Raw genomic sequence first — 109,200 nt, forward strand, 5'->3', positions numbered from 1 at the left:
CCTCTTTTCCAGCGAGGTTTAGAGTTAGCTAAACCGCATATGAAGACCGCGGCACGTAATATAGCGAAATATGTTATCAGACATGCCACAAAGGCCATGATGAATAAAATACACAATGTGAACCAAGCAAAACAAGAAGGTTCAGGACTAATATATACAAGAAAAGGTGCGTCTAAAAGAAAACGGAAGCGTATGATAACGCTTCCGCCTTGGGACATACCCTTTTTAAATAAAAACCAGAGACGACGCAACTCAAAGAAGAAGAGAAAGCCTAAGCGCTCCATTGGTGATATTTTTTAAACATGCCTTTCATACACCACGATTCCGTTGAATGTGCAAAAACAGAGCTGGATCTTTTTGACGTGCCCCCGACACAAACTAGCATAGAGAAAAGTCTATACGTCGAAGTTCAACCTTTAGCGGCGTTATCCGACACAGCTCCGCTTGAATTTTATATAGCGGCCAGCGGTGAACACTACTACGATCTGAACAACACGCTGCTGTACGTGACGTGCAAGACCGTATGAACCGATAACACACCAATACCGCAAGGTGCGCGGGTCACACTTATTAATTACCCCATAGCGACTTTATTCAACCAAGTGGATGTAACTTTGGGCGACAGGCTCTTATCACAATCCAACAATCTTTATGCATACCGCGCGTACATTGAGACTATATTGAATTACAGCTCGGATGCTTTGTCAACAAAGCACACAACATGATTATTTTACAAAGATTCGGCTGGAGAATTTAACAACACGGCACTGGATGGCCCGAATATGGGGTTCAAAAAACGAGCAGGAGCGACAGAGCAGAGTCGCACGGTTGAATTGCTAGGACCGCTTCACTGCGACCTTTTCCATCAATATAAACTAATTTTAAACGCCGTTGATCTGAAGATTAAACTAACCAGAAACAGACGCATTCTGCTTAATGTCGTCTGAAGTGGATGCCTTTAAAATACAGATCACAGTGGCGTCCCTGTTCGTGAAAAGAGTGCAGGTCTCATCGGCCATGCGGATTGGGCACGCGCAGGCCCTGCTAAACGGTAACGCAAAATACGCGATTGACCGCGTTGGGATGAAAATTTACCGCGTACCAGCAGGCAGTAGAGTATTCAATCTAGAAAATCTATTTTTAGGTCAAGTGCCAAAAACCGTTATAGCCGGCTTTGTGAATAACGAATCATTTTCAGGAATCCATAACCGGAATCCCCTTTGCTTTGAACATAAAAATGTAAGCTTTGCGTCCCTTTATCTGGATGGAACACCGCACCCTGCAAAACCATTTCAACCAGACTTTGAACACGGTAATGCTGTAAGAGAGTATATGTCACTCATACAGTTCACAAATAAACAGAAATCTGACAATGGTATACTAATTGACCGCGAAGAGTACATCAGAGGCTACACGCTATTTGCTTTTGATCTTTCACCTGAACAGGAGTGTGGAGAACACCTTTCCCTGATAAGAACAGGCAATCTACGTGGCGAATTCCGCTTTGCAGAAGCGTTGGACCGGACAGTCAATGTGATAATATACGCTCTATTTGATAACATCATCGAGATTAATCAAAGGCGCGATGTGCTGTACGATTATCTATAAATGAAATAAACTAACACTATGCTGCTGAAAAAATGAACACATTACAGATAAAGTGTATTCTGTATGCTGCGCAAAGCACACGGCATATTTTTATAGGAACGTATCCGTGCGATATGTTACCGACAGGTAAACTGTCGCAATACCCCTGCGCGTTTGTAATCAGTACGCATAGCAGCGGGCAGCCGGGTGAGCACTGGTTGGCCGTTTATTTTAACGACCAGTGTGAATGTTACTTTTTTGATTCTTACGGGTTAGCCTCTGACAGCCCCCTATTCCCAAAAGCAATAATACAATTTTTAAATTTGAATTCAAAAAGTATTTATCACCAAAATAAGCAGTTGCAAAATTTTAACAGCACCGTTTGCGGTCAATATTGCGTATACTTTATATTTTACATCTGTAAAAATTACAAACATGCGGATGTACTGGCTCGTTTTAGTGATGACACAAAACGTAATGATTGTTTTGTTTCAAATTTTGTAAGACGACTCCCAAGAAGTCATTGTCTGAGTCATTATGCAGATAGATATATACAGATTTGTGTAATATGTAACCAACGTTGTGTGTGAAGCGTTTTATGTACAACGCGGCATAACTATGGCGCGTTGTACATAAAACGCTTCACACACAACATTGTGTGTGAATCATATTACCTACAATGCTGTATTGTTTGTGTTACTTGTAATCAACATTCTCTTTGAATCATTTTATGTACAACGTGTCATCTATGATGTTTTTATAATAAACAACGTTGTTTATTAAACTTTATATCGCGTGATTGAGATTTCTTCCGGTTACATCAATAGAAACAAAGAACAAAACGTTGTTTTACAAATCATAAGTATATTTTATTGATATATACAAATTATAGTTACAGAGATATAGGCGTTGAATAACACGGTAAAGACACACATTTAAAAAATTACATAACATTTTATTGACACAATACATGTTAAACATTGTGGCGCAAAATGCCAACACAAAATACAGTGTATAAAAATAGTATAAATTAGTTATATGTTATAGTTTCAGCCACTGTGAATCCTGAAATAGATTTACGGTTCTTTTCCTAGGTAGTAAGTACCCGTGCGGCGTTGTTATCTTTGTGGGACTTAAAACATTTATTTGACTTTTGTTAAGGGTTTGTAGCGACATGGGCGATGTCACAGAGCCATCAGAGTCCTCCTGCTTCTCTGCTTTTAAGCGATCTAGGTACATTCTATTTACCGCATTGCCTATGACTGTTGAGGGAATATTTAATTCAGACATAGCCCGCATAACTTCAGGCCAACCGTTCGTTGTATTACGGCTCGACACACCATGGCTTTGCGTGATGCTTCTTATTAAATCTAACATGTTGGAACCTGGTACAGTGCTGCCTTTGTACAGAAACTCCCCTTTACTGTTCCAGTCTGTGATGTGTTTAGAGCGTGTCATTTTACTCAATAGTATTTCACAGTTTTTTTTATGCCTGGCATTAACACCGCTCAAAAGCTCATGATAAACAGCATCGGTCGCAACAGATTGTGTTGTGTTATTTGATTCATCAACAGATTTTGCAACGGGGATAAAAGAGCTAAAGTTGACATTTCACTATCAGCCTGTGAACTCAACACCAGATACCTCTGCAACAATGTTGTATATCGCTTTGCTTTTTCATATTCTGATAAATCGTTATTCTGTAGTATTTTCACGATCTCTACATCTAGACCATGCGTGGCTGTTTTACGTATGTCGTCGCTGTTCGGTTTGTTATGTAAACGGTCTATCTGATTCTGAGGCACTAGATACATTTTCTCAGCGTACTCCATCAGCGATTAGACAATAGTCCTGTAATTAGCGGTATAGCAAAACCAAGCAGCGAACCGATAAGACCGCCCGACTGTTTAACCAACCTCTTCTTTTTTCCAATGGCACATTTCTTATTACAAAGTGATTTTATAAGCTCTTGCTTCTTTTTAAGGTAGTTCAGTTGTCGTTGAGACAGCGGTATTTTACCTTTAAGCGTGTTGAGCGCTATCTCACAAATAGCCGTGACTGAATCATTTGAAACATTGGATAAAATAGCGTTTCTTTGGGGTGGGGTTGCTTTAATTAACTTTTTAAAAGCGCCCAATTACATCTTATCCATCCCAACATGTTCACCGTTGTTATAATGACAACGAATGACTAAAGGTTGTACAGTTATAGCTTTATAGAACCGCGCTTCTTAATGACAAAAGCAACAGGTGTGTCTGGTGGGAATAAGCCGCTTCATAAACGATAATCTTCAAAGAGTGTTGTTTCTTAAATCAACCAGTAAATACCCATAAGGGGCCTCCGTCGCGGATTTATAGGATTTGAGAAAAAAAATATTTTGATGGGTACATTTGTCTAGCCAGAATGCCCACCTGCATTTTATCACTGGGGTTTTTGAACAGGACCATATATTTTGTGTTTAAATGTATAGTCCTGCTCTTTTTACCTTGACAAAATATGTTTTGGACAAGGTACAGGATACTGAGATTACGATGGTTTACATACTTTGTGAAAGCTTTCTCAACCTCAGAATTATTACTAGCTGCGTCCATCAGATCATCAATCACTGTTAAATTAATCTTATCAGGGGGAAAAAGTTGATCATCGCTAAAAGACTCTGGTAAACCCTCTATAAAACGCATACCAGGGAAAACACACAGAAGTTGGTCATATATAGGCTGCCAACAGGTGTAAAACCAAACAACATTATCAGGTACATGAGTCATATGTGTTGCAGCGTGCTGCAACAGCATTTTCACAAAATAACTTTTACCTGAATTGAACGGTCCCGCTAAAATACAGTAGAAGGGGTGCTGAAATCTGGTGTCCATCTTAATAGCCGAACGGCAGTGTTGTGAAGTTGTCCGTAAGAGACATTTTAGTATAAACACACCTTTGTGTCTTCTGCAAAGTTCGCGTATCTATCTGCCAGCACTTTTTCACATGTACTATACCGGGTTGACGGATCACAACCTTCTTCTGGTCGTGGCCTTTGGGGTTTAAAGGATAACCTAAGACCAGTTCTTTCAGGTTGTCAAAGTTAACGTGCTGCGCATTATCAACATTGAGCGTTATACCTTTTTTTTTTAAATTCAATAAATTTTTATTGGATTTTAGACAGTTTTACAGTTAAACAGTGCAAAAGCAATACAAAACAAAATAAATAAAACAGTTAAAAAATAAACAGCAAAAAGAAAACAACAACAGGCTTACAGTTGCACATATAGAGCACAGTGGCATGTGCGGACATGATTCTCAATCAGAGTCAGACATCGATAGAGCACTGGTGATGTATTATATGTCCAACCCCTCGCACCATGATAATGCAGTGGTAATAATCACATTAACCCGGCCAGCTGCGGGCCACACACCCCACCAACCTCCCACATAAGACACGCAGGGTAGTTAATTAGATAACTCTAAGGCTTAGTATTTAAAAGTAGTAGCGAGAACTCATCCACCTTCCCCATACAGCAATAAACTTTTTTTCTGCATTCCTGGCCAGAAATACAAATTTTTCATGTGTAACAGAAGCGTTAACCAGAGAAATCCAGGATTTTGGGGCCGGGGCTTCATTAGCCAACCACAATCTGGCTATGCAAACCTTGGCCAAAGCACAGAGGTTCACAACATAGCGTCGACCAGGTGGATTCAGAACCTCCTCATCTATAGCCGCTAATACACAAGTGATAGGTGTAAGTATGGAAGAAGTGACACCCGTATCAGCTATAGCACGTATAACCCCCTCCCAAAAGACCAACACCATGGGATACAGACAGAGCACATGCCAAAAGTCCGCTCCTAGACTACCACACTTAGGGCATTTTGAACTATGGGATCCCCCTATATGCGACAGCCTCACCGGGATCATATATACCCTATGCAATATGAACAATTGAATTTGCTGATATCGGACAGAGAATGTTGAAAACCGACAAGATCCCAGAGCCCCCTCCCATATGTCATCCGACAATGGACCCAAATCAGATTCCCACTTAGTCCTAAGGGAGACAAGGGTGTCTATATGATACCTTTGAAGTATATGACCGTATATTTTAGAAACTAAATGTCTGGATCCCACCGTTTGCAGTAGTATTTTAACCAGGGTATCAGCAAGAGCCGGAGGGCCATCAGGGAATTGGGCAGACATAGCATGTCGCAATTGGAGGAAGCGAAAAAAATATACCGAGGGGACATTAAATTCGTGTTGAAGCTGCTGAAAGGATCTAAAATCCCCATCAGTGTATAAGTTTCCTATTGAGGATACTCCCCATGGCTCCCATACCCTCCCGATTTGAAGCTGACACAACTCCGGCAATCCATATTTATTGTCCAATGGAGTGTCAGGGTCAATACCATGTCCTTGCAGCATAGAGTGTACCAGCCTCCAAATAGTAATATATTGTTTTATAAGTGGCAGTGATGACATTTTGACATTTCCACAGAGTAGCAGTCACAGTGGGGAGCCACCTGGATACTCCTGCATCACCAGCTGCGAGTGCAAACTCGAGTTGTCAGAATCATTAACCCATTCCCAGAGATGCGCCAATTGTGCTGCCAAGTAATAAAAACGAAAGTTGGGAAGAGCCAAACCCCCTAAAGATTTTGTCCTGATCAAAGTATCAAGTTTCAACCGTGCCCGTTTACTGGCCCAAATTAATGAAGAAAGCATCCCTTCAATGCGTTTAAAAATCCTCTAGGGGATGTATACAGGAGATTGCTGCAGAATATATAAAAGTTTGGGCTGAAAGACCATTTTCACCACGTTGACCCTCCCTGTGACCGTAAGGGGTAGTTTCCCCCAGACCTTCACCATCCCCTGAAGATAAGTTATTTGCGGTGTGACATTGAGTGAGGTGAATTTGTGGGGGTCATTAGACACCCAAACGCCCAGCTATTTAAAGGAGTTCACCCATCGTAATGGGAGAGTAACTAATGGGAAGGCCGGGATCTCACCTCAAAACGGTATGATAGAGGATTTTTCCCAATTAATCAGGAGCCCAGAATAACACCCAAACTCGTTGATACCTTTAACTTTTAAACAGGTCTTTCCGTTGTTTAGATGATAGCCGTATGACTTGGGACCGGCTGAGACAAATTCTGTTATATGGGTGCCTGTGGGTAGTTCTCTAGTCAACTCACCTAAATAATCACCCAATGGAGGGCTCCAGTCACCGGGTCTACTGACAAAAATTACAGAATCTGTGTCGTGATAAAGACATCTATCTTGTAATCTATCCAGTAGTTTGTACAACTCAACACGAGCATAAGCAGTTGTAAAGATAGCTATAGTTACATTTGAAATTGCTCCCCTGTAATGGTCTTTGGAATACCCTCAATTTACCATAACTGTATCATCGTCAACAAAGTCCAAAGTGGACAAATCATAGTACGGTAAGAACGCGTATTGAAAAATTTTGTCGGGGTGAGTCACTAGACACGTATTGGGCACGTTGCTACGTTGGCCAAATTTACCCCATAAGGAATTCAAAAACAATTTTGAAATTTGTCTTTTGGCTGGGTTGATTTCTATGTGATCTATGTGATCGGGCTGTAAAGACACGCCTTCATTTTTTTGATAGTCATCTATATACTCAGATGCCTCTTGTTTATCCCTGAGGTGCGTTTTAATGTAACCTGAAAACAATTTGTCTGATCTCTCATCAAAATGCCACACCTCATAGGTTTTACACACCCTGTACCCCATTGCTACAGCCAAGTTAAGTTCTATAGTACACCATGTACCGATGAGTGCCCGTTTTTCTGAATCATGAACACACGGCTCAGTCTGTCCAGACTCGGTGCATGTGCGACATAATGGAAACATTAACTTACCCCCCATTTTAACAGGCAGAACCGGAAAGAAAAGCCAATGAGGCGGGTAAACTCTAACCCTGGCAAAACCGAAATACTTGGTGACATCACCAAAATCCTTATTAATGATGCGCAGGTGTTGTATAGGATACGTTTTGGTTTTGTTAACAAAAGGGTACAGGCTGGTAAAGTAAAAATAATGAATTTTTTCATCACAATCTGTTTTGTGATACAGCTTTATGGCATTCGTGTGTCCGCCATAAAGAACATCTCGTGGCTCCAAGGGTTCGGGTAATTCTTTACCCTTCAGAAAAGCTTGTAGACCCTCATCAGACTCTTGCATATACTTCCATTCACAACCCCAGATTTCACGTATCTGAAACCCGCATCATTTAAGGTACTTCAACTTTACCTGCGTCTTGTGGCGCAATTGACCGTAGGTCGTTTTAGTCAGTTTGTTTTTATCATCGGCATTTTAACAAGCACCACAGCCGTGATAAAAGCAACCTTGGAATTTAAAGCTGTGGGAGTGCCGTTAATCACGGCGTAACCATCCAGGCTGTATTTACCGACTTTCTTCTCGCCCCCTTGTAAAGCGTGTCTTATACTCACACGTTCTTTGTGCTCTATGTACATTAACCACTGTATGGTAGTAATGCTTCTGAGTCTTGTGATAGTTATCACCCGGTACAAGGGCCAGTGCCTTTTCCTGTAAAAATTTACAACGGTACATGGCCATGCAGATGGATGCCAATGTGACTAATTGAAAAGCCTTGATATGACGTTTAACCACAACCTCTCTTTTTTCCTTTGTTATTAGAAACTCCTGTTCTGTCATGGCTATAACAGCCGAGCTGAAAGCACCACAAGCTTTTTGTAATATTTCACATCGTCTTTACAATATTGTATGAGCTCTTTTTGAAAGTTAAATGGCTTGTGTACTGTTTATACCAAGCTGTAAACTCAGATAATTCTGCAGACATCATGTATTGTGGACCAAAATACTCTATTGACGGCATGGCGCCTATGTAATTTTGGTTATCAGCAGTGTTAAAAAAATGCGGGAAATAAGCTTTGGTACCGTCAAACCCCATCGCCTTTGGTAACTTGCTAAGCCGCATGGGTAAAAAATGTAAAGAGTCGATAAATCTTATTTTCAAATCTTTTACCATGATGCACATTATGTTGCCGCCTCTAGATAATAATTCCATCTTTATTTTCTCCTTAATCAGCTGGCGTAGCACAAAATACGCATTGTAACAACCAGTATTATGGGCTATAAATGTGTAATGCGCAAATTTTGGTTTCTTGAACGTCTTTACCAAATCTTTGATACACGCAACAACCTTAAACTCCCAGTATTTCTCTCCCGTTAATGTTAGAGCGTAACAGTAGCTTGGTATGTGCACCCCCATCTCCTCTGCATACACTCAAAATCATAAAATATGTATTTCTTTGCTGGAAGGGCTTAATGGCTTGTATATAACACAAATGGTTCGCAAACCCATCAACGGTCACCTTACAGATGGGACACTTTAGGCCTCGGCAGTTATGGTCTGCTCGCCGGTAGAGACAACACCTTTCACAATATACATGTTCAAAACAGGATATTTTGTGATCAAAAGCTAAAGCTTTGTGTAGCTCTAAACATTTGTTAGATCGAAAAAATACCCTACACACCGAACACCTTAACGCTGTCACACCGTCGTCAATACAATCCGGCCTGTGACAAGCCTTACAAAAGAAAAGACAATTGTGATTATTTCTATGATGGTAAGCGCTATGACAATGGCTGCAATATTTTCGGGCACCAAGAAACGCTTCGATATCGAGTATCCCATAAAAGTGACAATCGTGATATAACACAAACAGCATGTCTTTGTAACGGCTGTCCGTACAGTAATATTTCCAATCACCATTACTGTAATGTTGCGTATCATTTTCGGAATACGAAAATTTTCTTTTAAGATCGGTAAATGCTGAATTATGACTTCTCTCATTCGTTCTTGGTCAAGCCGACATGTGTTTGTTCGGGTTGATACAGCCATGATGCATTCCCATAACCGATGGCCTAGCATTCTCCTTTAGGCGGTTATGTACAATCGACGGCGTTGCGAATTGATGGTTCTCCGTTTCAGCGATGGTTGTGCGAAATGATGTTTTCCTGCTTGTACTAGGCCTGTGTATTTGCGCAACTGTATCATGGCCTCCTGGTCTCGTTGGATCATATCGTCTTGTTACAGCATCATCTGTAATACATATTTTATAAAATAAATATAAACACAGATGCACGTAAATGAGCATTTAAGTCACTGCATAACAATATACCATATAACTATGTTTGATTACGCACCTGCTTTATATTCGAATGTTTGAGCCTGGCCCCCTGTCGAGCGGCGAAAAAACGGTCGCTCATCAGCCGCATTGCCGGTCTGTATAGCAGTGTTGTGACAATATTCAGGTTTGTTCAATATGTCCCGCAGAATACTGTCAGCCGTCGCATCATCCATTATTGTGGAATCTTTAGCCGATGAAAAAAATATATATATTTCATACAGTATAAAATTAGAATAACATGAAAAAGAGCTGTATTATTGAGAACATAGGTGTGTACAGGTGACATCGATGCCACACAACATTACAGGCGTTTACCCTCATTATTTTTTATTTATTTTAAAATATAAATCTTTTAATTATTATTTTATTATTATTATTATTATTATTATTATTATTATTATTATAATAAGCTATTACATGTTACTCATAGGCAGGCGCCAACTCCACCATGTTAGTGAAATCTGGTACGATATTGTAATCTGAACCAGACGGCTTTCCTCCAACATCATTAAAATTATCTGTGTTTGCGGCATCTGTCGTTTAATTGTGAGAAATAACATTTTTAATTAGCTACTTATCAACTTTGTATCCAACTTGTTGTACGCTCATACTATTTAAACTTTTAAAAATAAGTAAAAATGAACAAATTGTAGGCCTTGGCTATAAGTTCGTACTATTTACACTTTTAAAAATAAATAAAAATGGGTCAATGGTATTTATAGACTTAGCTTACCATGGTTCATTTGATAACTTGGTAAAACATCATCTTCGGAACCGGATGTGCACATGTCGTTATATTTGTTGGTAATGTTCTACATTGTCTGTCACTGAACCAATAATGAAAATTAGATACGATTAATACCAGTGTTCTTTTAAACTAGATTAAATGTTGATACGTTAAAATATCTTTCAAATATAACGTTTGTATAATATGAGACAGCCTATAGCATCTGTCTTCAAATGATATACATGAAATAATACAATACCATTAAATTGTGTATATATATATATATATATATATATATTTAAATGCATTTCCAAAATGCGCCGCTAGATGGCGCTATTACCACATATTTAAACATCCTTCAGTAAGCCACAAACAATTATGCATACCTCACAGCCATATTTGTAAAATATGAGACAGCGTGAGCCATAATGGTAGTAATAATAATAATAATAATAATACAACACCGTTAAATTGTATATATATATATATATATATATACATATATTTAGATATATATTTAGATATATATTAATTAATTTATTTATTTTTACATTTTAATACCAGTGTTCTTTTAAACTAGATTAAAATGTAAATACATTAAAATATCTTTAAAATATAACGTTTGTATAATATGAGACAGCCTATAGCTTCTGTCTTCAAACGATATACATGAAATAATACAATACCATTAAATTGTGTGTGTATATATATATATATATATACTTAAATGCATTTCCAAAATACACCACATCCCTCGCAACACAATCATTAGAACCATAATGATAATAATAATAATAATAATTTTACCCCCCTCACAACCCAAGCATTAGAGCCATAATAATAATAATAATAATAATAATTACAAGGCATTGCACACATCACAGCCCAGTTAGAGTAGTAATAATAATAACACTTACCATGATGTTGTGCATGTGTATAGCAATGTAACTTCAGTTGAAATTCCTTCTCAGAGCTGTGTCCCAATTCAGAGCTGTGTCCCATTCTTATAGTCATGGCTATGAGCCAACTGGCCCCCACAAACCTGTGATATGCCGTCCCACATTTCCAAGATGCAGGGGCGGGGATTTTAAACATATACACTTTGGGCGTATAATTTATTAAGTATGATATTTATTTTCAGTTACAATGAAAATATAATCTGTTAGCGGATTCTTAAACGTTGTACTCCGCACTTCAAAAATATACCAAATACTTATAATTTACCCTGCTGTATTATGTGTACTGCTTGAGTTATAGTTGGCACCGCAGATGGCTGCCACGGTTCTGCTCTGCCATTACAGCCTTCATTTTTAGGCATACATGCATAATATGTCTAATATGTCGAGTCTATTGTACAGTTGCAATGTGCAGTATGAACTCATATGTGTAATGTTTGTAATGTTTGCCACACCTTTTTCCCTTCTTATGCCCTGTATTCCCACATTCATGTTACTGCTTAGCGATGCATTTTACCACAAATAATTCCTAGTGTGCGTGAGTACACATGTTCAATAAGGCCGATTCTGATTCTATTTAAACTAATGTGTTTTTAAATAAAAACGATATATATATATATATATATATAAAATCACATCATAGCGTGTTACAGCCCTGTTTAAAATTAAGATGAAATTTTGAGGCAATACATAGACCTGTAGGTGGTGCTAATGTTCTTTTGCAGAGATTAACACATTGTGTACATTAATAATAACCAGATGCTTTTTTTACATGCTTGGCGTCCGTCAGGCATATTTTGAAATTTGCGCTCTCATCATTAATCATGCATGGACATGGTCATTAAAATCAATATTCTTTTTTAAATCAGTACCATGTGCGACATGGCATGATATTTTAGCTGATGGCATGTGAGAACCCATTTGTGCTTCAGTACATCTAAGAAATCTGTAATTTGCGCTGTCATTATTAATCATGCATGGTCACGGTCATTAATATCAATATGCTTTTTAAATCAGTACCATGAGTGACATGGCATGATATTTTAGCTGATGGACTGTGATAACCCATTTATGCTTCCGTACATCTAAGAAATCTGTAATTTGCACTGTCATTATTAATCATGCATGGTCACGGTCATTAAAATCAATATGCTTTTTAAATCAGTACCATGTGCGACATGGCATGATATTTTAACTGCGGGGTTGTGAGAACCCATTTTGTGCTTCCGTACATCTAAGAATTCTGTAATTTGCGCTGTCATTATTAATCATGCATGGCCACGGTCATTAAAATGCAATATGCTTTTTAAATCAGTACCATATGCAACATGGCATGATATTTTAGCTGTTGTGCTGATGTTAATATTAACAGTGATTTATTTAACATAATAACTTGCTGATTATCTGTCAGATTTTCTATTATGTGCTACAACTTCAAAGCCATTATCTAGACTGGTGTTACATGACATTCTTTTCAAAACCATTATCTTTTAATACAGTTTGATATCGCTTTATATAAAATTTATATTAAATTTTATATAAAGCGATATCAAACTATAATTTAATATTAAAGGGGCGTGGCCCAGGAATAAGGGTGTGTGGTAACTGTCAGTTTGACAGAAGGATGCTCTTTATCTACTACTATCCTCCACCATGGCAGACATGCCCCCACCAAGCCAATGATGTAAGCATAGATCCAGGTAATTAGAACTCACCGTCTCAGTGTCTCTGGCTAATACAATTGCCTACACAAAGGGCCTGGGCCCTCATTCAGAGGTAATCACAAATGCTGATATTTACATTCTGCTGGAAATCATTTCCTCCTGTCTAACAGTGGCAGCAGATCCACCTTGTACTTTCTTCTATCTGAAGTTCTGTAGCATCACTTCAATCTATTTTTAACTACTCTCTACTCTACATCCTAGCCCTCTACGCTAGTTGATCTCTCATCAGTGATCCCAGAGGCAATCAAAACTGATATTTATCTGCTATCATACCACACTGTAAACACTTAATACCAGCTGATCGTGTAATCTAAGCAGTGGTGAGCTTGGTTAGTACTTGAAAGGGAGACCTCCATGGAATACTAAGTGTTGTATTAAGTAAGGGATTTGCAATACTCTGGGCCTAACACTGAAAGCAGAACACCACTTTTTCTTTCTTCATACTACAATCTGGCACTAACCTATTAATGTGGAACTTTTCTGCAGTAATTGTATTTTAAGCATCATAGTTTGTACACTTTGACCATACTTGAATTGAAGATATTTAGGGAGTTTTGAGAGCTAAAACCTTACATCAGTTTTACAATTATCAACCCAGTGTGGGTGTGACTATAGCAGTTGTGTACCCCTGTTTGTCCAAGTTATCAGGGAAATCATATGGTACATAATGATATCACATACTGTATGTTACTCAGAAATATATGCATGGACCACAGGGTTTTTTATTAATTGTTTTTGTAATGTTTGTTTCAGCCAATTTGGATACACAATTTTAGATATTTTTCAATAAAGGTTATGCTTTAAATTCTTGTTATATAGAATTTACTTTCCTGTCTTGAAGAGTGCACCCAAAAAGAGTCTTCATTTCTCTCCCTTTGTAGCCCCATAAATAGTGTACCCACATGTAAGTTAAAAAACCCCACAAATAATTTAACTTACTGTACTTTAAAAATAAAGAGAGACACATTTTTTAACACTTTACTGTACTGAACTGAGAAATAAAAAAAAAAAAAAATAAATATATATATATATATATATATATATATATACATACACACACACAGTTGTAAATGCAAACATGTCCCTTTAGGTGCACCATACCATACAGTATGTGCACACTGCACCTAGTGATGCAGTTTGGGAAGATGTGGTCTGGGAGCTGATTGCTCACACAGAGGGAGCTTCCCTTATGGCCCTTTGGGACACTAGCTCCATATGCACATTAATTAGGGTCTCTGTTTTGGCCCTGATGGCCAGGGTCAACTCAAACATATGCATGCGGGTACCCTTGTCCACTATGTGGACTCAATTCAGCTTGTGGAGCTAGTGAGTGGTGGCAGCTATCTAAGCCTGTCTGAAGGTGTTGAGGGACTGCACTCTTTTTTTGACACTTGGGGTGCGTAGAGGTGTGGGCTGTGGCAGTGCCTGTTGCTGGATTGGTTAGCTGGTGGCTCATTTATTGGGAGGATGATTGTATGATGCTCATCCTCCTCCTCCTTCTCAGAGTATGCCACCAGGCGAACAGCTGTGGCCCACAGGCGCTGGTGGTGGGGAAAAGGATGGAAATATTTAAAAAAATCACTAGACACACACACTGATTATGTTATTCCTTCATTTTACGCTCACTACACTCACTACATACTTCAAACTTACCCCTACCCAATGGTGCAGGTCAGACCTCTTTTCTGGTAGGCATCCTGGGGTATTTACAAAAAAACACTATATGTGGAGACATTACATAGAGTTCTTTTCTGGAAAATTATGTTTCCCACATGGTATCCAAGGGGGGCAGCGAACAAAAACTATATACACTGTATGTCCATTTTAAATATCACAAACCTTGAGCGGAATTCAGGATGTAGGGTCTCTCAAGAATCACACACCAATAATTCACTTAAGTCCTTGTGATAAAAACAAAAATGATCATTATCCCACTACTGCCACCAATCTGTCATTATATCCAGCCTGTCCTCAGATACCGCAGTCTAAGAGTGTTGTGACAGTCACTCAAGATACAGTAAATGCAAAATAACTCTGCAACCACAAAAGAAGTTATGGGAGTCTTTTAGTCTTTTAGTTCTCCACACAAATATGAAAATTCAACACTCACATATAGGCACTTAGCTTTTTTACCTCACAGGCTCTCATGTTCGACAAGAGACACATAGAATGCTCTAGAATAAAGAATCCAAAATACATTTCCAACTTTCCGGGTAAGGAAAGGGAAAATTATATAATATTGGCAACAGATTATATAGGATTAGTTTCAGAAAATAAAAGGAAAAACAAGGAAACAAGAATCAAGGTTGCTTAGTTATGAGACCTAGTTTTCTGCTGTGAAGGAGAACACAGACTATAAATTGGTGCACCCTTCAGTCATAGCCGACTTCTCCTCAAGTAGTGAACATTGTGTGTTAAGTGCACCTCATTCTAATGCCATCCGGCAGTTACTCCAAGCCCCCTCACTTGGGATTCAAATCTCTTTTTGCTGGACATTTAATGAATCAGTCACTCAATTCCAAGTAACTGACTCTCAGTAGAGGACAGTTGGGACAGCAGAGATAGATACAAAATTCATTTTATAGGTGATGTTCTCATAACCTCCTCAGTATTTATACTTCTTGACATGGGCTAGAAGATCTGGTTCTTTTAGGAGTGAAGCATGAAGCTTTAGCACACAATCTTTTACAACTGGTACAAGATCATTTTCTCATTCCCTGACTCCATAGAAGAACATAAACTATCTCACACCAGGTCACATTTAGGTCACAGCATAGCAGCCATTTTTATTCACAAAATAAAGTCCCATCTAGGCCAACATAATACAACTGGTTTATACACACAATTTTCAAACCAAATTTGAAGCATATTTTATGATAGGTAGTGTAATTGCTTGGCTCTTGACTGTTTACTGAAAATTATGTGATCCCAGAGCTCAAATAATTGTCCACCAATTGATTAGAGATTACTGCTAGAGTCATCCTACTTCCTACTTCCAAAAATGTTATTCAAGAAGGTGTTTTCTCTAGATTCCTCAAACTTCAAAATAGAAATGGGGAATGTGATATGGTATCTATAAAATCCTACTACTGCCAAATACTAATGGGGAAGATGGTAGCTCTAGTGTTCTCCCACTCCCAGAAACTAATGAGTAACATGGTAGATTTAGAGTAAAAGATGCTATCTCTAGTGTCCTCATTCTCCCAGATGCTAGTGAAGAAGGTACCAATTGGTAAATTTTCATACCGTAACCCTAGCTGTCAATGTAAGAATCACCCACAATGAACCATCGTATTCATGCCTTCTCAACAGCCAGTTTGAACTGATAGACGATGTAATAAATGATTTTTAAACTTTATGAAAAACAGTTATAAACTTTTTTAAATCACTCTGAGACGTGAGTCTGCACACAACACATATCTCACTATGTGACCTTCATGACTACGCATAGGAAAGTGCAAAACTTTACTTATTAATATTACACTTTAAATTTTAATCATGTTTGTGATATTCTCTATAGGATGTGATAGTTTCCAAATAGTGACATGTTAGTATTCTAATCATTCTGTTTATCTTCCTTTGATGATAGTGATTAGCCTGCTGTAAATGATATTTTAGAAACAGGAAAAAAAGAGTTCCAGGCACAAACATCTGTAGCTAAATCCAGCACACATTAACTTGTACAATGGAATTCCCGGGTAGTACACCTCTCCTCTGACATTGTTCTGTCTCCAGTTTAGGTCACATCCAGTAGGCATGTCCTCCTCCACTGGTGAATTACATCTACCTTTCTTACTGACTGCTTTTCCTTTGCTAAAAGACACACATGGTGACATTGCGTAAGAACCCATTATAACAATTCTGCTGTCACATTGACCGTTTTCAGGCCCAATAAGGGTACGCTGTATATATTACTTTCTGCTTGTTAGAATTTTAACAGACTTATCTGCACTATGAGAAGTGGTATTATTATATGTTTTTGAAGTACTACATAATGTGAGCAGAAGAGTATTTTAGGATCCGGACACTTTTTCATTACAGTATGCTTGGTTTTGACACTGGATCACTGTGAAATTAAGTATATTATTATTCTAAGATATTAATCCCAAATAGGGAACACTTATTCTATTTTTATGCTTTGTATTTACATGTATTTTGTAGTTTAGTGATCACTACTAGGAATCAAGCTGAATCCATGTTAAAAGTGCAAAGAACCCATTTTCCATTTTTGTGAAAGAATTACCATAGTCATTGTTTGAATACAATGGTTATTTAATATTTTCTTTACAGTTGGACTACTAACATCATCGGGCCCTTAATATCTAAGCATGCTGGCACTTGTTGCACCACCTCTAGAGCAATATTATTTTCTATTCTCTTACCATTAACCCAGCACCCACCACCACCAGGGCTGGTGGTTCCTTAAGGGGATGACCTAATTCATTTTGAGTTCAGGACAGACCAGTCTGGTACTACAGTAGTTGGTGGTGTGGCAGGAGGGCACCACATTGTGTGTCTCTATGCTATAGCACCAGCCCCATGTCTGGTTCAGCCTTGATGACATTTTTTCCTCTTTTTTCCCCTCAACAGCTAAGGCTGAGAGGTCTGGGGCTGGTAGTAATAATAATAATAATAATAATAATAATATTTATGTTATAATATTATAGCACATTTCTCCTAATAGGACTCAAAATCCTTAACATTTGTCTTTACAGCTCAAAATACAAAACAAGCTAAACAGTAGATATCAGTGAAACATGTGCGTTAATAGGTAAATCTTTAGCCTATTTTTAAAGGATTCTACTGTGGAGGCATCTGGAACTGCGTGGGGAAGAGATTCTAGGTACTGCTAGTAGACCTTCATCTACAGATGGTTATCTTTTTTTGGGGGGGCCTTTTTAACTCTTTCTAAACTTTTGCACCTAATGAAGCATGGACAGAGCATTGTGATTAGTGTAGGGTTGCTCGAAAACCAGATCTATTATTTTGGGGGGTCGGGTGGTTTCTATGTTTGTTTATTTTTATGGATTTTATTTGCCATAAATTTTGAACTGAAAAATCAAAATGAACAAACTTTGGAGATGCAAAAAAAATGACAGACATTGATATCAGGTTTCCATTGAAGTTGTCTATACCTGTTGTTAACCATTGGTTTTAGTTGAGAAGCAAAACTGATGCTTAATTCCACCCCATAGAGCTTGACTTGTAATGGTATAAAGTAAAGTATTTCATTTTTAATACTTTTCATGTAGATAATTTTCACCCATTTCCATTTTTAAGATACCCCTGATGAAGTTGTGTTAGATGAAATGCTTAGGGTAAGTTTGAAGATTTAATCTCATAGATATGGCCTCTGTCATGAGCTCACACCTGCTGGCAGGGTGAGACAGGAAGCTGATGACATCTTGACAAAGTGGGGCTATAATGAAGTCAGAAAGTTTCCTTACATAAGCATATTTTTATATAAAGAAATACATATATCTTTTATGAATAAATATTTTAGTAATATACAATACTTCACTGTTAAAGTCTTCTTATTTTAGGTGCTTCTGATATGAGGGTCTATTTGTAGGATCCAAATAAACAAATGTACTTCCCACTCTCTCTGGCCTCCTGAACTCTTGTCTCACCCTCTTCAGTCTGTAATTAACTCTGCTGCCCTTTGCATCTTTTTCTATTGTCATTCTACCTCTGCTTTCCCCATGCATCTAGTCCCTCAATTGTCTCCCTGTCCTCCAGAACAAATTTGACTGCCCTCACTTGCCTACTAAGCTGTCAATGACTCTTTTCCTCCCAACATATCCTCACACCCTCTCACACTTCATTCATTAACACTCCACCTCTAGCCTCTAAACTGCCTCCATACACCTAGTCAGACCTGCGTTCCAACAAGGCAGCCTTTAAACATACTCTGAAGACTTATCTCTTTACCCAAGCCTAGAATCTCTCCTCCTAACATTCAAACCTCTGATTCCCCTGATCTACTTCCCTCTAATTTGCTGTGATCCCTGTCACTTTATATTCCAAAAGTACTGTAATGACATAATTTCAACACTCATTTTTTTTAATGATGTTTATGTTTTGTTTATGTATATTGTTTGTTTAACCTAATATGTGGTGCATTGGAACCCTTGTAGAACAACATAATAATAATAATAATAATAATAATAGTAATAATAATAATATGATCAACAACAACAACAACAACAACAATAATAATAATAATAATAATAATAATAATAATAATAATAACAACAACATCAACAACAACATTTGGTTATTATTTATGAGTTAGCCAGATCATTTTCTTTCTCAAGTAGATGTTTTCTTGTGTTTAGTTCCGGCCTACATAGAATAATGTAGCATTTTGGGAAAAATATACACGCTAAAAGTCCAGCACATGAAGCTAGTATTGCAAAGATCTCCACAGCCACCATGTATTTCCCTTTGGCGCTGAGATAGGCCGGGATCATTGTAGTCCAGACACTGCAGAATACCAGCATGCTGAAGGTAATGTATTTGGCCTCATTAAAACTGTCCGGTAATGTCCTGGCCAAGAAAGCTGTAATAAAACTAATGGCTGCCAGTATTCCCATGTAACCTAGGACAGAATAAAACCCAATAAGGGAACCTTTGTTACATTGAAGAATGATTGTTCCTTGAGAAGAATGAATGTTCAGCTCCTGGAAAGGTGGAGAGATAGTCACCCAACTCATACAGATAAGCACTTGGATGGATGAGCATAACAACACCACACAATTAGACAGCTTGGTGCTGATCCAGCTTTTCCATGGACTTCCAGGTTTGGAGCCTTTAAAAGCAATATAAACCATAATAGTTTTGCCTAGGACACACGATATGGCTACTGAGAAGAGGACTCCAAAAGAGATCTGACGCAACATGCAAGTGGCATCTACAGGACGCCCAAGGAACAGGAACACAGACAGAATGCTCAGCATGATGGAGAAGAGGAGGAGGAAGCTCAGATTCTTGTTATTGGCTTTCACCAGAGGTGTGTCTTGGTACAAAATAAATATAATAATAATCAGAAAAGTTAAAAAACAAAGCAAAAAAGATGCTATCAGGATAATAACAATGATTGTGTCATTTGTGTAGGACAGAAATTCCAGCACTTTGGGAACACACTGAGTCTTCTTCTCATTAGGCCACTCATGGTCTGCACACATCAGGCAATTTTCACTGTCTGGAAGAATAAAACAACACACAGAAGCCAATTGTAGATTACTGACATCAGTGCAACACATTAATCAGGGCATCATACATAGATACCAAAATAACAATCCTCTATGACAAAGTACTCTCTGCTTTTGCATGTAGAACATAAATACTGGGCAGCTCCATTCTTATATGGAGATTACTTGAAAGAAGAGGGTTTGTGGGGAAATGGCGCACTGGATTTCTCCTCTCACAGGTAAGTTTTATATGACGAAACCGGTGTGGATTAAACTTAATCTGTTTTAATAGTGAATTAGTTGTATACTGTACTTAGTGTGGAACTCATATATGGGACCAGTTGTGCTCACTAGAGTTATGTGTATTTATTTGAGTAGGACAAGAGGAAAGAAAACTCAGTTTTTTGGGGGCACTCAAATTGTAGTTTTTAATTAAAATGTAACTTTTATTTTAGAAATAAAGACTCACACTGACTAACAAACATGAAACACATAATTAAATCACAGCATGATATAGCCAGGTTTGTATCTATAATGATAAAGTATATCTATTATTTTCCATTATATTTACTAATGGCTGTATTTAGAATACCTCTTCCTTACTGAATAATTCTAGCTAAATATTCAGCTTGCTGTTATTTTTGAAAATCTTAATGATATTGGGGGTAATTCAGACCTGATCGCTATGGTGCATTTTTTGCATCCCAGTGATCAGGTAGTTGCCGCCTACAAAGGGTGGGTATTTGCTGTGTGCAGGTGTGTGATCACATTTGTATGAAAGATGCACAAACATGAGTTTGTGCAGTCTCTGCTCTGCCCAGGACTCACTCTGCTGATGCGATGATCGGGACCGGAGCTGATGTCAGAAACCCTCCCTCCAAACGCTTGGTCCCTCCTATGTTTTCCCAGACACTCCTACAAACTGGTCAGTTGCCACCCACAAATAGCCTCTTCCTGTTAGTCACCTTGCAATCGCCCATGTGATCACTTTTTTCACACCCTGACTTGTAATTCTCAACAACTTTTTCCCTGACTTGTTTGGAGAGCTCCTTGGTCTTTATGGTGTGATGCCTCTTGCTTAGTGGTGTAGCAGCCTCTGGGGTCTTCCAGAAAAGGAGTGTTTATACTGATAGATCATGTGACACTTAGATTGCACACAGATGGACATCATTTCACTAATTATGTGACTTCTGAAGGTAAGTGGTTACACCGGAACTTTTGAGGGGCTTCATAGCAAAGGGGGTGAATACATATGTACATGCCAATTTTCAGATTTTTATTTTTTAATATTATTTTTTATATACATTTTTCTCATTTCACTTCACCAATTTAGACTATGCTGTGCAGATCCATCACATAATATTCAGATAAAAAAATTAATAAATTACAGTTTGTAATGTAACACAATAGGTAAAAAGCCAAGGTGGGTGAATACTTTATCAAGGCACTATATTGAGAATAAGCCATCAAGAGTATGTTCTGTGTCAAATAAAAAGATAAACACACACAAAAGATTATTTAAGCACTTGACCCAGAAGAATTCCTGTTAAGCCAGTAATACAGGGGTTACTTAACTCTGAAATTAGATTCAAGAGAAGAAATGGAAGAAAATATTACAGCGCACGGGAATGGATAATTTTTATATTTATTTAAAACATATATTTCAACAAGATCTATAACAGTTAATCCAGTGGCGTAACTACTGCCCCTGCAGCCCTCGCGGTGGCTTGGGGGCGAGGGGCTGCGGGGGCGCCACTGATTTAGCATGTCAATCTGCTCCTACTAACCCTCCCTGCCGTGTTGGAGGGACATGGAGGGCACAGTGTGTGCCTCTCCTGTGTCCCTCCAGCATCATCTCCGGCGGCCGCGGGTCTAATAGAAGAAGTGCCGGTTCGTGAGCCAATCAGAGCTCATGAACGGCACTTCGTTTATTAGACCCGCGGCCGCCGGAGATGATGCAGGAGGGACAAAGGAGAGGCACGCGCTGTGCCCTCCGTGTGACTGTGTCCCTCCAACACAAACCAGCGGGGGAGCAGCAGCGGGGGAGGGGGCATATATGGCACTGGGGGGGAATATCTGGCACTGGGGGCATATGTGGCACTGGGGGGGGGATCTGGCAATGGGAGCATATCTGGCACTGGGGGGGGGTAATATCTGGCACTGGGGGCATATGTGACACTGGGGGGAATATCTGGCACTGGGGGGGGAATCTGGCACTGGGAGCATAGCTGGCACTGGGGGGGAATATCTGGCACTGGGGGCATATGTGGCACTGGGGGGGGGATATCTGGCACCGGGGGAATATGTGGCACTGAGGGGGAATATCTGGCACTGGGGGCATATGTGGCACTGGGGGGGTATATGTGTACCTGGCACATAGGGGGGGGGGGCTATATTGTGCACTGGGGTCATGTGAGTACCTTGCACCGTGGGGTAATATCTGGCACTGGGGACATATGTGGCACTGGGAGCACAGCCCTAGCAACAAGCACTACCCCCTAGCAACGAGCATGATACCCAGTGCATGAAACCCCTGGCAACGAGCATGACACCCAGTGCATGAAACACCTGGCAACGAGCATGACACCCAGTGCATGAAACCCCTGGCAACGAGCATGACACCCTTAGCATGAAAACCCCTGGCAACGAGCAGGTAATTTAAAAGTAAGTAGAAGACTGTAGGACTTAATGTGTAATGGGCATTACGGTGTGTGGCATAATGTATCACGGACATTGCGGTGTGTGTCATAATGTGTCACAGGCATTACGGTGTGTGGCATATTGTATCACGGGCATTGTGGTATGTGGTATAATGTCTCAGGGTCATTGCAGTGTGGCATAATGTATAACGGGCATTGCGGTGTGTAGCATAGGGTATAACGGGCATTGCGGTATGTGTCAGGCATTACGGTGTGTTGTATACTATATCACGGGCATTGTGGTATGTGGTATAATGTATCAGGGGCATTGCAGTGTGTAGCATAATGTATAACGGGCATTGCGATTCCTGTCATAATGTGTCAGGCCTTACGGTGTGTTGTATACTATATCACGGGCATTGTGGTATGTGGTATAATGTATCAGGGGCATTGCAGTGTGTAGCATAATGTATAACGGGCATTGCGATTCCTGTCATAATGTGTCGGGGGCATTACGGTGTGTGGCATAATGTGTCGGGGGCATTATGGTGTGTGCATATTGTGTCATGTGCATTATTGTGTGTGGCATAATGTGTAAGGGCCATTGCAGTATGTGGCATAATGTATACTGGGCATTACTATAAGGAGGAAAAATTACAAATAATGTAAGGGGCATGAATCAGGATTATTTTTCTTTCCAGTGGTGGCTAACGTCTGGGCGTGCAGGTTGGAAAACTGGGGTATAACGTAGTCTTTTCTTGCAATGCCACGCCCCTTTATATGAAGCCACGCCCATCCCAATGAAGTCACACCCCCTATTTTACCCCTTTTTTTATCCCTTTTTTTATCCCTTTATTAGTGCCAATTATGGGGGATGGGGGGCGCCGAAGAATTTTTTGGCTTGGGGGAGAAAAATTTCTAGTTACGCCACTGAGTTCATCCATAGACAAACAAAAGGCTGGTATTATAGTTATATATTAAAACAATAATGTCAAATAAATCTAACTGGCTATACATGTAAAAAATTATATATCCCCCTTTTGTTGTGTGTACGGAGGTGTTTCCAGCTTATTGTTTTATATTCAGTTATTTAAAAAACACTGTGTCTGATTAATATCACTTTCACTAACACACGTTGCTTAGAAAATTCATATTGTTATTCTAGGAGCAGAAATTGGCAACATCAGTTCTTAGCTATAAGCATATAAATACCAATGAATTTTAGCAGCTTATTTGATGATAATATATCCTTTCTTGCGAGAGGAGATAATATTCTGTCTGTTCAAAATATGAAGAAACACTGTGTTCAATTAGTAACAGTTCATCTGACACAGGTTACTTAAAAAGACAAAATTGGCAACATCAGTCCTTCAATGATGAGCATATAAACACCAGGGAATGAGGCAGTTCACTGATAACAATGTATCCAGGTGGCGTCAATTAAGTACACATCAGCTGCTGAAGAATTTATACTGTTAATGCAGGACGCAATTTACTGCATCTATTTATAGCTGTGAGCATGTGGTCTCAATTATATAATAAGTATTGTTATTAAATCTGGCCAGATATTTACAATAGGTTATGAGTGGTCTCACCACTATATTTTCCTGTTCTGCTGTATACGATCCTCCTGGCCGCTGGCACATTAGCCTTGTACTGCAGTCATCTCTGGAGGACCCTCTGGTTAAACTGTTTTAGCATACATTCATAGTGTTGTTAAATAGATACCGATCTGATGGTGCAGTAGTATGGCAAGTTTTGGTTTGACACGTTTCCCTGCCTCCTTTTGGAATCAGCGGCTTCCTCAAAAGTAAAGTTCAGTCCCTCCTTGCCTTCTATTTATATGTCGTGGCTCTCACCACCGCGCTTATATTCCCTTAGCATTCCACAACTCGTTCTCGCTGTGGAACACATAGACATGAGCATTAGATTTGACTAACTCCTTCAGTGTTCCACATCACCCTCTCTGCGTGGAATGCAGGTACATGCGTATTAGATTAATCTCGGCTTCTATTACCACATTTGTACATTTATGAACACGGATTCTTGAAGAACTTACTATAAATTCCCTTTCACAGATAATACACATAACATTTATAGAACATTAATTCACATTACTAAAAAACAAAAAAACTAAATTTATTCATGTCATCACTGAGAGTAAACTCCGGTATTTTTTCTAGAAGGATTATGTGTCCATAGTTTATATTGGACCATTTTTCCATAAGTAGAGAATTCTAGTCCCAATGTCATGCTCTTAAGTAATAATACTCATAGAGAGCAGACACAACTATATACACATTATAATGTGATCCAAAGCAAACATCTAATTTCCCTTGCTATACCTTTGTTCCTAAATAATACATAACCGTCACCTATTTATTTGAGGAGAGGGAAAGGGGAGGGAGAGTTTCCTCACCTGATCTCACAAATGTTAGGAAAATTATTGATCTATTTGATGTACTATAAGTATTGGAGTGTATACACTCTGTATTCTAGTACATCACTTTAAAAGATCAAGTGCTACCCACCAATATACAATGAACCAGGCAATTATGCATCCTGTCAGATTAATCCATTAATTAAATATACATGCATTTAATAGATACTGTCTAAATGTGAAGGGAAAGGAGCATAGCAATTGAGCACATGTACAGGCTGTATACGGACGACAACAGTACATGTAATTAAAACTTTAACGGCCCTGATTAGCCATTATCTGATGTGAGGGGAAAGTAGTGCATAGAGTGTGTTCATGGAAGGGTTATCATACTGGTAGCACTAGCACATGCAGTGTTGGCAGTAACAATATCAGTGGGGATTATAAATCAAATCCTGTGTAGAATGACTATTACAGTTTGCCAAAATGTGTATATGCATATTGAAATGTGCACATTAGCCTATGCAGTGTCAGTAGCAACGAGATCAGTGGGAATTATAAATTAAAATTTGCATAGAACTACCAGCATTGGTTACTGAAATTTGCACATGTATTTATCAGATACCATTTCATGAGAAGGAAAAAGAGCCCTTTAACATAGCACACGCACAGACTCTCACATTGGTCATATGAATATAAGTAATTAAAAACAGTTATTACACGAGTGGCATTAATCAGCTATTGGCCACTGATAAGATAAAGCCTGGAAATCTAGTGCATATAAAGGCCCCTGCACTGGCGATAAAGCCTATGCAGACTGAATATTAATGATATTATTGGGGACTATATAATAAATGAAATTTCATTTAGTGCAAACCATTACAGTCTATCACAGGATGGGGACGCTCACCCTGCTTATAGAAAAACTAAACGGGGGAAAGCATGTCTTGTTCATGACACAAAATATGTCATATGTATAATAAAGGACTATTATTATACAGGGTCCTTGTTATCAAATAGGATTATTAATTATTGTGCACCAATATTTGAGGATATAGTGCAATTATAACAAAAGATTGTGAACTTATTACATATGCTGTGCTAAACCCCAGCTCATATCAATTTGAGCTAGTAGAAATAGTACTAATATCCTTTTAAGATACTTTTGGGCAAAAAGTAACATTTCCCCAGTGTATCCACTTCCCTTCTGTTACAATTATTTGTAGCCAAACTGTGAAACCACAGTGGCAGTAGTTAAATCATTACAGAAATTAATAGGTTTATACAAATAAATTAGACAGTTATCAAGACATAAAACATACTTTAATAAATTCTTAATAAAGACAGGACGCATCCAACAATTTTAAATATTTTTTCTTTATTCACAAACACTTGTTTTTTTGTTTTCACCTTATATCACACCTTCACATTCAACCTTTATTTCACTCTAGTTAGCCCCTTAGTGGGCTTTTTTTGTAAATAATTCAAATATTATACCAGCCAGAAGGCTGAGAATATGTGAGTGGCTGAATATATTTTAACATTGAAGATATAAAAAGTTATATTTTATACTAATAACAGAAAAATGTGCACCCAATAAATCCAATCTTTTTCTTACTTCTAACAAATCTGGTCCATCACATATTTATTAGACCATTTAAAAGATGTCTTCTTTATATTTAAGAACGTGTGTGTGTGTGTGTGTGTGTGTGTGTGTTTGCAGCCACATATGTATACATATTGCACATAAATCCAATATGATCTCACTGCATCACAGTATACAAAGAAGCGATGCATATATATATATATATATATATATATATATATATACTGTACTCAAAGGTAAATACAAAAAAGGATTATTCAAAGATATTAAAGGGAAATGACAAAAATTTATCCACAGGTATACACAGAAGTGAAGAGTGTTCCTGCATAGATATATATGAGGGCATTTTGATGCTGTTGGTATTAATTTCAAATATATTGAAAACTATCTTTAGGGATTTTACTATATTTGAAGATGTAATAACTATACATATAACTAATCCAAGATACTATGTGCAGCCCCACTCCAGAGGGACCTCTGGTAGTGGTGTGTTAGACACCATATTAATTAGTCTGATACGAGAAAAAAGAGAAGAATATTCACTGTATTTCCAGATTCTTTATCCAGATGGCTCTTAAATGTTGTTAAGTTCTACAACATCATTCAGTCCATTCAGGAACAAAGAGCCTAGTTTGTAAATCAGAATGCCTCCCTTTGACATAACTTTCCAAAGCGGTCACCTCCTCTACTTGTTGTTTTGACATGTTCAATAGCTATAGCCGATATGCCGCTCATATCACGATTTTGACATAAAGCGATGTGATTGGACAGGGAATGTGTCCATAAAGATGGAAAGTCAACCAAAAGGAGAGGTTATCTTCAGGAAGTCTGAAAATCTTAAATCTAAACTTGTACAAAGTCATTTTATAAGACCCCAAGAAATTCCAGAAAAGGCATACCTTAGCTGGCTCCCAAAAAACCCACCAGGATACCATAGATGTGTCAATACCAAGTGTTTGTTGTGTGGCATTTCACCAAGAAAAATGAAAGAGTTTATCTCACATACATGTACATCAGGTGAAAAGTTTTAAATAAAAGTTTTCCTTAATTGTCAATCCTCCTATATAATATATATATTAAGCTGCAAGTATGGCAAACAATATGTAGGATGCACTACACAAACCTTTAATTTAAGGTATATGAAGCATAGAAGAAACATATTGAATGGAAATAAAACTCATTCCCTGTCCAATCACATCGCTATTTGTCAAAATTGTGATATGAGCGGCATATCGGCTATAGCTATTGAACATGTCAAAACAACAAGTAGAGGAGGTGACCGCTTTGGAAAGTTATGTCAAAGGGAGGCATTCTGATTCACAAACTAGGCTCTTTGTTCCTGAATGGACTGAATGATGTTGTAGAACTTAACAACATTTAAGAGCCATCTGGATAAAGAATCTGGAAATACAGTGAATATTTCTATGTGAATATATATCTATGCAGGAATACTCTTCACTTCTGTGTATACCTGTGGATAAATTTTTGTCATTTTCCTTTAATATCTATGAATAATCCTTTTTTTGTATTTACCTTTGAGTACAGTATATATATATATATATATATATATATATATGCATCGCTTCTTTGTATACTGTGATGTAGTGAGATCATATTGGATTTATGTGCAATATGTATACATATGTGGCTGCAAACACCACCTAGATTATAACCCCTGATGAAGTCTTAACGGACTAAATGCATTGGATTTTTTCATACATGTGAATTAGACCATACATCTGGAATATCTAATTGAAGATTCGATATCTTATACAACAGTTGTTACGTTTGTTGTGGGGGAAATGGCGCACTGAGCTACCTTTCTATTGGTATTTTATGTATGGAAACCGGAATAAGAAGATAGTATCGTTCAAGAAATAATGATATCCGTTGCTAATGAGGAAAATTATGTACTAACTCATCAAATCAACAAAAAACCCGGTGGTGCTCCCCTGAGTTGTGAAAAACAGGTAAATAGGTATAGAAGAGAAAAGACAACTCCTTTTTATGGGGCACTCTTAATGAAATTCTAAAACGTAACTTTTATTGAAATCGGACTCACATTAACATACAACATGAAGAATTTAATCAAATAAAAAGATTATTAAATATTTTATGGTATGACTGGCTAGGTCCCTGAGAAAATCTCCATATAACGTCCTTCCCACTATATAGATATTACAGTCCCAATTAAATCCAAATATCCACAAAAATCAATTCTACTGCTATAATGAGTTATATGAAGGTAAAGTATCCTAAAGGAAACTGTCGAATGCAAGGTTTGTTGATTTAGGTATATATATTCACCTTATATATCATAGACAATTAACTGTCAACCTGCTAATAATAATCCCTTGATGTAACTGTGGATTTGAAGCAGCTACCATAATATTTCATTCATGATTGCATGTTATGATCAAAAATTTGTGATCAGTTGATGGTATTAATCTATAGCTGAATAGCCTTAATTTAGTGCTTGTAGAAGATTATAAGTTGTGGAGAGGAAAATTAGAAGAGAGAGAAAAAATCAGAAGGAAGATGGGGAGAAAGTAGGTGTCTAAATGCCTGGTTTCTGCTTTTGGAGATCTGCTTAAAAAGCATCGAATCCCCAATGAGAGAACCACCTGGAGCATATGCACCACTCCCAAGACCTGTATCTGCTGTTAACTTGATCTGCCCAATTAAGGGCAAAGTTAATGAGAGTGCAGGGAAGAAGTCCCTAACCAGTATATATTACCTAGATTACTGACTATTAACAAGCCCTAAAATTAGTATAGATCACAACCGTAATAGATAATAATATCACCTTGTTATGTAGATTCACAATGAAATGTGTAACATCTTTGAAAAACACTCCAAGGAAAAACAAATAAAACAAAATTGCTTACAGAATTATATGTAGCATAGCTATTGAGTGAAATAATCTCTATGAAATACAGATTTCATATGCAATAACGACCAGGATGTCTACTGTCCTTGATCATGTCATTGACATCGAATCAAGGATGAGAGAGTCCTTGTCGGTGTTAGTGCAATATGAAAAAAGTGTGCTTCTGCTGTCGTTATCTCAAAAATTGAGTTAAGCCGATGAGAGAGCACCGAAATAAAGAAAAAAAGAGAGGGAAAAAAATTATATATATAGGGGAGAAGGGATAATGCAATAAATATAAGTATAGTCCTAAGAGTGTGTTCACTAAAGGTTATAATTACCTGTAAAATATCCTAATGTTTAACCAATTTGAACTCCCACATATCACTTATATTTCAAAGTAATTAAATTGATTAAACCAGGGGAAAGTGTTACCAATAGGATATTGGTTAATGGGTTTTCAGAAACACAATTTTTTTATGTGACATATTTAATACAAGCCTAATATTAATTTCATAGTTGCGTCTAGTGTAAGAAATTCTCATCATATTTGCAATAATAACAGAGTTGCATCATATTTGCAAAAAACGGCATCATGTATCTGTGCATCACCAAATAATACTTTCAAAGAATATATAGGAAATCATCTTCCCTTGTTATTATCTAGTTAATTTTGTCATCATTATTATACAGCAGGGAAAATGAAATACCAGAATTTATTAAGCAATTAATGCTAATGGATACTGAATTAAAAGAAAATTATATATAACGAAAAAATGTATGTATATAACGTTACTTATCTGCTGTATACTCTCCTCATTAATTCATCAGTATACATGTCACTTCATACGGACTCGATCAGATGGTTATTCTTCCCGTCCAATTCCTTACTGTAGGAGGAGATGGAAGCTGTTCATCACTAACAAATATTAGATGTGATCCTCCATGAACGGGTCTAATAGCGGCAGATCACTATTTATGTGCAGTCCGATCGGTCCACCTTGCTGGGTAATGTGTGGGGCCGCTGTTTGTACCGTGCGGCTCACTTGTAGCTCAGCAAGTCTTTAACAAGTGAAAATGTATGAGGGCAAAGTGCAATGTGTGGGGCCGCTATTAGTACTGTGCGGCTCACTCGTAGCTTAACAAGTCTTTGACAAGTGACAATATATAATAGACACTTAGTCTCGATACGCGATCCTCCACAGCTTGTGTGACCGTTAATACGGCTCACCTCAGGATACCAACTTCTTGTCAAATAATGGTCTGTGGAGCCGCTACGAGTGAAGTACGGCTCACCGTTAATGCCGGATCAGTGCAGGGAGATAGCAGAGACAGTCGGGTGATGTCCACATCCACATGCGCCGTGTAACCGACGTGCACGTTTCACCTGGGCGGCTTCGTCAGGGATTGTCACAAACAGCGGCCCCACACATTACCCAGCAAGGTGGACCGATCGGACTGCACATAAATAGTGATCTGCCGCTATTAGACCCGTTCATGGAGGATCACATCTAATATTTGTTAGTGATGAACAGCTTCCATCTCCTCCTACAGTAAGGAATTGGACGGGAAGAATAACCATCTGATCGAGTCCGTATGAAGTGACATGTATACTGATGAATTAATGAGGAGAGTATACAGCAGATAAGTAACGTTATATACATACATTTTTTCGTTATATATAATTTTCTTTTAATTCAGTATCCATTAGCATTAATTGCTTAATAAATTCTGGTATTTCATTTTCCCTGCTGTATAATAATGATGACAAAATTAACTAGATAATAACAAGGGAAGATGATTTCCTATATATTCTTTGAAAGTATTACTTGGTGATGCACAGATACATGATGCCGTTTTTTGCAAATATGATGCAACTCTGTTATTATTGCAAATATGATGAGAATTTCTTACACTAGACGCAACTATGAAATTAATATTACGCTTGTATTAAATATGTCACATAAAAAAATTGTGTTTCTGAAAACCCATTAACCAATATCCTATTGGTAACACTTTCCCCTGGTTTAATCAATTTAATTACTATGAAATATAAGTGATATGTGGGAGTTCAAATTGGTTAAACATTAGGATATTTTACAGGTAATTATAACCTTTAGTGAACACACTCTTAGGACTATACTTATATTTATTGCATTATCCCTTCTCCCCTATATATATATAATTTTTTTCCCTCTCTTTTTTTCTTTATTTCGGTGCTCTCTCATCGGCTTAACTCAATTTTTGAGATAACGACAGCAGAAGCACACTTTTTTCATATTGCACTAACACCGACAAGGACTCTCTCATCCTTGATTCGATGTCAATGACATGATCAAGGACAGTAGACATCCTGGTCGTTATTGCATATGAAATCTGTATTTCATAGAGATTATTTCACTCAATAGCTATGCTACATATAATTCTGTAAGCAATTTTGTTTTATTTGTTTTTCCTTGGAGTGTTTTTCAAAGATGTTACACATTTCATTGTGAATCTACATAACAAGGTGATATTATTATCTATTACGGTTGTGATCTATACTAATTTTAGGGCTTGTTAATAGTCAGTAATCTAGGTAATATATACTGGTTAGGGACTTCTTCCCTGCACTCTCATTAACTTTGCCCTTAATTGGGCAGATCAAGTTAACAGCAGATACAGGTCTTGGGAGTGGTGCATATGCTCCAGGTGGTTCTCTCATTGGGGATTCGATGCTTTTTAAGCAGATCTCCAAAAGCAGAAACCAGGCATTTAGACACCTACTTTCTCCCCATCTTCCTTCTGACTTTTTCTCTCTCTTCTAATTTTCCTCTCCACAACTTATAATCTTCTACAAGCACTAAATTAAGGCTATTCAGCTATAGATTAATACCATCAACTGATCACAAATTTTTGATCATAACATGCAATCATGAATGAAATATTATGGTAGCTGCTTCAAATCCACAGTTACATCAAGGGATTATTATTAGCAGGTTGACAGTTAATTGTCTATGATATATAAGGTGAATATATATACCTAAATCAACAAACCTTGCATTCGACAGTTTCCTTTAGGATACTTTACCTTCATATAACTCATTATAGCAGTAGAATTGATTTTTGTGGATATTTGGATTTAATTGGGACTGTAATATCTATATAGTGGGAAGGACGTTATATGGAGATTTTCTCAGGGACCTAGCCAGTCATACCATAAAATATTTAATAATCTTTTTATTTGATTAAATTCTTCATGTTGTATGTTAATGTGAGTCCGATTTCAATAAAAGTTACGTTTTAGAATTTCATTAAGAGTGCCCCATAAAAAGGAGTTGTCTTTTCTCTTCTATACCTATTTACAACAGTTGTTACCACAGAATCCAACTCTCCAACTTATTGTCAAACAATATGTTCCTATTTATGTGGTGTTTATGGTCTTAAATTAATTTTTCTTGATGTAACAAACATTCACAACAGTGTCTAAGATTTATTGCTAATTTTATGAATAAATAATTTTAAATATAAACGTTCTGATTTTCTAAGGGGGTTTTGCTCCCATGAGAATTCTGTTTCTTCTCTCATTCTATTTTCCATACCTATTCTGACAGCAGGTATTTCTCAGTGGTTTGAGCGCTTCTTGATTTAGCGCACTAGAGGGACTTAATTGTATGTTTTTTTATATATATATATATATATATATATTAAGCTGCAAGTGTGGCAAACAATATGTAGGACACACTACACAAACCTTTCATTTAAGGTATATGGAGCATACAAGAAACATATTGAATGGAAATAAAACTCATCACCTGTCTAATCACATCGCTATATGTCAAAATCGTGATATGAGCGGCATATTGGCTATAGCTATTGAACAGGTCAAAACAACAAGTAGACAAGGTGACCGCTTCGGAAAGTTATGTCGAAGGGAGGCATTCTGGATTTACAAACTAGGCTCTTTGTTCCCGAATGCACTGAATGATGTTGTAGAACTTAACAACAGTTCAGAGCCATCTGGATAAAGAATCTGGAAATACAGTGAATATTCTTCTTCTCTTTTTATCTCACACTCTATCAGAGGTCCCTCTGGAGTGGAACTGCACATAGTACCTTTGATTAGTTATATGTATAGTTATTACATCTTCAAATATAGTAACATCCCTAAAGATAGTTTTTGATATATTTGAAATTAATATCAACAGCATAAAAATGCCCTCATATATATCTATGCAGGAACACTCTTTACTTCTGTGTATACCTGTGGATACATTTTGTATTTTTTGTAATTTTCCTTTAATATCTTCGAATAATCCTTTTTTGTATATACATTTGAGTACAGTATATATATATGTATATATATATATATTTTTTTTTTTATTTATATGCATCACTTCTTTGTATACTGTGATGCATTGTGATCATATAGGATTTATGTGCAATATGTATACATGGGTGGTCTTCAGTATGCCGGCTCTTGGTATCCCGGCGCACAGTATACCTGCGCCAGGATCCCGACAGCTGGCATACCGACACTTATTCTCCCTCGTGGGGGTCCATGACCCCCCTGGAGGGAGAATAAAACAGCATGGCGCGCATAGCGCTCCACCGTGCCCGTAGCGTGGCGAGTGCAGCGAGCCCGCAAGGGGCTCATTTGCACTCGCTACACTGTCGGTAAGCCGGGGGTCGGGCTCCCGGCGCCGGTATGCTGGTCGCCGGGAGCCCGACCGCTGGCAGATCGTAGTGAACTTGTATACATATGTGGCTGCAAACACACACACACATGTTTATGTGTGTGTGTGTGTGTGTGTGTGTGTGTGTGTGTATATATATATATATATGTATATATAATAAAAAAGAGAACATATTTTAAATGGTCTAATAAATATGTGATGGTTATGTATTATTTAGGAGCAATGGTATAGCAAGGGAAATTAGATGTTTGCTTTGGATCACATTATAATGTGTATATAGTTGTGTCTGCTCTCTATGAGTATTATTACTTAAGAGCATGACATTGGGACTAGAATTCTCTATTTATGGAAAAATGGTCCAATATAAACTATGAACACATAATCCCACTAGAAAAAATACCGGAGTAGACTCTCAGCGATGACATGAATAAACTTTTTTTTTTGTAATGTGAATAAATGTTCTATAAATGTTATGAGTATTATCTGTGAAAGGGGATTTATAGTAAGTTCTCCTAGAATCCATGTTCATAAAGGTACAAATGCAGTAATAGAAGCCGAGATGTATCTAATACGCATGTCCATGCATTCCACGCTGAGAGGGTGATGTGGAAAACTGAAGGAGTTAGTCAAATCTAATGCTCATGTCTATGCGTTCCACACCGAGAACGAGGTGTGGAACGCTAAGGGAATATAAACGCGGTAGTGAGAGCCTCGACATATAAATAGAGGGCACGGAGGGACTGAACTTTACTTCTGAGGAAGCCACTGATTCCAAAAGAAGGCAGGGAAACGCGTCAAACCAAAACTTGCCATACTCCTGCACCATCAGATCGGTATCTATTTAACAACACTCTGTGCATGTACGCTGAAACGGTTTAACCGGAGGGTCCTCCAGAGATGACTGCAATACAAGGCTAATGTGCTAGCGGCTGGGAGTATTGTATACAGCAGAACAGGAAAATATAGTTGTGAGACCACTCATAACCTTTTGTAAATATCTGGCCAGATTTAATAACAATACTTATTATATAATTGAGACCACATGCTCACAGCTATAAGTAGATGCAGTAAATTACGTCCTGCATTAACAGTATAAATTCTTCAGCAGCTGATGTGTACTTAATTGACACCAACTGGATACATTATTATCAGCGAACTGCCTCATTCCCTGGTGTTTATATGCTCACAGTTGAAGGACTGATGTTGCCAATTTTGTCTTTTTAAGTAACCTGGGTCAGATGAACTGTTACTAATTGAACACAGTGTTTCTTCATCTATTGAACAGACAGAAAATTAACTCCTCACAAGAAAGGATATATTATCATCAAATAAGCTGCTAAAATTCATTGGTATTTATATGCTTATAGCTAAGAACTGGTGTTGCCAATTTCTGCTCCTAGAATAACAAAATGAATTTTATAAGCAACGTGTGTTAGTGAAAGTGATTTTTTTTAAATAACTGGATATAAAACAATAAGCTGGAAACACCTCTGTACACACAAAAAAGGGGGATATTAAATTTTTACATTTATAGCCAGTTAGATTTATTTGACCTTACTGTTTTAATATATAACTATAATACCGTCCGGTGTGGTTGTCTATGGATTAATTGTTATAGAGCTTGTTGAAATATATGTTTTAAATAAATATAAACATTATCAATTCCTGTGCGCTGTAATATTTTCTTCTGTGTCAAATAACCTGAAGACCTCTTTATTTTTGTAGAATGAAGTTAAATAGTATTACAGAATGATACAGTCTATTTGGATGCAATTTGTGTAACTGGGACCAAGAGACAGGTTTTATAGGACAATGGTTTAGGTTCCCATTTAACAAGTTTGAGGTGTGGGGTTCGAATCAAGAATGTTCTGTTTTTACAATATAAGATAAATTAACAGAGAAGTATAATATTTATGGAGGCAGAATATGTTTGATAATGTTTTTGTGAACATGTTTGAAATAATTGGTATACTTCAGGGAAGGATGGAGAAGAAATGATACAAAAAACACTATATAGTTTTGGACTCTATTTTTTATGTATATTTTTTTCTTCCTCTCTTTCTATGTTGGATTATACATGTTTAAGAGATATCCTGTATTCATCCACTGAGCAAATGTGTTGCAAGAAGTAAAACTCTTAGCCACCAGGACAGGAAGAAGAAATGGACAAGAACCTATTGCAGGACATAACTAAAATGGCATTAAAAGAAGAGGTTATAATTATGTGAGACTTTAATCTTTCTTATGTAAATTGGGAAATGTCTGTTGCTAGTTCCACTAGAAGTAGAGATATTTTAAATTCCCTTCAGGGAGCATCCCTCCACCAATTGGTGAGGGAGCACACTCAGAAAGACACAATGTTAGACTTAAAACTTACAAATGGAGACAGAATATCAGACATAAAAGTGGGTGAAAACCTGGGATCCAGTGATCATCAAGCAGTATGGTTCAGCATAAAGACAGAGACAGACTCATCCCATACAAAAACAAAGGTGTTGGTTTTTAGGAAGGCTGATTAGGGATGGGAAAATGTGTAAGCATTTCTTTGGCAGAGTGGAGGAACTTGTAAGCAGGGCAGAAGATGTGGGAAACATTAAAAAGTGCAATATTAAAGGCAACAGACCTTTGTATCAAAAGTGTTAGGAAAAACACAAGGAAAAGGAAGCCAGTGTGGTTTGCGAAAGAAGTAGCAAATATTATGAAAAAAAAGATGGCTTTTAGGAAATAAAAGCAGACACAAAATAATGAAGAGAAAGAGATATATCTTGTTAGACAGAAGGAGACTAAGAAGGTAATCAGATATGCAAAATTACAAGCTGAGGAGAAAATGGCCCAGTCAGTGGATAAAGGAGGCAAAACTTTTTTTAGGTATATAAGCGAAAGGAGAAAAACAAAAGGTGGAATAATAAAACTAAAGACAGAGACTTGGAGTCTTGTTGAGGGAGATAATGTAATAGCAGATCATCTTAATAATTATTTTTGCTCAGTATTCACTACTGAAAGAGAGGGGAAGGGGCCACAGTTAAGTTGCAGGGATATTCAGGAAAATGACACAAGTACATTTACCGAGGAGAAGGTCCTAATAGAACTCTCAAAGCTGAAAGTGGACAAATCTATGGGGCCAGATGGGATACATCCAAGGATACTACAAAAAATTAAAAAGGTGCTGGTAGCACCATTGACAGAGTTATTCAACCAGTCATTAGCTACAGGAGTAATTCCAGAGGACTGGAAAAGAGCAAACGTAGTCCCACTGCACAAATGTGGAAGCAAGGAAGAGGCAAACAACTACAGACCAGTGAGTCTTACATCAGTAGTAGGGAAATTTATGGAAAAACTCTTAAAAGAAAGAGTTGTAGATTATCTCAAATCCAGCAATTTACAGGATCCCAAACAGCATGAATTCACTGGGGGAGATCATGTCAAACAAATCTTATTTATTTTTTTGACTGTGTGACTAAAGTGATGGATAAAGGTGGAGCCGTGGATATAGCTTATCTAGACTTTAGCAAGGCTTTTGACACTGTTCCACATCACAGACTGCTAAATAAACTTGGAATCTTGGGATTGGATACTAGGATTATTGAATGGATAAAATCTTGGTTGCAGATTAGAAAACAGTGAGTTGTGGTAAATGGAGTGCATTCACAGGAGGGAAATGTTACCAGTGGAGTACCCTAGGGATCTGTACTTGGACCAGTACTTTTTAATATCTTTCTTGGTTACATTGCAAATGGCATTAAAGGGAAAGTATGCCTTTTTGCAGAAGACACAAAATTTATGCAACGGGGTAGACACACCAGGTGGGGTAAAACAAATGATTGAGGATATAGGTAGACTAGAGGAATGGTCAAGAGTGTGGCAATTACAGTTTAATGCCCAAAAATGCAAAATCCTGCACTTGGGTCTCAAAAATCCAATGGCTAAACATAGTATTAATGGCACTATACTGGAAACTACCAAGTAGGAAAGGGATCTAGGAGTCACTATTTCAGGCGACTTAAAGGCAGGTAAGCAATGTAACACAGTAATGAGGAAGGCAAGTCAGATGCTTGGCTGCATTGGGAGAGGAATCAGCAGCAGAAAGAAAGAAGTAATAATGCCACTGTATAGGTCATTGGTACGGCCTCATCTTGAATACTGTGTTCAATTCTGGAGGCATATTTTCAAAAGGATATTAATACAGTAGAGACTGTACAAAGAAGGGCAACTAAAATGGTGCATGGCCTACATCACAAAACATACCCAGAAAGACAAAAAAATCTCAATATGTATAGTTTGGAGCAGAGAAAGGAAAGGGGGGACATGATATAAACTTTCAAATATATCAAGTTTTAACAAAGTCCAGGAGGGAAACATTCTCCAAATGAAGAGAAGCAATAGGACATGAGGACATGCACTGAGATTGGAGGGGGGAGGTTCAGGGAAAATTTGAGGAAAATTACTTCACAGAAAGGGTAGTGGACAAGTGGAATAGCTTCCAATCAGAGGTGGTAGAGCCTAAGACAGTAGAGCAATTTAAACAGGCATGGGATAGACATAAGGATATCCTTACAATGAAATAAGGATCAAATAAGTTCTGAGATAAAAATAAGGTTAAAACAAAAGGGCAGACTAGATGGGCCAAGTGGTTCTTATCTGCCATCAAATTCTATGTTTCTATGTTACTGCATGTTGTATTTGTTTTTTTATAATGGGTTTGTCTGTTTGACTTTAAGTATGTTTGTAGTGTGGATGATTTGACTGATATAGTAATTTTTTATTTGTTTTTGTTTTCTCCTGTCATTTATTCTCAAGGTCACATAATTTTTCTTTGTTTTTTTCTTGCAAATTAGCCTTATTTTTGGTTAAGTATATGCATGTTTTTAGTGTTGGTGTGGTTTGTGTGGAGTGGTGATGTTTTCTCTTAGTGTTCTTATTATGGTTATTCTTTTCTTTTGTCAAGGGAGCTGCATTTTTTTTTTGGCAAATTAGCCTTATTTTTGGCTAATTATCTAAGGCCTTTTGCCTATTATATTTTTTTATCTATATATCTATTGGTAAGTACATGCATGTTTTTAATGTTGGTTTGCTTTGTGTGGAGTGGTGATGTTTTCTCTTAGTGTTTTTAATATTTTTTTTGTTGTGTGTTTTTTCTTCTCAAGGGTTTTTTTTGTTTCCAAATTTGATTTATAATTTTTTCAATCAGCTTTTTGCTGATTTTGTTGGTGTGTGATTTCTTTTGGTAAGTATATGCATGCTCTTTGTGGTGGTTTGGTGTGTGTAGTCTGTTTGTTCTTTAATTGTCTTGTTTTGTTTGGGAAGTTAAACAATGTTTATTTTCTCCCGTTGTGCACAATTTAGAGATGGAAATCACCACACCTGTAAGTAGTTTGTAGTCCTTACATTTCAAATTACATGAATGTTTGTTAGCAATCATTGGTTTTGGTATTAACACTCTGAAAAATGTGTATTTCAGTTTGCGTCGGCAGCATACATGTATGCCTTATACGGCCAACCCCAACCTGCCCCTCATCCTCGAAGGCCAAGGAGACGTGCAAGGCTTCATATCTTTCAAACCCATGTCAGCCTTTTTTGGAATGCCAGATAACGAGGTGGTGCAGCGCTATAGGCTGCCCCCTCATGTCATCCTAGATACTCTCTCAATAATAGAGAGTGATCAAGAGAGTTCAATTTGCATTGCTACAGCAATTCCACCACTGACACAATTCATTGCTGTCTGACAATTTTGCGTCTCAGGGTCCTACCAACATATAGTTGGAGTCCTAGGAGGCGTCTCCCAGGCCTCATTCTCAAGGATCCTGAGGCGCGTACTTGCTGCATTTCTGAAAAGAACTAAGTAGTTCATACTGTATCAGGGCTGTTGGATGTGGAGTCCCTAGCTGTGTTGAAGTGGCAATTCCATGAAGAGGGTTGCTTCCCACACATTATTGGGGTAGTGGATGGTACACATGTTCCACTTGTGGCACCAACACATAATTAAATAATAAAATAAATATAAATGAAGCGCTGCCTGAATCAAGATCAATTAAATTAAAAAAAATGTATTACATACAAACCTCAAATCACATACAATCAATCATATACCACATGGCCGGTGATAAAAAGGTTCTAGAAACACATATAATTTCAATTGGCAACTCCGGAGTTAAATATTGGATGCTTTTAGCAGACTGTTATAGGCCCTACACATTACACGATTGGCCACCGAGGTGCCCGACGGATGATACGGCCGACGGGCGACCCGGCGGCGGGGGGGGGGGGGGCAGTGACGGGGGGAGTGAAGTTTCTTCACTCCCACTGTCACCCGGCTCCGTAGACTTGCAGGCAAATATGGACGATCTCGTCCATATTGGCCTGCATGCACAGCCAACATGGCACCAGCGAAGAACGAGTGCGGGGCCACGCATCGTTCATCACTGGTGCCTCCACACTGCACGATATGAACGTTATCTCATTCATTAATGAACGAGATCATTCATATCGTGCAGTGATGTCGGCCAGTGTGTAGGGCCCATTAGTATTGCAGGATAAAGCACGTTAGTCTCAGTCATTCCAGCAGGTCAGAGTCAGACGCAGGTTTAGTATACGTGAATGTAAAGATAATTAGCATGCTCTTGTATCCATTCAGATTTCATTTGTATTATCTCAATCACAACTGATTATGGGGGTCATTCTGAGTTGTTCGCTCGCTAGCTGTTTTTAGCAGCCGTGCAAATGCTATGCCGCCTCCCACTGGGAGTGTATTTTAGCTTAGCAGAAGTGCGAACGAAATGATCGCACAGCGACTACAAAATATTTTTGTGCAGTTTCAGAGTAGCTTCAGACCTACTCAGCACTTGCAATGACTTCAGACTGTTCAGTTCCTGTTTTGATGTCACAAAGACGCCCTGCGTTCGCCCAGCCACGCCTGCATTTTTCCTGGCACGCCTTCGTTTTTCCTGGCACGCCTGCATTTTTTTGAACACTCCCTGAAAATGGTCAGTTGACATCCAGAAACGCCCACTTCCTGTCAATCACTCTGCGGCAAGCAGTGCGACTGAAATGAGTCGCTAGTCCTTGTGTGAAACTACATCATCCATTGAGAAAGTACGTTGCACGTGCGCATTGCACCGCCTACGCATGCGCAGAAGTGCCATTTTTTGGCATCATCGCTACGCAGCGAACATTTTCATCTAGCGATCAACTCGGAATGACCCCCTATGTGACTATCCAATATACTTAGCAGTCCTGCGTGGCCACGCTTATACCTTTACATACATCTCGACGTGTCTTCAGGCCAAAATGCTCTTTTAGAAACCAGGTGACATCTCACCATTTGTGAGTAACACTCTGGTCCTCACGCTGCAGATGTTAGACAGATTTCTTTGGCAAGACTGCCGGTCGCAGGTAATTACTTATTAATTTTTAAGGTTTAGATTACATACTTTAAAACCACAAGGGTTAAACGATATGGAGGAGTTAAATAATATTTAAATAATAGATGAACGTATGTATTGAATAATGAGTTATATTACACTACATTACCAGGCTGCTTATAACAATCCCGCAGTTGTAAAAAATATAAATACTCTCTCTCTCTCTCTCTCTCTCTATATATATATATATATATATATATATATATACATATATATACATAGAGACGGACAGCACACCTGTTAAATACAACAGCAAATGTCCCGGTGCCAGCGGTAGGTGCACAAGCAATACACCAATATATCCAAAAGAGTCATCAACGGCACTCAGTAAATAATTTGCAAAGAGGCAGAAATATAGCAACGTTTCGAAGGATTTATTCCCTCATCGTCAGGCACGTGCCTGACGATGAGGGAATAAATCCTTCGAAACATTGCTATATTTCTGCCTCTTTGCAAATTATTTACTGAGTGCCGCGGATGACTCTTTTGGATATATATATATATATATAAGATGTTTTATATATATTTTTTATAAATAATTATTAAATGCATTGTTGGTATCGATATAGATATTGTGTCACAATATACATTAATGCAGCATATAAGAAATGCTATACTATTTGTATTATATATTTTAGAAAAAGCTATAATGCAGTATATTTGTATAATTGTATTGCATATATTCTTAAATGTATTGCTGATATCAATATAGATTTTGTGTCACAATATATGTTAATGCGGTATATATGAAATGCTATACTATTGCCTTAAAAAAATCATAATACAGTATTTATTAAATGAGTACAGGATTGATACAATGTATGTTAAAAAAATAAAGAACAATGATATAATGTAGCATTGCTGTGGAACACAATGCACATGTGTAAGAGGCCCAGACACGTGGGTAGGAATGTATAGTATATAGATGGGTGCTAAGATATAGGGGGTAATTCTGAGTTGATCGCAGCAGCAAGTTTGTTAGCAATTGGGCAAAACCATGTGCACTGCAGGGGGGCAGATATAACATTTGCAGAGAGAGTTAGATTTGGGTGGGTTATTCCATTTCTGTGCAGGGTAAATACTGGCTGCTTTATTTTTACACTGCAATTTAGATTTCAGTTTGAATACACCCCACCCAAATCTAACTCTCTCTGCACATGTTATATCTGTCCCCCCTGCAGTGCACATTGTTTTGCCCAACTGCTAACAAATTTGCTGCTGCGATCAACTCAGAATTAGGCCCATAATCGGAAGCTGAAGCGCTTCAAATGAGGGACCCGCACAGTGAAACGCATGACAGGAATGTATGAAGTGCGTATGTGCAATGAGACGCACTACCGGAAGTTGAGGCGCGACACAGTGGAATGCACGAAGTGTGCATGTGCAATGGGGTGTATAACTAGAAGCCGAGGCGCAATAACCGGCTTTAAAAGGAGATTGATCACCAGGTGCCAACATCCTTCTGATGAAGCCACTGAGGTTCTAAAAATGGAGAAACGCGTAGAGGACGAGGAGTGTGACCCGCGGCTGGCGGCACTACTTACTAATCTTTGCACTAACCGCGCGAGTACTGGAAGCTTACAAAGTGGGTGAGATGTCACCCGGACCAATAGCTGTATACCGGTCTGCTACACGCTGAACTGTGCATAACCCAATATACTGTGGCCATGCAAGCATCGCATATATATGGACTATGCACTAACAAATAAACTGTGGTAGTGAACTTGCAAGCATCATACTATCATAAACACAGAATATACTGAATACTAAGGCTGCCTATCTGATATGTTTTCTAACCATGTTGGAATAATGGATTTTTAATAATAGACGCCACTAACACAATAATACTGCTTTTTGTTGGATAATGGACTCTAATTCATTCTTATTACTAACTAATGGATTTTGATTCATCACCATTGCCAATATACTGCAATTTACATCTAATATATGATAGAAATGGTTGTGATCACAATAGTGATATAATTTTAATTTGTAATTGAATCACCGGCCGTGTGGTATATTAATTAATGTATTGTATGTTTTATGTGTATTAAATGTTTTTAAAATATATTTAATGTGCTTTATCCTACAATACTAACAGTCTGCTAAAAGCTTCCAATATTTAACTCCAGAGTGGCCAATTGAAATTATATGTGTTTTTAGAACCTTTTAATCACCGGCCGTGTGGTATATAATTGATTGTATGTTATTTGATATTTGTATGTAATAAATGTTTTTTTTATTTAATTGATCTTGATTCAGGCAGCGCTTCATTTATATTTATTTTATTGTGTATGTTATGAGGTTCAGTGACCTCATGGTGAAGCTGCAGGCGTGTATCAGGAATTATAAATATTGTGGGACTTTTTGTGTCAGTGTCCAAGAGTTATTATTTTTCTTTTATACTTACATAATGAAATAGTCTTTAGGAACAGAGAAATGTTCCACTCTTTGAATGTGATGGTTGTTTGAGGACCATCCTTCCCGATCCTTTCCTTGAATTCCCGGTACCCAGGAAGTGCCCATGATTCACACGTGACTAGGCAATCAGGGATTTGGCAAAAATGATCAAGGTTGGAAGGCCAAGACTCGTGGATCTTGGGTGAGTTAGAGCCACATCATGTAGTAAAGGTTCAGTTTTGTGGGTGTTTAATTGTTAGCCATATTTTTGTCAAAAATGTGTTTGTGTTTTTGCAGGAGATTGTGGATATCCTTGCACCCGCTGGCTCATGACTCCTTACAGCACACCAACACCAGGACCACAATCGGCATTTAATTCCGCCCTTACAGCCACCAGACAGCTGGTGTATCGCACGATCAGAGTTTTAAAAGGGCGTTTTCGGGTGCTCCACCGCACTGGTGGCGACCTCATGTATTCGCCAGAAATGGTTAGTATGATAGTGGTCTTGTGTGCAATAATGCACAATATTGCTAGAAGGAGGTGTGTGGAGCTGGCCCAAAATGAGGCTTTGGGCCCAGAGGATGATGAGCCAGGGGTTGGCCGTACATGGAGGCGGGGCTCAGAGACACAGCGTGGAAATGCCCTTAGGGCCAGAATAGTGGAACAATATTTCAGGTATGTGTGAGTTATTAGCTCATCTGACAAGTGTTTATTGGTGTTTTTTTTAATTTTGGTTTGTTTTATTTTTAATATTTTGCTACTCTCAAAAAAATTATTTCCACACAAATTTGATGGAAGTTTGTAAGTGTTTAAAAAACAACAGTACTGCATTTGTGTGAAAAGTATTCCTATTTACAGAAATGTTAGTGGCTGTACATAAAACATATTGTAATGTAAAATTGCAAAATAAGCCTGTCAAGAGTTCATGCACAACATCACTGTACAAGTAGTGTTGTGTTGGCCACATATATATTTTTTTTTTAAAAACAATGAGGCTATGTGTTTCTTTACACATAACCATTTTTTTTATATAAATTATTTAATTGTTGCTGCATATGTGTTTTTGTTTGTGATGCATTGATGTGTCTTAAGTGTTTTAAAAAAAATCCATTTAAAAAAACACATATAAACAAACCAAACACCTCAATCCTGCAATGTTCAGTTGATTGAAGAACAGAGCTGTTTTGTAAATATTTTGCAAACTCAACACTTGCAGCAGCATACAATCGCAATTGCGTCTGCAACCGAGAGCACGGACCATACTGTTAATGTGTATAGCAACAAATAGCAATAAAGCTTAAATGTATTTATTAGCATCACAGATGTTGACCAATCAACAGCAGGCAGACAGTATAAATATTAGCAATTTAGACTAATATGCCTTCGGCACCATGCGAGCTGCTGCATTCAGCATCATGGAGTTGCGGCTCCTAAAATCGGTGATGGACCGACGCGTAGGCCGCACGAGCCCTTATGTATCAAACGCCTGCAAGCGTGTGGCCTACGTGAAGGTATTCCGAAAGCTGCGGTCGAAGCTCTGCAGCAGGCAGACCATCGTCCAGTTAGAAAGGTGGTGGTCCGACCTGCGCCAAAGGCAGCCGTGGCTACTTGCTGAATTCCGCCAGCAAATAGATGACCGTAAGTAATGCATACTGTAGCATTTGTGTGCGCATGACTGTTTACAGTTCAAAGTTGTGTAATATTTGCATCCATAAGTGTGTGTATGTTGTTTAGAAAAGAAATGAATGGAACACCTCTCCAATGCGCGGAACTGGCTGCCTACACTGTTTAAACCAGAGTATGGGCGTATCCCACTCCCTAGGTAACACAAATTATGCAAAAAAGATATGGAATAGACTGTGTTGGGCGCCAAATGACAAAGTACAGCAGAGTATAACAATAGGTATCAGAATAGTAAATAGCAAATGATCGAATACTGAGAAATAAATTATACGGACATCCCTTTACAATACTTTAGTTCAGGCGTGTAGAGGGTTCTCTGAATTCCTCATATGCAGAAGGGCAATCTCAGCAGGAACTTTATTCCAGAATTCACGACTTGTTTTGAGGCATCTCAAGCGCTTTTGACCTTAGACGGGCCTTCATCAGGAGACTCAGAAGACAACAGCATATACTGCACAACAAGGATCCAGTCCCTTTGCAGTCCAACAGTGTGTGTATGTTGTTTAGCCTGGAGATCTTTAAAACGTATGTTGGTATGCATAGATGTTTGTACGGATGTATAGAGTATGTGTGGGTTGTAAATTGAGTTAAAAACAATCATTAGCATACCAGTAATAATTTTGTGTTTATTTGTAGTATAATAAAGTTTGTTGTTTCTCAAACAAAAAAAAATAATGTAGGTTTCATGTTGATTATTGATTAGGGATTGTTATTTTTTAACAAATGTTTTTTAAAACACATAAACTGTGTTCCTCTCTCGTTAGGAAGAGCTGAAAAAGAAGTGCCCGACAATGGCAACCTCCCTCATCCTCTCAAACTCCCTCTCCCATTCAACCACCCTCTCCCCCTTAACCACCCACCCCCATTCATCCACCCTCTCCCCCTCAACCACCCACCCCCATTCAACCACCCTCTCCCCCTCAACCACTCACCCCCATTTAACCACCCTCTCCACCTCAACCACCCGCCCCATTCAACCACCCTATCCACCTCAACCACCTGCCCCCATTCAAGTCCCTTCCCCCATCCAACAACAAACCCCCGGTGTGGAAGATGAGGAGGAGGAGTATGGGCGTCTGGAGGAGTGTAAGTGTGGTTTTTTTTTTGCCTTTAAACAGATACTTCTACATGTGTCTACAAATTGTGGCTATCCAGCTGCTGTGGAACTACACAGGCCAGCATGCCTTGCAACAGTTGTGCAATGTAGGAATGTGTAAACATTTGCAGGGCATGCTGGGATGTGTAGTTAAACAACAGATGGAGAGCCTCAGTTTGCTGTCCCTGGACCTAGACCAGTGAGGGTAAAACTTTGGTCCTCCAGCTTTTGTTGAATAAAACATCCCAGCATGCCCTACTACAGTTTTTGCATGGCCAAGTTGCCCAACTCTTGAAGGGCATGCTGGGCTGAGTAATTCCACATCAGCTGGATAGCTAAAGGTTCCCCATGCCTGACCTAGAGATTGAGGTGTTGAAGTGTGCTTTGTGCATTTATTATATATTGCATAATGAGTGATATTTTATTTGCTGAATTAGTAAACATCTTTTTCAGATGCTGCGTTTGGAGTTCGTATATCAGACATACCAGCACCATCCCCTGGTGCTGAAGAAGAGGAGGAGGAAGAGAAGGAGTATGGGCCTATGGAGAAGAGTAAGTATTTTTTTTTAAATTTACATTGGCCTTTAAACAGATACTTCAACATGTGTCTACAAACATTTGGCTATCCAGCTGCTATGGAACTACACAGCCCAGCATGTCCTGCGACAGTTTTTGCATTTGTCCATACTAAAATTGTTGCAGGGCATGCTGGTATGTGTCGTTCAACACCAGCTGAAGGTCCAATCATTCACTATCCCTGACCTACACTGTGAGCTGTTGAAGTGTGGGGGTCATTCCGAGTTGATCGCTCGCTAGCTACTTTTAGCAGCCGTGTAAACGCATTGTCGCCGCCCACCAGGGAGTGTATTCCACTTTGCAGAAGTGCACACGCTTGTGCAGCAGAGCGCCGGCAAAATCATGTTGTGCAGAACAAGACCTGCCCTGTAGTTACTCTTCATGTGCGTTGAGTCTAACGACGGAGGGACGGCTTTTGACGTCACACACCCGCCCAGCGTCCGCCCAGCCACGCCTACATTTTCCCCGACACTTGCGTTTTCTAAGCACTCCCTGAAAACGGTCGGTTGACACCCAGAAATTCCCCTTTTCTGTCAATCTTCCTGCGTTCGGCCGTGCGACTGAAAGCTTCGCTAGAACCTGTGCAAAACCACAAAAGACTTTGTTCCCGTACGTTGTGCATTCTCATTGTGGAGCATACGCAGAAATGCTGATTTTTAGCCTGATCGTTGCGCTACGAACAATGGTAGCTAGTGATCAACTCGGAATGACCCCCTGTGTTTGGTACATTGGTTCTATATTGCATAATGGCCCTCATTCCGAGTTGTTCGCTCGCAAGCTGCTTTTAGCAGCATTGCACACGCTAAGCCGCCGCCTACTGGGAGTGAATCTTAGCTTAGCAAAATGCGAACGAAAGATTCTCAAAATTGCGAATAGAAATTTCTTAGCAGTTTCTGAGTAGCTCGGGACTTACTCTGCCACTGCGATCAGTTCAGTCAGTTTCGTTCCTGGTTTGACGTCACAAACACACCCAGCATTCGCCCAGACACTCCTCCGTTTCTCAAGCCACTTCCGCGTTTTTCCCAGAAACGGTAGCGTTTTTTCACACACGCCCATAAAACGTCCAGTTTCCGCCCAGAAACACCCACTTTCTGTCAATCACATTACGATCACCAGAATGAAGAAAAAACCTTGTAATGCCGTGAGTAAAATACCAAACTTCTTAGCAAATTTACTTGGCGCAGTCGCAGTGCGAACATTGCGCATGTGCAATTAGCGGAAAATCGCTGCGATGCAAAGAAAATTGCAGAGCGAACAACTCGGAATGACCACCAATGTGTGAAATTATTTGTAATAATTGTTTAAACATTCTTTACAGATGCTGATGTTGGAGATCCACATCGTCCCATTCACTTGTCCCTGCAGTGGGTGGCAGCCCACACGCAGGCCATACTAGATTAAATAACATTTTTTTTAAATATTTTTAAATTATTTGATTTTTAATGTTTATATCAATATTTTTGAATAAAATTTTGTACAAATTAACTTGTGTGTTATTTATTCTTTTTAAAGGCCAATATCATATATGTATTGATGTAGCATCGGTTTGTAAGTGATCAAATGGAGAGTGGTAAAGTAACCGCAAAACAAACCTAACTGCATTTTATATACACAGCCTGTGACATGGCAGTTAGGAGCAGATTGTTTGCTTCTTTACCACTCCCCTTTTAAATGCTTGCAAATAGATAAATCATATATGCAACGGAACATAATGAGTATTTAATGTATGTCATACATTCACTGCTTAGTCAAAATCATAACACATAACATATTAAACCTTTCTTTTTTTAGTCAAAACAAGTATACATTTTATTAAATTCAGGGAATTGTGCAAATAGGACAACAAATATATTAAACTGATATGTTTGTTGCCTTAATTGCTGAATGAAATTGGACAATTAGGTTGATAAACTCTTAATTTTGCAGTGTTTGATCACTTCATTGATCAATCACATTACAATTCCTTAGGGTAATTGTTTTTTTCAAATATTTATAAAAAAAAAACAACCCATTGTGCATTTATTTGCAAACTAGCGAATGCAACGCACATGTACGACAAGCTCCATGTTGCTAGCTATGCAAATAGGAACCTTGTGGACACATCACTCCCGTGTGAAGCAAAATAGTAAACACCTCTTTTGTGCACTTCTGAACATTTTTGTGCACTCGTGCGTGATATCACTGTTCTGTTTTTCTGCCTGATCTCACTCTTGAGTTGCGTTCGTACCGCTTGCGTGCACATTGAGCAGCGATCAGGTCTGAATTACCCCCAAAGTTGTAAGGAAGAGAGACATATAAACTATTACCAGGTTTCCACTTTTGAAAATCCGCCATATTTGGGCATCAAAATCTCAATGAGAGACCTTTAGTTGGTATACGGGGTATATGTCTCACAGTGCCTGCATCTGCTGTTAACCCTTATTGTGCAGGAATAGATGCAAGACCTAATAAGAGTGCAGGGGAGAGGTCCCTGGTGCTGTGTTGTAAAATGTTTTTTATTTTGTACGGATTGTACATAAAACTGTGGGTGCCCAAGCAAAATATAACAGATTAATATGTTTAAATAAATCAGTTCTATTACTGTTATATGGTTCATTCAAAGCTCCACAATGAGCCAACTGGTGTGATATAGTTTTGATTATGTTTTACTGCTTTGACAATAAAGATTGTTCTATGGAGAGAGGTAAGTAAGGCTTTCTAAGGAAAAAGCTTCCGCACAAGATAACGCCAGGGATTTCTGCTGTCATCAATCATATCTGAGACATTGAATTGATGATGAGAGGATCCCAAGTGTCTCTGTGTGGAAAAAGTATGCTTCTACTCTCAGCCCCTATAGAACATGTTTATGGCACTTGGGCTGAGGAGAGAGCACTGAAAAGATGGGGAGAAGAATGAATGAAGATAAAATATCTGTGTTTACAATTACTCATGATGATACTCAATTATCTTGAGTCACTATTTCTGATCTCCACAATGGGGGTGATTCCGAGTTGTTCGCTCGCTAGCTGCTTTTAGCAGCATTGCACACGCTAAGCCGCCGCCCTCTGGGAGTGTATCTTAGCTTAGCAGAATTGCAAACGAAAGATTAGCAGAATTGCGAATAGAAATTTCTTAGCAGTTTCTGAGTAGCTCCAGACTTACTCACAAATAGAAAAAAGAGTCCAAAGACAAATGTGGGCGCTGATTAATTCAAAATTAGCAAGGATAATATTAATTTTTTTGTATAAATTGCTAACTACCCTTCTGGCTGCCCACAATGGTAGACCTGGGTATCTACCGTACTCAAGCAGAAAACCAGCTGCTGGTTTTGTAAATATACAAATTTATTGGTAAAAAGTTATTTCTAAAAATAGACACTGAATGGCTGAATGCCTCAACATTGCATGTACACAGTGGAACAAATATTAAACATGTGAAATAAAATAAAGGACTGTGTCCTGAAGCTCAGAACTTGCTGGTAATTATACACAAAGCCTGTTTAGATGTTAATTATTGCATGCATAAGCCGGCTGTTAATGGCTACAAGGGTTAAAGCATATTGAGCTCAATTGCAAAAAAAAAAAGAAAAAAGCTGGTTAGTACTTGATAGATGTTACCAAAGGAAGAAGAAAGGAAGGCTCTTGTGTGGGCGCACTCTTAAAAGTTGAAATAAAGTTCAAATAGTTTCAGATATACATAGTAATTGATAAAATATAGCTTTTAATGGATATACATTATAAACAATGCTATCTCATGATTACCCATAGTACAATATAGGCTCCAAAGAATGAATGTGATTTAAAAAGTATATTAAATTAAAAGAGATTTTTTTCTCCTCTAGAGGGGATTGTGAAAAAATGAAGAAATGTTCTGGTCCTGTCTCACAAGATGTGATAAGGAAGGCTGTAGACACTTAGCTATTCTACATCCGTTTCCACCCGACCAGTACAGAAAAATCTGTATTGTTGAGACCAAATTATGGTCAATTGTCCAATATGAGAAAGTTGGACAGGTACGGTAATGGCTAGTTTATCATTTGGAATGGGAACAAAGAACTCCTTTTGGACTTTATCAGGACCCTGAATACCAATGATCTTAACATCTCGCTCACACATACCATCAGTTCAGAAAAAGTCCCCTTTCTTGATCTCAACATCTATAAATCAGACACAGGGTACTTGGCCACCGAACTGTATCGCAAGGAGACAGCGACGAATAGTATCCTCTTTCAGACTAGTTCACACTTCCCACCAACAATCGAAAACATCTCCAAAGGGGAATATTTAAGGTTAAGAGAAACTGCTCTGAAGACCATATTTTCAACAAAAAGAGTTGGGAATTGACCAATCGTCTGCAAGCGAGGGGCTACAGTAAACGTTCATTGAAACGAGCCTACGCAGCAACTAAAATGGTCCAAAGGGACAAACTGATTTTTGGGAAGAAAAAGGCTATTTCCAAACAGGAGGACAGCGTCAGATTCATTGGCACCTTCTGCCCAGAATGGAAATTGTTGAAGGATGCTATATCCAAACACTTACCGATATTACAACTTGATCCTGATCTATTTCCGTTCATTAACACCCCTGTTCAGATGAGTTGGCGAAGATCGAAAAACATTAAAGATCAACTGGTCCGTAGCCATTTCCTGACCTCACCTCCAAAGAAACCCACGATAACCGGCTCTTTCCCATGTTGCCGCTGTAAGTCATGCCCACAGATGGTACAAAAACATATGGTTACCGATAGATATGGACAAACGCTAAGAATACAACACTTTTTCAATTGCAACACACAGGCAGTCATTTACTGCATAACCTGTAGTTGTGAGTTGAAATATATTGGCATGACCACTCGGAAATTGAAGGAAAGGGTTCTGGAACATATGGGCAACATCCGGAATGCCCAGCAAGATCTTTGCGAATGAAGCAACTTACCTCGGTTGCCAGACACTTCCACCTTGCCCATAAAGGATCAACGAAAGAACTCAAGGTGTTTGGTCTTGATCGTATCCATTTGGGAATTCGGGGTGGTGATATCACCAAAGAATTGTTGAAAAGGGAGAGTGAGTGGATCTTCCGACTGGGTAGCTTAAAGCCATCCGGACTCAATGAAAACATCAACTACGGTGCCTTTTTGTGAGCTTATCTCATTTGCTTAACTATACATGTCAACCCCACCTACACGTTTTTCTGTTCCCCCCCCCTCCCTCCCCCCTCCTCCCCCATTCCACCACCTTCTCCCCATCAACAAAAAAACCCCAAACCCCCCCCCCCTTTCCCACTAACAACCCCCTTTCAACCCTTCTCCCCCCCCCTCCTTCACTATCCCTCTCATGCCCCATTTCCTTCCCTCATCCCACCCCTGTGTTATACACCAAATCCTGTCACCCATATTTGTTCCATCATTGGACTAGCAACCAGTTTATCACCCTCACTTCCAATTTTATACTATCCACATTCTTCTCCTTTTCCCCAATCCAACACCATCACCCACGTATTAATCCCAACCTATCTCCCACACACGGGCCCAGGGTCACACTCATACGGTTCGCCTGCGTGCGTGTGCACATGGACTCATTGTAATCATACACGCTGCATGCGATCACATTCTAACGCATGCACATCTCTTCCCATCCCTTCTTTCACTTTTGCAATCATTCAGATCTGTTAGCACATCACACATTTTCTCAAGTTCATTTCACTCATCTTTCTTTGTTATTATATTTTAAATCCTTTTATTTTTCATTTTTAATATATTTCTTTATATTCCTTTATCATTTAATATTACTAATCATTTTTACATATTTTAAAATGTTTATATTTTATTTTTCCAATTAATTTCATTTTTCATCATTTTCCCCTCTAACTCCCTTTCATTCATCTCTCACATCATTTTGCAATCCTCAGTGCACTATGAGCCAAATCATCCACACACCTTCATCTTCACCCATTGTCAGTTTCCTTCTCACATCCCCACAACCACATCTATTCACCTGCCTTTCATTGCCATTCCTAACTTATGCCATTTACTTTCCTGTAATTCACGTTTTCGCCACGTGTCCATCAGCATCATTCTTTACCAATTTTGGCATTTTAAAATATCACCTATCTCACCTAGCCTCCAATGTCCCATTCCAAAGTTCCTCACCCAGCCCCCCTTTTTTTTTTTTTTTTTTAGTGTATCCCCCCTTTTTCCTTTGTTTTAAACTGGGCAAATCTGCCCTTCACCAACATGGCCCCTCTCATATCGTGCACATCACATTCCCACTCTCCACACCCCTTCCTAGTCTCCTTAATAGCCAGGGTGAATAACCGCCGGGTCATTGTCATTTATATTGCCTATCGAAGGGGCACAGACCCAGCAAGTTATATTCAATCTAGTTGCGCTGACTATCATCTCACATTGAGGGCAAGTTGCCCCTCTCCATCATGGCCACCCCACCTCCAACGTCACACTATTCAGAGGTCCCGCCCTAATACACCGTCTTATCCATATAGCGGCCTAGATCAGCGCCCCTATCACCATGGTGACAGCCGCTGACACATATGGCTGTGACCTAATGGCAGCATCGTCACACACGTCCTCCCCGCCCCCACCAGGGACGCGCCGGCCCTGATTGGCCAGCGCCGTATGGCTGTTACCTAATTGGCGGCATCGTCACACACGTCCTCCCCGCCCCCACCTGGGACGCGCCGGCGCTGATTGGCCAGCGTCGCACTGCTGGGCTCTCTTATACTCACCACGTCTCTACCCGCACCTCCAGGAAGTGACCAAGCCCTGCGGGGTGAAACGCGTTTTCCGAGCCAGCGGGTCCACCAGCACCAACCACGCCACCAGAGGGTATCTTTGCTGCGGTTCACAACACAGGTTATATACACAGGCAGTGCCTGTGTGGGTAATGTTTAGCATCTATTATTTTTGATTAGCAATTGCACCAGTGACTTAACTTTACAGGGGTATCCCCTCTCATTGGCAAATACAATTAGACTTGCTCACTGTATTGAGATATATATATGCTATCCATTGTTCCTCCTGTGTCGGCAGCATTACCCTATATGCATACAATTACTGAGGGGACATTCCAATCAGCACCCTTTGGGTTACTTTTTGTTATATAATCCAGGCATACGGCATAATCCTTTATTTCTGAGTTACATTTCATCTATCTGACATCTAAACTGTATTTTCATTATTTATATTCCATATGTATTTACTTTTGCATTTTTTCCTGATGTCAGCAAATGCTTGCTAATAGGATATTTTGCACACAATTATTGATGCCTTCTGTTTTCATTCGTCATTTCTTTTCTTTTTTCCGTGGACTCTCATCTATGATCCTGGATGCGTAATACCACCTACGTGGGACCTACTGCCTCCAGCCTAACGTAGAAAGCAGATCCACACCTTTGTGACCAAGTGTCACATCTTTTCTCTTATATAGGTGCACTCTCAATGGCGTCCAACTCACCCATTTGTCTACTACCATACCACACTGCCAGTGCCCGATCTCGTCCGATCTTGGAAGCTATACAGTGTTGGGCTGGGTTAGTACCTGAGGGGGAGACTCACAGGGAATACCCAGTATAGTAGACGCTTCACCTCTGTGATGTGCGTTATCTGACGCCAACAGCAGTATCACCACTTTATTTCATCTCTCTCCATAATATCCCCATATTTTGTGTATGCATACTCTGTTTATACAATCGCTCAAGACCCTCTGAGCTGATCACTTACAAATAATCTATACAGTGCATTCAGTTGGTGACTGGTGGGAAGTGGGTACTGTCTCACTATCCATTACCGTACCTGTCCAACTTTCTCATATTGGACAATTGACCATAATTTGGTCTCAACAATACAGATTTTTCTGTACTGGTCAGGTGGAAACGGATGTAGAATAGCTAAGTGTCTACAGCCTTCCTTATCACATCTTGTGAGACGGGACCAGAACATTCCTTCATTTTTTCACAATCCCCTCTAGAGGAGAAAAAAATCTCTTTTAATTTAATATACTTTTTAAATCACATTAATTCTTTGGATCCTACATTGTACTATGGGTAATCATGAGATAGCATTGTTTATAATGTATATCCATTAAAAGCTATATTTTATCAATTACTATGTATATCTGAAACTATTTGAACTTTATTTCAACTTTTAAGAGTGCGCCAACACAAGAGCCTTCCTTTCTTCTTCCTTTGATAACATATGTTCTTTCTGGCTCTTGGCGCACCACCACACTGGACATAGATTTGGTAATTTATACAATATATCTTAATTGTCCGAATTTTGGTTTGTTCATTATTTGCTAATTCATTCACTTTGAGACCAGTGCCGGGTCGCCCCCTTTTTCCTTTTCTAGTACTTGATAGAGCCTGTTAATACTTCACCGATGCAGAGCTGATAAGATGAATATTCAATAAAAGGCTGTTGATAATATCAATTGGACTGGGTCCACAGCTGTCTCATGTCCATGGAGATTACTTGATCCACTGGCTAGCTTAATAGCAGACCGCTCAGCGGCGGTTCCCTTGCACAGGTCCTGCTGTTAGTGGTGCAGTGTGCTGACAGCTGACGCTGGGCCAGGGTGAGGACGGAGACAGCCACTCCCCGTTTCTCTAGACACTACCGCCTTTTTCCCTGAAATGCCTGCGTTTTTCCGCACACTCCCAGAAAACGGCCAGTTTCCGCCCAGAAACACCCACTTCCTGTCAATCACACTACAATCAGCAGAACGATGAAAAAACTTCGTTAGGCCGTGAGTAATATACCAAACTTTTGTGCTAATTTACTTGGCGCAGGCGCGCTGCGTACATTGCGCATGCGCAGTTTGCGACTAATCGCTCCGTAGCGAAAAAAAATAACGAGCGAACAACTCGGAATGACCACCAATAGGTGTGTCTCCTGGTGAGATGGGTAATATTCGCTATAATGAAATCGCTGGTTTAAGCACTTAAATAGTTGAAATTCATACAATTATTCAATGAGCATACAAACTGTATAACTAGAGAACTAACAATGGTCATCAATATGTAACAATTACCACTCTGTTATGACATAAATACTGTCAGCTGGATTCATTCATTAAAGTACAGAACATAATTAAGGACGCAGTTTTCTATTTATCTAGAATCACAGCGTCTGTATGTAAAATCTCTGAGTGTTGAATTGTGGTATGCAGTTGGAATCGCTAGTATAACTGTATGAGCTGATTGTGTACCAGTGCTTAAATCCTCTGTACTGCAAATGAAAAATCAATAACACTTTTGACATTCATGATTACAATTGTCCGTAATCTGCGGGACCCCATAGTGTGGCTAAAGCCGCTATATCAGTTATTTGATTAAATGGGCCCTATGACAGCATAAAGCCATGATAACTGGTGGGACCTTGTAGTGCGGCTATATGTCACAATGTGTAGGTTCCCACTGCATAAATGTCCGTCATTCAGCAAGACTCATGGGTGCGACTAGATTCACTATGCAGCTTGTGAATAAATGGGTCCTACTCACAGTTATTCAACAGGGCCACCTGGTGTATCTTGAATTGCTGTGTAATCTTCTAATAGGTGGGTCTCAGGTGATGCCGGAATATTAGCAGCGACTGACAATTGCAGAATCAGCGCTAGGTGTCTGTCCTGTTTCCTCTTATAAGGAGACTACTAAGATTTATGGAGTACATTTACTAAGGATTGGGTTGTCAGAGCTGTCACTCATGGCCGGCTTTAAAATGTCAATATAAATACTGTAAATAATAAACATGCCTGGTTTAGCATTGAATCCTGTTGCTGCTTTAAAAATATTGATTATAGCTGCAGCTGTGACAACCCGATGCTTAATAAATATAGCCCTATAGTAGAACTAGGGTGTGCAACCACTATCAACTCTATTTGCAGATTCTAAATCTGCTTACTTGCAGGAAAAAAAACAATTCTTTGACATGGAGCAAAGTTACATCTGACTGGATTAACTCCTTTCTTAGTGTTGATGATATGAAAATCTGCAAAAATATTGGGGTGAGGAACACCTGATAACTGGATCTTCTACATAATGACCATGGCTATGTTTATTGGCTGGACTTCATCGCTCGACACCAAAACACAACCTCAACTTCAAATATCTAGTATAACATTTAAAAAAAGACTTTTAATCTCAACAAACTATGAACTTAAAAAGAGTGAAGAAGAAGAAGAAGAAGAAGGAGAAGAAGAAGGAGAAGAAGAAGTGAATGAATAAAAATGGTAACACATCTTCAAAAGGCGAAAAACAGAAATATAATAACAAAATAAAATAAATAGAAAAAGTCTTAAGGCCTAATTCAGATCTGTTCACTCGCTAGCGTTTTTCGCTGTGCAGCGATCAGGTAACTACTGCGCATGCATATGCACCGCAATGCACAGGTGTGCCATACGGTTACAAAGCGGCTCGTTGATGTGCACTGGTTCTAGCGAAGAATCCATTCGCACAGCTGTTCACAAGGAGATTGACAGGAAGAGGGCATTTGTGGGTGTCAACTGACCATTTTCTGGGAGTGGTTGGAAAAACGCAGGCGTGTCAAAGCGTTTGCTCGGAGGGTGTCTGACGTCAATTCTGTGCTCGAATAGGCTGAAGTGATCGCAGCGGCTGTAAGGTCAGAGTTACTCAGAAACTGCACAAGCTGTTTTTGTACAGGGCGGTTGCACACGTGTTCGCACACTTGCAAAGCTAAAGTACACTCACCTATAGACGGCATCTATCTGTGCGCAGCGCTGCAAAAAATAGCTAGCGAGCGAACAGATCTGAATTAGGCCCTTAGTTTGGGGTTAAGATGGATTTTGTAGATTATGTGTTTTGGTTTGGAATCTGGATGATTTTTGAAAAGGTATAATAACAGCCATAATCACAGTATTTGGGGGTAATTTTGATCCTACGGTATTATTAACCTCAATAAAATTTATTTCCACTCATTTTCAGTCTATTCTGGACACCTCACACCTCATAATATTGTTTTTCGGCCAAAAGGCTGCACCGAGTTTGCTGGATAACTAAGCTAAGCAAAACAAGTGGGTGGCAGAAACACCTGGCCCATCTAGGAGTGGCGCTGCAGTGGCAGACAGGATGCCAGTTTTAAAAACTAGGCCCCAAAGAGCATATCATGCAAAGAAAAAAAAGACGTGCAAGATGGAATTGTCTTGAGCCCTCCCACCCACCCATATGTTGTTTAAACAGGACAGGCACAGTTTGACAAACCCATAATTTCAGCGACAGGTTGTTTCCGTAGAAAAACCTTGCCAAGTTCTCTGAATCATTGCTAGCTACAAACATATCTCCTCCTTCTTTGATGACTTTTCACATTATGAGAAGAAGCAAGAGGAAGAGAACAGTGTCAAGAAGGTGATTAAAAATTAGAGAGAGGCACACACAATCACACAACACACAGGCTTTCACCTCCACTCCTATATTGGTGTGGAACAGAAAGGACTTCAGCCAAGCAAATATATAATTATTAATTACCACATTACTGGACAAACTGAAAAACTAGGAGCCAAAGCCTCCAAATTTGTACTCACTTCTCCATGTTCAGGGATTAAGATAATCTTGGATTTAATGCTGGAATGCAAATAAAGTGGTATACAGTATACCACAAGATCAAGATTGGATATTTTCTCCTCCATGGAGTCTGGAGACTTATTTTGTGAAAATCTCGTAGGTTTCTTTACTTGAATTTTTTATTGGTTTTTTATTTACATATTTTGTGTCTGATGCCATATTTTTGTTTTTCAAAGCTTGCAGTTACACGCATGTGAGCATACCTGTGTGTCCGAGTTACACACATGTGAGCATACCTGTGTGTCTTGTTTAATTTTTTTTCATATTTCATTTTTAAATAAAGCAGCCACTTAGATGTTTTAGCAGCCCCTCCTGAGCCCTCACAGGAGCCCCAGGTGGGGCAAGTTGAGTTCGGGTGGGTTCGGTACTGTACTAAGCAGGACTGTGCAGTGAATTTTTGGCTATCGAGCCTCTACCCTAGTAAAGCTTACCACCCTACAGTCGAAAATCATTTCATACTATAAGTAGTACTGTGGGAGGAAGCAATGCTCACAGCTCTGTGCCCACAGCATGCCTCAGCCTGGCAAGCCAGACATCTTCCTGGCTGTAAGCAACAATGAGACTCCATACTGGGCCTTATTCAATAACTGTTTGTGCCTCACAGGAGCTCCTGGCCCATCTAGTGCCGCAGTGCAATGGAAAGCTGATGCAATGCAAGATCACTGAAACTCTGTTCTTCTAACACCGCAAGGTCTTGCAATAACCCTACGCAGCCGTTAGGAAAAGAAGAACCCTATACAACAAATGCACATCTAAATAAATAATACCAATGTGTGGAACATCAATAATTAATCAAAATTAAGGTCGACTAATTGGAGCCATTCATTTGAGTGAGTCCCTAACATGAAATAATTGAGAAGAACCTCTCTCTAATGCTCCTGCAAAAAATCTGACTTTTACCTCTCCGGCAGTTGCACTGGATTATGATTCAGTCTCTTTTGAGTCACACTGACTTTGGCCACAAATGTGGTCTCTCCCCCACTTAATTTAAAAACACTTTGTCAAAATAGCAATTTCCATTTCTACCTTTGTGGATATGTTTTCACAAATCTGTTTGTGATGTTGAAGCTTGTTTCATATCTGCTCTAGACTTTCATTTGAACCTAGGATCAAGTAAAGCAGCACCCCTGGAATTATACGGCAGCACCTCTGGACTTATAAAGCAAAGGCAGCACCCCTGGAGAATTACACTGCACATCAGACAGGCAGCAGCACCCCTGGACTTAAACGGCAGTGAAACAGCACGGCTGGACTGATAGGGCAGAGGAGCAGCACCCCATATAGGGCAGCACCCCTGGAATGATGTGGCAAAGAAAAGACGTGAAAGATGGAATTGTCCTTGGGCCCTCCCACCCAGCCGTATGTTGTATAAACAGGACATGCACACTTTAACAAATCAATAAGTTAAGCAACAGGGTCTGCCACACAACTGTGGCTGAAATGATTGGTTTGTTTGGACCCCCACCAAAAAAAACCAATTAATCTCTCCTTGCACAAACTGGTCCTACAGTGGCAAAATGTTGTCATCATCCTCAGATTCCCTCCCACCCCTTCAGTGTTTACATCCTCATCCTCACAGAAAAATAATATTCAAAAAACCACATAATTAGGTGTCGGTGGACTGCTTACGCTATTACCCAAAGTTCCTGAACTTGACGATGACTTACAGTATGATAAATGAGCTGCAGGTGATATATACGGGAGAATGTTCCTAGGTGTTTAACGTCCTAACCCCTACTTATTATGGATTGACAAAGGCAACAGATGGCTTGATACCTGTTGTCTGAATCTGTGGATAAATAATTCCACACTGAAGAGGTGGCTTTTTTGGTATTTTGTCCAGGCATGACAGTTGGCTTTTTCATCCCATGGCCAACAACTGTCTCCACTGATGCCTTATTCAAACAAACCACATCACCATCAGAATCCTCATCGTCAACTTCCTCCGCAGCGCCAGCAACAACCATATTCTCCTCATCCTGGTGTACTTCTACAGTGACATCCTCAATCTCAATATCAGCAACTGGACTGGTGGTGCTCCTCCCAGTTACAGAGGACGTGCAAATGGTGTTAGGAGCCTCCTCTTCCCATACAGTGTTGTGAAGGCCAGGCCTAGACATCGCAACCGCAGACAGTGCCAGCACCCCTATATTTTCACAACACCCCTGTAATTTTACAGCATACAAGACAAGGCCAGTGTACATTTATTTTTACTGCACCACTGTATTTTACAGCATACAGGGCCAGTGTACATTTAATTTAACAGCAGCACCCCTGTATTTTTACATCATACAGGACCAGTGTACTTTTATTTTAACAGCAGCACCCCTGTATTTTTACAGCATACAGGGCGAGCACACATTATTTTCACTGCACCCCAGAATTTTTACAGCATACAAGACAGGCCCTTTAATTTTAACAACAGCACACCAGAATTTTTACAGCATATAGGGCCAGTGTACACTGATTTTCACTGCACCCCAGAATGTATACAGCATACAAGACAGGGCCAGTGTAGTTTCATTTTAACAATAGCACTCCTGTATTTTTACAACACAGAGGACCAGTGTACATTTATTTTCACTGCTCCCCAGAATTTTTACAGCATACAAGGCAAGGCCAGTGTACATTTATTTTTACTGCTTCCCAGATTTTTTACATCATTCAAGACAGGGCCAGTGTACATTTATTTTTACAGCAGCACCCATAACAGCACATGAAGCACCAGTGACAGCCAGGACAGCACCCCTAACATTACAGGGACACCACAGTGACAGGAACAGCACCCCTATAGAGCACACACTGGCCCACCCGATGCCACCACGCACAGAGAGACAGATGTCTGACTCCCTCACTCTCCAAGGGCCTAATTCAGACCTGCTCACTCGCTAGGGTTTTTTTGCAGTACAGCATTCACATAGTCACCACCCACCGGGGAGTGTATTTTAGCTGTGCAAGTGTGCGAACGCATGTGCAGCCGAGAGGTACAAAATTAGTTTGGGCAGTTTCTGAGTAGCCCAGGACTTACTCAGCCACTACGATCACTTCAGCATGTCTGGGCCCAAAATTGACATCAGGAACCCGCACTGCAAACACGAATGCATTTTTCCAACAACTCCCTGAAAATGGTCAGTTGCCACCCACAAATGCCTTCTTTCTGTCACTTTCCTTGCAAACAGCCATGCAAATGGATTCTTCGCACAAACCCATCGCTGAGCAGCGATCAGCTTTGTACCCGTGCGACGCACCTGCGCATTGCGGTGCATATGCATGCACAGTTCTGACCTGATCGCAGCGCTGCAAAAAATGCTAGCGAGTCATCAGGTCTGAATTAACCCCCAAGTCCGGATTGAAAATGGTGGCGACTCATGGCTGTTTATATTGAATCCAAAACCTGCGAGAATCCAACAGCGGGATGATGATGTTTTGCCTCGTTCTGGTTTCCAAGTCTGGCGGGAAATCCCAAGTCAGACTCGGAAACTGGCTCGGAACGGGATGTTCGGAGGAGTTCGGTTCTCTGAGAACTGAACCCGCTCAACTCTACAAATAATACATATTAGATGATATAAAACTAAATCATAGTAAACTACATTTCCACAACAAGCTACATGAATATGTCTCTGTAAGCTAGATACGTATTGCTAAAAGCTGACTCCATGCTCAGTTTGAGATATTTCATGAGATGCTCAAAGTGCCCATGTGCCCTACTCTAAGTTAGAAATGCATGACGGCTCCTATGTTTTGGTTTTGGATATATATTAATTTCATATTTTGGTTCTAAATTGAAAAAAACACTCTCACGTTCTTTGGTTTTGGATCTGTTTTGTTTTTGTCTTTGTTCCCACAGTATCATTAACCTTAATAAAATAAATTTCCAGTCATTTCCAGTCAATATTGACCACCTCACAGCTCACAATGGGGGTAATTCAGACCTGATTTCTTGCTAGCATTTTTTGCAATGCTGCGATCAGGTCAGAACTGTGCGTGCGTATGCACAACAAAGTTGATCGTTGCGGGTTTTATGAAAAATCCATTGGCACAGCCGATCGCAAGGAGATTGACAGGAAGAAGGCATTTGTGGGTGTCAACTGACTGTTTTCAGGGAGTGGCTGTGGAAACGCAGGCATTTGAGGTGCAGGTGTCTGATATCAGTTCCGGCCCCAGTCAGGCTGAAGTGATCGCAGTGGCTGAGTACATCCTGGGCAACTCAGAAACTGCACAAAGTTTTTTTGTACCACTCGGCTGCACATACGATCGCACACTTGTACAGCCAAAATACACTCCCTGGTGGGCGGCGACTATGCAAATGCAGGACTGCAAAAAACAGCTAGCAAGCGATCAGGTCTGAATTAGGCCCAATATTTGTTCGTCAATGTTAGGCTAAAAGGCTGCACAGAGCTAGCTGTCTGATTAAGCTAAGCTGCAGCAGGGTGCGGCACAAAAACATATATATTTCTATATCATACCAGTCACATTGGAAATTTCCCCCTCAGGGCACTGGATACAGTAATAACAGCAGGAATGTAAGGCAGACTTCAGCACTTTCCTGGTCCCTGGCTGACAATTCTCTGAGCACTGAGACTTCGGGATCTATAAATAAGAAAAATATCCATGTGAATGTATTTCCTATAGTTTTATAGGACATTTAGGTATTAATTCTGCCCAACATTAAATCTGTAACTTCTTATGGCTGCAAATCACAATAACAATAAATGTTTTCATTAGTTTTGTTGAGGGATGCAAAAAACGCACCTTAGCTATCAGGTCTGAATTAGGCCCTGAGTATCTGTAGCTTGCTAATTAGCTGCTACCTGAATTCCTCATATATATCAGCCACACAAGCTCCCTGTTACCAGCATGGAATGCTATTAGTGTACTGCACTAATTATAGTGATGCAGGGGATGCTTTTAGTGTGCTGCACTAATTAGAGTGATGCAGGGAATGCTGTTACTATGCGCACTAATTACAGTGATGCAGGGAATGCTGTTAGTGTACTGCACTAATTACAGCTGCACTAATTACGCCACCTATAAACAAATGTAAGTGAAACGTACATCGGGAGGAGTGACAGGTCATGTGAGGCAGGCGCACGTGACCAGCAGAGCCAGCAGCACATGCAGGTCCGGACGTCGGACTATTCCCCAGCACATTTGGTGTCTTATCTAAGCCGACCACAAAATGCATGGTAACACTGATAATTTTATTATAAAAACCTACTGTGGATAGACAACACATGTGAATCAGGACTTGCAATTTGTGCAAGTTGTTACCAAAAAATTAATGCAGTGATGTAGACTCAGGAATTTGTTTAACTCCAGGGCTATGTCACTTATGATAAACTACTAATATATAAATATTTAGTCAAACAGTATTTGCATAGTGTACGAGAGCAGAGCATTGGGCGTATATTATAAATACTTTGAGTGTACTGTTATTACACTGCCAGCTGTCTGGTGTACTAAACACTGATACTCTAACCATTTGTCATCTGATACATACTGTTAGCCCTTGGATACAATTAATAATGGCAACAACTGTTGCGAATATTCTGTTACATTGCCACATGTTTTGGAGGTAGTAATTAGCTAGTGTGCAATACCTTTTCTATTCATTTTAAAAGTTTTGATTCTTTCAAATTGTGTGACAATTTTGAACACCTGTGTATACAGGCAGTAGGCCATTTACTATGGCAGGACAACAGAATTTACAATACCAATAAAAAATTACTATTTATTTTGTTATCTCTGTTTCCCTCTCCTCTAGTATGAGCATACCGCATGGGGGTAAGGTGTGGGGGGTAATTCCTTGCACTGCAAAAATTTGCATCAGGGAGTACTTCCCCACCACAACCACCACCACCACAGTGATTGATAGCTCATTCTTTCTTCTTTCTAGCTTAAGGACAGCATCTCATCCTCTCACATTCCCCGTCCTATACCGATTTACCGGCATGACGAGAGAACAGCAGAACGGTGAGAATATCATGATCTCAGCCTCTAATATAACCACCATAATTTATTATAGCATGTTGGTCATTGTATACATTGAATCATTGGTACCTCGTGCCTCATACTGCTGTAAAGACCCACGGGAAACGAACATTTGATGGTTCTTAAATACGGCTTTCTAAAGTGATCACATGATTAAAAATCCTTGTATACCCCAACAATTGGGTTACTTATGGGCCAATGATGATCACTCATACATATTTGTTAATGTTTTTTATGTTTTCATCTCGTTAAGGTACACTCCTATTTTAAAGATAATTTCCTCCAAAGATGTAACTGTGGCCTTGCTTGCCGTTGATGGTCTGGTAGCACCTAGTACCATACCACACTATATATGCCCAACCTCATGCAATCTTGGAAGCGAAATAGTGTTGGGCTTGGTCAGTACCTGGTTGGAAGACCACCAGGGAATACCAGGTGTTATAGTTTACGATTTACACTGTCATCAGCATTGAGGAACCCAGTGCATGGTTTCTATCTTGCTGAATTTATGCATTTATGCCAAGGAAATGTTATATATTCTCTGTAAGATTTTAGTGTAAAGTGTGCTCAAATAAGGTGGACAACTTTTTATTTTTGATTTTTGTCCCAGACATATTGGGCATTTGAATGTTTGTTGACATCTTCATATCTAAAGTGTGTTTCCTGATATTTTATATTTCTAGATAATATTAGAAGTTATGTTTTATTAGAAATGTAATATATCACTGTCTCTGAGGTTGAGTGCTCCCACCCAAGGGTACTTTCTCTCTTCTCTTTGTTCTATACATTGACTTTGGCCGTAACACCTGGGAACACCACTGACAATCACTTTGGTACGTTACCCAAAAAGCAACTAACAAAGGGTATACAGTGATCTATAACTGTAATATGTATCCCAATTATATGTCAGTTACCCTAGAGACCACATAAATCTAAAACTTCTACCTCTACATTATCCTACTGTACTCTGTGACATCCCCAACCCAACCCTTCATACTAATTACAGTAAAGCAGGGAAAGCTATTTGTGTGCTACACTAATTACAGCACTGCAGGGAATGCTGTTCGTGTGCTGCACTAATTACAGGGATGCAGGGAATGCTGTTAGTGTGCTGCACTAATTACAGTGTAGCAAGGAATGTTGTTAGTGTGCGGCACTAATTACAGTGATGCAGGGAATGCTGTTAGTGTGCTGCAATACTTACAGCAATGCAAGGAATGCTGTTAGTGTGCTGCACTAATTACAGTGAAGCAGGTAATGCTGTTAGTGTGCTGCACTAATTATAGTAATGCAGGGAATGCTGTTAGTGTGCTGCACTAATTATAGTGATGCATGGAGTACTGTTAGTTTGCTGAATTAATTACAGTGAAGCAAGGATTGCTGTTAACGTGTTGCAATAATTACAGGGATGCAGGTAATGCTGTTAGTGTGCTGTACTAATTACAGTGATGCAGGCATTGCTGGTAGTGTGCTGAACTTATTACAGTGATGCAGATAATGCTGTTTTTGTGCTGCAATAATTACAGTGATGCAGGGAATGCTGTTAGTGTACTGCACTAATTACAGCAATGCAGGGAATGCTGTTAGTGTGCTGCACTAATTACAGTGATGCAGGCAATGCTGTTAGTGTGCTGCACTAATTACTGGGATGCAGGGAATGCTGTTAGTGTGCTGCACGAATTACAGGTATGCAGGGAATGCTGTTTGTGTGCTGCACTAATTACAGTGATGGGGGAATGCTGTTAGTGTGCTGCACTAATTACAGTGATGGAGGGAATGCTGTTAGTTTGCTGCACTAATTACAGTGATAGATGGAATGCTGTTAGTGTGCTGCACTAATTACAGTGAAGCAGGGAATGCTATTAGTGTGCTGTACTAACTACAGGGATGCAGGGAATGCTGTTAGTGTGCTGCACTAATTACAGCGATGGAGGGAATGCTGTTAGTGTGCTGCACTAATTACAGTGATGGTGGGAATGCTGTTAGTGTGCTGCACTAATTACAGTGATGGAGGGAATGCTGTTAGTGTGCTGCACTAATTACAGTGATGCAGGGAATGCTGTTAGTTTGCTGCACTAATTACAGTGATGCAGGGAATGCTGTTAGTATGCTGCACTAATTACAGGGATGCAGGAAATGCTGTTAGTGTGCTGCACTAATTACAGTAATGCAGGGAATGCTGTTAGTGTGCTGCAATAATTACAGTGATACAGGGAATGCTGTTAGTGTGCTGCATGACTGATTACATACATTAGGTTTTTAAGGTTGACAAAATAACACTTTTCTTTAGGTATGTTCAGTATGTGTCATGTTTTCGCTCTGTTTAGCTCAGTGTTGTGCATAACTTAATACTATAGTAAGCAACACACGTTACTTTATCATGTTACATGTATGTATTGTGTGTATACCATGACCATTAATGCCTGCCTAACACTGTTCTGACAAGCAGCAAACCCTCCCATTACATTATTGCAATATGATTTCTATACACCATATTTTAACTTAGCTCCATTATTAATGTGCAAATCAGATAGAAATTAATATACATCAGTGAGGTTGTAGTATACGCAGATGTGATTGTAGGTTTGGCTAGAGGTCTTCTCAGATTTGTAATTGCAATCCGTGCTGAATGATCCCTTATTTTTCATTATACTGTTAATGTTCTATCAGTACTCAGCATAAGGACAACCTTACCATTACCATATGATGTCAGAGGGAGCGTCTCCTTACCATCACCATATGATGTCAGAGGGAGCGTCTCCTTACCATTACCATATGATGTCAGAGGGAGCGTCTCCTTACCATCACCATATGATGTCAGAGGGAGCGTCTCCTTACCATTACCATATGATGTCAGAGTGAGCGTCTCCTTACCATTACCATATGGTGTCAGAGGGAGTATCTGCTTACCATTACCATATGATGTCAGAGTGAGCGCCTCCTTACCATCACCATATGATGTCAGAGTGAGCGTCTCCTTACCATTACCATATGATGTCAGAGGGAGCGTCTCCTTACCATTACCATATGATGTCAGAGGGAGCGTCTCCTTACCATCACCATATGATGTCAGAGGGAGCGTCTCCTTACCATTACCATATGATGTCAGAGGGAGCGTCTCCTTACCATTACCATATGATGTCAGAGGGAGCGTCTCCTTACCATCACCAAATGATGTCAGAGGGAGCGTTTCCTTACCATTACCATATGATGTCAGAGGGAGCGTCTCCTTACTATCACCATATGGTGTCAGAGGGAGCGTTTCCTTACCATTACCATATGATGTCAGAGGGAGCGTCTCCTAACATTACCATATGGTGTCAGAGGGAGTGTCTGCTTACCATTACCATATGATGTCAGAGTGAGCGCCTCCTTACCATCACCATATGATGTCAGAGTGAGCGTCTCCTTACCATTACCATATGATGTCAGAGGGAGCGTCTCCTTATCATTACCATATGATTTCAGAGGGAGCATCTCCTTACCATTACCATATGATGTCAGAGTGAGCGTCTCCTTACCATCACCATATGATGTCAGAGGGAGCGTCTCCTTACCATTACCATATGATGTCAGAGTGAGCGTCTCCTTACCATTACCATATGATGTCAGAGGGAGCATCTCCTTACTATTACCATATGATGTCAGAGGGAGCGTCTCCTTATCATTACCATATGATGTCAGAGTGAGCGTCTCCTTACCATCACCATATGATGTCAGAGGGAGCGTCTCCTTACCATTACCATATGATGTCAGAGTGAGCGTCTCCTTACCATTACCATATGATGTCAGAGGGAGCATCTCCTTACCATTACCATATGATGTCAGAGGGAGCGTCTCCTTACCATTACCGTATGATGTCAGAGTGAGTGTCTCCTTACCATCACCATATGATGTCAAAGGAAGGGAGCGTCTCCTTACCATTACCATATGATGTCAGAGTGAGCGTCTCCTTACCATTACCATATGATGTCAGAGGGAGCGTCTCCTTATCATTACCATATGATGTCAGAGGGAGCATCTCCTTACCATTACCATATGATGTCAGAGGGAGCGTCTCCTTACCATTACCATATGATGTCAGAGTGAGCGTCTCCTTACCATCACCATATGATGTCAGAGGGAGCGTCTCCTTACCATATGATGTCAGAGGGAGCGTCTCCTTACCATTACCATATGATGTCAGAGTGAGCATCTCCTTACCATTACCATATGATGTCAGAGTGAGCATCTCCTTACCATTACCATATGATGTCAGAGTGAGCGTCTCCTTACCATTATCATATGATGTCAGAGGGAGCGTCTCCTTATCATTACCATATGATGTCAGAGTGAGCGTCTCCTTACCATCACCATATGATGTCAGAGGGAGCGTCTCCTTACCATTACCATATGATGTCAGAGTGAGCGTCTCCTTACCATTACCATATGATGTCAGAGGGAGCATCTCCTTACCATTACCATATGATGTCAGAGGGAGCGTCTCCTTACCATTACCGTATGATGTCAGAGTGAGTGTCTCCTTACCATCACCATATGATGTCAGAGGGAGCGTCTCCTTACCATTACCATATGATGTCAGAGTGAGCGTCTCCTTACCATTACCATATGATGTCAGAGGGAGCGTCTCCTTATCATTACCATATGATGTCAGAGGGAGCATCTCCTTACCATTACCATATGATGTCAGAGGGAGCGTCTCCTTACCATTACCATATGATGTCAGAGTGAGCGTCTCCTTGCCATCACCATATGATGTCAGAGGGAGCGTCTCCTTACCATTACCATATGATGTCAGAGGGAGCGTCTCCTTACCATTACCATATGATGTCAGAGTGAGCATCTCCTTACCATTACCATATGATGTCAGAGTGAGCATCTCCTTACCATTACCATATGATGCCAGAGTGAGCGTCTCCTTACCATTACCATATGATGTCAGAGGGAGCATCTCCTTACCATTACCATATGATGTCAGAGGGAGCGTCTCCTTACCATTACCATATGATGTCAGAGGGAGCGTCTCACTATGTTATTTAGGAACACTGTCTCTCTCACCTCCACACATTGTTCTGTCAGGGAGCACAGCAGATCAGGCACATTAAAAATCATTTTTTGGGTAGCACCCCAAGATCACTGGAAGAGTGGATGGGTCTCCTGCATTCTGTCCACTTACTAGTAAAGTGGACAGGATAGGGAGCTAATAGCAGGTATCTTGGGTCTCTATGGAGGGGTCTGGGCATATATAATTTTTTTGGCTCATCATTTTGGAACCTACTGATGTGAAGAGCTAAGCCCAACCAAGGAGCGGTTATCTGCATATTCTACAGATGTATCCACACCCTTACCTGTAGCACAGCTGCATGAGCACACATGCTGTACTTAGCCACAGGTGTGACTCAGTACACTGCACTGCCACTAAGTATGGTGCTCATTCATTCCACTGGCCGTCCATACGCATGCGTGCTTCATAGGCCCAGACACAGTGTCCATGCTCACTATGCTGTGAGTAAGATGCTCAGTGGCAAAGTTGAATTTTAGAATTAATGATGGCATGATGTGTGGTAAGAGTCACATAGTGGCCTGTGCTGGTTCTACATGCAATGTAGCAAGACATTATATTATTACAGACAGAATTGTAATTCAGTTATGGTCACATGTTAAACTCATTATGTACCCAGTGTCAACTTAGTGATTAGAGGGAGACCCTGGGGTCACTTACCATAATTATTATGGGCATAAAAATAATAGAAAGATTGAACAAAAATTACCAAAATTTTGGGCCAACCAGATCAAGCCCCAGGTTATTATTGTTAGGGTAATAATGGTCATCTCTACGAGTTATATAAATACTCAGCCCCAGGTTATTATTGTTAGGTTAATAATGGGCACCTCTACGAGTTATATAAATACTCAGTCCCAGGTTATTATTGTTAGGTTAATAATGGGCACCTCTGGAAATTATATAAATACTCAGTCCCAGGTTATTATTGTTAGGGTAATAATGGTCACCTCTAGGATTTATATAAATACTTAGTCCCAGGTTATTATTGTTAGGGTAACAATGGTCACCTCTAGGAATTATATAAATACTCAGTCCCAGGTGAGCACTAGAGGTTACATAGCATCAATTAGGCATTCATTATTTGTCTACGTCAGAGGTTCTCATGCATGGTCCTTAATTCACCCGGCTTCGATGTGATCAAGCATTTTGTGAAACGTACGTCACCGGGAATACACAGGCAGGCGGCACTTCTGGGTTCACGGGATGTACACACGAACCGGTGCCTAACCTAGTAACGGCTTCCGGCAAGAGGCTTGGATAATTCACCAGCAGCATCTGAGCACACTTTCCATCTGCAGCAGGCTCAAGATATGTCCGTGAAGTTGCTCACTGCACGATACACGGAGACCATCTATAGCACTCCAGCCTGATCTCCACCTGAGAATAGGTATTCTGAAGTGGCTCTCTCATCCCAGAAATGCAGCCTGCCATCTCTGCAATGTGCTTGCATAACAGAGAGGGGGGCAAGTGAAGTAAGGGGAAAGCAGAAGCCATTTGTACTGCATCTATCCCTTCACCCCGGCGTGTGCGGTTTACACCACTCTCATTGTCTTCATTCACTGCCAGTGGCACATGGAACAATAGCAGAAGGGGTTAACTACACAATACTCTGGGTCCTTTCATCTTCAGCAAATACCTGTACAGCATATCAGCTGTATATTTATTGCTATATATTTAATATCCAGTGTATGCTAAACACACAGCCAAAGGTTCATGCACATTGTGATCAAGATATACTGTTTGAATTGATCCTTTTGAAGGTCTCACAGACCCGCATTAAGGGTGAGGAATGGTTTAGTATTTAAACTCTTGGCTTTTTGCATTGAAATATGGAACAGTGATCCTATTGCCATGCTGTATACAGTATATTTATCTTCACTTAGCAGGTGTTCTATGGACTGGGCTGGAAATTGATATCTTAAAACTCTGATTCTTGCCACATAAAATAGAAGCTTCTGTGGTTATAACTGCAAATGTCAAGACAGCCTATTGATACATTAGTGTCTGTTTGAAACAATGTTGCGAGAACCATGATTGTTTATGTCTGGACAGCTGAATTGACAGTGTTATTTTACTTTACGACTATTATTGGAAATTATGTTACAAAGATGAATGTCTGTGGTGTAGCACATTGTAAATATAACTGCGTCAGATTCACAGAATTTACAGATTAATGTGTTTTCTCTGATGCAGTTGGGAGATCAATTTAGAACTGTAGTGCTATAGGAGCTAGAATCGCTTTGCAGTACAGACCAGTACTTAGGAACATTTATTGTCAGAGAAAATGGCTTCAGGATTTGAAAGAATATATATCATCAAATGCTGAACAAATGCTCTGTAGGGAGCCACCCATATCAGGTTATTTGGAGATCATAATTTATAGAGGAATTTCTGTTAATAATTCTAACCTGTATAAATGTATAAAAATACATTTTCACTTTTGCTTACCATATTACGTTCTTGTCTCATTATTAGACAAAACCAACAACTAGTAGGAATTAACAGGAAGGAAGTACACTTCCCCTAGGGTTATAATAAGAATTTCTAACAAGGGACTATGGGGGGTCATTCCGAGTTAATCGCTCGCTAGCTACTTTTAGCAGCCGTGCAAAAGCATAGTCCCCACCCACGGGGGAGTGTATTTTCGCTTTGCAAGTGTGCAAACGCCGGTGCTGCCGAGGTCTGCAAAAACAGTTTGTGCAGTTTCTGAGTAGCGCTGGACTTACTCAGCCCTTGCGATCACTTCAGTCTTTTTGGTGCCGGAATTGATGTCAGACACCCCCCCTCCAAACGCCCGGACACGCCTGCATTTTCCCTACCACTCCCAGAAAATGGTCACTTGACACCCATAAACGCCTTCTTCCTGTCAATCTCCTTGCGATCGGCTGTGCAAATGGATTCTTTATTAAATCCATCGCTCAGCAACGATCTGCTTTGTACCCGTACGACGCGCGTGTGCATTGCGGTGCATACGCATGCGCAGTAGAAACCTAATCTCTGCGCTGCAAAAATTGGCAGCATGCCATCAACTCAGAATGACCCCCTATATGTATATATACTTTGACACCTGAACTGTGAAAAAAAAATTCATCAGTGAGATTAATGAAGAAAATTAGAATGGTGTCCTATCCATTAGTCGAAGTTTGAATTCTTAATAAATTGATAGTAGAGGGCTGCGCTTATCACTATACTTGATATGTTCAGCTGCTAAGGGGGGTGAAAAGGAAATCCACGTTTTCCTTGATATATGATTTACAATGAAAAACAATACCTCCCAGCGCTATTTTTATCGGGTAATATACTGACACTATACACCATAATACATTATATATCTATGTAAGGCTACCTTAAATCAGTGTCTATAACACACTAAGTTCTTAATAACAAATGTTTTTCTTTATTGGAAAAAATTGGAAAATAGGGCAATATTTTTCCTTTTCAGCATTAAAAAAAACATTTAATATAATTTAAAAAAATGGTAGTGAATCCTAATACCGGTATACTCACATAAAACTTTACATGACATATACACATACAACATAAAATTCTCTGGCGATACGCCATGGCGATTTACTCACTGATTATACCGTATAGGTCTTTTATAAAGACAGGTAGGATGTTTGATTCCACATCGGCACAAAAACATCCTGTATATACTCCAGAGACACTGTCGATTTTGTAAGTCCAAAGTTACCTGAAAGGTGCTGGTAAATTGCTGTGAACTTACTGGAGGCTTTCTGGCACAGAGTGTGTGAGCATCGGGTGTCTGCCGGCAGACGTTGCTGGTGCTCCACGATCTATTAGTTACGCCTGACTAAGCAGGCTTCATCAGGATGGCGGAACGCACCTTCTACCCTGTTTTTATGCTCCTCAGGTACTTTGTCTAGCCAGGGACTCACTACCCCAACTGCCAGGCACTGTGATGACTACCCTCTTTGGAGTATATACAGGATGTTTTTGATTTATATGTTGTATGTGTATACAGTATGTAATGTAAAGTTTTATGTGAGTATACCGGTATTAGGATTCACTACCATTTTTTTTAAATTATATTAAATGTTTATGTTAATGCTGAAAAAAAAATGATTGCCCTATTTTCCAATTTTTTTCAAATAAAGAAAAACATTTGTTATTTAGAACTTAGTGTGTTATAGACCCTGATTTAAGGTAGCCATACACATATATATATATATATATATATATATATAGAATGTATTATGGTGTATAGTGTCAGTATATTACCTGATAAAAATAGCGCTGGGAGGTGTTCTTTTTCATTGAAGTTTGAATTCTGCATCTTTAAATAAACAAATATATAAGAGCAGGAATTGTTTTTGATCCTGTGACATACTCTTTTTTGTTTTCTGGGTTGACAGATACTGATCTTATGTCATACCTATTTTTGTAAAAATCTTTTTCCCTCTTTTTTAATAAATTGAAATCAAAGTTACATTTTAATTAATACATTTTACAACATTAAAAGAGTGCGCCACCAAGGAAGCCTTCTTTGGTTTAGACCCGTTAGAGGTCTTACCGAACCCCCTAACCACTAGGACAGAGGTTCTCAAGCATGGTCCTTAATTCACCCCAATGGCCCAGGTTTTAGGTGAATCCATGGCTCAGCACATATGGCTAAATCAAATTGACTGAGGTGGTCATTCCGAGTTGTTAGCTCGCAAGCTGCTTTTAGCAGCTTTGCACACGCTAAGCCGCCGCCTACTGGGAGTGAATCTTAGCTTATCAAAATTGCGAACGAAAGACATCTCTGTGCAGTTTCTGAGTAACTCGAGACTTAATCGGCATCTGCGATCAGTTCAGTGCTTGTCGTTCCTGGTTTGACGTCACAAACACACCCAGCGTTCGCCCAGACACTCCTCCGTTTCTCCAGCCACTCCCGCGTTTTTCCCAGAAACGGTAGTGTTTTTTCACACACACCCATAAAACGGCCAGTTTCCGCCCAGAAACACCCACTTCCTGTCAATCACATTACGATCACCAGAACGAAGAAAAAACCGTGAGTAAAATTCCTAACTGCATAACAAATTTACTTGGCGCAGTCGCAGTGCGAACATTGCGCATGCGCACTAAGCGGAAAATCGCTGCGATGCGAAGAACTTTACCGAGCGAACAACTCGGAATGACCCCCTGAGATTGTAATCAAGACATCTGTGGCCAAGCATGGATATACCTAAAACCTGGACTGTTGGTGTGCCTTGAGGGCCATGTTTGAGAACCTCTGGTCTAGGTGAAAGACAACAGACAAATATTTGGTACAGAACCAACAGGATTTGGCTGCGGGCCGGAGCATTAATTAGGAGGAAAGTGTAAAAAATAAAACTCACAGATTCCCAGAAATAAAAGAAATGAAACAATGATAAATGTCCCCATTACACTGCTACAAAGCCCAATAAACATTATACAATTATTAATAAAAATACAGCATAATAAAGTAACATTTAGAACATTATAAATTTTATTCATAAATAATAAATAAATAATAAATAAATAAAATAATATATCCACTAACCTCATTGTTGTCATACTTCCACACAGTTTTATTTGGCTGAACATAAATCTTCTGATGATTGTCATCCACTTTCCATGTATGGCCGACATCTACTATAAACAAGGATTTATTTGTAAAAGCTAGCCAATTTGCAATTTTATATGGTGCGACAACATCTCCATTTTTACTAAAAACCGGATCCCCATCCTCACGTCTCTGATTCCGCAAATAGCGATGTAGCTGTGAAATACAAACAATACTTCTATGAACGTTATTCTACACACTTTGGACAATAACATGTAGTGCAACATTATGGGGCTTATTCATCAATTAATATTTGTGTGAATCCCACAAAAATGCATTTAAAGATCCTCCAAATTTAACATTGATAGACTGTAGTAGATATACAATATGATTTACATGAGGATCATCCTAATCATCTGAATATGACCATTGGTATGCTATGGTCCAATGTACCTGGTTTTCGGATCACTCTCCATGTCTCCTCAGTGACACAGTCCATGCTGGACAGCTGAGAATGCACAGTACAGATGTGTCCACATACAGTACACCTTTCCCAACATTCTGCCATGGTCTGCTATACATGGTACCACACAAACTTCAAATTCTTGGCAGGGATCTGAGTACGGTTTGGGTTTTCACACCTGATTTGGTTCACAAAACCAGGCAGAATGTCATGCTCCCTCTGTCGGATTCTCATATATGGCAGCCAGCGATTGGAGCCATTTAACTCTAGCTATGGAGCTTGTAGTGAGAGGACGTGTCCGTGCTCTATCTATCCAGGGGTGCTGTGTTTTCCATCCAGGGGTACTGCAGTGTTTTCCAAAAATCTGGGGCTGCCTTGTACAGGGGTGTTCTACCCATGCTGTGTCCATCTAGAGGTGCTGTGTTGTCCATCCAGGGGTGTTCTGTCAATCTAGGGGTGCGACCACTGAGTAAAATAAAAGTAAATATTCAAGCAAAAAATATACAATGTATTTTGTGCTATACTCCAGTGTACTATACTGTTATTTTTATGTGACACTGCCGTTCAGATTGCAGTGTATCATATACATATTAAGACACTGTAGGTAGTCCATCCCCAGGCATGCTTTGTTGTACATAAAGGTTCTGTGTCCATTCAGGGGTGCTGTGATGTCCATCCAGGGGTGTTCTGTCAATCAAGGGCTGTGACCCCAGAGTAAAAAACAATTCAAGTGAAAAAATCTAAGTGAAAAAAAATAAAAAAATATACATATATATATATATATATTTATATATAGATATACAGTATACAGTATATACACAGTATGTATATATATATATATATATATATATATATTGTCGAAGTCAAAAATATTATGTGTCTCTGTGAGTGCGTGTAGGCTACCATATATTGCAGTGTGCACAGCAATATATGGTAGCCTACACATTCACATAGACAAGCCACAAAGATATATTCAACACATATTCATACAACACATAAATTAAACATGTCAAGCACCAGACATTATAATGTATTTATATAAAAGAGTTTTAACGGGTGGTATTCATGTGACCGGCGGTCTGCTGACCGACAGTCACATGCCCCCCTCCACCATCCCGCCGGCTCAGTATCCCGATGGTCGGCATGCCGACCAACAGGGACTAATTCCACTCGTGGGTGTCCACGACACCCATAGAGTGGGAATAGAACCCGTGGCGACCGCAGGTCGCCACCGAGCCCACAGCGTGGCGAGCGCAGCAAGCCTGCAAGGGGCTTGCTGCACTCACCCCTTCCCGTTGGGATCCCGGCCTCAGTATGCTGTCGGGATCCCGGCATCGGTAACGGTCAGCCATACTACACCCGTTATAACATCATATATATAAGTATTATTGGAACAGAACAAGATAAACATATCATGATTAGTGTCAAAATGATCAGGAGAATGTGTGTGTTAATTTGATAGCTATGAGAAGATTGTAGCACATTGCAACGATTAGTTATGACCAAATGTATGAATACAAAGGATTTCCTGAAGACACATGTGCCAGCAACCTGAGACAAAAGCCCTCAAACTGACCAATAACACATCCTGAATGAGAGATCTCCCTCCCCTGGACCAATAACAGAAGACTCAGTCCCAGACATGTAGTTCCCCCAATATACAGTATATAGGTATTTCCCCCTCACCCAGGAAGCTCTGTTTTTCATTGCTGTTGGTGCAGATTCAAAGATGAAGAGGACTGTGCATTGAGCAAATAGGGTGAAGTACTGTATGCTGGCTGTAATTGATCCTTAGGTAACTACAACTGCTTCTTGTGAAATTGTAAGCATACCCTTTTAATATCAAATATATACATCTCTTAGCGTTGGACCTCAGCCAATGTGTGCGTACTTGCTTTCTCTTAAGGGATATAGTGTTTGCAACATACAGCGCACTTTTATCGTATATGGTAATAAGATGCGCCATGCGTCCGCAGCATATATTAACGCTGGCATTTGAAATGTTTACTTAGAAATAATTGGAACTTTACAATATATATATATATATATATATATATATTTATTTCTGTATTATTCTCTAGTGTACTGTACTATTATTTTTCTGTGCTACTGCCAGTCAGGCTGCAGTGTACACATATTGTGACACTGTAGGTGGTAGTTAACTACAGTGTAATATATCTTCTGACTCATACACATATTGTTTGACACTGTAGGTGAAAGTAAACCACAGTGTTAGATTATTATTTTTGACTCATACATGTATTGTGTGACATTGTAGGAAAAAGTAAACCACAGGATTACATTATTATTTCTGACTCATACACATATTGTGACACTTTAGGTGGAACATTTTTTGTACAAATTGTGGAGTGTGCTATTTCCCTTTTCATTCGTGTTTGTTGATAGATATGGAGGCTGGAGAACAGGAAGCGCATACTATGGGGTTATCCTATTACCCACAGTAAAACATCAGTCGCTAAAAACAGACTTTTTTTTAGAGGCTATCATATTAGATCGCCTGTAATTAAAATGCCCTTTCTCCCAAAAACACACAGGTACAGTGAAACCTTTGTGTTATCGTGAGAAACAGCCCTGCTTTTGCTTGAAAACGGGGCTGTTTTTGGGGATTTGGTTTCGCCTTCCTCAGGCAGGTAACACAAAATCCCCAGGAATCCAAAAGCTGCAGTGTCCCATGCCTGCCACAGTAGCAGCAGGCTGGGTCTGCACTGAGGGTGCGGCTGGCCAGATCATCGCTGAAGCCCCCCTCCTTTCCCTGACCTCAGTAGAGCTGGCACTTAGTGCAGTTCCAGAGCAGTGCCGCAGTCCCCTCCTCCCCCTGATCCTGGTGAAGGTCATGTTACCGGTGAGCCAGAGGTCAGTGCTGCACCAGGAGCTGTCAGGAGCCAGCAACTGGTGTAGCATCAGCCCCGATAAGCCGTCACTTGTGCTGGCTTATCAGGGATAATTGGATAGCCTGCGCGATATCCTTACCCGCGGTAATGTATTATGGGTAATAGGATACCCCCCTATCGCTGCAGGTGCTGCTACAACTCATGACATTCAAGTCCATCAATATCCTCTACTACAGCGATGTCCAAGGGCATAGAGTGCATAAGTCAGGGCATGTAAAATCAAAGAAGCAATATAATTTGACAGTGGTAAAGAAAAAAAAACATAAAATGTAAAGTTAGATACAGAGAAACATAAAATTTGCAATATGCCATTCACCACAGGAAAGGCTAAGGCCTTGGCCTTAATTTATGAGTTGTGTTTCTGCCTCTCATGATGATGTAAGCCCTTCTCCATGTCGAAGAGTTAAAAAAATCAAACTCCTTAAGGCACAGGAACCAACTGTGTGCTCAGAAACACCACAAATCCCTGAGGATAATCTAAGTGTGTCCATGGGTGCTATGTGTGAGCCTGACCCTTCCAATACTGTACTCAAAGAGGAGGCTCCTTCCACGATTTGTGTGCCATCTGCAAATGTGGGGATGAGCAGCACAAGTCAACATGCTGACAAATAGAAATCGAGGATGCTTCTGTGGAAGTGCACCAGGATAAGGATTATATTTGTATAGCTGGTGATAATAAGGATATTGATGATGAGAGTGCTGTTTGTGTAACCCTAACCAAACCCCCTGAGTGCCTAATATTAACCCTTCTTCTTAGTACTGAAGCCTAACCCTACCCCCGCAGCCTTACTCTAACTCTCGCTTTGCAGCCTAACCCTACCATACCTCCCAAGCAGAGGCATTGGAAACTGGGGGGGGGGCAAGGGGGCAGCTCATCCCCCCAAGCATAGAGTGGCACCGATCATGTACAGGAGGAGCGATGTACGGTCAGGTGAAAGACATTACCTCCTCTGCTCCGTACAGTGAACGTCTAGCAAGGTCTGCAAAGCAAGGAGATACCGGGTCGGAGAGGCTCTCTCCCCACTCTGTGACATTGCTGATATATTTTATTGCTACCGGCTGCCAGCGCTTGTCACTCTTGTCGGCGCTGGCAGCATGAAAAGTGGATCTCCCCTCTCTGCCTCATTTCTGATGGAGCCACATTGCCTGTTTCTGCCACTGCTGCCAGCTTTTATCACACTTACCACAGGCAGCAGCTGCATAAAGAGATGTGCTGCAGAAAGGTAATTGGCATGCCTCCCACCTGCCCAGGAAGATCACACTATCACAATACAGGAGGCACTACTTATACTCCAAATATGTGGTAATCGACAGTCGGGGGATGTGCTTATAGTCTGTATATTAATGTTTAATCCACACTTGGATTTTGAGTATTTTATTTATTCTGATAAAGCTATTTTTAGGCCCTTTCCCTCACTTTCCCAGTGAGGTCACCCTCGGTGCCCCTGCCCTCAACCTCCCTGTAACTCCCCTCTCAGTGCCCCTGCCTTCACCCTCCCTTTAACACCACATCAGTGTCCATGCCCTCACCGACCATGTAACTCCCCATCAGCATCCCTGACCTCACCATCCTCTATATCCCCCCTCAGTGTCCCAGCCCTTACCCTCCTTGTAACTCCCCACTTAGTGCCCCTGTTCTCACCCTTCCTGTAGCTCCTCCCTCAGTGTGCCCTCACAATCCCTCTAACTCCCCCCTCAGCATCCCAACCCTTACCCTCCCTGTATCTCTCAACTCATTGCCCCTGCCCTCACCCTCCCTGTAACTCCCCCTCAGTATCCCAGCCCTTACCCTCCCTGTAACTTTACCCTCAGTGCCCCTGCCCTTACCCTCCCTGTAACTCCCCCCTCAGTGCCCCTCACACGTCTTCTAATTCCCTGTCAGTGTCCTGTCCTCACCCTCACTCTAACTCCACCCACAGTGCCCCTGCCATCACCCTCACTCTAACTCCACCCACAGTGCCCATGCCCTCACCCTCACTCTAACTCCACCCACAGTGTCCCTGCCCTCACCCTCCGTGTAGCTCCCCCCTCAGTACCCCTGCCCTCACCCTCCCTGTAACTCTCATGGCCACTACTGTCAGTCACCTCGGTGCCAGCACTGCACTGGTCACTGCTAGTGCTTGATCTACTGGGTGGGGTGTGTTCAAACTGAAATATTTATTGCAGTGTTAAAGCAGCCAGTATTTACCCTGCACAGAAACAATATAACCCACCCAAGTCTAACTCTCTCTGCACATGTTACATCTGCCCCACCTGCACTGCACATGGTGTCGCCCATTAGCTAACAAATTTGCTGCTCTGATCAGGTCTGAATTACCCCCAGAGTTAGAACTGGACACAGCATTTACACATGTACAGGTGTAGGTGTCACTGCTCTAACAGCTATTCAGACAGTATTATGTTTATACAAATGACGATTTATTCTATTGTTCTAAGGGTCAAACTCTGGTTTTTAATTTACTGTTAAAAAACAGTTTTTACTACCTGTTCACTTTACATTATATATATGTTTCTTATCTACACTTATTGCTTTACATCCTCTAGACTATATATACAGTATATTACTCTAAGGGTCCAATCCTAAGATTTTTTTTCTTACTATAGGCGTATATTCAATTAATGGCAAATTTTCTGACATTCGGAAAATCGGCACTAATTTGACCTATGTATATTCAATAGTGGCCATTTTTGCCCATTTATTATTCCATTTTTGCACGTCTTTTCGCTTTTTCTTTTTTTGTCGAATCTGCATGGGTGGAAATGTACCCAAAAATGGGCGAAAATGCCCACAAATTCGACAAAACACATAGATTGGCAGGGAATTTGCCGATCCACATGGTTTTAGCTCATGCGGATTTTTTAACCAGTCAAAAAAAACAGCATGGGCATTGAATAGGTCGAATGAAAATGTGACCTAAAAATGGGTGAAAAGTGCAGTTTTTTCGACTGGTCTTAAGCTTAAGGTGCTGGGTACACATTGGTGCCACCCATAACCTCTGAGTCTCATATGCTTAAAATTACTGTCATTGTAGTAATACATTTTATATAGTTACCTGATGTCTATAGTCATACGAAGGAGACACTTTTTGGGATGACTGTCCCCCTAAGTACATATGCATATTATGTAAAGCATGGACCATGGAATAAACTGCTTTATATACTCGATCAGTCAGTCCTGGGATGTGAAAACTACTAAACTCTGTTAAACGTTCCTTCCCAGTACAGTTGTGCAGTGATATCCCATGTACTTCACTATATACTTTATTTCTTTTTCTATCTCTTGACAAACATTTCTTCCATAGAAGCCAAATAAGTTCAAGTAACTTGTCCTTAGGGTTATTTATAGGCTGATAACTGTAATAGAAACTTCTCATGTCCAGCATTGGGAGAGATGAAGGCTGAAGGGCCAGACTTCCATTAAATACATCCATGTAATGTTCCAGTAGAAATGGGATTAAAGCAAATGTTGGACCAAACACTAGAGTCTTATTATTGATGACTCCTCTCAAATCTGCTAAAAGATCACCTAAATATGAAGAATATGTCCCACAGAGTATTATAACCTGGGCAGAAGACTTTATGATAATATCAGCTCTCTTCTTATTCATTTCATATAAGATATCTGATTTGGAAGGCTTTGCTTTTATTATGTAGGCAACACAGATACTAATGGATGTAAGATATTCTGTCAGAATCTGAATTTCTTCATTACCACTGTCATCATCAGAAGCTAAAACTCCAACCCACGTCCAGCCAAAGTACTTGATTAGACCTGATAGCACAGAATAACTGGCTCGGTCCCCTTGTACTGTGCGGTAGAATGTTGGATAGAGGTTGCGGTCACTGAGAAGATAACTAGTTCCTCCATAGCTGATCTACACAAATATACAATTTTTGAAAGAAAGAAATTAGTTTTAAAGATTGTCTCACATGATGAAAGCAAAGTTGAACATTACAATCTGTCCCATGATGACCTCTAGGACCTGAATTTGTCATTGTTCTAAAAACATTTTGAATATGCAAAGTGCCTCATCCAACAATAACATCAGCTGTCTGATATATCTATTATTTTGTTGTCCAAATTCTGCATACCATATACACTTTATGCGTGGAGTTGCAGACCTACTGCACATTATAAGCATGTATTGGATCTTGAAAATCATCTACTCAAGATACTGACCAGAGAATTTTGTGTAGATAATGATCATGACAAAGTCATTTACGAAACTGCAATATCCTTCCCAAACAATTGTGTGCTGTAAAGACCTGTATAAATGATAGACATATAGTACTGTACTAATGTCAGTAGGTGTCAACTGAACATTTGATTCCAATGTTGAACCTATACTCCACTTAACTCCAAAATACATAATATACAGTACTCCACTCCAACTGGAAAATGTTTCACTTTCATAAACCTATAAGTGTTTTAGGCTCATCTAATACTGGGGACATTTTTGTGACCACCTAGGCTCTCCTAATAGCAATAATATCCCAACTCATTGTTGTGCCAGGCTGGACTGGTAAAGCCCGTTTCTGCATAAATTGTTATTGATTTATGGCAGTGCATTACTCACTGAGACTGTCAGGACATGATCCAAGCCAAAAAAATAATAAATACTGTTTTCTTCATGTGGAGCTGGCACTGCAGGAACATGATGGTCATCTTGCCTGATGTCAGCTGCCTGATGACAGCTGTGCAACCAATTCAAGTCCATATCTCCTGCACATGACTCCATAAACCTATCAGCTGCCAGGTCTCTATAACTACAGTAAGTCTCTGTCTGGCCAATACTCATTGCCAGAACAACTTCTGCTGTATCCTGCCTGCTAGTTCCAATCTGCTGTATCAAGAGTTTGGTTCCATTTTGTTCCACCATAAGCTGCTGTGTGTTTCTCCAGTGCTAACCAGTCCTGATAAGTGCTATCCATAGAATACTGTGCATTGTATATGCTTAAGATTACAGACAGCCCTGCTAAATGTTATTCTTGAGTCATGTATACTTGGGTATCTGTAATAAGTGCTATGTGTATGGTGCACACAGGCCCCTGAGTCCATAGGGGGCCCCCACCACACACACTGCACAATTTTTTTAACACTTACCCCTCTGGATTCCCATACCAACATCAGCAGCGCTGTGGAATCACTGTGAAAATGGTGCAGTTGCTATTTTCACTGTGTTCCGCACATGCGCAGTAGAGAAATCATTGGGAAAATTAATTTTTTTCTGGTAAACTGCTCATGCGCAGTAGATTCTGAGCCCTCTAATGCTCAAACTCTCCAGTGTTGTCGGCAGAGAGGAGGGGGCCTGAACAGAGGAGGCAGCACATGGGTCTTGTTCTTTCTTAAAGTGCATCTGGTCATGTGTTAGCTGTGTGCTTGTCCAGACTAGTAAGTCTTGCTGAACTCTACTCACAACCACCTCAGCATAGTTGTATCCTTCAAGTTACAGTCAGCTTAAGTAGATAAAGAGCACTTTTTTATCAAGTTAATTGGTTCTAACAGGCTCCACGCCCCCTTTGATATCAAGTTTATACAGCTTGATATAAATTTATATAAAGTTTATACAGCTTGATATCAAACTGTATCAAAATAATTGATTTGAAAAGAAGAATAGCACCTGTCTCAGAAATTCTGACAGATAAACAGCGAGTTATTATGTTAAATACATCACTGTTAATTTTAACATCAGCACTGATGCATATTATGACACAATTAAAATATTTCAAGTAACACAAATGTGGTTAGTCTCACATTACAACGGCTAATATTTCAGAACTGCTTACATATGGAATGATTTAAGGATATACGATATCCTGCAAAAGAGCGTTGATTTTAATTACCAGGTCTATGCGTGATTAATGATGACAGAGCAAATTACAAAAGGCTTAAATGTACGCAGTAGAGCTCTTCATACCAAAAACACCATAATTAATGTTGGCAGTTCACAGCCTGGTACAATTATAGCATGATCTATGTCCAATAGAGGTCAGGTGGTGTGAGTATCAACTATATCCTGTCCAGCATCATGACTGTTAATAACAAGCAAAATAACAAAAGCAGCTGGTTATCATTAAAGTACATAATGTGTTAATAAGTTTATATAAACTTTATTAAAAGATAATTGATTTGAAAAGAATGTTATGCAACACCACGCGTCAAAACAATAGAATGAAAGAAGCATATTACACAGGATTAAAACCAGATAGTTTTTACGGTATTGATAAATATTATTAAGCGGTTAAAAATAAATTTAAAAGATTTGACGTAAGAAAGTGGTTAAAAGAAGAAGACGCATACATGTTGCACAAGCCGTCAAGAAAAAACTATAAAAGGAACATGATTTGCATATCGGGTATAAATCAACAGTGGCAATGTGATTTGGTTTCACTCATAGATCTGTCAAAGTACAATGACAGTAAAAAATATATATTAACGTCAACGATATATTCAGTAAGAGGGCCTGGGCTGAAAGTCTGACTGCTAAGAACGCTGCATCAGTCGCTAATGCTTTTGAAAAAATATTCCAGTAGCAGGGGGATGTGCCAAAGAAGCTACAAACCGATAATGGTAAAGAGTTTCTAAACAGAATCCTAAAAAAGGTATTTGAAAAATATAGTATAAATCATTTCACAACCAATAATGATGTGAAAGCAGCGGTTATAGAGCGCTTCAATAGGACTTTAAAAACAAGAATGTGGCGCTATTTCACAACAAAGAATACCTAAAGATATATAGACATTCTATAAAACTTCATACGCAGCTATAATAGCAATTACCATAGAACGAATAAGCGCGCTCCAAACAATGTGAATGACTCTAACGCTTTGAGTGTCTTCAAGATGACCTACGGTGATTACCTTAGAAGTAAAGAAAACACCTGTTTGTTTAGGAATTGGTGACCACATCCGTATTTCCAAATATAAGTACATATTTCTGAAAGGCTATGAACAGAGCTTTTCTGAGGAAATATTTGTAATACATTGCGTGAGCACAAAAGGTCTTAAACCGCTTTACATGTTGACGGATCTCTACGGTGAGACTATTACAGGCAGCTTTTATACCGAAAAGCCTCAAAGCATATCAAAAAACTATAACAGGCTTTACAAAGTGGAAAAGAGTTTAAAATATAAGACGATCAGAGGTTGGAAATATGCGTTAGTCAAGTGGCATGGATACTCCACAAAATTTAACAGTTGGGTCACGGCATCGGAGGTAAAAGATAAATAAACAAAGAGTATGATGGATGCTAAATTGTTCTACATAACACTGCCGAGTAACGCCTCAGCCGCTACATTTCCACAAAATAAGATTTCTAACTATACAACAAAGGGGGTAATTCTGAGTTGATTGCAGCAGGATTTTTGTTAGCAGTTGGGCAAAACCATGTGCACTGCAGGTGGAGCAGATGAAACGTGCAGAGAGAGTTAGATTTGGGTGTGGTGTGTTCAATCTGCAATCTAAATTCCAGTATAAAATAAAGCAGCCAGTATTTACCCTGCACAGAAACAAAAAAACCCACCCAAATCTAACTCTTTCTGCACATGTTATATCTGCCTCCCCTGCAGTGCACATGGTTTTGCCGAACTGCTAACAAAAATCCTGCTGCGATCAACTCAGAATTACCCCCTAAGTTGACTAAGCCGATAGACTGAAATGGCGAATGGTAAGTTGCTCTTACAGAAATACAATATCCGCATACCTGGAATACATTGGATGTACAAGATTGTATGATGCAAATATCAAAATGGGATGAACCTATTGTAAGTGTTACAAATGTGTGGGTGAATCCGGGCATTTATGAAACAATCGACGCACTACTCGAGGTAATCAATGCCGAAATTGTACGACATAAACTGGAGGGTGGATTAACACTACGAGCCCTTGGAACAAAGGGTATCATTCGATAGTAAGCCTTTGTATCAATTCAATGCCGGAGCTAAACTGACAAGGATACTGGGTTTGCAATCTAAATCCAAGTTTTTAAAGCCGTGTGCAGACATAAACGGCAGTCAAAACACGTTGTACGTGTACACAGACATTATCGAACACCAGAGGTTCGGTGAAAGTTATGTACTGCTGCTTTGGACTGTTGAAATATAGGGTCGAAACAAAGAGATGGTAATATTATAAAGCTCAAGCCGGTAATGGATTACCCGGCTTTCATGGCAGTGCATACATGTAAGGTTGCGGTTTAGGCGGTATATTTCGAAGTCTGTTCAGAAAAGCTGTGCCACTCTTTCGAAGAGGCCTGGAGTTAGAAAAACCCCACGTGAAGAAAGCCGTGCGCAATATCGCAAAAGACATCATCAGACAAGCTACAACGGCTGTTGTGAATACATTACATGAAGCGAACCAACCGAAGCAAGATGGATCCGGATTAATTTATACGCGGAAAGGGGCGGCTAAAAGAAAACGGAAGCATTCAACACAACTTCCGCCTTGGTGCATGCCCCTTTTAAACAAAAACCGGGGCAGTTGCAAATTAAATAAAAAAAGGAATCCAAAGCGTAGGGTTGGTGACATTTTTTAAGCATGTCTTTCATACACAACGAATCCATGGAATGCGCAAAATCTGAGCTTGATCTTTTTGACGTGCCCCCAGAGCAAACCATTGTAAAGAAAAGTCTATATGTCGAAGTTCAGCCTTTAGCAGCGTTATCCAAGACCACGCCGCTTGAATTCTATATAGCGGCCAGCGGTGAGCACTACTACTTCCTGAACAACACGCTGCTGTACGTGACCTGTAAGATCGTACGGTCAGATAACAACCCGATACCCCAAGGGGCACGGGCCACCCTTATTAATTACCCCATATCAACTTTATTCAACCAGGTGGATGTTTCTTTGGGCGATAGACTCATATCGCAATTCAATAATCTTTATGCTTATAGAGACCATACTGAATTATAGCTAAAATGCATATCCACAAAACACACAACAGGATTATTTTATAAAGATGTGGTTGGAGAACACAACACCAGGGCGATGGATGGGCTAAACAAAGGATTTATAAAAAGAGCAAGAGCAATGGCGTAAAGTCAAATGGTGGCATTACTAGGACCCCTACACTGCAACCTTTTCCATCAATATAAACTAATCTTAAACGCTGTTGAATTGAAGATAAAACTCACCAGAAACAAAGACTCTTTCTGCTTAATGTCGGCGGAGCCGGATCCCTTTAAAATTCAGACAGTCACTGCATCCTTGTTTGTGATAAGAGTCCAGGTCTCACCAGCCGTCCAGATCGGACACACTAAGACATTACCATGTTCAAAGTCAGGTTGAAACGGCTTGGTTGGATGCGGGGTTCCATCCAGGTAAAGGGATGCAAAGTTTATGTTTGTCAGATCTGTGGTTTTGTCTGTCCCCAGAGGGGGCACTAGTGGGTCAGTGGTGGTGCAATGGAGAAACTTGGAAGGCTGTAAATGATTCCTGCGCATTTGCGCAATGATGTTTAATAAATGCTCACAGATTATAACAGAAGTTGAAACAGATGAACTTGAAATGATTGGTACAGGAAATGCTGACAACGAAAATAAAAACAGTCACAGATATTCTGCTGGTCTGGGAACCAGTGCAGAAATATAGGCAATGAATCAGTCTGGAAACTGAAATAGCAATCTGATGGTGATCACTCCCGCAGTTGGATTTAAAACCCAGCAATAGTTCTCCACACAGTCAATTAGTAATGCAAAGTCCACAATCACAAACAGGTGAAACAATGGATAGCACCTGGAGAGAAGTCTCTACTGCAAACGATGGAAGCTGACTGTAGCAGAAGCTGGAGCTGATGTAATGCTGGGACCTGTAGTTCTACAGGAATGCTGGAACCGGGAGATAACTTGGAGATAACTGAAAATAGGAGATTGCTGGAAACAGAAGTCTGAAGACTGGAGACTGGAAACACAAGTTTGAAGACTGGAGACTGGAAACAGGAGTTTGAAGACTGGAAACAGGAACAGGAACCAGGAGACGCTATGTAGCAATGCGACGCGTTGTCCGAGGTGATGAGACCGAGCCAGTGCTCTGGACTTATACCCCCTGGTCGGCAGTCATTGGATACTTGGATCATGTGAGCAATCACAGCACAGAATTGGGTGCTCTCCGGTCAGCTGACCGCAAGTGTCATGGCAGCATCCATGATGAACAGATGGCCGGCACACAGGAGGACACCCGCAGAATGGACTTCAGGGGTGCAACACAATAGTGGGTACTGCGCACCACAGGCAGGATGCTCATATGGCCGCAGACTGGGGCCGTGAACTCCTGAGGCCTGCACACCAGCGCGCCGGTAAGTAAGACATCACTGAATGCTGGTTCCTGACAATGTTTTTATGTTCAAAATGTATAGGGTCCCTGTCATAGGCTCCTGAAAACGCGTCAGTATCTACAAACGCAGCTATAACTGTTTTTAGTGCTTGGCCTACAAACAGATTTTCTAAATTAAATACTCTACTTCCTATTGGTACGCTGTATATTTTCATACCAACACGTTCAATCTCGTATTTTGCATTGCCATCTAACAAAGCCTCAGCGTGTCTGATCCGGACGGTTGGTAAGACCTGGACTCTTTTCACAAACAGGGATGCCGAGACTATTTGAATTTTAAAGGGGTCCAGCTCCACCGACATTAAGCAGAATGAGTCTTTGTTTCTGGTGAGTTTTATCTTTAAATCAACAGCATTTAAGATTAGCTTATGTTGATGGAAAAGGTCGCAGTGTAGTGGTCCTAGAAATTCCACTGTTCGACATTGCGCCGTTGCTCTTGCTCTTTTTATAAATTGTGTGTTTTGTGGATATGCATCTTAGCTATAATTCAGAATGGTCTTTATGTAGGCCCTGTATGCGTAAAGATTATTGGATTGTGATATGAGTCTATCGCCCAAAGAAACATCCACCAGGTTGAATAAAGTTGCTATGGGGTAATTAATAAGGGTGGCCCGTGCCCCTTGGGGTATCGGGTTGTTATCGGACCGTACGATCTTACAGGTCACGTACAGCAGTGTGTTGTTCAGGATGTAGTAATGCTCACCGCTAGCCGCTATATAGAATTCAAGCGGTGCTGTCTCGGATAACGCTGCTAAAGGTTGAATTTCAATGTATAGACTTTTCTCTAAGCTGGTTTTCTCCGGGGGCACGTCAAAAAGATCAAGCTCAGATTTTGTGCAGTCCATGGATTCGTTGTTTATGAAAGACATGCTTAAAGAATGTCACCAACCCTCTGCTTCGGATTCCTTTTTTAAATTTAAGTTGCGCCTGCCCTGGTTTTTGTTTAAAAGGGGCATGCACCAAGGCGGAAGTTGCGTTGAACACTTCCATTTTCTTTTAGCCGCCCCTTTCCGCATATATTAGTCCGGATCCATCTTGCTTCGCTTGGTTCACCTCATGTAATTTATTCACAACAGCCGTTGTAGCTTGTCCGATGACATCTTTTCCGATATTGTGTACAGTGTTCTTCACGTGGAGTTTTGCTAACTCCAGGCCTCTTCGGAAAAATGGCACAGCTTTTCTGAACAGACTTCGAAATACACAGCCTAAACCGCAATCGTACATGTATGCACTGCCATGAAACCCGGGTAATCCATTACCGGCTTGAGCTTCATAATATTGCGCATAGAGAACAGGATCGCCATAATTGTTAATGGCGACTATGGTCTTTGATAAAAGTCGGTTTTGCGGCATCTGAAGTGTAGTTTCACGTTCGCTTTCCCAAACTTAAATGCAATGTTCTCATCCTGGTCATTCTTTATCTTTTTGGCTATTTTGTCAAAATGTGTTTTGCACAGTGGTACATAATTGGGCTTCTCGTATCATATAGTCACCATATTATTGTTATGATCCTTTGTTTCAACAGTCCGCAGCAGCGGTACATAACTGTCACCAACCCTCTGGTGTTTGATAATGTCTGTGTACACGTACAACATGTATTGACTGCCGTTGATGTCTGTGCACGGTTTTAAAAACTTGGTATTAGGCTGCAAACCCAGTATCCTTGTCAGTTTTGCTCCGGCGTTGATTTGATACAAATGTTAACTATAAAATGATACTCTTCATTCCAAGGACTCGTAGCGTAGTGTTAATCCACCCTCCAGTTTATGTTTTTTAAAAGCTGCCTGTAATAGTTTCACCATAGAGATCCGTCAACGTGTAAAGTGGCTTAAGACCTTTCGTGCCCATGCCGTGTATTTCAAATATTTCCACAGAAAAGCTCTGTTCGTAGCCTTTCTGAAATATGTCCTTATATTTGGAAATACGGATGTGGTCACCAATTCCTAAACAAACAGGTGTTTTCTTACTTCTAAATGAATCACCGTAGGTCGTCTTGAAGACACTCAAAGCGTTAGAGTCATTAACATTGTTTAAAGTGCACTTAATCGTTCCATGGTAAGTGCTATTATAGCTGCGTATGAAGTATTGTAAAACGTCTATATATCTGTAGGTATTCTTTGCTGTGAAATAGCGTAACATTCGTGTTTTTAAAGTCCTATTAAAGTGCTCTATAACCGCTGCTTTCACATCATTATTGGTTGTGAAATCATTTATACCATATTTTTCGAATACCTTTTTTAGGATTCTGTTTAGAAACTCTTTACCATTATTGGTTTGTAGCTTCTTTGGCACATCCCCCTGCTACTGGAATATTTTTTCAAAAGCATTAGCAACTAATGCGGCGTTCTTAGCGGTCAGACTTTCAGCCTAGGTCCTCTTACTGAATATATTGATGACGATTAATATATATTTAATATCGTTGTTGTACTTTGACAGATTTATGAGCGAAACCAAATCGCATTGCTACTGTTGATTTATTCCTGATATGCAAATCATGTTCTTTTTATAGTCTTTTCTTGCCGGCTTGTGCAACGTGTATGTGTCTTGTTCTTGTAACGACTTTCTTATGTCGGATCTTTTACATTTATTTTTAACCGCTTCATAAAATTTATCAATACCGCAAAAACTGTCCGGTTTTAATACTGAGTAATATGCTTCTTTCATTTGATTATTTTGACGTGTGGTGTTGCTTCACATTCTTTTCAAATCAATTATCTTTTAATAAAGTTGATATAAACTTATTAACACATTATGTTAATGATAACCAGCTGCTTTTGTTATTTTGCTTGTTATTAACAGTCACAATGCCAGACAGGCTATAGTTGATACTCACACCACCGGACCTCTATTGGACATAGGTCATGCTGTAATTGTACCAGGCTGTGTACTGCCAACATTAATTATGGTGTTTTTAGTTGGAAAAGCTCTACTGTGTACATTTAAGCCTTTTGTAATTTGCTCTGTCATCATTAATCACTCATGGACCTGGTAATTGAAATCAACACTCTTTTTGCAGGATATCGTATATTGTCAAGTCGATCCATATGTAAGCAGTTCTGAAATATTGGGGGTCATTCTGACCTGAACGCTTGCTGCAGTTCTTCACAGTGCAGAGCTCCGGTTAGAACTGTGCATGCGTCGACGCATGCTTGACAGCTGATGGCCGTCGCCTAGAAATCACCTCTTCCTGATTGACAGGCAGAGGCAGTCACTGGGTTGGAGAAGGCAGCACGGTCGTGTTTGGCCAACATTTTTGGGGCGTGGTCCGGCCATCGCAGGAGTGGCCAGACCATGTGAGGGGGGCACACACAGCCGCTGCGACCAGGGCACCAACAAGTAACTCCCAGGCAGCCGCAGGAGCTGTGCTGCCTGGGAGTTACTCTACAAGTACAAAAGCATCGTAGCTGCGTAATGCTTTTGTACTTGTGCGGAAGGGGGGGGGCTGACTGACATGGGGGGCGGACAAGCCTTGTACTGGGCATCCCTCCGCACATCTGGGAAGATGATCGTAGCTGTACTAAATTTAGCACTGCTATGATCAACTCAGGATTAGAGCCATTAGCCATTTGAATGTGAGACTAAACACATTTTTGTTACTTTTAATCTTTCAATTGTGTCATAATGTGTATCAGTGCTGATGTTAATATTAACAATGATGTATTTAACATAAAAACTTGCTGATTATCTGTCAGAATTTCTGCGACAGGTGCTATTCTTTTCAAATGATAATCTTTTGATACAGTTTGAAATCAAGTTTATATTAACTTTATATAAACTTTATATAAATTTTAAATAAACTTGATATCAAAGGGGACGTGGAACCTGTCAAAACCAATTAACTTGATAAAAAGATGCTCTTTATCTACTAGCTTAGCTAAACACTTTTTATAGACTCCTGTATTAAGTGGTGTTCCATTGTGTTAATAAGTCCAGCACTACACTATCCACAGACTCCTGAGTGTTTGCTGTTAGCTTCTATGTATCAGACAGACCTACTAGCACCATTCAGTCTCATGTGTGTACTGTATATTCAAGCACCATTCAGTCCATACTGAGCTATTTACAGTCACCTCTGGAATCCTACTTTCACCAACAGCCAGTCTGTTCCACTGGGTTCACCACAGACATCAGTAAAACCAGAGACACTCACAATGCTGGCCCCGTACTAGCAATTCTCAACTGTGTTCCTGTGGTACCTTCACCTCTGCAAATTCCACAATCTTCTTTATTCTGCAGCTGGGACAACTTAAGTACCAGAGCTCCAAAGCTGTCACAGTTCCCGTGGAATTCCCTTGTGCGATGACCAGAATGATGTTATACCACCACCAAAAAATACCTAGTAGGTTTTTTTGACACACAATACAATATAATACAGTGCGATGCAGACATGACATTCTAAAGAAACAGGGTAATTACATTAAACAGGTGTACTAATGCATTTCTCATTATATCTACAGGTTAAAGCATATGATAATGCAGTTTAAAGCAGTTTGGATCAGAGTAATTATTATAGGGTACTCCATAGAGGTAAGCACATAGTGATAAACAGGAAAAAGCCCCATAGATAACTGATGGTTATTTTCAGAGGTAACTGTGGAAGCTGTATAGGGTCTTACCAAGATGTACCAGGATATCCTGACTGTATGGCAATGCTGGAGCAGACAACTGATGGTAATATACAACATGTAGCATGGATTGGCAGGAACACTGAATTGAAAACAACAAGTTGGTGATATCGACCAGGAACCCCTGCAAGGAGGTTTGGACTTAGCTACACCCAACATGCAGGTTGCGGCACTTTGTCTGGGTTACCAGAGTGCCGGGTAATCAGCTGGCATTATCACATGCTACCCAGAGCTCAGTGTGCTAGACCTCAGGCAGAGAGCGACACCCGGAGGAGGGGATCAGAAATAGCACAGGTTGTGACAATAGCACTCTCTACTGGTGAGTGACGGTGAGAGACTGTCTACAGTATGGTACTTTCAGTACTGCTCCAGACGGTTCTCAGATGATAGGTCAACATTACTAAGGCCGACAGTCAATAGTTCGACCACTATTGGATGATATGCATTCGTTTTACATGGACAATGGTCGACACAGGATAAGACTGACATGATTTTTTTCAAAACAATTTTCATTATCAATGTTTTCATTCTTTACCATCCACATGGAGTACAGTTAGAAATATTAACTTGTACCAATCACAGCAGCAGCAGAGTGAGGCACCTTACCCGCAGCATGGCAAGCACTGTGAGCCATGCAAGGGGATCCAGTGCAACAATTGGGGTTCACAGTCACTTTATGGTGAAAAAAAAATGTGTTGTCCTTTTCCTGTGTTGACCTTTAACATGCCGACCTTTTGTCAATGACAACCATTTCCCTATGTCAACCTTGTGTCTGTTGACCTTTTCGTGTTGACCTTGGTACTGTCTGCCTTTTTCAGGTTGACCCATTGATCTATAGCCAGTGGTTAAAGTGTGCTGAAACGGGGTGGAACTGTGTTCTGTTACCTCTAATTGTAGGCGGAACCAGTTCTGCCTCCACCCAGCCACAGCATCAGGTCCCTGCTGCACCAATCAAAAGAAGGGCGGCTTTTTAAAAATCTGGCATGGGCCAATCACAGCTGGCGGACTGCCAGCCAATGAAACTCTGGCAAGTGGCAGCTTCTCATTAGCTGGTGGTCCAGGAGCCATGAATGGTGCACAATCGGTACCAGATTCAAAGTGCGGCCTCGCTTATTTTCATGGTCCATGAGCCAAGACTGTCTGGTGGCCACTGCCATCTTTATGCCGCAGCCAGAACCTGAGATGGGGAGGCGGTGCGAAGAGCAGGGGGTGAGATAGGGAGGGAGTGAGAGGTGCTGGGGGTGATATGGGGAGTTAGAGGAATAGGCTGTGAGTTGGAGGAATGAGAGGTGCAGGGGGTGAGATGAGGGTGTGAGAAGAGCAGGTGGAGAGATAGGGTTGTGAGAAGTACCAGGGTGAGATGGTGGAGTAAGAGGCACTAGGGTGAGATGGGGGAGTGAGAGGTGCAGTGGGTGAGACGGGGAAGGAGTGAGAGGTGCAGGGTGTGAGATGGGGTAGTGAGGCACAGGGAGTGAGAGGTGTAGAGGGTGAGATGGGGGAGTGAGAGGAACAGGCAGTGAGTTTGAGAAGTGAGAGGTGCAGGGGGTGAGATGAGGAATTGAGAGGAGCAGATGGTGAGATGGGGGAGTGAGAGGCACCTGGGTGAGATGGGGCAGTGAGAGGCACCAAGGTGATATGGGGGAGTGATAGGCACCAGGGGGGAGTGAGAGGTGCAGGGGGTAAGATGGGGGAGTGAGAGGTGCAGGGGGGAGATGGGGAGGGAGTGAGAGGTGCAGGGGGGAGATGGGGAGGGAGGCACAGGTAGTGAGAGGTGTATGGGGTAAGTAAAGGAGAGAAAGATTCAGGTGATCAGACACAATGAGAGCATATAGATTGTAAGGGATACCTAGGATGAAAATATGGACACATAACAAGAGTGACAGACAAAGGAAAGGTTGTTCAACATATTCTGCTATATTGTGAATTAAATCTAAAATTAGGAGGAGGAGGCACTGCTGTGGGCATTGTGTGTGTAAGTGGCTCTGCTATTGTGGGCATTGTGTGTAAAGGGCACTAGTATGTGGGGAAGGCAATGTGAATAAGATTGTGCTACTGTGAGGCATTATTTTGAATTGGGGTACTTTGTGTGGCCATGACCCTTTCCTTGTGAGGCCACACCCCTTTCTGTGGCACGCGCTAAGTGGGAGGAGTCGTGGGGGAGGTGAGTTCCCCCACTTCTCCAGAACCTGTCTATAACCGCTCCATCCTGCTGTGTACTATCGTTGCGTTATTTACAACTCATACGCTCCAGCTATTAAACCCTTTTGCCACAGATACATTCTATAGCATATAGTATGTAAACACAAATCTCAGAGAAATGGCACATCAATACTATAATAATATAAGGATCAGGCGCTGCTTCTACCATGGACCTCTGTAATATGCTGACAGTTACTGTGACACAGCAATATGAAGTTGCTTTATATGAATTATATTTTTTAAAGTGCGTGTTGATTATTGATTTATTTTATACCCCACTCCCGGTAGATTTATTATTTGTCATTTAATAAATGTGCAATATTATACTAATAGATTGTGTAATTTTTGTCTAATTAAGAGCCACCTGTGTTTGTAAATACCTTTTGGTTATTCTATGAGGATTGGCAGAACTTTTTCAGACCAGGCTGTGCCATTTCACTCATAGGGTCTATCCTATTATCCGCAAAGGATGCAATGTGCCATTGCCATGGTGTTCAGTACTGCAAGTATGGCAGTACGGGGCGGTACTGTGTAGCGGTAATAACTTGCCAGCCAGTACTCAGTACCGCTGGCCAACCGCCATGCTTCTAGTGCTGCTTTGTGTGAGGCAGGGAAGGAGAGTGCAGCACACTGCTCTCCTGTGTCACTCCTGTGTCTCTGGCAGCAGCGGTGTGTCTCTCAAATGAGCCTTGGGTTCGTGAGCCAATCAAAGCTCGTGGACCGGCAGCTGCAGCTCTGATTGGCTGCCGGTCCACAAGCTCTGATTGGCTCATGAACCAGCGCCTCATTTGAGAGACATAGGGGGTCATTCCGAGTTGTTCGCTCGTTATTTTTTTGTTGCAACGGAGCGATTAGTCGCTAAAGCGCATGCGCAATGTCCGCAGTGCGACTGCGCCAAGTAAATTTGCTATGCAGTTAGGTATTTTACTCACGGCATTACGAGGTTTTTTTCTTCGTTCTGGTGATCGTAATGTGATTGACAGGAAGTGGGTGTTTCTGGGCGGAAACTGTCCGTTTTATGGGTGTGTGCGAAAAAACGCTACCGTTTCTGGGAAAAACGCGGGAGTGGCTGGAGAAACGGAGGAGTGTCTGGCCGAACGCTAGGTGTGTTTGTGACGTCAAACCAGGAACGAAACTGACTGAACTGATCGCAGTTGCCGAGTAAGTGTGGAGCTACTCAGAAACTGCTAAGAAGTGTCTATTCGCAATTTTGCTAATCTTTCATTCGCAGTTATGATAAGCTAAGATTCACTCCCAGTAGGCGGCGGCTTAGTGTGTGCAAAGCTTGCGAGCGAACAACTCGGAATGAGGGCCATAGAAACATAGAAACAAAGAATTTGACGGCAGATAAGAACCACTTGGCCCATCTAGTCTGCCCATTTTTTTTATCCTTTAGGTCAGGGGTGTCAAAGACAAGGCCCGTGGGCCGAATCCGGCCCGCCAGACCTCGTCTGATGGCCCGCGGTGCCGCCGCCATGAAACCCCCTTCTCCCGAGTGCCCAGCTCGGGGGGGCGGGGTTTCGCGGAATGACGCGATTGCGTTGTGACGTCACGGCGCAAACGCGTCATTCAACGAAACCCCGTCGGAGGAGGGAGAAGAAGGGAGCCGCGCAGACGAGGAGGGAGAGGCGGCTGAAGAGCGGCGAGAACCGCTTCAAATGTAAGTCAGCCCCTCTCCCTTCCTCTCTTTCTCTCTCTCTCCCTCCTTCCACCACCTGCCGCTATGTGTAAAATGGGGACCTGTGCCTGCCACAATGTGTAAAATGGGGACCTGTGCCTGCCATAATGTGTAAAATGGGGACCTGTGCCAATGTGTAAAATGGGGACCTGTGCCTGCCACAATGTGTAAAATGGGGACCTGTGCCTGCCACAATGTGTAAAATGGGGACCTGTGCCAATGTGTAAAATGGGGACCTGTGCCTGCCACAATGTGTAAAATGGGGACCTGTGCCAATGTGTAAAATGGGGACCTGTGCCTGCCACAATGTGTAAAATGGGGACCTGTGCCTGCCACAATGTGTAAAATGGGGACCTGTGCCAATGTGTAAAATGGGGACCTGTGCCAATGTGTAAAATGGGGACCTGTGCCTGCCACAATGTGTAAAATGGGGACCTGTGCCTGCCACAATGTGTAAAATGGGGACCTGTGCCAATGTGTAAAATGGGGACCTGTGCCTGCCACAATGTGTAAAATGGGGACCTGTACCTGCCGCTATGTGTAAAATGGGGACCTGTGCCTGCCACAATGTGTAAAATGGGGACCTGTACCTGCCGCAATGTGTAAAATGGGGACCTGTGCACTATAAAAGGGGGCACATGGCTGGGCACTATAAAAGGGGGCACATGGCTGGGCACTTTAAAAGGGGGCAGATGGCTGGGCACATATAAGGCAGGTGGAGCGGTAAATTTTGGATATACTGACCTACAGATACAACCGGCCCTTTGATGGGGACCAAACTGCTGATGCGGCCCCCGATGAATTTGAGTTTGACACCCCTGCTTTAGGTAATCGCAACCCTTTTTGAACCTTAATTCTTTGTAAGGATATTCATATGCCTATTCCAAGCATGTTTAAATTGCTTTACAGTCTTAGCCTCTACCACCTCTGATGGGAGGCTATTCCACTTACGACATGCTGCCGCTTTAGACACAGGATGGACACAGGAGAGGTACACGCTGCGCTCTCCTTCCTAGCCTCACACACAGCACATCAGCAGTAAGTGGGGGGAGCATGTGTACCTGGCACGGGGAAGGGGGGCATATGTAGCACTGGGAGTATATGTGTACCTGGTACTGAGGGGAATATGTGGCACTAGGGGTATATGTGTATCTGGCACTGGGGGGGCATATGTGGTACTGAGAACATATGAGTATTAGGCACTGTGGGGGCATATCTGGCACTATGGGGGAATATCTGACACTTGGGTCATATGTGTATCTTGTACTGAGGGCACATATATGTTTCTGTCACTATGGGGGCATATGTGTATCTGACACTGTGGGGCCTATCTGGCACTGGGGGAAAATGTGTATCTGACACTAGGGGCGCACTGTAGGGGAATATGTGGATCTGGCACTGGGGCGATATCTGGCACTGGGGGCATATTTTTAACTGGAATTGTGAGGGCATATGTGGATCTGGCACTGGGGGGCATATCTGTGTCTGGCATTGTGGGGGCATATGTAGCATTGTGTGGGCATATCTGGCACTGTGTGGGCATATGTGTATCTGGCACTGCTCTACTGGGGGTATATGTTTATCTGGCACTCCACTGTTGGGGGCATATTTGTATCTGGCACTGCGCTATTGGGATAATATGTGTATCTGGCCCCCATATGTGAATCCCTCCCCTATTTTACTTGGCCATGCCCCCATGCCTTCAGCGCATGCACACAGTAACACTAAGACATTTTTTCTACTTGAACAACTGGCAGCATTCTAACGCCGACAACCACACCTGATCTATTTTATCCCTCTCTCCGCTCTTTATTTAGTGAGTTACAAAGTCCTTTCTTTTACCAAAAAATTAACCATTAACTGTAACTGGTGAAACTGAGAAACAGCTGCTGATTAATTATATATATAACTTACCTGTGTGTATCCGTATACTGCCAATATCTGTGCCATGGGCAATGTCGTTAGGGAACTTTGACCTCCAATAAAACCAGATAATGTTCTATGTCCCATACGGGAATAGTTTGGAATTGTCTTTCCTGATCCTGATAGAATCTGGAGGACACTCTTTACGGCTTTCTTTTCTTGAGCACATGAATCATATATGTGATATCCCAGAGTAACATTGGGTAATATTGTCTGATCTTTATTAATTTCCTCAATGACGAAAATAAAGGTTAGAAGATATTTGTAATACAGAGGAATCGGCCTATGGAAATAATATCATGAAATGCGTGAGGGATTAATGACATCTTGAGTCATATTCCATAATCAGTGACATTTTCTATACTTAAATATAATAAACTCATGTGACATACCTGTACATTACGGCAACTCTGGGAGGCCGAGGAGAATGTGTAAACAGTGTAATCACTTTATATATTTCAGTCATATGTAATGAAATGAACACAGTATTACGGGGATCCTCAGATATATAAAACCTTCTCACTGTTACCTGATGCTCCTAGTAGAGATGTTTCTGAGTCCACACTGCAAATGCATCATGTGACTATCACACTGAGCATGCTACGTAACTCAGCACATTCAGCTTTGTGTTACACGGGTGATTCACAATATACTCATCTCAGTTGGATCGGTACATGCGGCTGAGTAGTTATAACTTAGTGGCAACTGGGGTTCATATGAAGCGCTTTCCAGTCTCAGCTTGTCTTACCCACCTGCTCCTGCTGTAATCATCACTTCCTCCTAACACCAGTGTGCTGTCTGCATCCTGCAGCTATACCTGTGCTTGTTCCAGTCTGCTATCAAGCCTCGTGCATGCAGTCCCTTCCCTCACCTCACCATTACCCAGAGGTTGCTACTGACTGTCCAAGTTATTCAGCTACTGCTGTAGATGCACCATAATAGTGTGCAGGGCCGGCAACAGAAATTTTGGGCCCTTTTACACTGATATCTCTGGGATCCACTCAAGCCCCTACTTTTAAAGAAGGGGGTGGTTAAAAAAATAATATATATATATATATATATATATATATATATAATATCCAAATGAACTGGCACTCAAACATATCTTCCATCAGATGTTACTTGCCCCGGTGACTTCTTCATTAGGGCATGTGCCCCAGGTATACACTCTGCAGAAGAAAGGTGACACTACTGTATACCGTATTCTGTTATGCTGATGATGGGAGCTTGACCCCAAAACGTTGAATAAACATGTCACTTTATGTCACTGATTTAAATGTCTGAGTGCTGCCTTTTATCTGCAGAGTGTGCGTGTGTGTGTATGTATATATATATATATATATATACACATACATACATACATACATACACACACACTATATATTATACCTATATACATATGAAAATAAAAATAGTGAATATGTGAAAATATAATAGTTAATATATTATAGAAGTGAGCGGGGGAGGGGAGAGCGGATATAGGAGTTGCAGAGTTATTATAATAGGAAGTGGGGATTTGGGGCTGGGGGGTGCCCAGGGGATATATCATTACTACTAGAGAGAGTATATAATAATAGGAACACGTTGAGTCTTCCAGGGACTATTTCCCCCACTGCAGTGTGTCACATGCCAGTTGCCCCAAAGGAAGCAATCCTGTGTGACAGGCACAGGGGGGAGAGGGTGGAATGAGGATATTATAAGGGAAGGACAGGGTATACCGGCAGCGGCTTCCCCACACCACCGGCAGCGGCTTATCCACTCCGCCGGCATCAGCTTCCCCGCACCAAGAGCAGTGGCTGATATACATCAAGAGAGGAGCTCCGCCTCCAGCCCGCAGCCACTTCCCCGGTGTCCCGCAATACCACCCTTCCCTTATAGCCAGCTTTCTCCCACGGTACCAGTGAAGCCACAATATCCAGGGGTCAGCGAATGCAGGGGAATGTTGTCCGTGGCGGCAGCTCCAGAGTACAGCATCCAGCATCACAATGGCAACACAAGGGATTGGACCAAGTGACTGGGTAATGGGGGTGGCAGGAGTGCATGATTTTAAAGACATAATTTGGTACCACAGCCCCTTTTTTTTGTACTCCTGATCCTCGGGCCCCTCCTGTCGCTGGGCCTGATAGTGTGTTTCCTAGACCATTCCACTCAGTCCTTACTAAGCACTCACATGTCCTAGACCAGAGGTTCTCAAACTCGGTCCTTGGGGGCACACACAGTGCATGTTTTGCAGGTCACCTCACAGAATCGCAAGTGAAATAATTAGCTCCACCTGTGGACCTTTTAAAATGTGTCAGTGAGTAATTAATACACCTGTGCACCTGCTGGGTTACCTGCAAAACATGCACTGTGTGTGCCCCCGAGGACCGAGTTTGAGAACCTCTGTCCTAGACTATAAGTTATTGCTACCCCCCCCCCACATCATACAGCCAGTCCTGCCCTCTGTCCTCAGCTCTAGGTGCAATACAAACTCAGAACCTGACAAGTCATTGTCAAAACATTAACTCAAAATGTAAATTTAGAAAAAATAAAACTTCAGTAGATGAAGTAAAAGGGTAATTTCATCAGACTCTGAATAGTACTATTTTAGAGTATATTATGTCACAGAGAAATTACAAGACACCGGACTAAGGTCCTATTAACCCTAAAGGTGACAAGGAAAAGATGTAAAATATCAGTAGATAAGACATAAGAGGAGGCAAGAAATGTAAATCCAAAACAAAGCTAAGATCAATGTAAGACTAATTACAGTATCCTAAATAAAGTACAACTTACGTATCAGAAAATCAACACAATCTACTAAGCTAATGATTCAATCTCTCACCACATACTACATGTGACGGAATACCAGTGAGTGAAGGAAATCTACCAAAAATGTAAAAACATTCCTATTTATTCCAATAAAAAGCAAAATCATAGGTATTTATCGACTTCTGGTAATGGGGGTAATTCTTAGTTGATTGCAACCGCAAGTTTGTTAGCAGTTGGGCAAAACCATGTGCACTGCAGGGCGGCAGATATAACATGTGCAGAGAGAGATAGATTTGGGTGGGTTATTTTGTTTCTGTGCAGGGTAAATACTGGCCGCTTTATTTTTACACTGCAATTTAGATTTCAGTTTGAATACACCCCACCCAAATCTAACTCTCTCTGCACATGTTATATCTGCCCCCCTGCAGTGCACATGGGAGGTAATTCTGAGTTGATTGCAGCAGGAACTTTGAGGGTCATTCCGAGTTGTTCGCTCGCAAGCTGCTTTTAGCAGCTTTGCACACGCTAAGCCGCCGCCTACTGGGAGTGAATCTTAGCTTCTCAAAATTGCGACCGAAAGATTCGCAATATTGCAATAAGACTTCTCTGTGCAGTTTCTGAGTAGCTCGAGACTTACTCTGCCAGTGCGATCAGTTCAGTGCTTGTCGTTCCTGGTTTGACGTCACAAACACACCCAGCGTTCGCCCAGACACTCCTCCGTTTCTCCAGCCACTCCCGCGTTTTTCCCAGAAACGGTAGCATTTTTTCACACACTCCCATAAAACGCCCAGTTTCCGCCCAGAAACACCCACTTCCTGTCAATCACATTACGATCACCAGAACGAAGAAAAAACCTTGTAATGCCGTGAGTAAAATACCTAACTGCATAGCAAATTTACTTGGCGCAGTCGCAGTGCGAACATTGCGCATGCGCAGTTAGCGGAAAATCGATGCGATGCGAAGAAAATTACAGAGCTAACAACTCGGAATGCCCCCTTTGTTAGCAGTTTGGCAAAACCATGTGCACTGCAGGGGAGGCAGATATAACATGTGCAGAGAGAGTTCGATTTGGGTGTGGTGTGTTCAATCTGCAATCTAAATTGCAGTGTAAAAATAAAGCAGATAGTATTTACCCTGCACAGAAACAAAATACCCACCCAAATCTAAATCTCTCTGCACATGTTATATCTGCCTCCCCTGCAGTCCACATGGTTTTGCCCAACTGCCAACAAATTTGCTGCTGCGATCAACTCAGCATTAGGCCCAATGTGTTTGGTGATGAGCAAATGATAAATCAATATAACCATGGCTGAAAAATCATGACAAAATACACTGCAAAATACTTTAAATACTATTATAGTTTAATAATACATCAATCATATAAGCACAATAGTATATACGCAATCGATTGCAATTATGTGTAATATTTATTTTAAAAATGCACAATGATAGGCAATGAGAAAATTAGATGTAAGTTACAATGACTTTCAAGCAATAGAAATATGGGGTCCTTCCGAGTTGATCGCTCACTGACGATTTTCACAGCGCAGCGATCAGATAAAAGAACGGCAAAACTGTGCATGCGTATGCACCGCAATGCACAGGCTCGTTGTGCAGGTGCAAAGAGCATCGTTGCTGTGCAATGTATCTAACGAAGAATCCATTTCCACAGCTGAATGCAAGGAGATTGACAGAAAGAGGGCGTTTATGGGTGTCAACTGACCATTTTCTGGGAGTGGTAGGGAAAATGCAGGCGTGTCCGGGCGTTTGCAGGGCGGGTGTCTGACGTCAATTCCGGGACCAAAAAGACTTAAGTGATCGCAAGCGCAGAGTAAGTCCAGAGCTACTCAGAAACTGCACAAAATGTTTTTTGCAGAGCTCGACTGCAAAGGCGTTCGCACACTTGCAAAGTGAAAATACACTACCCTGTGGGTGGTGACTATGCGTTTGCACGACTGATAAAAGTAGCTAGCAAGCGATCAACTCGGAATGACCCCCTATATACAGATTTTAAAAAATCTATTGTGGGAGAATATGTCCACTGGATTGAACGAATATTTTAAATGTATGAGCTCATAATGTATCCATGCATATGGAAGATATTAAATAAGTTAATAAACCCATTCACCTGAAATGCTATGTTTTAGGTCCAATAGCAGAAAAAAGGAAGAGTGCTGAATAAAGGTGAAAATAAATCGTACTGTTAGATTATTGTCTCTGACTCATACATGTATTGTGTGACACCGCAGGTGGAAATTTTTTTGTACAAATTGTGGTGTGTGCTATACCACACTTGGTTCATGTTTTTTGATAGATATGGAGGATGAACAATTGAGAGGAGAGCAGGAAGAACATACTAGTGCTGCAGGTGTTGCCACTAGTCATGATGATACAAGTCCGTCAAAGTAGATAAAGACAACCTTTCTGTCAAACTTGACAGGTACCACACCCCCTTTCTCCTAGGCTCCACCCCCTTTTAATATTAAATGATAGTGTTTTATATCGCTTAATATTAAATTTTATATAAATTTATAGTGTTCGATATTAAACCGTATTAAAAATTGTTGCGTAACACCAGTCACAGAGTGTCACGCAACACCAGTCGCAGAATGTCACGCAATGCAGCGCGTCAAATCAGGCGGATGAAAGATGCATATTACACAGTGTTAAAACCAGGTAGTTACAGGCAGTCTTATTTCACTATTTTGATTAGGCTGTACACATTCAAACATCACACATTCCAGCAGTTTAAACATCAAGCTTGGTACACGTGGTACAGATTTAAAAAGCATGATGACAGGTCATTTTAAATGTCACAGAAGCCCTCAGAAGTACGATGTACAATTTGACCATGTCCATTTCTTAGACGCACGGGATCATCACACATGGCACTAATTTAAAAGGTCATTTTAAAATGTCACAGAAGCTCTCAGAAGTACGATGTACAATTTGACCATGTCCATTTCTTAGACGCTCGGGTTCATAACAGGTCATTTTAAAATGTCACAGAAGCTCTCAGAAGTACGATGTACAATTTGACCATGTCCATTTCTTAGACGCTCGGGTTCATCACAGGTCATTTTAAAATGTCACAGAAGCTCTCAGAAGTACGATGTACAATTTGACCATGACCATTTTCGATTGTTATCTCTGTAGAGGAACATTAGCACCACCTACAGGGTTATGTGTTGACTCAAATCGGATTTTTCCATCTTTTGGATTAATTACGTACCATAATGAGATATCATGGTGATGGGGTCCTAAATCTAAGCACAGAATGCATTTATATTGCATGTGCGCCTTATACACACAACCTGAAAGTAATTTTAGACAATATTTTTTATAACTTTGTGCATTAAACAAATTGTGTCTACATTCACACAATTCATTTATGTTACATGTACACACAGCCTGAAAGTAATTTTAGCTACAAATCAGTAAGCCAGTGTATATTTATGGAATCATAAAATAATTTTGTATTCATGTACATTAGTTCATAAGAACTTCTGTATAATGCTTTTTATGAATTAATTTTATTATTAAATAATTTTATGAGCTTTTTATGAACCTCATATTCTACTGTATAAGATATACCCATTTGGAAGGACTTCCGTTCAATCTATACAAGTAGTTTAGACCACTCAGGAATTTTATTTTTTTTCTTCTGTATATATAATATAAATGTATTTGGTATGCGTTTGATGCGCTGTGTATGACATTTAAGAAACAGCTAAAAGATTATATCTTTATTGTAACTGAAAAGAATTATCACAATTACTAAATTATAGACTAGAGTTTATATGTTTAAAAGTCCCGCCCCAGCAGATTGGAAATGTGGGACGGCATAGCACAGAGTGGTGGGGGCCATTTGGCTCACAGCCATGACTATAAGAACAGGACACATCACTGAAGTGCACTGAGAAGAAATTTCAACTGAAGCTGTACCGCTATACACACTTGAAGTCATAATGGTAAATATGATATTCTTTTTTATTATTATTAATATTATTATCATAATTATTATTATTATTATTATTATTATAATATTTATACATATTGCATTTTTTTATTTTTTTTTATTTTACAAATATGGCTCTGAAGGCTGTTTAAATATGTGGTCTCTATGCCGCGATATACACACTGTTACACGATTCTGCCCTGCCATTGCATCCTTTGTTTTTAGGCATACATGCATAATATGTTAATATTTCAAACCTATTGGACAGTTGCAAAGCGCAGTATGAACTCATATGTGTAATGCTACGTTTTTACTCCTTCTTTTTGTGGGGGTATACCCACATTGATGTTGCTGTTTAGCGATGCATTGTAACACATAGAACATATAGCTATGAATTAATGTGATTAAAGTGCAAACAAGTTGTATAAAATGTTAGGAAGCACCATTGGGATCCGCTTAGTATTGATTAAATTAATTAATTTTGTGTATGATAAAACGTGCAGGGTAGTTGATCATACGAGCACCAGGGTTTTCTTTTGGTTTTTAATTAATGTGACTGTCTGAAGGTTATTTAAATATGTGGTAATAGCGACATCTAGTGGTTCATTTTGGGAATGCGCCGACACAGTATTTCATCTAATTCGTTTGATAGATATTAATCGTCTCTCATTTTCATTATTGGTTCAGAGACAGACAATGCAGAACATCAACAGCAAAGACGCTTTCATGGTTAGAACCAGATCTTCTTCTGATGATGATGATGATGATGCTTTGCCAAGTTATCAAACGTCTCATGGTAAGCTATGTCTATAAATGACATTGACACGTTTTTATTTATATTTCAAGTTTAAATAGTATGAAATTATAGTCAAGGTCTACAATTTGTTCATTTTTAAAAGTTTAAATAGTATGAATGTACAACAGTCTGGATACATTGATAAGTAATTATTAAATAGTAATTATTAAATAATTATTATTTTCTCATTTTTATTTCCCCCGATTTGACAGTAATCACAAATACAGAGAATTTCGATTCGGTTGAAGATAGCCCATTTGGTTTAGATTTCAGCATTATACCCGATTTTACTAATATTTTGGAATTGGCGCCAGACTGTGAGTAACATGATATCTTTATTTATTTTTTATTTATTTATTTTTTATTTATTTATTTATTTTTCCACGGCTAAAGAATTAAAAATAAACCTTGTACAGATGTGCTGATTTGTTGTCAACTGTACACACTTTATATTCTCAGTAATGAATCGCTTTTTCATGTTATTCTAATTTTATACCGTATGTAATATTTATTTTTTCATTTTTTCACCGGCTAAAGATGCCACAAAAATGGATGATGCGACGGCTGACGGTATTCTACGGGATATATTGAACAAACCTGATTATTGTCACAACGCCTCTATACAGAACAGCAATGTTGTTGATGAGCAACCGTTTTTCCCACACGCGACAGGGGGTCGGGCTAAAACATTCGAATATAAAGCAGGTGTGTAATCAAGCACTGTTATATGGTATATTGTTATGCGGTGATTTAAATGCTGATTTACAGGCAGCGTCGTTTATATTTATTTTATAATATATGTATTACAGATGACGCTGTAGCAAGGCGATATGATCCTACGATACCAACAGCCCGTGATACAGTCGCGCAAATACACAGGCTTAGTACAAGCGGGAAAATATCAAAACGCACAACCGCAGCTGAAACGGAGAGCCATCAATTCGCAGCAGCAGGTGTGTAATCAAACACTGTTATATGGCATATTGTTATGCTGTGTTTTAAATGCTGATTTATAGGGAGCGGTGTTTATATTTATTTTATAATATATGTATTACAGATGACGCTGTAGCAAGGCGATATGATCCTACGATACCAACAGTCAGTGATACAGTCGCGCAAATACACAGGCTTAGTACAAGCGGGAAAATAGCAAAACGCACAACTGCCGCTGAAACGGAAAGCCATCAATTCGCAGCAGCAGGTGTGTAATCAAACACTGTTATATGGTATATTGTTATGCGGTGATTTAAATACTGATTTACAGGCAGAGGCGTTTATATTTATTTTATAATATATGTATTACAGATGACGCTGTAGCAAGACGATATGCTCCTTTGATACCAACAGGCCGTGATACAGTCGCGCAAATACACAGGCCTAGTACAAGCGGGAAAATATCAAAACGCACAACCGCCGCTGAAGCGGAGAACCATCAATTCGTAACGCCGGCAATTGTACATAAGGACGTTGCTAGGTCATCAGTTATGGCGGTGCATAACGGTTGTATCAACCCGAACAAACGAAAGCCTGCTCGACCAAGAATGAATGAGAGAAGTCATAATTCAGCATTTACAGATCTGAAAAGAAAATTGTCATATTCCGAAAATGATAAGCCGCAACGGAGAAGGATCGCGTTACAAACTGTATCATGCGTAAGTAATGATGTTGCTGTATTATCAAAACACACA

The 109,200-nt window shown here is 40.3% G+C and overlaps 1 protein-coding gene and 1 pseudogene across 1 annotated transcript; one reads left to right on the forward strand and one right to left on the reverse strand.

The window, feature by feature from the left end:
- Window positions 1-19,468: 19,468 nt before the first annotated feature.
- On the reverse strand, window positions 19,469-100,407 carry LOC134910768 (vomeronasal type-2 receptor 26-like). Its single transcript, XM_063919151.1, has 6 exons — window positions 100,400-100,407; window positions 99,999-100,290; window positions 82,303-83,124; window positions 75,872-76,090; window positions 63,755-63,878; window positions 19,469-20,388 (listed from the first exon to the last, which is right to left on the reverse strand). Exons 1-6 carry the CDS (start codon window positions 100,405-100,407, stop codon window positions 19,469-19,471), a joined length of 2,385 nt encoding a protein of 794 aa, XP_063775221.1.
- On the forward strand, window positions 55,175-55,293 carry LOC134912351 (5S ribosomal RNA; annotated as a pseudogene).
- Window positions 100,408-109,200: the final 8,793 nt, after the last annotated feature.

Source organism: Pseudophryne corroboree, chromosome 4 (genome assembly GCF_028390025.1).
Source record: "Pseudophryne corroboree isolate aPseCor3 chromosome 4, aPseCor3.hap2, whole genome shotgun sequence".
Lineage (NCBI taxonomy): Eukaryota > Metazoa > Chordata > Amphibia > Anura > Myobatrachidae > Pseudophryne > Pseudophryne corroboree.

Bases quoted from the DNA above. Each gene is read 5' to 3' on its own strand.
- LOC134910768 (XM_063919151.1), bottom strand. The intron at 63,879-75,871 runs GTTAGTGGATAT...TCTTATTTATAG, and splicing joins GGAAGTATGACAACAATGAG to ATCCCGAAGTCTCAGTGCTC. The intron at 20,389-63,754 runs GTATGATATAGA...TTATTCTTCCAG, and splicing joins GGAAATTTCCAATGTGACTG to ACAGTGAAAATTGCCTGATG.